The sequence below is a fragment of the Gobius niger genome (assembly GCF_951799975.1).
Source record: "Gobius niger genome assembly, chromosome: 13".
Classification (NCBI taxonomy): domain Eukaryota; kingdom Metazoa; phylum Chordata; class Actinopteri; order Gobiiformes; family Gobiidae; genus Gobius; species Gobius niger.
In genome coordinates this window covers 18,137,870-18,239,122 of record NC_136864.1, presented here as the reverse complement: position 1 = coordinate 18,239,122, position 101,253 = coordinate 18,137,870, and the positions used below count along the sequence as shown (strand labels likewise).

General features: G+C 41.3%; 9 protein-coding genes and 1 long non-coding RNA gene across 12 annotated transcripts; 5 read left to right on the top strand and 5 right to left on the bottom strand.

Annotated features, from left to right (window-relative positions):
• Positions 1–1,021: 1,021 nt before the first annotated feature.
• On the bottom strand, positions 1,022–5,974 carry LOC306972475 (Krueppel-like factor 9). Its single transcript, XM_079569098.1, has 2 exons — positions 5,192–5,974; positions 1,022–4,146 (listed from the first exon to the last, which is right to left on the bottom strand). The coding sequence occupies exons 1-2, from the start codon at positions 5,691–5,693 to the stop codon at positions 3,917–3,919; spliced, it is 732 nt and encodes a 243-aa protein (XP_079425224.1). The 5' UTR covers positions 5,694–5,974; the 3' UTR covers positions 1,022–3,916.
• Positions 5,975–8,551: 2,577 nt separating this feature from the next.
• Positions 8,552–40,848, top strand: LOC306972185 (uncharacterized protein). The gene is made up of 73 exons (XM_079568705.1): positions 8,552–8,583; positions 8,663–8,829; positions 9,047–9,117; positions 9,283–9,448; positions 10,646–10,783; positions 11,009–11,189; positions 11,424–11,542; positions 12,597–12,700; positions 13,218–13,383; positions 13,454–13,636; positions 13,897–14,049; positions 14,426–14,570; positions 14,896–15,054; positions 15,127–15,245; positions 15,328–15,519; positions 15,714–15,872; positions 15,941–16,125; positions 16,219–16,401; positions 16,834–16,925; positions 16,996–17,159; positions 17,889–18,042; positions 18,216–18,292; positions 18,365–18,545; positions 18,636–18,791; positions 19,560–19,693; positions 20,594–20,752; positions 20,847–21,030; positions 21,295–21,506; positions 22,411–22,599; positions 22,674–22,816; positions 22,959–23,118; positions 23,191–23,274; positions 23,358–23,495; positions 23,684–23,800; positions 23,881–23,973; positions 24,097–24,317; positions 24,385–24,578; positions 24,834–25,079; positions 25,154–25,374; positions 25,447–25,611; positions 25,739–25,816; positions 25,993–26,340; positions 26,554–26,901; positions 27,059–27,388; positions 27,484–27,615; positions 27,703–27,855; positions 27,921–28,037; positions 28,133–28,306; positions 28,369–28,570; positions 28,644–28,798; positions 28,872–28,984; positions 29,198–29,279; positions 29,866–30,003; positions 30,379–30,541; positions 30,629–30,744; positions 31,417–31,563; positions 31,732–31,839; positions 32,124–32,240; positions 32,450–32,608; positions 33,323–33,484; positions 35,008–35,170; positions 35,231–35,418; positions 35,487–35,579; positions 35,663–35,870; positions 36,097–36,284; positions 37,417–37,514; positions 37,669–37,853; positions 37,916–38,112; positions 38,184–38,349; positions 38,417–38,526; positions 38,947–39,072; positions 40,353–40,482; positions 40,578–40,848. The coding sequence occupies exons 2-73, from the start codon at positions 8,725–8,727 to the stop codon at positions 40,586–40,588; spliced, it is 11,217 nt and encodes a 3,738-aa protein (XP_079424831.1). The 5' UTR covers positions 8,552–8,583; positions 8,663–8,724; the 3' UTR covers positions 40,589–40,848.
• Positions 40,849–41,188: 340 nt separating this feature from the next.
• LOC306972898 (V-type proton ATPase subunit d 1-like) lies at positions 41,189–48,629 on the bottom strand (the record flags this gene model as incomplete). Its single annotated transcript, XM_079569605.1, has 8 exons — positions 41,189–41,353; positions 44,480–44,557; positions 44,643–44,819; positions 45,846–45,923; positions 46,088–46,167; positions 47,276–47,454; positions 47,749–47,920; positions 48,500–48,629. 8 exons carry the CDS (start codon positions 48,627–48,629, stop codon positions 41,189–41,191), a joined length of 1,059 nt encoding a protein of 352 aa, XP_079425731.1.
• Positions 48,630–49,696: 1,067 nt separating this feature from the next.
• asip2b (agouti signaling protein, nonagouti homolog (mouse) 2b) lies at positions 49,697–56,101 on the bottom strand. The gene is made up of 4 exons (XM_079570210.1): positions 55,985–56,101; positions 55,784–55,915; positions 51,452–51,525; positions 49,697–49,998 (listed from the first exon to the last, which is right to left on the bottom strand). The coding sequence occupies exons 2-4, from the start codon at positions 55,893–55,895 to the stop codon at positions 49,831–49,833; spliced, it is 354 nt and encodes a 117-aa protein (XP_079426336.1). The 5' UTR covers positions 55,896–55,915; positions 55,985–56,101; the 3' UTR covers positions 49,697–49,830.
• A 4,065-nt stretch (positions 56,102–60,166) lies between these two features.
• ripk2 (receptor-interacting serine-threonine kinase 2) lies at positions 60,167–64,450 on the top strand. Its single transcript, XM_079569627.1, has 11 exons — positions 60,167–60,704; positions 60,909–61,062; positions 61,379–61,534; positions 61,611–61,777; positions 62,044–62,093; positions 62,170–62,331; positions 62,409–62,494; positions 63,256–63,348; positions 63,422–63,506; positions 63,627–63,809; positions 63,887–64,450. The coding sequence occupies exons 1-11, from the start codon at positions 60,505–60,507 to the stop codon at positions 64,258–64,260; spliced, it is 1,710 nt and encodes a 569-aa protein (XP_079425753.1). The 5' UTR covers positions 60,167–60,504; the 3' UTR covers positions 64,261–64,450.
• Positions 64,451–65,978: 1,528 nt separating this feature from the next.
• On the top strand, positions 65,979–72,057 carry LOC306972726 (Y+L amino acid transporter 2). Of its 2 annotated transcripts, XM_079569432.1 has the most exons (10): positions 65,979–66,022; positions 66,155–66,675; positions 67,320–67,445; positions 67,518–67,662; positions 69,335–69,458; positions 69,813–69,916; positions 69,989–70,085; positions 70,465–70,614; positions 71,272–71,455; positions 71,707–72,057. In XM_079569432.1, exons 2-10 carry the CDS (start codon positions 66,165–66,167, stop codon positions 71,787–71,789), a joined length of 1,524 nt encoding a protein of 507 aa, XP_079425558.1. In that variant the 5' UTR covers positions 65,979–66,022; positions 66,155–66,164; the 3' UTR covers positions 71,790–72,057. The 2 variants fall into 2 exon arrangements, with proteins under 2 accessions (XP_079425558.1, XP_079425557.1); XM_079569431.1 differs by having other exon boundaries at positions 67,320–67,662.
• Positions 72,058–76,438: 4,381 nt separating this feature from the next.
• LOC306972571 lies at positions 76,439–77,688 on the bottom strand. The gene is made up of 3 exons (XR_013793511.1): positions 76,977–77,688; positions 76,625–76,701; positions 76,439–76,555 (listed from the first exon to the last, which is right to left on the bottom strand). It is a non-coding gene; the product is annotated as an uncharacterized lncRNA (long non-coding RNA).
• Positions 77,689–78,188: 500 nt separating this feature from the next.
• ccdc39 (coiled-coil domain 39 molecular ruler complex subunit) lies at positions 78,189–84,924 on the bottom strand. The gene is made up of 20 exons (XM_079569017.1): positions 84,713–84,924; positions 84,518–84,637; positions 84,301–84,447; positions 84,065–84,223; positions 83,907–83,999; positions 83,596–83,724; positions 81,620–81,811; positions 81,443–81,546; positions 81,090–81,222; positions 80,800–80,994; positions 80,567–80,731; positions 80,350–80,487; positions 79,971–80,179; positions 79,698–79,821; positions 79,463–79,622; positions 79,280–79,386; positions 78,975–79,115; positions 78,599–78,778; positions 78,435–78,526; positions 78,189–78,346 (listed from the first exon to the last, which is right to left on the bottom strand). Exons 1-20 carry the CDS (start codon positions 84,809–84,811, stop codon positions 78,211–78,213), a joined length of 2,823 nt encoding a protein of 940 aa, XP_079425143.1. The 5' UTR covers positions 84,812–84,924; the 3' UTR covers positions 78,189–78,210.
• Positions 84,925–85,031: 107 nt separating this feature from the next.
• setd9 (SET domain containing 9) lies at positions 85,032–85,977 on the top strand. The gene has a single exon (XM_079569018.1). The coding sequence runs from the start codon at positions 85,106–85,108 to the stop codon at positions 85,940–85,942; it is 837 nt and encodes a 278-aa protein (XP_079425144.1). The 5' UTR covers positions 85,032–85,105; the 3' UTR covers positions 85,943–85,977.
• A 427-nt stretch (positions 85,978–86,404) lies between these two features.
• Positions 86,405–90,933, top strand: eif4a2 (eukaryotic translation initiation factor 4A2). 2 transcript variants are annotated; one of them, XM_079569977.1, is made up of 12 exons: positions 86,424–86,550; positions 87,345–87,552; positions 87,634–87,691; positions 87,768–87,900; positions 88,077–88,216; positions 88,465–88,633; positions 88,739–88,848; positions 89,107–89,250; positions 89,514–89,651; positions 89,720–89,809; positions 90,087–90,166; positions 90,242–90,933. In XM_079569977.1, the coding sequence occupies exons 3-12, from the start codon at positions 87,668–87,670 to the stop codon at positions 90,384–90,386; spliced, it is 1,173 nt and encodes a 390-aa protein (XP_079426103.1). In that variant the 5' UTR covers positions 86,424–86,550; positions 87,345–87,552; positions 87,634–87,667; the 3' UTR covers positions 90,387–90,933. The 2 variants fall into 2 exon arrangements, with proteins under 2 accessions (XP_079426102.1, XP_079426103.1); XM_079569976.1 differs by lacking the exon at positions 87,345–87,552 and having other exon boundaries at positions 86,405–86,550; positions 90,242–90,932.
• Positions 90,934–101,253: the final 10,320 nt, after the last annotated feature.

The following is a 101,253-nucleotide window of genomic DNA, read 5'->3' as shown; positions in this document are numbered from 1 at the left end:
TAGTTATACAACCAAACAGAAGCAAAAAGGGGGAAACAGGAAAAAAGAAGAGAAAAGCAGAGGTACAGAGCATGTATACAGGTCGCCGCAGAACAATAATTCAATGCTTCAATTTCATACTTAATAGCTCTGTTGTTTACATTGCTTTCTTATTGTTGATTCATCCTTAGATGACTTGAGCATATCCACAATGTCAATAATAAATTCCTTTTTCTAAGTGTCTTTGTTTTGTCCTCTACATTTGTAGGGCACTGCATCTTGAGATGTTGACAAAATATTAAAACAAATATTAATACAACAGACTTTGGTTCCAGTGTTGTCTAATAGAATGGTTCTTGTTAAATGCGTATGTATTTCTATAGAACGAGGTGTCCTATGTGTGCATAGTTACCAGTGTTAATTTTGACAACATATTCCAATTTAGTCATTTGACGAAAATGACTAAATTGGTCGAGACCCAGTAAAAAAATACAATATCTTCAATGTTAGTCAAGTATTGGTCAATTAAAATTGCATGTACATTTAGTCAACTGAATTTAATGCAAATTTAGTCGACTCTGCAACCGCACTATGTCAACCAATGCCCACCTCATAAAATACTTATGTGACGTCACATCGGGCCAGTGCCACGGTGTGTCTAAACTAAATTTGAGTAACTTCTGTCTAAACTAGGTGTAAGAAATGTAGCATCACTAAAGTATAAATCAAGTTATCTCAAATTAAAATGAAAAGGCTAAAGTCTAAAAATGGCTGATGGGGCCGACAGTTTGAGAACCTTTGTAATCGAGGAATCCTGCACAGCGAGGAAAAAGGAGAAAACGAGCAACACTGGGAACACAAATTAAATGGGGGTACTTTGGCGCCCCCTACAGAGTGGAAACGAGACGAAAAATTAGACTGAAAAATAAGAAAAATAACACAATCACACAGTTTTTTTTCTTCCAAATAGTTTATTTAACAAAAGCACTAGTATTTCATGACAAGCAGAAAAAAAAGTGGAACAAATATTAGTAATGTCCCATATCACAAAATGAGTAATGAAAAGAATATTTAAACCACACAATGTATTTTTTGTAATAAATTAATCAGCAAAACAAAAGCAGAAAAAACATGCTTGTAATTCGGTGGTGTTTTGGAAATATTGAAACTCCAATACTTAAACACGTGTGTATATAAATATAAAAAACAGCCTGTTGCAGCGATTTAGTTCCATTCCTCTCTGTACTCACTTGAATTCAAGCTTTCAGAGGAATCATTATGACATGTTAAAATTAGACATCAATTTAAAAACATCTGCTTCTGTACAGTGTGCATATTTGATTAAGTGTGTGGTGACGAGGATCCCTGTGTCTCAGTGAGGAGGCGGAGCAGTAAATGTTACTCCAAAAGTGGAATCAGTCATCCATACAAGAGATATGAACAGATTTGGATTGAGCTTTTGTCATACAACTCCTTTAGGCCCTGATGCCATTTTCCAGTACTATTGTCCGACACCAATGCAAGCAGGTTGACTGGACAATGTTGCTACATAGAAGTAGTGAAGTTGCATATATAAACATTTAACACAGACACTGTTATTCGAACTTCTGAAATCCATGGTTGCATGGCTTCCAATTCCTGGACTTTAGGAGAACAGGTTGGATGGATTTGCACAGATGATAAAACATGAATGACTGAGGTATGTTACTGTTGTGAGTTTATAGTTGTGAGATATGGAGGACCAGTCCTGGAAGAACATATTTCTATCTAAATACAAAATGAGGAAATGTATTTTGCTGAAAACAGTTCATGAGTCCATGTTCAAACGTTACTGCCAGCAGTAACGTAATAAACCACTGAAAATTAAACAAACTTTTTTTAACCAGACACTGGCTCTATAAAGAGTGGACTTAGATGATGATTTAAGGAAAACATCCACAATCAAAAATGTAAACAAATTAACAAGATGGCATAGATAAGAACCCAAAGACTAGTGAGTAAAATGACTAAGCAGTGTTTAAGCTTTGTATAGCACTTGGATAAAAGGCAGTTTTCAAACCAGGTAGTAACACACAGTTCCACAGTGCTTGCTCAAAGTAGTCACAGTGCAAGCGAGTACGCAATTTAGCCAATTCAACCTGCAAGAAAAAGTGCCATATTGCATAATGAGTGGCCCTGAGGGCATGTATACCATACATATTAATTCATCTGTCGACTTGGTGCAAAGTAGATAGTAGACAAAGGTTAAGGCTTACGAGTTTCCTGAAAAAGTGTTCACTGAGAAGAGGAATGTGTCCATGGATTGGATGAACAGTGTAGACATAAACTTAAAATAAATCAACCATGACATTTTTACGCTGGCCTTTTTGATTGAGGAGATTAATTCTGATCTAGAAAATAAAATCTAGAAGAGAAAATACATTGATATGTCTGCCCTGCCAGCTGAATTCTCCAGACATAGAATTGACATTTCTGCATTGTGTGTCCATTTAACTATACAGTTATTTTTGAGTTTTAGTGAAACAAGACTAAGAGAAGACTATGATAGGAGGTGGACCAGTTGATAAAAGGAGAAACAGTTTGCTGTTATTGCATAAATTTGCAAATTGCATAAATTTGTATTTCCTGTCTTTGTTTCATTTAGTGAAATGTAAAGGGCCTTTAATTATCCTTTCTTAATATGATGAAATAATAAATGATGTATTACATATTCCTTACATAACACAAGACTCTGTCTAGAGCCAAAAACCAAACTGTGTAAAGAAACACCGGGCACATTCACCTGATCCTGGTACGTGTCCCGCTGCGAGGCTTACAATGGGTCAGAAGGCAGCACAATTTGAGCTTCTCTCCAGAAATGCGAAGACCATAAGACACCACATGCACTGTACTTTGAGACTTGTAGTCATTAAAAATCCAATTTAAGACACACCAACACTCACAGGCAAAGCCTCCTATACTGCCACCCCTAATATAAGGACTACAATTCATCACATAATATTCTGCTGCTAGAAGCATAACAACTCCTCTACTTTAAAAGTTTAAAGCTTATGTACATTTGCATCAGTATTAGACACAATACTACTGTGTATTATGTGCGCGTTTCAAATAATTGATCTAACTTAAACTGGTTTGCAAACAGCTCACCAACAGTGAAGTCTCACCGGCTAAAGGTAATTTGCACTGGGAAAAAAAACAAAAACAAACAAACATGCTTCTAAAATGCAATACAAAATAAAGGAATGTGAAACCACTAAAACAAAATACATAACTTGCAAAGCTATAAAAAACAAAAAGCGTTAGTCGCTGGCTTTGCTGCTAAGAGCTACTATCACAAATCTGCTATTTATGGTAATAAATTGTCTGCAAATACATCCATCAACAAATTAACACAAAACTGTATTTGTGTATACAAAAGGTTTTGTTGTGAACAGGTTGGTTTTAGCTGAAATATGCTTCATCATTCTATCCCTCAACTTCTGTAGCCAATAGAAACTTTTAATAACTTGTATTGAACAAAGAGTCAGTGAGGTATACTGTATTTTTGGTTCAAAAAAAGAAAAAAGGAATCAATTTCTATTGGTTTGTATACATACTGAAGCAATTAAACAAATGACTAATCTGTAATTCAACACTGTTGCTGTCCCTTTCATATTGGTATATATGAATATATGGATATGTATGTATTTATTGAGATATGTAATGCAGCACAGCCCAACTTTCTCAAAGTCAAGAGTAAAATCTAAAAGCACAATTTCACAAGTTCAGACAGCTTCATTCCAACCCATACAGAGATCACCTGACCCATAGTGGTCATGTGTCTGTGTGGAGTGAAGCATGCTCACTCACAGTGCACTGAGTATGTGAATGTGCACGGTTCAACATAGTACGAGGCTAACTCTAACCACAAGATCTGATAGGAGCTGGTCAGGCCCTCCTAATGCTCCAGTGGCGCTGAGCCCTTGTTGCGCCCCAACATGGCGGGCTGAAAGTCGGGGTGGCGGCGGGCGTGCTTGATCAGGTGGTCGCTTCGCATGAACCTCTTGTCGCAGAGGGGGCACTGGAAGCGCTTCTCGCCAGTGTGTGTGCGCGTGTGGCGAGCGAGCTCATCGGAGCGAGCAAACTTCTTCTCACATTCAGGCCATGTGCACGGAAAAGGCCTCTCCCCTGAACCAACGAAGAAAAAAAGTGATTTTAATAAATACTGAACATTATCAAGTAAAATATATATTTATCTAGGTTACATTTTAGTCTAACAAAGACAGTCTTAGCCTACATTCCCAACTCGACATATCAGATAAGGTTCACTGGCACATTAGTTAATAATATCTTGCCATAAACGTTAAACAAGCTTCAAGGACGCTCACTGCAACTTTCTACATCACAAAAAGCCAGTCCACGCCACGTTGTTGTTACAGCACTCCGTGGGCGTTCCCATCAGAGCAGTTTCCTGCCCTTAATCCATTTGCGCCTGCTCAATGACCCTGAACACCAGAATTTACACACATTTTCAGCCAAAACGTGACAGCGTAAAACCGCGGAGGGGTCGCCGATAGCAGATCCGAGTCGGGCCCTTCCTCACAGCATGCAACAGTTGGGGACTGCTCTGGCACCGCGTAATTACGCAAATCAAAACGCTGCAATAGCATTATTACAACAGGACGTTATCAGTATTTGCAAACCAGTATAGAACTAGCTCTGCATGGGAAAGGGCTCACGCGCTCATCACACCAAACTGTTCTCGGGCGTTAAGGTTTCGTCTTACGTTCATTTCATATGCAAATCCAGTGCGGAGGAAGCCCTTCGTCACAGGGTTCATCGTCCAGCCCAGTTCTTTGTTAGTTTACTTCTTTGTCGCTCTTCCTAAAGGGAACTTTTCTAATCGTTTCTCTTTGTTGCCTCACAAAACGCACCATATCGGCCAAATATAGCTAGACAGGCACGTGCAAAAACGCTCTGGATGATTTACATTTAAGAGCAGAAGAAAGATCGAGTGGAACTTGTGGTGGAAGTAAAGAACAACGTGGTGTCTTTCTTGTTTCTTTCTTCCACGACTTGGGGTTGAAGGGGGGGTCAAATAATAATGTAGGCCAATACCAGAGGTGTTGAGGCATTAGGAACCCGGATCATTACATCGTGCTCGGTTAATAATGGGATTACGCGGGCACACTTTGCCAGTAGAGCTGCTGGGTAATTCATGAGAAAGGGTTACCTGTGTGGGTCCGGATGTGCGCCTTCAGGTGGGACGACTTCCCGTAAACCCTGTCGCATCCCTCGTAAGTGCATTGGTGTCGCTTGACCGGGGACCGCGGGGCCCCCACGCCTCCTGTCCCCACCCCCCGCGGCGGGTGCTGCTGTCCCGGAATCGGGGTGGCGGAGGGGGTCATGGTAGGGGTAGTCGGGTCGGACAACGTGGTGTAGCCGCTCTCGCCTCCGCACGAGGAGTTGCTGCTCTCCGAGTAGGCCGACATGGGACGGAACTTGCCGTGTAGGTCGGTGAGAATGCCCGCGACAGCCATAATGTTCGCACCCTCCAGTCGCAGCGTGTCGCGCACTTCCCTGTCCTCGCTCGAACCCTCATCCCCGGGGAGAGGGCCCACCACGGCGGCCTGGCCACTGGGCGCCACCGGTGTGGGTCTGTGCAGCACGGGGCCGCTGGATATCGACACCAGGCACTCTGCAGCGAAGTAGTCAGACGAAGCAGAAAAAGACATTATCTCCCCGTTTCAATCGCTGAAATACCCGATTATCCGGCAGGAGGGGCTTAGCTCGACCTCGTTTTCAACAAACTCAACGAAAGAACCCCGTCCAGTCGAGTTTGTTATCGCCATACAGCGCGGCCAGATACAGAAAGATCTAACCCAAAGAAAACAAAACACAACTTTGAGGATTTCGACGTAAAATACAACTAAGCTTTGATCCCCCGAGTAAACACGCGTCCGCTCACAGACTGACGGTTCATTGTGTCTGAGAAAAGCCGGTCAAACCTACGCCCCCTGGTCCGGACCGGAGGGGCGTTCACGGCCTGCCCACAACCTACATTCTGTTCAACGTTCGTGTGACGAAGCGCAGCTATTAAAGTAATTAGGCGTAATTTTATTGATAAGATGTGATGATACAACCACATGATTCCCCTTTAAGGATTTAGCGATTTTACTGGTGAACTATACGCGGATAATGCCCATCTATAACAACTTAGTTTGTTAACGGCTTTATAAAGAAGAACGTTGGAGTCGATATACGTTAATGTAACTGTTGTATCGCACGCACAGCCCAAACATGGAGGTATTCAATCATGCTAAACAACACCGCCCCAGTGTGACTCATTATTAAGAATAGTAAAAGCGTCCCGCCGGTCGGGAAATGGTCTTGTCCCAGGTTAGTGAAGGCAGCGTAAACCAGCAACACAACGTGACTGACGTCTCGCACGGGCGTGGTGGACCGCGGCGGGTACAGCGTGGAGAGGGTGGAAAGTAGGTGGTGGCAGTAGCCGCTTAGCCGGGGTAATGATGGGGGAAGGTTCCGAGGATAAAAGCCGTGCTACGTAATTTAGCGCTGCTCCCAAAAGTAGGCCGAACTGTGGCTCAAACTGCCCAGGAGAGAGATCATGTTTTGTAGGACTCTCTTCTTCGTCTCATCAAAAAAGTTTATTTCTTCATAACTCGGCGGGCAAAGAGGCCATCCTTCAACATTATGTAGGCTACTTAAAACTCGATTCTGCTGATGATGCTTGATAATGAGCAGCCTGAGATACCACTGTTAATTTCGTCCACTAAAATATTTAGTCTTAACTTTAGTCAAAGTGATATTTGTGCAACTAAAATTGGACTAAAACTAAATTAAAACTTTCTCATGAGACTAAAACTATGACTAAAATGTCCAGATATTTTAGTCGACTAAAATAAGACTAAATAAAAATGAAAGGGAGAGACTAAAATCATCCAAACTTCTATTGAACGCCTGAAAGAGCCTCAGATCATGTAAATTCTCTGCTAAAGGATCAGCTCTGAGCTTTGTCCATATGGAGCAGCTCCATTAAGCAGAGGAACCAGATTAAGTATGATTATATTGAATATTATCAATGCAAAGTCGACTAAATGTACTTGCAATTTTAGTCGACTAAAACTAGACTAAAATTGAAGATATTTTTTTTGACTAAAACTAAACTAAAATCGAATTACATTTTCGTCAAAAGACTAAAACTAAATAAAAATATGTTGTCAAAATTAACACTGTGAGATACATTTACAGCTGAACCAGAGTCGCCACCAGGCCAGTTTCTCGCTCTGTTTGGGCCCCTATGTTCAGGGGGCCCCTATTTGTCAATACAATGAAGTGGAGTTTGTACCAGATTCAGATAATCCACAAAAAGCCATAATCTGTTTAATATGCAGGTGTTTTATTAGAACTTTGATTGAAAATAAACAGGACACTTTGAATTTAACACAACAGGAATTACTTAAAGGGGCAAGATGCAAGTTGGCCATTTTGAACTCACTACTGCCACCTCAGGTCATACATGTAACTGCACCTTCTATACTAAGCTCGTGCATGACGGCAATTCGGACCCGAAGTAACAACTTTTTGAGTGACAGTGCAGGATTTTACAGGCAGTTGTGGTGAACAGGTCTGGGCTCATTCTACACCTTAGGACAGGACTGGAACATGTAGGGGAGGAAAATACATCATTTTTAAACTCCTTATAGTCCCTATCAACTACTACATCAACACTACCAGGCACTACCCTTATCTCTTTTATTAAATGACACTAGATAATCATCTATGTACAGTGTGGGGATCATTATTAATTTATTTGTTTTAGCAAATATTTAACAGCTCTAGTGCGCACGTTGAGGTAGAGATAAAATGCAAATGGGCTTAGAATAAAGCTTATGATTAAATGATATCGGACATGACTAACATGTAGATATTTTGATGGCACTTTTACTGATGAACATAAAAATGATCATGAAAAAAGTGTTCATTGATGGTATTTTGACTTAACTTAATTAAATGCAAACTTGCTACATATTTTTTGTCATAAATATTAGAAATATTGATTTAGAAAAAATACCTAGCAGTGTTATGTGTTGATACTTTAAATTAGTTCATAATAAACTGCATTAAACCTCTCAATACACTTCCGTTCTTATATTTATGCATGGTAGAGGACTAGAGTTCCTGGAGGATGTGATTGGACCGCTCAGTGTTTGTAGCTTCACCCTGGAGGTATTTCCTGATTGGTCAACATGAGGAGTATAGGTCACTTTAGGAGCCCTCGTACAAGTGCGGTCATTCAGGCTGAGAACAGAGCGTGGTTTTCATCTGTTGCATGTGCTGCCAGCTCGGCCCGTGGAACTCAGGGTCTCCATAGTCATGTTCTTATTCTTTTATAATATTTTTTCACTTGCTTTATGCTTACTCCAATTTCAAGGTGAGTGACAGCAGATGTTTAAATTAATGTATCAATTCATTCATTGCAGATTGACAAGTGGTTATAGATATACCATATTCACAAACTTTATTTATTCTTTGTGACCTGTTGTTACCCAGTTGCTGATTGTATTCAAGCTGGAACAGATGTCTGTGATTCAAGTTGCTCAGGTGATACATTGATTGTGTATTTACAGTGTATTGCACATTTGCTTGTTTAATAAATTGCCCTGTGCTTTATACCTCTCAGGGGTTCCTGCCTCTGACGGGCACCCTCAGATCGGGCTGCGATTCACTTACAGATATCGCACCATGATCTCCAGCTCTCTTCAAGGCTCCGGCTCCGGGAGGAACGGACTCGCCTTGGACTGTGAGGTGGATTTAGATGTGGTCTCCAAATGTCACTTAATGATGCAGGTCAGCTTTTTCTGCTTCTAATCAATTAAAAAAACAAAATTCAAAATCTAGAATTGTAAATTATTTATTGTCTGCCATATGTGAAACTACATGCAAAAAGCAAAACAAGTCTATACAAGTTGTAGAGATAGAAATGTATTTGACTCCACCTTTATAGATCGATTATTACAACTTAATGGAAAAGTTATATCAACTGTTTTTTATGTTTCATTTACAGATCAGAAACCCACAAATCAAGCGTCTTTCCACTCAGAGAGAGCACTTGGTTCAGAGTTTGAAGAGTCTAAGGTAGTACACAGTTATTACTAATGATTAGAACAAAACAGCATCCTTGCTTTGTCTTGCACAGATAATTACTGAGCCTGTTCTTTTTATCTGAACGTGATCCGGTTCAGAGGCTGCGCTCGTCTGTGGTCGGGTCTCGAGGGGCTCATCTGCTGTTTTTGTTTCCAGGGAGTCGTTGGAGAGAGCGCGCCTCAAGTTCTCCCTGCGGGGGGGCAGGGTCACGGCCCTCTGTCTGCAGGAGGGGGAGCAGGTGTGGGTCCGCAACATTCAGAGAGCTGTTCTGAGCATGCTCCAGACTTCAGCCACAGCCGCTATGTACACGTTACAGAACGAGGTGAGGGGCAATGAGTTTTAAAGTCTAGGGCTGCATAATGAACTGCTATGGAAAGAGTGAGCAAAAAAAATTAGGCAGCACAATATTCTACACAAACAAAAACACATCCTGCTTTCATAGACGTCGGTTTGGTATGAGAAACAATTAAACAATTACTGGTCAATGGTTGCGCAACTAAAAGAGTCATAACAGTTTATTTCTTGTTTGTTTTCGAAATGTTTTTATTTTTTAACTGGTAGGCTTAATTGCACAGCGCAGGGTAAAGGGGTTGGAAAGCGTGGAGAGACATGCAGCAAATTGTCAGAGCCGGGATTCGAACCCACAACACACATGGTGCATGGTGGCAGCATTATCCACCAGACTAGACCACAGGTAGGCAAGTTTGCTTAGTGGAGGACCAATTTGTAGAAAGACCAAGGGATGAACCTATTTAAGAAAAAGTAAAGCACCAAAAACTTAAAACTTGAAAATGTACTCTCTGATTTGTGTAATGATATTTCTCAAAATCATCCTGAGGTTCAATGCAGGGGGGACGGTTTTGGCCCCCGGGTCTCACCCTGGACTAGACTATAGGCTGCACCATTTTGCGAAAGTGTTGACCTAGTTTCAGGTTATTATTATTATTAAGTGAAACAAAAACTGACATGAAGTTCAATGTCTTTTCTGACTCAAGGTGAACTAAGACGATTTCTTTCTTTTTTTACAAACCACCTGGTCTTGCGTTTTGATGTCACGTAAGTAATAATATATATATATAACATTTTTTTGTCAAATCCCTCCTTCCCAGATCTGAGCAACTAATCAGAGTCTAGTATCCTCCCACATTGACCAATGAGACGAGCTTTTCCTGTGAACCAGCCGGTCAGGTCCAATCAGGAGGGAAGGCAGAGGGAGCTTGATCGCTTACTTTTGACAATTCTTTTCCTGCACTCCTGGTTTTGCAAACAAAGAAGGGCTCACTCTTTCACTCTATCTCTCCTCACTTTGCACACATACAGACTATCACTTTAAGTCACAACATAAATATGGCAAATTTGTTCGACCCAATCCCTGACAAACCATTAAACATTGTGTTTTCCGATTGCTTACATTTCTCAAAGGCAATGAGCTGCCTTCTGGATCAAATTATTACTACAGATTGTGGAATGATTGCAACTTGTTTTATGATGATTCATGGATTTGTTTATATTGTTCCAGACTGACGTACATGGAACGTGCTCGAGCAGGTATGAGAGACGTGGACCTGTTGTACTAAAGACCCGGGATTTAAACCAGTGCCAACAGTCAAGACTGGCAAACCTCTGGCCTCGCTCCGTCCCCATGGCTGACGAGACAGTGAGTGTTACCTAATTCTCATTTTATGGAAGCTAAATCAAAGCCACACTGCGAAACAATTCAATCAGTAAATAGAATAAAATACAAGCATTTGACTGTAAGTGACTATAATGTTCCGCCGTGTGGCTTTATAGTCACTGCGTGTCGTTGCATTGCGTGCCTTGAAAACAGAAGTTATAAAATGTTGACACAGCAGGAGGATGTCCGTTTGTGTTTCTTCCCAAGGCCCTGCAGGCAGAGCTCCAGTGTGTTCAACGCCGCGGGCCCACGATGATGGAGGAGGTGAACTGTACCGAAAGTGTCACCATGGCGATGATGTCCAGAAACACAGGGCGAGTCAAAACCCAGACAGTGTCCACCCTGATCCTGCTCAGAGCCCAACCCGCGATCACAGCGTCGGCCTCAGGTCAGTTGTACAAATAATAAACAAGTAGAAATATACAGTGGGTACAGAATGTTTTCAGACCTCTTTTAATCATTTCAAGTTAGAAATTCCAATCCTATACATTTACTTTCTATTGGTACGAACTCTAACAATTTTACACAAAAAAGTAGACGTTTAAAAAGTTGGAGTATTCAGACCCTATACAATGTGTAATACAGAAAAAAATGATTGACTCGTATTTGTCATTTATTTTAGGCTTTAGTGTGCTCACGGATTTGCAATTCGAGAACGAGGCTTCTGCAAGAACCAAAGCGTCGACCTCTGATGCCGCTCACACAGTCAGGACGTTATGCGGCCTCAGTGACCAACGGCTGGTAAACCTCACATAAGACCGGCACCGTTTTCACTGCAATATGTACACTGTCAGCCTGTTAGCATAGTCGCTTAAGTCAGTGGTTGTCTGTGTAAGCTTGTCATCATCATAGATAAAGTTTCTTGAGTCATCATTTCTACTCTGCCATTGGCTTCTCTCAACCTGTTGTTCAACAGTAGCCTTTGAATAAAGAAGGATGGGACTAGGACTGAGCCCACTGGTCTCTGTACAGTCCACCTGTGGTCCGAATTCTTTTGTGTTACTGACAAAGCTTCTTGGATGAGAGGATGAAATGTCCTATACCTGTACTTCAACTGCAGAGATGATGACTCAAGAACCTTTTTTCTTGGATAAGTCAGTGGTTCTCAAACAAGATATGTGGCCTTCCCCGTATCATCAACCTACCTAAATTGGACTAAAATGGACTAAATAGGGTACCACCTGATAAAGCTGAGAGTGTTTGAAAACATTTTTTTTCTTGTTTTATTCTACTCTCTAAACACTGCTTCATCTTTAGACATTATAGTCCTCAGCCAATGTGAAGGCTTTTTACAACCATTATGTTTAAAGACATCTTTATTTGGGTTCCTAAAATGTTTTTTCTCACGCCAATTATTCTAGCACTTATCTGTTGAAGTTGTAATGTAAACGAAAGCTGAGAAAATGCAGACAGTCTAAAGATAGTTTAAAGTAACAGAAGGTACAACAGACTCATCGCCAGCAACAACAGCGCATTTAGCCAGCGCTGTCTGTTTTCAAACCGCCCTGTCGACACTTCAGTCCTGTTGGAGATTTAGTCTAAAGTAGCCTTGGCCAGACCACTGTTGGCTTGTTTGTGTTTGTCCGTCATGCTTTGACTTCCCCTGAGGCAGAGCTGCGAACGGGCCAGTGATTTTATGCCCTTCACACAAAGAAGGTTGGTCTGAACTGTTCTGGCAGACTTTATCATGGTCTGTTTACTTTGAGCAAGGCTTAAAAAGTGCCATTTGTCTGTGATGTAATTACAACAGATAGGAAGCATAATGGCTGTGTTTAACAGTTTATTCTGTTTCCAGATATCACAAGAACTGCTTCAGCTGGTTTATCAGCTCCGAGACCTGACTCTGTCTCAGCTCAAGTCGTTATGGCTGGAAACATCTTTTAAATGCCGTAACGATTGGTGAGTTCTTCTTGACTTTAGTTTCAAACTTTAGTTTTTGTAACTGTGTAATTTTAATGATGGCTAATAGAGAAGCTTATGCAGACAGTCAATAAATTAAATTAAAGCTGTTTAACGCTGTAATAGGAAAAATACACAGCCTCTGGTCGACCCCACATGAACAAAGGCCAGTCTGTGTGGCGAGTCGTCAGTTCGATCAGGAAGCACGGTAATGTGGATGATTGACTGTCACAGCAGGATGGTTCCATTCACCACAGCAGTGTAGTGCAGCCGCAAGTGGACTTGTAAGTTCTCTGGCAGCCTGAGTTTATTAGGGACGCTGACAAAGCTTCTTCGATGAGAGGCAAAACGTCCAACACTTCGACTACAGAGTACAGATGATAGCTCAAGAACTTTGTCTACAATATGCAGATCTTTGCAAAATGAGCTTTAACAATAACCTTATTATTAAAATAAACCCTGTATTGTATATTTTTTCCTTTGTCTGTTAACATATATTTTCTTATGTCTTTTACAGGCAGCCCTTATTAGATGCTTTATCTATGTGTGGATCTGAGGACTGCGTCCTGTTGCTGACAGGGCTGATGAGCAGCACAGAGCTGGAAGAGGGCCGTGCTCTGTCGATTCTTGGCACGTTACCCTTGATCCCTCGTCCAACTTTACAAATTATTGCTTCAGTCAATGTAGGAAACCTGTGCGATTTTCTTTTTCTTTTTTTCTTTAAGTAGTTTTAATTGTAGTTCTTGTTGCCAGACTTTACTGGGGCACCCAGAGCTCCGTTCCAAAGCAATGTTGGTGGGTTCCTCTTTGGTCCATCAGCTCTGCTGGACATCCCACTCTTCCTGCACTGAACTGCTTCCAGTGAAAGTGTTTTTGCAAAGGCTCAAGGAGGCGCTGCAGAACGGCTGTGAATCAGAATCTGCTCAAGTAAAAGAGGTAAAGCTGGTGACGTGATTATCCAAAAGCAATCAGGCATAACATCATGACCGCTGACAGGGGAATAAAACACACTCATCTCTCCTTTGTTGGTGGTCTGGTAATTAGGCAGTAACACGGCTGGCCTGAGGGGTATTTTTGCCAGAATATTCAATGCATCCTTGTTTGCATAATAGTAGCTGCCTGTGTTAAAGTGTTTGACTTGTTGAATTGTTAAATTGCTGGAATTGTTGAATGAAGTTTCCATTTTCTTTCGGCAGGTTTTGTTCACTCTGAAGTCGGTGGGAAATGCTGGTGTCTTTCCTTCATCCTTCATTCCTTTGTTAAGCCGCTGTGCGCTCAGCAAGTCTGCACCACTGGAGCTGAGACTCGCTGCTGTTCAGGCCTTCAGACGAATGCCCTGTGCAGAAGACGTGAGTTTGTTTTGAGACAGGGTTTAATTTTATGTTGTATACAAACAATTAGATAGGATTCTGAAATGCATGACTTTGTCCAAATAAACCACATTGCCTTAGGATTTACAGTTTAAAGGTAGTTAACAGCTTATAATTGAACCAATATTGAATCAACTCACTATTTGATAAATCAGTCATTCTAAATAAACCATGAATAAACTACATTGGCATGTTCTAAAGTCGTCCCATGCCTTGTTCAGAAGTTTCTTCTCTTTGTTGTTAACATTCTCAGTTGTATTAATTTTCAAAGGGAAGATACTTATGAAAGAGTAGGTGCTAATGAATCCATGACAAGGTGAAGATATTTTGACTGACGGGGGCTTCCTCCCTTTAGAGGTCTGTGCTGTTACAGCTGTACGGATCGTCCCAGGAGGATCCTGAGGTCAGGATCGCTGCATACCAACAGCTCCTGCTCTGTCCAAACCAGGACCTGTTCACCGCGGTCCGGGACACTCTGAGGAATGAGACCTCCAGCCAAGGTCAGGCTGTGTCCTTTTTTGCATAAAACACTGGTTGCACTTCTCTTTAAAGGAGGATAGCATTGCATTACAGTAGAGTGGGAAAAGCATGGTATATAAATGTGTAATAACTAAATAATATATAATAATTATTAATAAGTTAAGTAATTAACTTTCATGGTAATATGATTAATCGTGTTATAAAGACTGTAAACTACATGGTTCATATTTTCTTGGTAAAAGTCTTATTATCCCGTGTAACATACAATACTATTTTTATGCCATATTATTATTGCACTGTGAAGTTTTGTGCTTAAATGTACATGTGCTCCATTGTTCTCTACAGTGGGCTCATACGTGTGGAGTCACTTGTCCAGCGTCCTGAGGAGCGAGGACCCTTTTAAACAGAGTCTCATTGAGTCACTGCCAGACGACATCATCAGCAGAGACTTTGAGGGAGAGTTCTTGAAATACTCGTCTTACTCCGATCACACTGTCGTCTCAGGTAACTGCGGATTCAGGCAAACAATAAACAAAAACATGAAGTTTGCGACGCTTGTGTTTGTCCTCATTACAGATCTAGGAATCACAAATGTGGAAACATCTCTGGTTTTCTCGCCTAAATCATTTCTGCCCCGATCAGCATCTGCCAATCTGACCGTGTACTTTAACGGAAGAGCCAGCAACCTTCTTGAAGTGACTTTTATATTAGTTTTTTTGTTGTTGTTGTTGTTGTTATTTTGACTAACAGGCTAAAACTGTGCCTCATGTTTTGCAGGTGGACCTCCGTGTGGAAAATTTCGAACCCTTTCTCAAGAACATTTTTGGTCATGAAATGTCTGGGTCTTCAAGTCACAGTCAGAAACCAACAGAGACAAAAGCGACAAAGGGGAAAGCAGAAGACAGACAAAGTGATAAGGAAACATGCTTATCTGGACCAGAGAGTTATCTGAGCAAAGCCAGCGCTCTGGTGAGTCCACTGAGGCTCTTGTTCGCTCTCATTCTGGTCACCATTTGTAAAAAATCTATGATAGTATAGCAACATGTAGACGCACATTGATACTTTTTGTGTGCATGTGAAGAAATCAGAGAATCATCAAAAGGGATTGTGCCGTATTGTAGAAATTTTATTCAAAATACCTTTGTGTAATTCATTGCTTTCAGCTTTTTAGGAGGAGGGATGAGGAGACACTCCACCCAAAATGTTGGATCAGCATTAAGGTGTTTGGAAATGAAGTCAGTGTCTTTTCCTGTGAAGACATCCACAGTGAAATCAACCAGTTCTCTCTGAGCTTGGCTGAACTTGCCGTGAAGCTGCTCAAGGTACCAGTATCTTTTTAGTCAATGTTCAGATATGACTTTGCACGTGTAACAAAGCTTCTGCACCGCAGGGCCAGGAGGTGCAGCTGAGTCACAGAGCAGTGCTGCTGACAGAGGAGCTGGTGCTGCCCTCTCTGTCCGGCCTGCCGCTCAAACTGTCCCTCAACATGACGTCACTGCTGTCTCTGCGTCTGAGGGGAAGTGCCCACTACCGGGACACATCACACTTCTCCCTGAACGGATACGTCAAACCAGAGTAAGGCTGCAGTAGTGCCCCAATACAATCCTGTTCAGAGACATGTTTTAAACACGGACCTAAAGTACATACCTGTCCCGTGTTCCCTCTCAGTGCTTACGTGGGGCTGGTTAGCAGAATGGGTGTGGACAGTGCTCTGGGACAGGCGGCAGTGGAGTGGGACACTGCCCTGAGGAGCGCCCTGAGTTTGGACGGCAGTGTGCAGGTGCAGGAGGGACAGGACCTGAGGGTCATGCTCAACACCCCTGAGGACGTCATGGACATTATCTCCATCAGGTCGGTTTGAATGGACATTTTACCGCCCCATTTAAGAAAGTCTGTCTGTGCATTTGTCTTTCAGCCTGTCAGAAGGATAAACGGTAAAATGTTACTGTAATTATGTAATTAGTCAACATGACAATTGTTCTCAGTGATTAATAATTGAGTTAACCATATACTTAACTAATGTCATCAATTAAAATCTTGCATATCTTTGAGTTACAAACACCATTATTGATGTTTAATAATGTATAATAATGTATGATCTTGTACTTCTTAACCTCTTAACCCCCACCTGAACCAAGCACATTTTCTTCAGTTTGGCTTCTTGCAAAAAAGCGTCAAAACAGCGCATTTAGATTTGGATATAGCTGAACTGGAGAAAATGCGCTCGGTTAAGGTGGGGTAAGAGGTTATTTATGTATAGAGGCTTTTTCCTTATGTTTCCAGCTCTCACGTATTTCAGCTCAGTGGGGACAACAGAGAGGAAATGAAAGGTTCCAAGAATCGCATTCAGAAGACCACATGCACACCAAAGACATGTGAGTTTAAGACGAAATGTATATAAATATAGCACAAAACGACTAAAAACAATAATATTACCCCCCACAGTGTCCAAGATGGTGGGCTGGCAGCTGTGCTCAAATGCATCTTACCCCTCCAACGGTCTCTCTCTGCCCCCCCCTGGACCCGCGCACTTCTCTTTGCGGCTGCTCAAACTCGACAGGGGGCTACACTACTACCTGCTCGAGGCGGCCTACTCACTGCTTTTACAGGTGTGGAGCAGCATGCCTTTGTTTGTATGCCCGGGGTTTGTTTGGTTATCAGGCATGTGCATTGTGCGGTGAGTTCAGAACGTTTTCAGACCTCCTTCAATTTTTACATGCTACTATTTTCACATAAATTTCTTTTCTATCCACAAATCTATTCGGATTATCCTTAGACCAAAAAGATGCATCTAAAATGTGCGTTTGTATGTGTGGCTTAGCTGTGAGTCTCGCCCGGATACCTCCTCGTTTGTTCCTTTTTTTGTTTCCTGTAGCTCCTCATGTGATGCCTCCACTGTACTGCAGGTGTAGGGGCTCTTGGTGCCTCTTCAGTGTCTCAGAAGAAGACATTTGTAGGTCTGAAATGGGTTTAGCTTTTTGTTTACTTTAACAAGCTACTTTCTTCGGGACCATTATGGACTCTCTCAAAGTAAAAAAATCCACCGATCCCCACAAAAACACACATAAGTACATACAAAAGTATCCAGTAAAACAACGTGGAACACAGAAAACACAAATGCAGTTCACAGAAAAAGACAAAAAATGCAACTGCACAGAGAGAGAGAGAGGTTGCCATGACATTACCAATATATAAGCCTGGTTGATGAATAGAAAATATTCAAACATTTCCAGTTGTCTGTATCAAACTTCACCATGATAAGATTGGGGTTTAGTAATATTATGTTTCTGAAACCCGTTGTACATGGCACAGTGTGAATAATGAATAATGTGTTACAGAGAGGAACATGGATCCCCAGAGAGGCCTCCTTACACCTCCTCCTGGCCACGCCTCAGTCCTCTGTCCCCAGGGACATGTCTCTGGACCTGGCCTTCACTCCACAAAGACTGCTGCTGAGGCTAAACCACCCCATGAAGACCATCATCATGCAGGGTCAGTGTCAAACAGCACAAGCGCCTCTCTTTATGTTGCATTGCTAGACTCAATTATGCAAGGTTTTTAAAAATGGAAAAGGCTACTAAAAATCAAGTGGAATGAGTGTTAAATGGTTACACAATTATTCATATAAATTATTGTACTATATGTATATGGGCTTATTTTTACAGGACAACTAGAACAGGACAGGAACACCAAGTCAGCAAAAGCAGAGATTATGATCGATGGTGCACATTTTTATATCCTGGTAGGTTCATGACTGATTTTCCATTTGGAGTTTTCCTCATGCTTCAGAATGAACTGCGTCTGTCGTCTTCAGGGTCTGATTGACAAACAGGTGCTTGCATCAGAGCAAAGGACTCGCTATCATGTTGAAGCCAAACTGTCCACCGCTGGAGCTCCCATGATCCTCTCTGCTAATGTCACGCGCGGTCTGGGCAGGAAGACCAGCTTTTCTGCATCTGTGAGAAATGTCTTCAGAGAGACGGCCTCAGTGTCAGGTATCACTCCTGTTGAAATAAAGAAAGCAAAATGACCATTCAGTGCAGCCATTCATTCACAGTCCACATGGTTGTATGTTGTGTTTGTAGTGGCTTTAGAGCGGAGGCGGGACTCCAGCAGCAGGCAGTACTCTGTGGAGGGGGAGCTGCTTCTGCCTGGGCTGGTCGGGGGCAGGATGCTGGGCCTCATGGAGCAGAAGGCCTCACTGTGGAGCTCCGCTCTCAGGCTCAAATATGGACTGGGAGGTAAAAGACTTTAAGCTTTTTTAATATCAAGCTTTCCATTCATCTTGAATAAAGTGCTACTTGTATAAAGTTTAATGGAAGCACTCAGATGTATTAGAGGTTCCCAGAAGTCGGTTTTCAAGTCTTCATCTGTGCTGTGTTGTGTATAAATCACCTCTTTGCTTAAAGCTTTTTGGCTAAACACAGGTATAAAACTCTATTTCATGTTATAGTCCGGTTCACTATATTTAGATTTCCACTGTTTCGTGGAGAGTTTGAAAAATATATATTTTTGTTTCCATTTGCCCATGTAATTTTGTAAAATTGTGCAATTATACCATTATTCCATTACAGTAAATGGGGAGTTCTGGTCATCGCTACGGCAACACCGTGAAAAATATGACAAGGGGTTCATTGAGTTTTTTGATTGAAACGACCAAGTGGAATTTTCCACCAAATTTCATAAACTTCCGCCAATTTACGTTTTTTACTCCCCATATAAATGTTACTGCCACACCTTTTCTTTTACATATCAGAGCAAATGGAAACATTGTTTTTCTTTTTGCTTATTTCATAAAGTTTTCAAAAATGTATAGTTTCTCCACAAAAATCCAGCGAACTTACATTGTGAACCGGACTAATAAAGAAAATGCCACCACTACTGTGAAATAATCTACTTTGACTGTCCCGTCCACTTAGTGTGAAAACTCTTGTTGAAACAAAGCCCTGGCACAACTCGACCGCTGATGTGTGTAATTGACTTAGTTCTGACCTTTGACCTCGCTGCAGGGGAAGCCCGGCACCTGCTTCAGGAGTGTTTCACATCTCAGAGGCTGAAGAGTGAGAGAGACTCAAATCGCACCTATATCATGAGAGCTGACCACGAGTTTTTCTGCTCCAACACGGCAGCCGTTAACCACAAGGCAAGTGCCAACGACAGTGAAAGTAACTGCCCAACCCTTCCCACGTTTTGCTGATATTCAGTTTCTTTCTCAGATAATTGCAAACATTTGTCTCAGCAAAACTTTGTCGAACTGTTTCTGACCAAATGGAAACTGTGAGGCATAAATGAAATGAAGCATGTCTAGACTTTATTTTAAATGGGGCGGCCCAGTGTTTGCACTTACCTGCTGTACAGTGGTTGGCTCATGACCTCTTTACCCCCTCATGAACCTTTCTCCAGTTTAGTTTTACCCAAATCTTAAAGCTTCTTGAAAACAAGATTCAAAATAGCAACAAAAAGTGACAAAAACATGACAATAAAGCATCAAAAAAGCTATGAAAATGCAACAAAAATGACAAAAACAAGACAAAAAAAGTGCCGAAAAAACAACAAAAACAGCGAAAGCATGTGAGGCGTCACATTGGCGTACAGGCTGTGAGCTCCAGTCGAGAAGCTTTTGGATTTGGGTGAAGCTGAACTGGAGAAACTTGGTTAAGGCGGGAGGTAAGAGGTTAAAGCCTTTGCAAAATTTGAATTGACCATTGAACACTTACATTTCAGTATTGTGATAAACATAAACACAAACGTTTGTGCCTATTCATATGTACATCCACTTCCCAATATTTGCTATTGTTTAGTGACATTTTACATATTCATTGAATGTTAGGGTATTATTATTATTATTAAAACAAACATATTGGATCCTAAAATTTCCAAGGCTGAACAATCTTTGATGTAGCGACACGTACTGCATGAACACACACAAGGTGGATAAAGTCAACAAATAGATTAAAACATAAGTCGAGCATTGAAGCCAGTGTTGATCATTTAAGTCAGCTCTGATTTCTAAAGTAGATCTGCTTTTGTGTTTGTCTCTCAGGTCCAAGTCCGACATGAGGAGAGCCCGAGCCATGCAAAGTCCTCTCTGGATTTAAGTTACGGGAAACACTGGGACGAGATCAACAACAAACACAAACTTATCCTGAGTCAGATGTTTAAAAACCAGTCGACACACAATCACACCAGCTACACAATGGAGGTGTATATCTGTAATCACTGAAACCTCTCCCGGAAAAGGCGCACGGTATGAATAAAAATAAAATAAAAATCTTTCCTCTTTGATATGATTTCAGTTCAGTCTTCAGGCACCGGACAAGAATTTAAACTACAGGACGCAGCTGCTCCACTCTCACCAGAAGCACCTCGGGTCAGAGAGCAGCACTCACCTCAAAATCCACTACAACAACCTCATGCCTCTGGTGGCTGGCCTGCACTGGAGAGGGCCTCCACGAAACGCCCCGCAGAAGAAATGGGAAGGTAATACTCATCAGTTCAGTTCTATGAGGGTACTAACAAGGCAGGGTGCATCCTAGTTAGCGCGCCACTAATTTAGCACCCTTGGGCCTTTGGACAATGGAAAAGCAGATCTGTTTGGGAAAGTAACATAAAGACATGAAGACACTCGCAAGTAGCAAAGCAAAAAGATACCCTCCTAAATATACCTGGACCAGTGTTTGGGAGACAGTTTTTGTCAAGTCCTGCCCTCCTGTGTAAATGCACCTCTGCGCTTGTTGTGTCCAGGCACCTTTAACATGGACACTCCCTGGCTGTACATCTACACCTCCCATAAGCTGAGCCGGCAGCAGCCCCACACTCTGCTGCTCAGCTCGGAGCTCAGCTGCAGTAAATGGCTCACCGTCCGGAACCTGGCGCTGGAGGCTCTGTACCGGGACAGGGGCCGGGAGACGGAGGCTCGGCTGCACGTGCACTCTCCGTCGATCACATACCTCGAGGTACTGGAGAAACATTTACATTCTTATTTACTTATTTATTCCGTGACTTTTTGGTTGCGTTGTCGCTGCGTTTTTGTCACTTTTTTATTTGTTGTTGTTGCCTTTCCAGCTCGTTTTTGTCACTCTTTTTTTTTTTTTGCCTTTTCATCACTTTTTCATTGTGTTTTTGTCTCTTTTTTTTGCTTTTTAGTCACTTTTTATATTTCTTCAAGAAGCTTTTAGATTTGGGTAATGTCAAACTGGAGAAAATGTTCAAGTGGGTTCGAATCCCGCCTCCCACAGGTGCACACTGTCATTGTGTCCTTGGGCAAAACATTTCACCCACCTTGCCTCCAGTGTCTGCGCACACTGGTGTATGAATGAGAGAGAATGGGTGAGTTGCTGTAAAGCGCTTTGAGTGCCTAATGTAGGTGGAAAAGCGCTATATAAGTTGAGACCATTTACTATTAAGAGGTTAAATATTAGTTCAATGCATTGGTAGCCCTTTACAACACAGCAATAGATTAAAAGTTAAAAACAAAAAACAAAAATAATTACTATAAAATGGTGTATGTATAAGGTAATTACTGGAATGGAAACAGGAAACACATCTGTCACTCTTTTATTTCATCATAATGTGAATAATCTGAACCTGTCTATAGGCTGTAAATGAACACTCTCAGTATTTTCTTGTTTATCATTTGATAGCAGGGCAACAAAGTGCATTATCCCTTGCTTCTATTACCACGGTTGTTATTTTCTCTGTCCATCTGAACATCTTTATTGTTTAGTGGCTTCCATTCACACAGATCAATATTAATCCTCCAGTAAATGAAGAGCAAACAGATTGCATTCCCCGCTAACATAATTGTGGGCTTTGGGAAGTGCACTACCCTCTTAACTGATGTTGTGGCTTGTCTGCCAGACCGGAGCGTGGGCGCTGGTGGGTAAGAGGAGCGTGAAGGCGTCCTGTTCCCTGAAGTCTTTGTGGACCTCGGCGCTGGGTGGGGAGCTCTCTCTGGAGACATCTAAACTCAGCCACACCCTGCAGATAACCTCCAGCTACGGCAGACACAATGCCACTGTGACTGCTGCTCTGAGCTCTGCAGACAAGGTGCACCCCCTCAGACCATGGGACGTTTACAGTGCACAACATGTAACGATAACACGGGTTTTATCTTTTTAAAGAAGTTAAAAAAGAGGCAGGCCTTGTTAAAGATGTCCTGGCGTGAGCTCCCCCAACGCCCTACAGAGTTTCTGGTGGAAGGAGTCGTAGAGGAGCTGAAAAGGGACAAAAAGATGTATCAGAAAGTGGCAAAAGTGCAGCTCCGGTCTGTATCTCTTTCATTCGCTTTATCCATGACAGTTGTTGAGAGAACGTTTTTTTGTGTATGCAGTATGTGGTTGGCCTTTTCATTTAATTCACTTTTCAGATAATAACTCAACCCTTACTGTATTGTTCCTTTTGCGCAGACAGCCTTTCCAGCTCTTTCCTGAGAGCCTCATTCTGCAGGAGACATTTACTGCGGACAACCTCAAAGGCTTCTATGTTTTAGAGTCAAGAGCTTTGTTCAGTGGAGACAAGGAAGTGCTCCACACGCTCACCATCGGCCACCAGCCCCCCAAACCCTTTGTGAGTTCAACAGACTTTCCCTCATTATGCTGTGGATCAAGAATGATTTCATATCTTTGCATATTTGTACAGGTTTGCTCTGCACTGATTCATCCATTTAGCGACAATGTTCTCCCTTCTGACTCGGAAATATGTGTAAACTTATTTACTAACCAGGTACCCTCTTGTAAAGTGAACTTAAAGCATGTCGCAGTTATAGCACATGTCTTTTGTCAAAATGTGTGTTTATTACTATGCAGACCCAGAAGCACATCCATGGACGATTACGAACCGGGAGCAAAGACAGACTTTCTTTCTTCGGAAATGTTCACTTTAAACCTTCACGCTCTCAACTCAAAGGAATTCAAGTTAAAGCTAATTTTACTCATCAGCTTCAGGTAAACAACTATACATTTTTTTCCCTGCACACATGTTGCACACATAAAACCTGTTTGTTGGTAACACATAACTCAGTCATTTGGGTTGCATGTTACTGTGGGAATCGTTTCAATAAAAACATCTCCAACTGTGTACAGTGTGGTTTACAATAGAGAGACCCAGCGTTTCACTGTTATTGCTGTTGCAGCTGCGGCTTCCCTCAGCCGCTATAGTGGAGGCCGATGTATGTTGGAGCCCAGAAAACAACGCTGGCTTTGATTATCGAGCCAAAGGGAAACTCAAGATTGAACGGCAAGAGTGCAAAGTGAGTAAAATTAGCGTTTTTTTTTTTTTTTTACTTTTATCTACATCTTAAAATATGTAGTTGCATTGTGATGTTTTTAGGTTTATATCCAGCTTAATGGTACATCAAGCACTATTGGGTTATTTTCATCCCTGAGTCATCCTTTTAAATCAAAGATCCCCAAAGTGCTAGAGGTGAGACTGTCTGCCTTTTACCATCTCTCTGTACTATGATTTTGTGGTGTTTTTTAAGGACAGACAGATTTGGATTTGTCTAAACTTGCCCTCAACTCTGTCTGTGGTTTTGATCATATCTAGGCAAAAGCCACAGCAGACTTTTTTACAGGCTCGAGAGGAGGCCGCAGTGCAGTTCATTTGAGGGCTGATGGGAAAGATGAGATGACAATGGATGCCCAGGTGTTTCACACTGTGCAAACAGCAGAGAAAACTGTGGGACTGAAGATAAATGTGTCCCAGAGTCTACTTCCGACATCAAAATACCTGTTTGTTGATATAGGTGCCAACATGTCCTCAGGAAGGTGAATATAATGGAAATAAATGATTGCACTAATTATCATTTTTATTCATGTTGTTTTTCTTTTTCAGTGTAAATATCTATGGCTCTTACAAACAAGCCCACCAGACACTGCTTACCCAAATCAGATGTTCCCACAAAAACATCCCAAGACTCCAGATGGCAGTGTCTGGTGACGTGCGCCACAACATAAGAAATCTGGCATTTCTGCCCTCTGCTGTAGGGCTGCACGGCACTCTGGGAAAGACGGACGGTCTAGTGACTGGTGGGTCATGTTGTTTTTTTGAAGGCATTACAATATTGCTGTCATCTGAATGTAATACAAAAGGCTCATACTACAAAAATGCAAAGGTGACCATTATTGAATTAACCAATTAATTTTAGCTAATCTAGCTTGAACTTGAATCGGAATATATTGGCCAGTCAGTAAATGGTTTACTGTGGTCACTCAGATAAGAAACTAAACAAAGGTTTCAAATACTTTCTTAAATTGCATAATTTTTTCTTTGTATTCCTGCAGGAAAATTAAGAGTAAAAGTGAAAGATTTCTTGTATCGAGTGGAGCTGAGACACCAAAACAACGATACGGAGGAGGGAGGCTTAAATGTCAAAGGGAACAAAAGCCTGTATTCTGGACTTGATTGGCTGTGTGTTTGGTCTGGATCACAGAAACTGTGCATCAATGTAAGCCACAGACTTGGAGACCAACGCTGGGGTGAAGTTTACACCGAACTCTCCCACAGTTTCCACAGACTGAAAGCCTCAGGTTAACCCTCTTATATGTTAAGAGTGCGCTGTGTCTCACTTTACATCATGGTTATAATTCACTCTCCATTTAAGGGGTGCCCTCCCGCAGCAGCGCCAAATTGCACTGGGAAAAAGACAATGGTCAAATGTCTGGTTTGGCAGAAATAAATTCTGGAGTTGAGCATCTTAAAGCAGAGTTTTATGGAGGCAGAGAAAACAGACTTTGGAAATTTGATGCAAAGCTAGTGCACCAAGTGAAATCTCTTGTGAAAAGTGGGTTACCAAACTCAGTCCAAGCCAAAGCTCTTTATCAGGTACAGTTGTCTCATTGGTGCAGATGTTGCCAAAGCACTCTATCAGTGTAACTTTCATTGTGTTTCTTTCAGTTAGAATCAGATGGATTGCTCTCAGGGGTGACTTTTATTATGCAGGACAAAAACGTTCTTGACATCATTTTCAATATTGGCTCCAAAGACACCTCTGCTTTATTAGCAGTGACTTTGAGGCAACAGGTTAATCTGCTACAGGGTGTTTTACCAACTGCATTACAGGTAAAACCTTCATGATAGCCCTCACATGTGTACTTGAATTAACACTGATCAATACAACATCCAGCTTTTAAAGTTAGAACAGATAAGTTTATGAAAATAAACATACTTTTGGGTGTTTGTTTGACAGCTTAACTGCACAGGGGACATCTTTGCTGAGCACCTCTCAGTCCAATGCTATGGAGATGTTGCAGGTCGTCCCCTAGAGGTATGACTGTTTCGCTCTTATATTGATGATGTGGCTTCTGCTTTGGTCCACTCTTCACTCAAGCTTTAGAGTTTTTACCTCTATGTCTGAAAGGGACTTTGCTCAGGCACTTCTCAGAATACTTTTTGTATTTATTTGTTTTAATTGAAACACACTCTTGTCTTGTGTTTTGGTAGAGCATCCTTTCACAGCACACTTCATTCAACATGTCTGTCTCTCGCTCTGGCTGCTCTGCTATTGGCTCCTTCCACCTGAGCTCCAAAAACACAGAGACAGGCAGTGTCAGTGTGTCCCTCCAGTGCCAGCCCGCTCTCAGCTTTAAGGCCTCTGTACAGCAGTCTTTGGACGTCCTACTGACACTGGGGTTTCCTCCTCGTGGGGAGGTCACCCTGATCCATTCCCCTCCCCCTTCAGTGGGTGTGGAGGCGGGACTGCAGCTGGGGAGCTGTTTCCTCAAAGGACATTTAGGGAAGATTTTGGACAACTATAGTCTTAATGCCACCAGCTACTGTCCTGCACTGCAGGTATGTTTACAACTCATACAAGAAAAGTTGTGGTTTATGTCGTGTTTATCACTTACATAAAACTTTCCTAAGTAGTAATCATATTCACATTAACCAACAAATATAGGCCTGAAATATAATTTTACAGAACACCTTGATTCGTATAAAACCCTTTTTTCTTCACTGTATGTCCCAGAGTGAAATATAATTTCTATAACTTATTTTAAATTGTAGGAATCCTCTCTGCCCATGTCACTGGCTGCTGTTGCTCTCCTGTCGGGCGTCCCGTGCAGGCTGACCCTCTCTTCTGCTCTGAGGGCAGACGACCAGAACCTGAGCCTGGTCCTGCAGCGGTCCTGTTCCCCTCAACACGTATCTGCCTCTGTCAGCCACTCATTCAGAGAACTGAGGAGGAGAGGACTGCCCCAGGACCTGAGCCTAGAGGCCACTGCACCCTGGGGTCCCGAACACTCAGGGGCCCTCCTCATTAAAACTGGGGAGTGTCGCTTTAAAGCCAACGGGGTCAAACAGGACAATGGCTGGACGCAGTGGGCTTTGGAGTCAGACTGCCCAGTGATAGAGGTGGATAGTGTGTGCACTAAGAAAGCTGTAGTAGCATGTTATTAAAGAGTAACGTTAACTTAGTAGCTGATATATATAGCTTTACTCATAAATAATTGTTTGTTGGCAAAGTTTAGTTGACATTTTTACTCTAAGCACCACTTTTCTCTCTCTCCAGGCTCAAGTAAATGGGTCAGTGTGGCAGGATCCTCAGGGAGTCTGGACAGCTTTAGTTGAAACTAGTCTTGGTAAAAAACGGGGTCTCTTGAGGGTAAAGGCAGGGGCCCAGCCTGAGCTGCATCTCGAGGGTGAACTCAGTCACAATCTCCCTGCTTTAAGAAACATCCCACAGCACAGCAGAATGAGAGTGGACTGTCAAACCCAGAAACAGCCGTACACTGTAGAGACAGTCATTCAGATGGACGACTGTGTAGTGAGGGCCAAAGCACAGGCACAGCATGGCCTCCAGGGGGAGCTGCTGTATCACCACAACTGCACTCTGACAGAGGTATAGCTATGGAGACAGCAGGACCTAAACAACTGCCCCAGTTTGTACAATAAATTGATACCAGAGCAACCCATTCACAAACCTCTCTGTTGTAGAAATGGGGAGGCCCACACAGTGCTCATGTCTCAGGATCTTGGGTGGCCACTTCAGATTTGGCAAAATCTCAGGTCTTTATGACCATAGATGACAGTGAGCTACAGACTTCAGTGACTGTTAAAAACATGAAGGTGAAAAACATATTTATATTTATTGATTTTCAATTCAAAGGAAATTATTGGTCTTTCAAATAACATATATTTTCTCTGTATTTGTAGTTCAAAAATGAGGCATCTCTTTTTCTCCACCACTCTTTGCCCTTTTTGAAAAGTCTGGGTGTCCCGCTAAACACTTCGGTCACAGTGCATTCTGGAAATAAAATGAACGGTTCCTTCACTTATGTTTTACAAAGCAGTGTTGGGCCCCTTAAGGTATAAATATTACAATAGAGTTGTACACATGACTGTATTTTAACTGCATCATTTTATATCATCAGTTTCTGCAAGAGGTGTCTGTGTTAAAGATGTTTGAAGGAGTGCGAGTGCAGAGCAGCTGCAGACACTCTGTGGAAGCTCTGAAGAAACTGGGGCTCCCTGCAAACAGCAGCGTTCAGGTGAGCCATGAACGGGACAGAGCAGAGGGGGTTAGACTGACCCAGGACAGAGAGCAGAGAGGGGGAAATAGACTGACCCTGGACTGTGTCTACAGGTGGAGCTCAAATCTGGTGAAGGGAAGGGCCTCATGCTGCAGTCCTGGTTTGGAAGTGAACAAGTTGGACTAAACCTCAAAATGAAATGTTTGCATCTGATCAAGGAGCTTAAAGCAGCTGTGTGGCACAGCTGGACCTGGCTACAGGACAATGGAGTGCCTGCTATGACGGAGGTACACAATGTAGTTCAGTTGTTTACATTATGTAGATGTAATGTTAATGTGCTGTTTCTTAGGGTGTCTTGTCCCTACGTGGGTCCTTCCCTCAGCTTCAGTCCAGAGCACATCTCTCTGTAGATGGGCATAAACTGATGTCCTCAGGCCTCAATGTCAGTGCAGCTTCTGGACATCTCGCTGCGATTCTGTCTTATGTCCCACCAACGTCAAACCAAACATTCCCACAGAGATTCGAAACATCTGTGACAGCTCAGTTCAAAGGTTAAACCACATTGATGCATGTATTGCATAAAACATGTGAGGTTGCTTACTATTGCAATGCTCTGGTGAGTAGGTCCTCTACGCAGTGCCTCCATAGACGTCTGCTTCCCTGAGTGGAGGATGGTGATGATGGGGGATGTTGGAGGTTGGGGTGGGACCAGAGGATCTAAGGAGGCGCGGGTCACTCTGAGACAGACCGTCCACAGCCAGAGCAGTCCTGCCTTTCAGGTGAGCGCTGCGTTTTCTGACGACAGCACAACTTCAGCTTTGATGGTGAATGGTCTGCGTGTTGTGTCTTCAGATGGAAGCGTGGGGCAGAATGACTGAGTCCCAGCTCCGGTGCTCGCTGGCTCTGAACCCTGAACTCAGCTCCTCTCTGGCACTGATCCTCCAGGGACACCACAAGCCTCACAGGTGCGCTGCACTTCATAGACGCTACAAACTGAAGTGGCTATTGATTATCAATGACATACTGTAGACTGTCACTAGCAAGGACCACCCCACAACAGATGTGAAATTATTATTGTCAAAACATGTTTATTCTGTAAGATGTGATGCAAGACGATGAGACTGAAGGTTAAAGAGGGTACTAAGATGAGTATGTGTCATGATGGTTTTTTTGTCCAGTAAAGAACTGATGCTCAAAATTGTCCAGAAAATTCCCAGGATGCTGATGTACTTGCCGCCACATCTCAACGTGCGAACGCAGGTAGAGTTACACATTCCCAGTACTTATCAGACTACACTAAACATCACAAGTGGGAACAAGTGTTTGCAAGCACAAGTCAAGTCCCAAGTCAATGGGTCACAAGTCCAAGTCTTATGCTTGAATTTCAAGTCTTTTTAAGTCTTTGAAATTGGCAAGGCAAGGCAAGGCAACTTTATTTATACCGCGCATTTCGTACACAAGGCAACTCAATGCGCCTAATTTGCCCAAATTAAATTTGTATATTTTTTTCCCTTCTACTAAACAGTTTAGCTGTGTTGGTGATGCTAAAGTTTTATTGGTTAATATAATGCAGCACTGAGAGGCCTTGTTAATTCATTCATTCATTAAATCTTTATTAAGGACCCAAGTGAGAACACATGATCCATATTCATTAATTAATGTAAATATGGGTTTAAAAACAACTTAATATAACATTTGCTTTTCACTTTTGACGAAAGGTTTTTTCCATTCACAAGGTCCAAGATTCTGATTTATTGGTTGGTTTTGAAATCCCACTTCAGTTTATCAGACTTGAGTCTAAGTCCAAGTTCACCCCTCTGCTAAACTGTGTGTGTGTTGTGTCCAGCTGAACCATTCCCAGTCCAGTGTGTCCAGTTTAGTGGAGGTGTTGTCGGGACGGAGGCGGCTGTGGGCCGTTGGGGAGCTGGCAGCCATTGAGAGTGGTTATAGACAGACTCTGGAGCTAAAACACTCATATCCCAAGGTACTCCCTCTCATCTTGATCTAATCTCAATGATGCTCTAAATTCAAATTGAACTAAATTATATTTAAACAGGATGTAAACCGTGTCTAGACAAGAAAAACCCCAGCTAATTTAAATGCAATTCTAAAACATAAATGAAATTATATAAAGTACCACCAGTTTGAGAAACACTGCCCTAAAATATTGCATTAAAATAGAAAGTTAAAAGTGTTCAGACTGCAAACACATTTATAGCTGTTTTTGAACATTCAAAATTGTCCAACAAGAAAAGTACAGGCTGAATATGGGAACATTTTCAGACTTCAACATGTTAATATAGATGAATACTTCCTCAGCCTGCTATAAATCTAATTTTTAACAGCATTTGTTTTGTAGTTAAAGCCTCTGCCCAGGATGGTCTCAATGAGGACCGTGTTTGAAAGCAGGGAGTGGAGCTACCAGATCCAACATGAAGCGCTGTGGGGGAATCAGGAGGTGTCTCTAAGTGGGCTCTACTCTGCCCCTCCATTCCTGGACGTGGGGAATCACACTGTAAAGGGTGAATAAATAATAACTGCTTTTTTACTGACTAATCTCCCAATAAAACAGTTTTATTATAGTTTCCTTATTGTTACACTAACTCTAGTTCACATCAGCTCTGTTCCTCGTTGGACCAACCTGGATCTGGCTTTGGAGTGTTTTCCTCAAGGGAGACTGGACAAGCTTTCACTGGAGTGGAGGCGGCATGGTCGCCTGGAACAGGTCTGATTTTTTCAAACATACAGTAGCTTATAAAAAAGAGCTGCCCACACCTACAGCAGTTTTAAAACTCTTTTTTCTGTAGAATTTGTTGCTACTAGAGCTGTACAGTATTAGGAAACACATGCAATAATCTACAATTATGTTTCTTATTGCAATATGCACAATGCGGTTGCAAGTCCACCAGTCAAATGATGCACTTTAAAAGCCTAAAGAATAAAGAATACAGTTAAATAGAGGCTACATTTTGAGCAAATTTGGAAGATCAGTACAAGAATACTTATTTCACAACACACGTTAATCTGTAAGGAACAGGGCCAGGGGCCTCATTTATAAAGGGTGTGTAGAGCTTTTGCTCAAGAGCGTACGCCTAGTGGATATGTTTGGCCCACGCCACAGAAACGCTGGATTTATAAAACCCTCTGTGCACACAATCTGTGTTTTATAGAGCCCTCATATGGCTCAGAGGGTGGGTTACACTATGTGTAGGGCCAAAGATCTGTAAATCAGGCCCCAGATCTGGCTAAATCAGCACTATTGTGACATGTTGGTTTATATTGCTGATGTTAATCATTTAGCAATACAGTATAGTATTGTGCCAGATGCACTTTGTTAACAAAGAATGAATATCAATGTATGCAGTTGTCATAGTTCTTTGATCTGCATTCCTACCAGGTCCACATGCTGAGTTTGTGGAGCAGGTCAGAGGAGGTGAATGAAACCAAGCTGGAGCTACAGCAGCCCTTCTCAACCAAACTCAGTCGCCTGTCCCTGTCGTCTGTGACTCTGAGCTCAAGAAGAGAGCAGAGCCGCAGCCATCAAGTGAGTTGTAATTATATGTTTTATTGTAAATGGGATCAATAGGCCAAATCAGTTTTGCCTCATAAATGCAGAATATTATATTGTAGAGTAGCTTATTTATTTATCTCTCCACTTTTTGAAGTTTGAAGTGAACCCACTATTCTATAACCGCTGGTAACTGTTTCGCAGACTCACTTGTTGTGGGACGGCTCTGTCAACATTGCACTGGATCTTAACAAACAATGGCAAGACAATTCCAGCAGGGGGCAGGCGTGTGCTATTTTCTCCTCACAACAGGTCTGTTAATCCTTCAGAGCAGTGGTTTCCAACCTGGGGGGCGGGCCTACCCAAGAGGTGTTCCTGGGATTGCATTGTTTGAGCAACTTTAATGGTTAAAAGTCATTAAATACGCTCCCAATACTACTGTCAGGTTATTTGTTAATTAATAAATCCTCATTATTTTTGTGTCATGATGCATTTGTGTGGGCCACGGTTTTGGACTTCGGTTGGGAACCACTGCATTAGAGGGCTCATTCTTTATGGCCATACAAGTCAAAAATGTGTTGTTGTGTTGTCTGTAGATGTCTCTATCACCAGTCAAAGGGTGTCTGTCTGCTGTTCAGGAGGGTAATTCCTATTCTCAGAACTCAGAGTTGAGATGGGACAACAGAAGCGTTAAACATGGCTTAAAGTATCAGGTACTACCCATTTTAAACTGCAGTTTAATAGAAAGCATCTGAAATTGCCTCAACTCTGACCAGCTGTTTGTCCTGAATCTGCAATGCACTCTCATGAGACCGAGTCTTCCCTTTCCAGCACTTCTTTTCATCTTTAAATTCTGAACGTCCTGAGGCTCTTAAAATCATTATTGACTCATCTTCTGCTTTATGCTCTGGGTTGTTTACAGAGGGGCCAGAGGGGGCTACACAGCCTTCAGTTGAATGTCTGGCTGGACGGGGTTTCGTCTGTGCCCTGTTCATCCCACACTCTTCTGGCCAAATTACAAACCAACCTGAGAGACCGACTAGATCATACCTTGTTACTTGGCGTCTGCCCACCACAGCCTGTGAGTCAATCTGCCCTCTTAACGGCTAAGTATGGAGTAAATGAATAATGCAATGTAAAGCAGTTTTGAGTGTCCAGAAAAGCGCTTTGTTATTTGTTGTATATTATACGTTGTTGTAAAGTACATACACCACAGAGTGTGTTGTAAATACAGCAAAAAAGAGACATTGGTGCTTTGTCTCCATCTAATTTTTATTGAGCAATAGAAGATGGAAGTAGAATCTACATCAGTGCAGGTTATTTTGGGGGTGTTCCCCCCTGCTTCACTTTGCCACCGCTCAAAGCTGAACACAGGCGTGAAACGTGTGTATAATTAATTTGCTTGAACAATTCGAATGTGCAGGAGGGATTGTCAGAGCTAGAAATGAGGCACATTTTACAGTTGAAGGTAGGAGCAGTAATACTTGTAGTTCTATTACACCATTGTTCATATTATACCGTTGTTATGCTGTGGCAGATTGGTAAATATTCTACATCGATTACCCTGAAGAAAAACAGACCCTGCACAACAACTGCAGGCCCATTTTAATCATAGTTTTGCTGTTTGTGAACATTCATAAAAGTTTAGTTTGTGATCAGTTCCATTCATTGTTGATAATACAGACCGTAGCCACAGTAGATTATTGACTATCTTCAGTATTTGACTTCAACATGATTACATAGGAATAATTATTGGAACCATTGTATTGTAAAGGTATGTCCTGTATCTCCCCAGGGCTTGTCTTGGTCCGGTTCCCACAGAGTGAACTCAGGAGATGAACTCTTTTACACTCAGTCGCGCTTGTCTTTGACACAGCGCCCAAATCACTGCAGCATAACAGTGGCACTCACGAACTCGTCAACTCCACACAGAGCCAACATCTCGCTGTTTTCTGAGGTAAAGAACAAAGCTCCCACAGATAGAAACGTATGGAAGACATTAATTTATCTTGTTAAATGATGTGCACAAGGTCAAGGTACATTCTGTCAAGTATGGTGTGTAAGTATAGAGATATATAAAATATAAAAATAACACCATAAATTGATGGAGAATGTATATGGTCTGGAATGTGGTGGACTTACAGTAAATCTCTCTTGGCCACTACTGTGCAGCTGTGTTATCATATCAGACCACCTAAAGCTTTAATGCATCAGAATACGGCCTATCTTTGGTTTGGAAATCATTTAAACCTGCTGGTTGTTTTGACCATTACGGGAACAGAAATGATGTGGAAGCGATTAAAGCCATTGACAAGTGAATTAAGCGTTACCTCCTCATGACAGCATCTGTTAGGGAACAGTTTGTATTCTAAGCAGATGTCTCAGAGGCCAGACATATGGCCAAGGCAATGGGTGAGTTTGTCAATTGCAGATTGAGAAGACTAGATCAGTGGTTCACAACCTGAGGGCCATTGCAGGCGGTCCCTGGAGCCTTTTCCCTTTTTCTACAAATTAAATGGTAAATCAGCACATATGACTAAAGAAGTAAATAGGTACGTAAGTAAGTAAGCAAGTAAGTGCTTTATCTGTCATTGTTCAAGTGTACGACGAAATATTGTTCAGGTGTTAGTCCTGAGCCACTGCGACTGAGCCCGACACCACTATGGGCCAACCTGACCCGCATGTTTTTGGAAATAGAGGGGAAACTGTATCTTACTCGGAGGAAACCTGGCTGGCTTCCTTCAGTCCTCCTCTGATCCTCTGAAACGCTGCACCTCCTCCTGGGTCTACATGTGCAGAAAACATGCTAAATTTCTGTTTTTCGATTTAGTGGACTACTTTTTGAAACAAAGATAGAACATTAAGCCAACTACAGACGTTGTTTGCAGCCTTTGTGATTTTCTTATTGTGTCCATTAATAGTTAATTTTAATTCATTTCAATCCACAAGGTCAATAGTCTAATGGTAAAGGCTGCTGTGCTTGTACCCAGAACAATGTCCAGGCTTCGGCATATTACTGAACCTCTCTCCCTGCTCTTCAGTAAAGCCTGCAGGGCAATTATCTTGCGCTGTGGTTCAGAAGGTGGGGTCCAGGGCCCCTTTGGGAGGCCTCAGAGGCTCTACAGAGGGGCCCCCAAAGCTTGTCTTCAAAAATGCTAAAATGTACGACTTTAACTCAGTATTTACCTTACACAGTTACAGTCATTGCTAGATGTTGATTTGGCTGTAGAATAATAACAAATGTCTTTGAATAGAGACAATTATTGTTATTGGGGGTCTCAAGGGATTTTCAGACCGAGCGAGTACTGCTCAATAGACTTTAATCCAATATCAAGTGAAAGTCTTCCTATAGGTGTGTTTTCTCAGTGCTTTACTGCTTGTTGCATATGGGGCTTAATATTATCAGTACATTAGGTACTATGCATGTGGTCACATTTATTATTATAATACCTTAGTCAATCTTTGATATGAACTTCACAGTCTAGGTTTGGGAATTGGACCGTTGAAGTCGGGGGCACCGCGCTGTCTTGGAAGAGTGGGTCCAGTATCAAAGTGCAGACCCGACTGGACAGAAAAGAGAAAGTGTGGCTCAATGGTTCTTTGACCGGAAGATGCCTCCAGACTACTGCTGGCTATGCTAATGGTAAACACTAAACACAAGAGATAGTTTAAACATAGTACTCAGAGTCAGCCTTTGTTGTAGGTCTAGACCAAAGCGAAGACGTCGGCGTGCGCGTATGTATGGGGAAAGACAGCAGTATCACCTTGGATGTGGAGGGGAAAGACAGTGCACAAAGCATTCGAAGCATGGGCAGTGTGTCAGTCGGGACCGGCGATCAGAAACTGTCTCTCAAAGCTCTGGGCTGTTTGGAGAGTTTGGCTGCAGTGGAGGTACAGTATCAGCACAGATGGATCTTTGGTTGAATTGTGTATCTGAATGTATCCTTTCTCATTTTTAGGCCCAGTTTCAATATTGGAGCTCTCAACTGAGCGGCAAACTACTGGAGAAAGTCAACGCACTGCAGTATCTCCTGACTGAATTCAGACGACAAGTAAAACTATAAGCACACCAACACTCTGAGCCTGTTTACTCTATTCACTCACTCTTTTGTTTGTTGTCTGTCGATTTACTAAGTCTAGGGAGAGTGAGTTTGCCCAGGAGTTGAGTGCGATGCTCCTTCATGTGTCGAAAAGGCTTGAGGCGCTGCTGTCACCGGGCACAGACAGGGGTGTGCTGGTTCAGTGGCAGAAAAGCACCTCTCACCAATTTGTCACAGAAAACCTCCCACAGTTTCTCGTTCAGCTGCAGCACGCTTCTCTACTCGGACAACAGGAGCTCCGGAGTGAGTCATGCAGCACATATGACAGTTTTGTATTTTATTTGTGAAGTCTGCTGTCTTCTCTATTTTTATTTTAGGCCTTTTTCCACAAGAGCTGGGGCTGAAAATATCTTTTATTGAATGAGTGTGTCAGCCCCAGTCTTTCTTTTCTTTATGTGTTCAGTTTTATGTAACCCAATGTGCTTGGATTTATAATATCTATTGCTGTTCTATCCTCCTTTTATCCCAGGGCCTCTTGCGACTCTGGCCGGTGTGTACCAGGATGTGAAGGGGCAGAGGGTAGAGGCGCTCTGGCGGGAGGTTGTGTCGCTGTGGACTCGGACACTGCAGGAGCTTGTACCTGTTTTACTGGATAACCCTCAGCTTCAGCCCCTAGTCCGCACCTGTGTTACTGGGCTCAGTGTTGCTGTGGACGTGGTAAGGAGTGACACTTAACCTTTGACCAAATATTCCTCAATACATGTGTCAGATGATGATGAAAGGATGAGCAAAGCCATCCTTAATGAACAGGTTTAGGGGATTGAGGCACCATTTCTCTCCCTTATGCTGTACAATGGGCTCCTCAGGTGTAAATGAGACAAACTGTGAGACCCTGAGTATCACCCCGGCTCAGAACAATGTTTATTTTAATGAGTAAAACTTGCTCACTGTAAAAAAGAGCCAGAGTTTAAGTTTAAGAGGCCACTGAGGACAGAGGTGAAACGTCCTCAACGCAATCAACCCACTCCAGTTAATGACAGTGGAAATATGTTGATACAAGTTTGAAACATTCTTGTTATTGTTATGTCAATATCTAATATATTCCACCTAATCAAGCAATACACCTGTATCTCCAGTTCAGCTTTACCCAAATCTGGAGAGTAACGGTGTAATACCTCATTTGAAAGACCTACAAAAGTGATCGTAACTTTGTTGTCATGTTTTCGCCGTGTTTTGCCACATTTTAGAAGCAATTTTGTGGTGTTTTTGTCACATTTTTGTTGTTGTTTTTTATGCATATTTGTCACGTTTTTGTGTCTCTTTTTTTGTCATGTTTGTTGTCAAACTTTCATTGCTTTTTTGTCACGTTTTCGCCACATTTTTGTTGCTTCTTTGTTGCGTTTTCGTTGCCATTTTGATTGATTGATTTATTTTATTTATTTTTTTATTATGTTTTTTAAGCTTTTAGATTTGGGCAAAGCCAAACTGGTGGGGGTTAAGAGGTTAAAGTTTTGCTTAAAATATGACCTAGTTGTCCCTGGTTTGACTTATTAATTATGCTTATTATTTTACTTCGTTATTGGACATGGGCACGTGAGCTTAAAGCTCTGCTAAACCATGTTGTACCAATGGGCCATGAGCAGGATGCCACTCTCCCTCTTCATACGTCACTAATGTATTAGAACATAGACATTTCTGTTCTCCTGTTTAAAACTATGATTAGTACTTACCCCTGGTGTAATCCTAACAAAACAGAGAGATAATTAGAAAACCATAAAGGCCTGTCATGTTTTTGGTACAGTATGTCCAGTCACGGCTCATTGAGGAGTGTTTGTCCTGTGTCTGTCAGGCAGGGCAGCAGTCGCACCAGTGGCTGGAGAATAGACTGGCGCTGGTTCTGTCTGGAGTCAGGAAACGACTGGCCTCTGTCTACAAACTCAGCCCCAGGTACCGGACGTGTCTGAGACCTTAAACACTCCGACCACCCTTTTATTAAAACCAGGCTTTTGTCACAGAAGATCTTGTTCTTTATTATTACTAAATATGGTCTTGGCTTTTATGCATCAGTGTACAGATGATTGTAACCCATGTTGTTGTTTAGGGAATGCTCAGTATCAGTATCCGTGCCCCTGCCTCAGCTCCACTGGCCCGGGACGAATGAGGCTGAATTAGTGCAGGCTGCTTTGGAGGAGTGGCTCTTAAAACCCCTACAGTCCTTGGCCTCCATTAGACCGACTGCTGAGTTATATCGGCTCAAGAGAAAAATTATGGAGAGCCCCTTCATACGTAAGTTGCAGATTGTGCAATGCGAAGAAATAATTCTTGCTAACATGTTTGTCTTCCTTCAGACCAAGCCCTTTTGGTGTCTGACCAGTTTGTTCTCACATACGATGGTCATATACTTGAGTTGCCGCGCTCCTGTCCTCTCCTACTTGCCCGCAGCGTCAGCGCTCATGCCTTTTCACTGATTCTGAACCCTAACTCAGACTCCTTTCTGATGGTGGGAATGAATAACAATAATGTCTCCATACAACAAAATGGACAGGTATCACTACTGCAGATAAAGATTATTTAAATTAGTTTCAAAGTCAAAGTAAATAAATCTCTCTGACGCAGGTGAAGGTGAACTGCCACACTCTTGTAACGAACACATTCGTCAGCAGTAGTTTATCTGTGAAAAGAGCGCTAAAGGTTGTGGAGGTGTCCAATCAGAACGGAGTATCACTTTCATGCGATCTGTCGAGCGAGGTGTGCAGCCTGACTCTCGACGGGTGGCTTCATGGTAGGACTGAACATCCATGAGAAAACTATAAGCGCATTGAATTTACTGTGCTAGGCCTTTTGAACAGGGACAAGCACTGGTCTGATGGGAACCAACGACAATGAAGCAGGCAACGACTTTCTTCTCCCCAATGGGTCGAGGACTAAAAATCTATGGGCCTTTTTCTCTAGCTGGCAGGTGAGAATGATCAATTCAGGCCTGTCAATCAATGTTTAGTCCATGGTGCATTTCAGGAGGAGTTCCTTGTGGTTTTTTTTTTTTTACATTAAGAGCAATAGATGCACACAAATTCAAACACATGGGTCCGTAAAGTGCCCCCTATATTTACGTGTATCTGCTTATAGTATTATAGTAATGTTGGTCATATTATTGGTTACTTTTATGTTTTATAATAGGCACACTGAGCACTTACATGTTACATGCAAGAATCACCATCCCTTGTACCCCCAGGCCAAGATCAAGATCAAATAGGGACAAAACCGGGTCTATAATAGATAAAGTCTTAAGTTGCAGAAGACCTAAGCTTGCCTGGCCAGCATTTTATCTATATTTTTTTTTCATTTTTTATTTTTTATTTTTTTAATTTCTTTTCTGCAGATCAAACCGGGGTGCGGTGAATCTCCAGTTGTGAAGGAGCACTTTGAGGTCGGTGCCATTAACCCAGTGAGCTGTGACGATCTCTTCTCCTCCCTTGACTCTCCCCTCAGTTCCTGTTTCAGGGTGGTGAGTGCAGAAACATCAGTGTGACTCGGATCTTTTAATTACGGCTTTCATTTTGGACGACATAGCAGTGTATTTATAAGCACCACTTAGCTAGGCTTCACGCACTGTGAACTCTGCAACTGGAGCAGAGGCAAATCTAGTTCTTTAAAGGTAATGAATGGCCAGCAACAAACAGTTGAGCAGCTTGTAAGTGTTCTACATTGCTTAACAATCCCCAATCATAGCTCACGTATGTTTTTATTATTTTATATGCTCTGTCTTTACTATAAAGAAACAGATAAAACAGTTGCTACTTGGCCCGGGCCAATATTACATCAGGACATTGTAATAATGTTTGTATGATTCTTGGCGGACAGTCAAACACACTGTTTTGATTCAACGTGTGTTAGTTTTTACTTAATCATTCTCAATTACTCAAGTCTAGTCAATTACATAAGAAAACTTTGCTTCATGTCATTTTAATGTGAAAATTCTCATAGTAGCTACGACATGTTTTATTCCCATTTTAGTTGCTGTAGTCATGGTAACAGCAGTTTATTAGCAGTAGTAGCTTTAGCTGTTGTAGGATTAGTCTCTTTAGTAACAGTAGTGTTGGGGGTAATGTATGAGTTACAAAAATATATTACTTTATTCAGTTGCTAAGAAATATAACATATTACTTACACAAAATACAGGAATATATTAGTCATTATATTTCAAGTAACTCGAGTTACAAGTGTATTTAAATGTATGAACGAAAAAAGGCCAAACTCCCCCAAATAAAATGCAGCACCAAACCAAGTCGGACACTGGTGTATAAGATCTGTTGCGTGTAGTTAATGTCTCAAAACAAAACACAAGAGAATGAATGGAAAAGAAAAGGAAATCTATGACTGCACTTTTGCTCGGTGGCATTACTATATTCAGTTTATATTTTGCCAAAAGTAACTCAAAGTAGTGTACAGCTACATTTTTGAAACAGTAACGTGTAACACAAACATATTACATTTTTAAAGCTGTAATGACTAATATAGAATATATTACAATTTTTAAGTAACTTGCCCGACACTGACATTAGTTGTCAACGACAGCAGCAATCGCATTAGAAGAAGCTGTCTAAAATGTAATAGAGTTCGGGAAAATCCAATATTATTTCTCCATTTATCTACTGTATATCATTGCTGCTATTCCCATAATTCTTAGCAATACAACATCACAGTCCTGAACTTTACAGTAGCCACAGTAGCAGTGTAGCATTAGCCAGGCTGTGCAAATAAACAGACATTTCATCATTTCATCAGGTGGACCCGGGTGAGTTTTTGACCGTGTGCCAGAGCAGCTCTCACAGAAGCGCGCCGTGCCGCCTTGCATCTGCTTTTGCTCATGTGTGCCAGCAGAACTACATACCTCTGCAGAGGCCCACGCAGTGCGGTGAGTCCAGCTCCACGGCTGAAAAATATCCATAATGGGATAGACCAGACAAGGATAACATCCATATTTATCAACCCCTGTCTGTGTTGTTATAGTGAAAGTGTGACGAATGGTGGGGATCGCGAGGAGCAAAGACATGCATCAACTGACCAGGCACCACCGGTTACATAATCTGTAGTGTTTTTGTATTCCCTTTTGTATCATGTTATTTATATTTATTAGATTTATTTATTAGATCTTCGTAAAGAATCTCTGTGCCGTCCAGTTCTTGACAAAAATGTGAATGTATCATGGACGTTTTGAACAGTGGTTTTAACTTTCTTCAGTAATGTTAAATGCTGTAATAATCATGACAGTGGTCGAATGTAATAAAGTAATACTAATATTCGTACCTATATTTCGTTGCAGAGGTCGGTAGATTAGCCAATATAGTCAGGCAAGATTAATGTTACTTAAACAAAAACTGTACTCAAGTAGAAGTTAAAGGAAGAATAAGTTAAAAGAAATACTTACAAATAGGTTTATGTTTTAGTAATGGCGCAATCCACCATTCTGATGCAAGAAACACATACTTTATTATTATTTGTTTATTATGTTAACACCAAATTTGTATCACATCAAAATCCTAATATTACTTTTACTACTGATAATACATGTACATGAGTTTAGCTGATGTCGTCTTCTATTGATTGTGTATTGCGTCACTTTACATAAAAATGGGGATGTAGCTGTTAATTTTAGACTTTTGCCTCTGGGTGATGCACTCTGCGATCCACACAATGTTACGAATCTCCTGCTCCTTTAGTTTGACGTATGAATAAAATACTCCAAAGTGGAACTGCTGCAGGAAGGCCAGTGTGTTCAGCTTCACCTACAAAACACAAAGCATTTCCTAGTTCATCGCAGACAAAGTTTCTCAAGTCGTCATTTGAACTGTGTTGTTTTAACCTTTTTATAATTGGTTTCTCTCATATTTATTCAAAAGTGCTATTACCAGTGTGTTCAATTGCTTCTGTTGTTTATGGCAGTGGTTCTTGAGCTTCTTCTGCGGGTACTGCATATTAAGACTTGATTCATTTCTTTCATGCATGCTTCAGCAATGCATTCAAATTAAGTGTTTTTTTCTGGATTACACATGGTATACAGACAGTTTCAATATAATTTGGACAATTGTAGACCTGTAAATCCAGTTTTGTCTTTGAGAGCAGAGCGGAGGCACAACCCACAGCAGCGCTCACTTTCCCTCTTATTTGTACCAGTTTTGTCTGTATTGGACATGCTCTAGGCCTCCTGGCACTTGGGAGGGTGAAATGTATTACGTGCTGGTATTTGAGTGGAAATTTGAGAACCTCTGGATTATAATATATATACATATATATTATATATGTGTATATATATATATATATATATATATATATATATATATATATATATATATATAGACAATGGGGAACAGAAGATGAGGTGCTGGAGGTCCCGTCATGGGAGGACAAGCCCCTACACGGCATGTACCACCGAAACATAACTGAAGTGGCGGATATACAGAAATCCTACCAATGGCTAGACAGAGCCGGACTAAAGGACAGCACAGAGGCACTCATCATGGCTGCACAGGAGCAGGCCTTGAGCACCAGAGCAATAGAGGCCCAGATCTACCACACCAGACAAGACCCCAGGTGTAGACTGTGCAAAGAGGCCAATGAGACAATCCAGCACATAACTGCAGGGTGTAAGATGCTGGCAGGGAAAGCTTACATGGAGCGCCATAACCAAGTGGCTGGTATAGTGTACAGGAACATCTGTGCAGAATATGGGCTGGAAACCCCAAGGTCAAAGTGGGAAACACCTCCAAAGGTGGTCGAGAATGACCGAGCCAAGATCCTGTGGGACTTCCAGATACAGACGGACAAAATGGTAATGGCGAACCAACCGGACATTGTGGTGGTGGACAAAGAGCAGAGGAAAGCCGTTGTGATCGACATAGCAATACCAAGCGACTTCAACATCAGGAAAAAGGAACATGAGAAACTAGAGAAATACCAGGGGCTCAGAGAAGAGCTGGAGAAAACCTGGAGGGTGAAGGCATCAGTGGTGCCCGTGGTCGTTGGGGCACTCGGGGCAGTGACCCCCAAACTGGAGGAGTGGCTCCAGCAGATCCCAGGAAATACATCAGACATCTCGGTCCAGAAAAGTGCAGTTCTAGGAACAGCAAAGATACTGCGCAGAACCCTCAAGCTCCCAGGCCTCTGGTAGAGGACCCGAGCAGGAGGGAAAAAAAAAGAGAGACCGCCCGCGGAGGGTGAGGAAGAGTTTTTTTTTTTTTTTATATATATATATATATTATATATATTACATGCAGTCCTCATATTTGAAGAGTTCAGTGTAGGCTAGCACATGTCTATGGCAGCTAGTAGCCTGCATTAAAAACCTCTTCATCAGGTAGTCCGCCGAACGTTGCCATATCTGATTTGTAGAAAGCTCCTTTGTGAATTCCACATGTAGTAATGCCGGCCACAGGTAAACAAACTACTGTAGATCCAGGAACCTAGCAGATCACTCTGCTGTTGTGTAGCTCACAACCAGGAAGCTGATGCTGCTCAAATATAAGTTATTTTAACTGCAAAATGGTTGTATTAAAAAAAATATTCAATCAACACAGACATTTATATGAGTAGTCTGGTGTTATAAGTGATTTGCCTCAAGTCCACTGTGCTTGGTTCAGACTGTTTTTAATGCAGGCTACTAGTTACCATGGACATGCGCTAGCCTTGCACTAGCCTAGCACCACTAAACTCATCAAATATAAGGACTGCATGAATTAAAAAAAAAATCTCCAGAAATCATCAACACTCTGGATAACAAGGCAATGAGGCCCTATGTCAAAAATCCTGAAACATCCCTTTAAGTTGGTATTGTTAATTCTAGTTGTAATACTTAATTCAGGATTAAGTATTGCAGTTTGTTATAATGCATAGTATCACAATAAAAAAAAAGAAATGAAAAAATGAAACACTAACACGACTCAGTGCAGAGGACAGCTTGAGAACCGTATAATGGGAAACTCCTGTTTGACTGAGAGCGTACACGAACATACCATTGTTTATTTTAAAAACCTCCCTACATAGAATACCCTTTAAACAAAAACACAATGAGCATGTTGATTTATGGAGGCTGTCACGTTAAAGAATATGCTATCTCTCAGCATCTCCAGGAAATTGCAAAGACTCCACTTCTGAGAAAATGTGAACTGAATGTGCTGTGGTCACTCAACTCACTGAAGAATTCACACGCTAATTATGGGCATTATGGCCTGTCTAAAGGATAATGTAAAGATAAGACTGCACTGTACTGTAATGTGTTTGTACTGGCATCGACAGTAGAGAGAGTGGTGCGGGGTCAAGGTTGTAAAACCCAGCACTTGTGGTTGTCCCAAAACATTTCTCTGCTTCAACCAAAACAATGCTTTGGGTAATTACATTATGCTGTGCGATTAACCATTTATATCAATTTAAATAACCAGAAAAATGTGGCGCAATGGGATTCTGGCAAGTCGATGGACCAGATTAAGTCCAGGTCACACAAACAAACCACATACTTATCAATTGATCGACAGCATCTCAGCTTATCTGGAAGATGTATGGTCCAACACAAGTTTCCCAGTGGAACACCTGGTAATGTGTTGTTGTTTTTTACTGCTACCGTTCTTTCATCCCTTCAATTCCCTATTCCATTCCTTTGACACAGGTTACTCCCAGTTTTTAACAAGAATTGTCCAACTAAGGGCTTTTTAGACCCTTTTTCATCCTGATTTGATCCCAATCTAGGCCTGATGGTTCTTGAAAAGTCAAGTATTTTGTGAGCTGGTACTTGGTGTGAAATGTTTGAGGCCACAGCACTATGATCCACACCATATGACAGTGAAAATCAATGTTATCAACAAGAATGACATTACATACGCACAGAGCAAAGGTGTTCATATTTAAGGCCTTGTCATTACCTCCTGCTCGAAGAATCTGTCCTCTAAGCTCCTGTAACCAGATCCTGGCTCGGGGGCGTCAAACACCTCTTTATACTCCTGTGGGGAGTGCAAGGCCTGAGTTCCCTCATTTATAAATGCATGTAACAATTGATACATGAGGTGTAGGATTCTTTACACTCACGGGATAGCAGTCTGCCACGGCTTTGACCTGCTCTGGGTCCTCCGCCTTGGCCAGCAGCTGCAGCCCCTCAGGGTGAAGCTTACCACATGTGGGGTAGAGAGCACGTCTGTCTGCGCTGGTCAGATCCGTCCCAAACGAGTTCACTGTGATGATGAACGCTCTCCTGTCAGCCTCGAACTGCAAAACCACATCTCTTAATACTTTATATGTGAGGTGACCCAACACAATCGCTGTATTTAATACAGTTTAATAGCTGTATAAGATATCTATAAAAAACACAGATAATAATTTATGTGTAGTGTAATGGTGTGGGAAAACAATTTTGGTATTGCTCCACAGTGTTAATTATCACATGTTTATCTTTGTAGGATGTGCTCTTAAAAAGGATATTACAGTTATCACTGAGCGCAGATTGTCTTAAGCTGCAGATGAGACACAAGTTTCTCTATATGTGGGCATGCCCTTTTTTTCATTTGAAAGCTAAGAACCATCAGAGTTCAGTCACTAAACTTTAATAACTGCAGGCCTGTCTTAGCACTAATTACTTAGTCCTTTTATTTTCACCTCCAAACTGGTTTTAGCCATAGCATCTGGCAACCCTAAGAGTGGGGCTCATTGGTCTTCTGATTGAATAACTTGTGCATCATGTAAAGTGTTTTGGCCATTGCAAATAAATCAACATTATTCTTATCAGTTAAAACAGTATTTGTTCTTTTGTTTGTTTGTTTGTTTGTTTGTTTGTTTGTTTGTTAGCTCATCACTGGGGACACAAATGGGTCATGTTTATAAAATATTTACCAAACGATCATACATACCGTACTTTCCGGACTGTAAGTCGCACTTTATTTCATAGTTTGGCTGGAGGTGCGACTTATACTGAGGGGTGACTTATATATCAAAATATATCATTTCACATGTTTTTTTCACACTGGCAGCTGCTAGAGGGCGCTCTAGGCTTGTATACCAGTATCTGCTACTCCTGACGGAAACTTGTGAGGGACTGACAAAAAGCGTAGGTCACTTACTGCAATGAAGAAAACAAAAAAAGTTAATCGCAGGCTGCGATTTATATAGCGAATTATATGTTGTTTCTTCTTCATTCTGCTTCTTTTTGGCTGGTGCGACTTATAGTCCGGAAAATATGGTACCTTTAATAATAAAATACACTATTGAATTGGGGTTGCATTGAAACTGGCATCGTACCTCAAGAACAGGACACATTATGTCTTCAGTGGCCCCACCGATGTTCTTGCAAAATGCATGAAAGGACTCCAAATATGCCTAAGCAATAAAAGAAAAACAATTACAAGGTTACTATTGTCTCAGAGGTGAAGGCTGTGACCCGCAGTAAAGTTAACAGTGGTTTTGATGGCTTTGCTGTTAAGTTTCCATGGCTCTTCTGGGACCTGACCTCATACCCTGTGGTAAACTGTTACCACTGTTACCTTGTACAGTTTGTTTCTCAGAATCTCAGTCTCCATCTCGTCCAGACTGCTCTCAGACACAGCGTCCTGGAAAAACTGACCTGAGAGAAAACAGATAAAGCCACATTTTGGACTGGACAGTACAAGTTGACAAGTGAAGAGACAAAACGCAGAGGTGTCTGGTGAACATGTGCTGCAACCTTGTAGGTTAGATGAGCCCTTGTGCACACAAACCTAATTTCTTCATAAGATTGTTTTGAGAAGCCACAATTTTCTTTTCTTTTTAAAAAAAACTATAATTAAATTGAATACAAAAGACAAAAAACTTGTAAAATACAGTCACATTGTCATACATAGGCCTACAGTACATCCATCTATCCATCCATCCATTTTCTTCCACTTGTCTGTTGCCGGGTCGTGGGGCAGCTGTTGGAGCTACCCAAAGCACATTACATCAGCCCCTATGGCTCCTCCTGCAGCTGGTGGGTCCACGGGAGGACGGCCTCACGATTCTCAGGCCTGTTGGTCTCTTATAAGGGGCTTCTGAACCGCTCTTTGTCTGACCTGTTTGCCATGGGAGACCCTACCAGAGGCATGAAGCCTCCGACAACAGAGCTCCCAGGATCATTTGGGCGCTCAAACCCTCCACCACGTTAAGGTGGTGGTTCTGGGAAGGGCCTACAGTACATGGAGTCAATATTTATTGACTAGGTTCGGGAGCAGGACTACGCCTCAACCTATCACACTTTGCACACCAACCACTCTTGCTTTCACCCACGCCTCTAATTACTCACAAGCCCTCATGTGCCAAGCCTCGTCATCTCAGTTTGTTTGAAATTGTCAACACCACCCGCCCTCCCTTCATGTCTGTTCCATTTCAGCAATGATTCTCCTGCTTAGAAAGGGGGTCCCGAATAGCTGGGTTCATCCGAGACGTAGCCCCCACCCACAGTCTCGCCCAGTTTCACTCCACACTATAACCTTGTGAATAAAATCTTAATTGCACTTTGTTGTGGCGTGGTCCTTGCTAGTGAAATGTTTTACTTTTTGTCAGCCTCACATAATTACCCAAGTAATATTTCACATTTTTGGGGGGAAATTGAACTTTGTAATCCTCAAAGAAATTACTATGAATTTGACCTTTTTCATTGACCAATATTTATGTATTTTGTAAGATTACTTCATCCTGACATCCCTGCTCATTCTTACCCAGAGGCGTGTCAACGAGGATGGTGGAGTAGAGCTCGGTCGGGGTGCGAGCGATGCCCACTGCTGACATCTGGTCGAAGGTACCCAGAGGGTGGCACCGGGGAAGCAGCTCTGACACCTCCCTCCGTCTCAGCGCTCCGGTGATCAGCAACACCACGTTGTCAATCATGTAACTGTAACTATGGCAACAAAGATTTCACTTTGGTCTAACCTGTGCCAGACATTTAAGGCCAGTGAAACAGCAGACGTAATGTTCATGGAGTGACAGAAGATTTGACAGGCATATGTTATACAATATCTCAGCTGTAAAGGGAAAAAATGTTTCTGAGGTGTCATCTGGCCCAGGTTTATAATTAACTAGGGCTGCACAATCAGTCGCAATTTGAATGCTTGCAATTAGCAAATCACACAGTTATTTAATCAAATGTCTCCCCTTTTCCCCTTTCCTATAAACCTTTGAGGGAGTGGCCTACGTGATATAGTCCATGAAGGTGGAGAGCTGAGGCAGAGCGTTGGAGCGCAGGCAGTTGAACTCAGCCGCCAGGTTCTCTCTCAGTCTGGAGTCCACCAGAGACACAGACAGGCCCTGTTCGGCTGAGGACAGGAGTTTACCATAGTCCGTGCTCTGCAGGTGTAGTTTGATATCTGCCAAGAGGACAAAACATTTCAAACGACTTTACACAATATGGTCATCGCAATAGTGTCCAGGGGATTTTTCCCAAGATTTGTTCAAACTTAGCCAATTCAGAAATATTTATTACCAAATGATTGTTAAAACCTCCAAGGGTTTTTAAAGGGCTGTTTTGTGTCTTCCTTGTAAATAGGCAGCCACAACAACCTTTACAATGCTTCAAAAAGCTACTGTATATTTAGGAAACAAATGCAGTAAAGTTACAATTAATAAAAAATACATACATATGTTTGTTTGTTTTTTTTCAACTGTTTCCACTAAGTTTGGAGCTCACTTTTAAGCTTTGGGAACCCCTTGTTTGAAAGTTTGGAGAACAGACCCAATTGCAGGTCCCAACACCACTTAGAAATTAGAGCCTACTTTCATTCCTTGCTAAAGTGAACAAAAGTACTTCCTGTCAATATAAATGCATCTGTACTGGTGAGAGGGACCATTTCTCTGTATAAAGGGCTAAATTGACTAAAAAGCCACATCTTTTTAATAAACTTCTCAATCTGCTGAATTGACCTCATGTTTGATAGCTATGACCTTACCTTCAAGTGTGTCACATTCAGCCAGGTTTTGATAGTCTGTCTGCGTCAGGATCCCGGCTTTCATCCCACGAACTAGACCCTCCAGGTACCCATGGTCCACGTTGAAGGTAAGCTCCGGACACGCTGCCATGCTGCTAAATGGACAACATCTGCCAGAACATCTACATTTAAAAAGTTAACTTCTGCTTCCTCCTGACTAACATTCATGCATCTTGTGTGCTTCCCTAAAACACAACTGTTTTCCATTCTACTCATAAATCTTTTGGGACAGCTGTTGGGAAAAAATCTTGTGCACTTAAGTTTGTTTTCTTCGTTGGCGGAACATCATAAGGCCAGAGAAAAATAAAATGTCTTTTTTGTTGACGGGCGGGTTTGACAGTTTTTTTTAAGCCTGATCCATTCTGTTTCTGCACAAAAAACCTGCGACAGTGAGTCAGATCTTGTTATAAGAATATGTATTAAATATGAGTGTTAAATGGAGTCGATACATAAAGTGTCTTTTTAAAATGTTTGTCCTGTCAACACAAACTGTTAATTATGAAAAAAGGCTTTAGCTGTTGCAGAATGTTTTGAATTAGACTCAGTTTAACTGGTTCAGACAGATGCCTGCCACAATCTTTATCAAACACATTCATCACTGGAACTAGAGGAGGAGAGCAAACACATGCAACTTCCCAAACATTAGCTTTGCTCTTTTTGTGAAAATGTAAAACAGACTAAATACAATAACATGATAAACTTTAATAGGATTATAATCAAGGAATGCAAATCTGCTTACAGTAATATGTTCATGTCCAACAACTACATACCATTTTTCATCCAACTGAGATCAATATCTGCAAAACACTGTGAATAACATTCTCATGGAATTATGATGTTAGGATAAAATGGCTTCAGAATCCAATATCAATAAAGGAAATCAGAAAAAAAAAAGTAGTTGCTGAATGCGATGTTCTGCACTGTATATCATAAGATCCAAGCTGGTCAAAATAAACATGTATTTTACACGTGATGGCATTATATGTGCTGGTTGTGTCCTGTTGAGAGGAATAAAGTGGTGAGACACATTAGATAATGATCACGACGTAGTCACTTATGTGTGAACTATACAGACATGTTTAAACCACTTATACGAGCACATCAAACATTTTCTCACACCGTTTCTTCAGGTGCAAATTATTTTTCTTTTGACCTCTTTCATTTCACTCCTTACTCCAAACTTGGACTAGTTCCATATGTTTTTGGTTTGCAAAAGCTCTCTCAAGATGATATCTCAGATGAATGTGAATAGCTACAGTGTTCAGACAGGTCATACTGGGGGAATGTTCAGTCTAAGTCCTCTTTAAACACAGGGGGTTGCTCCTCCAGCAGTGGCAGATGGTGTTGAAGAGGCGGCAGCGGCACGAGGCACAGGGGTCACAGCAGGGCGTCCGGCCCGAGCAGCTCTCCATCAGCCGGCTGCAGCGGCGAGCGGGTGTCACAAGGCTTGTCTGGATCTTCTACCAAACGCACATCATTTGAAAATAATCAGGAAGGAGTTTGATCAGCAATTTGAAATGAAATGTTTGGTTTTGTCCGTGTTTATGTTTCACAGCTTGTGGCAAAAACACTTTACTGCCAGTGGTCATTTCACTCAAAACAGAAAGACAGCAAAGAAAAACTGAAGACATGTTTTTACATACTTCAATAACGCTTTCCTAAAAGATGTTTTAAAGAGTCTGACTGTTTGTCTTTGTCAACCTCAAGGGGTTCTATCAAGGTTTTCTACCTCATCAGTCCAGAGCTTTGCTCTAATTCTGGAGAAGGGTGGCAGTTATCTTAGTAGGGCTGCCTGCAACTAATGGATTGTTTTGGAAATCAATCAATCTACAGATTATTACGATTAATCGATAAATCGCTTTTCTGTGAAAGGTGTATGAAAATATTAGTCGTTAGCCTTTTACCCATAAAGATAAAAGTGACGCCACTTGGGGACATGTTTATGGAGTTAATGCAAATTGGATGTTTGTAGGAAGCTCGTTGTGCTAATTCTGCTTCCTGATAATGATGAAATTAACATGTGGGTAAAAACATAACAGTACATACCCACACATGCAACATTTTCACGTCTCTCTATTTGAGTCTGTGTTGACCAGAAAACTATTCATTTTCTGGTAAACTAAAACACTAAAAGTTAACTATTTCAATAATTGATGAGTTGTTTCAGCCCTATATGTTAGTGACAATAACAACACATGGCCTCATGTTACAAACTCGATGCCATTACGAGTCTTACAGTAGAACTGAACGTTCTTGGCCAATCTCAGTGTAGCTGAATTGCAGTATTTGTGATTTCGCCGGCACACAAGAATCCATCATGAAGGATTTGCTTGAATACCAAACAACCAATAGTTTGAGCCAATTGCGGAGCAGTATTGCCGTGAGAGGGCGGGTGTAACACAAGCAGTTATATTGACACTAATTAACAACACGGCAACAACAGAAAACACGAGGTATGCTGCTCTATACTTACAATGTCTTTTCAAAACTAAATATTTAATGGTAGTTAAAAATAGCAAAAGAGAGATCTGCACTGGGTCATGAAGTGTAGTAAAAATAAGGTGCTCTTCAAGGATGAAAAGAGCCATCAAATAAAGATAAGGATTTAAATATTTAATGGATTTGCTGTTTGTTGTTTTGTGATTTGGCTGTGAATGACTAAAACGAAGGGCACTTGATCCAATCAGCAGCAAATGCCTCGGCAAAGGTTAATCTTTAAGCCGGAGAAATACTACATTGATGTCAGTGCTGCTGATGTACACAAATCCAGGGTGAAGAATAAGTATAGCAGACACAAAATGTTGGGTTAATACAACAACATATAGCCATTAATGAAAACAAAGACAAATTCAGTGATAGAAACAACATAGGAAATCTGAAATACACAATAGCAACAAACCAAGGCATACTTACAGGAACGTGCCCTTCTTTCTGTAGAAAGATCTTTCTTCTTGCAAAGAGTCTTCTGTTTTTGGCTTGGCTCCACACTAAAAATATATACAAACAAAGTGTTATGGTTTAGGTAAACTTTATTGATCCCTATAGGGAAATTTGTCCTCTGCTCTGGTTCTTCTGGACCCATCTCCAGAAGTAGAGATGAAGAAGCAAGAAGCAATTTTGTCTTTCTATAATCTATATAATTCTTTCTGCTTGTTCCACGCCAAATTGCCTAAATCAATTAGGGTGTGCTCTTAACATTTTTTTTAATTTAAGCATTTTATCCAAAAGTGACATGAAAATAAATTAATCAAAACTGCCAAGTCAATGCAGTTTGAATAGGAGGAGGATCTTATAATATCTGCCCCTTTGTTGCTTTTGTTTTTGTATGCAATATTTACAATTAGTAACATGCGATTTCCAGATACAATTAAGTGCATTTTGCAATAGGAGAAACTTGGGCAGAATTCAGTTCAAGTTGTTGCGGCCCTCGAACTCAACTCAGGTTACTCATGTGGCCCCTTGTGGAAATTACTGGTAATTGCCCACCTCTGTATTAGCCTACTGTGCATGTCTTTTGTGGCAGAGGAAAACCAGGGAGCCGCACACGACTCAGGGATCAAACCGAGAACCTTCATGCTGTGAGGCACAACTGTCAACCAAGCTGCAAAGGGTTATTGAAATAAAGCATTAGGAAGAGGTCAGGACATAATGTATTTAAAGTTCACGCTTCATGCCGCAGAAAAAGCAAAGCAGCAACATCTCCATGGAGACGAGCCGGTGGTGATGTATTTTTCACTAATAAAGACATGCTTATTGAAATGAACTAATGCATTTTTTATTACCATTTCGTTGGGTGAAGATTTATGGAGTGTGGCTTTAAAAACAAACAGCTGATTCAAATGCTGTTTTCACAGAGTTAAAATCAGCGCACATCTGTTACTAGACCCAAGTGTGTCCATGTGCTAACCATGTGCCGCTCCAATGTGACACTATAGCTCCTCATATGTCCACAGTCACACCTGTAGCATGCAGAGAGGATTGGACTCATTACCAGCATCATTACCAGGACAAAACAGGTCTAAACAACCTCATTCAGACTACATTTATGAAAGAAAGGAACATAATCACGTCTAAAACGACTGAATATATTACAGTTTTGTTCGTTTAGTAAGACCGAAGGATTAATTTACCTGCTTTACTAGTTTCGATCAATTCCTGTGATCTTCCTTAGAAGCGTCACCTTGTGGTCCAGGTGGACCATGTGGACCATGACCACCAGGTGACGCTTCTGAGGAAGATCAAAGGTAAAGCAGGTAAATTAAACCTTCTGTCTTACTAAAAGAACAAAACTGTAATATGCTCAACCTAAGAAGACAGTATGAACCTTTTACAAAGAAAAAAAAAGAGGACTGAATATAGACCAAAACATTGGACATAACAGAAACACTGTAACTGACAAGTCAAACGCTGTATAATTCACATTTAAATTCAGCAGGATTCTCTGACAGGATAAATACAGAGCCTTCATTCTGATTTCATGCTCTTGCATTATTCTGGTTCGTGTCAATATTGCAATAGCAGTACATTTAGCATGAAATACATTGTGCAGCTGCAGCCAATAGATCCCTGAGAACATAGGCAAGGTCAGACCGGTTATTTAGGAATAGCTCTCCAATGACCATGTTTCTCAATCCTTCTTTAGGCTCAAAGAGCATTATTTTGACGAGACGCCAATACACATGCCTTTGACAATCTACAAAAAATGTGTTTGACTTAATGATTTCACTGCCTTTGCAGATTCAACCCATTCAAACTCAAGACAAAGATAATAGATAAAGACAGCTTAAGCATCTGCTTAATTGAACTTGACGTCACTGGCATGTGCAATACATCTGTTTCAGGACCAGAGTCCAAGGAGATTTACTTCATGTCGTTCATGCAACTCCAAATATTAATGAAACCCAATAATCGTAGAACATGCTTGGTGATATGAAAACAAAGAAAGTGGTTTTAAATTTGTGATCTCTGAGGTTTTTCTGGACTTTGCCCATGTCATGGGGAGTTTGGCATGTTTCAAGAGGATCCTAGTTTCAAATGAGTAAATAAAAGGATCTCGACATATGCTTAAACAGTCCACAACATAATTATATAGTTACCGCCACAGAAATGCACCCTCAGTCAGGTTGTTCTAGACCCAGCACTGCCACATAGCAGAATATTTTATGTAAAGTTGACACTCAACCATATGACAACTATCAATTTAAATTCAATAGACATTTTCCTGTAATTCAAGCTTTGGGCCTGACGAACAGCAGATGTCTTGCAGCTTGTTCAATTTTCACAGACCAGCATTTGATCTGAAGAGTATATGATTTATTGACCTTTTAACTACAAAACATGTTCTCTGAAAACATTTCATTTCTCTCTGTTTTGGATTGTTCTCTGGCCTGACCTCAACATGTACGTGGGAATGTCAAGCATTCTCAGGTGGCATGGACAGGTTTTAATCTTCAAATGTAGTCTTCTTTAGATTCTCGACTGGAGAGGAACAGTGTAATGCTTCATTTGAAAGCTAAGCCCTACAAAAATGATCTGAAGTTTTTTGACACGCTGTCGCTGTTTTTTGTCACACTTTTTAAGCGCTTTTGTGGTGTTTTCGTCATGTTTTTATGGCTTTTTTGCTTCATTTTCATCCTCATTGTCGTCACTATTTTGATGCTTTTTTTTCAGCTTTTAGTTTTGGGTAAAGCCAAACATGCTCGTTCAGGTGGGGGTTAAGAGTTTAAACTGGTTTGAAAATAGTGGCAAACTCTGGATGGTAACGATACCTTTTAATGAATTGAAAGGTTAGATGGTCTGTGTTGTGGTGTTTTCTTGTTAATGTGTGTAACTCTTTTAACCTATGCAGAAGGAAACAGACTTTTTCTCTGTGCATGAATTCACTTAAATAGATAATGTAATCACTGACACTGAGTCTTTACTGTTTCTTCTGCTTGATTATAAAGTGGTTTGAAGGAACACCTCCTTCCCTCTCCGCAGAGAGGAGATTCATCCTGCACATCTAATCTGCAACTACAGGAAACGTCTGGATGACGTTATCGCTGCCAAAGGAGGGTCAATCAGCGACTGAATCTAAGGGTGTACTCACTTATTCCACGCTGTCCTGTGAATGTTTACATGTTATGGCCAAAAGAAATATGCTAAAAGGTACATGTTTGGGTGGTATTAGTTTAAGCACTGTTTACTCATTCTTGAGATTTTAATAAAGATCAGACCATAATTTACAAACAATTTAGGCAGAAATGTAAGAAATTCCAAACGGTACTCACGTTTTCCTCCACTGTATAGAATGTCTAGCTTAAAATGGGAGTCAATTTGTAAATATATGATTACTAGAGATGCAACAATTCTCAATATTTTATAGAATCGTTTAACACCCTCTTCATTTCAATAAGAAAATATGTTCAATATGAATCCATGAAATATGTTTCAATGTTCTCCTTTTCAGAGGTCTATGTCTGCACTAGAATGTGTTTTGACACAATACAGTAGATAGTGTAATTATGTTCTGACTTATTTTTGCTTGTTAGCAACAAAATATATAATAATTTGAACTTGAATTTCTTGTTCAGCACATTAAAGTGATTGTGTGTAAGATTGCAGGATAAGGAGAGAGAAACAGCCTTCAAAAGCAAACAATCAAGTCCCGCCAGTGTATCCCAAGTTTTTACTAACCTATGACAGTGGCTAATGTGCCAAGCCTGAGGAAACAAATTAGAGGCGTTCCTTCAATCCTCTTTATCATCAAGCAGAAGAAACAGTAAAGACTCTGTGTCAATGATTATGTTGTATATTTTAAGTGAAGTCATGCACAATTACACAGAAAAATAGGCAGTTTCCTTCAGCATAGGTTAAAAGAGTTACAAACATTCACAAGAAAACACCACATCTTTCAAGCAAGACTTTCTAACCTTTCAATTTATTAAAACAAATATTGTTACCATCCAGAATTTGCCTCTATTTTCAAAGCAGTTTAAAGAATGAATCTAAAGAAGTTAAAATGCAGGTGTAATGGGATAAAAACAGAACTAAAAGAAGAGATGAGGAAAATGCCAGAACTAATATTTAGCACTTCCTATTTTTGAATTTCTAAGGGCCTGGGAATAATAGAGATTGCACGTTGAGTTTCCCATTTGCATCTGTAGAAAAGGCCCGTGTTCTAGAAGAAAATAGCCTATCTTCAAAGTAAAAACAATAAATAAAAAGAAAGAAAGAAAATCTATAGCCTATACACAAAGGACCAACCTGTAGTGTCGTTTTCAGTCGTCTTGGCGTCTTTCTTGGTGTACACGGCCCAGGACAGAGGAAAGGTGAGCAAGACGAGGCACAACAAGTGTTTTCCCGCTGAGCGCCTCATTGTGATGGTGCATCCAGCAGCTGAAGGCAGGAGACTGGTGTGGGAGCGGGAGCGGTGATAAAACAAAACCGACACGGCCACCGACTCACCCCTTCCTCTCGCAGCAGAAGATGCGATGGGGGACCTCCCTCGTGTTTTCCCCCCAGCTCCTCAGTTGACCCTCGACAACACGACACGACTATGATGATGGTCCAGGGTCTGATCGTGCGCCGCCCACGGACACAGCGCGTAAAAGATGTGCAGCGGCTGCCATGGTGACGCTACCGTCTTTCTTAATTATTTTGCCGTTTCCACCACACTATTTTATCCTTTCATTAAATAGGCAACTCTGAGCACCAGCTATTGTACTTTTAGTAATGAATCCCATCCAATTTAGGTAGACCTATTTTAGACATTTTAGGTCAAATATTTCATGAGATGTGAAAGGTTTGACAACTATACCTGCATGATCATAAATGTGACCAAAAATTCCAACATATAAGAAAAAAAAGACACTGCATAATGTGTGTATTACATTTTACTGCAAAAAGCATGTAAATAGCTTTGCTTTGATGATAAGCTCTGAAATAGTGCTCATTTACCGCAGGTCAGTTTTGGTCAGGAATATGAAAATGTGGTCCTGCAACTCGCTTTTGGTTCCTGATCCACACATTTAGAATCACTGCCAAAACAAACAAACATGCTAAACTGCTCATCTTGATAAGTCATTGATGTATATGAAAACATAGTTTATCTGCAGTGCCTACAAGACTTACAATCTAATATTAACATGTTTATTAACAAGACATTATGCACAGATGTAAGCCAAAGCCCAGCGATGGCTTTTCTATGGTGACTGTGTCTAAAGAATCCTCAAATGAGTAATCCATTAATACACTTGCTTTTCCCTAGTCATTATAAATCTCAGGATGTGAACATATTTGACTCTTATCAGGGGATGCAGGGTCTCCCTGACTTTGACCATTGCTTTAAGGCCATTTAAACCTCACAATGTGTGACTTGTCTGTTCCGAATGTGTCTATTTGTCATTCAGAAATTCCCCTCCAGTCAAAACTATTGACACATCCATTGGTCGTACACATTCTGTAATGTCTTATAAGTTCTACAATTTTGAAAACTCAATCAGTGTGGACAACATGGACCAGTCTGACAAATAGCTTATTCCAACAGATCCCAACAAACTACAGTGATTTATTATTAGTCAAATGTTGTCAAAGTCAAATATACCGTGAACTATAAGATTGTTTTAGACTTATATTTTTCATTTGTTTCCTATTGAGTCTCATGCTCTATTCATCAGTCATAGTTTTTTTCTTAGTATATATACCCTCATGGGGCAATGCATCTAAATTGAGCCATGAGATTTAAGGCCCATGAAGGAGCAGATGCTTTCTTCACGAAAAATAGTTTATTCAAAGGGAGTTCAGTTTATGCTGTGACACACACACATAAATATGTTTAAAATTTTGCAGGACATACACCTGCCACATACTGAGGCAGTTTATTTACCCAGTGCTCCCATTATTGAAGATACATAAAAACATGTAATCTGACCCAGGCACGACTCCAGGATGCACTGAGATCAGAACTCTGAGTTCCTCTTTTATTCTGGCGTCTCCCGTCTTGGTCAAATCCGCACCTGCTGCTGGCCCTAAACATGGAGCTTGAGCTTGAACTGAACATATTCATTAATTGTGTTTAAATAAATAGAAAAGTGTGAAGTGCTATATGCTCTGGCTTTGCACAACAAAACCATCCATTATGAGCAATCACTCACCCACTCCCTCCCTCACCCACTCCCTCACTCCCTCACTCACTCACTCACTCACTCACTCACTCACTCACTCACTCACTCACTCACTCACTCACTCACTCACCCACTCCCTCACTCCCTCACTCCCTCACTCACTCACTCACTCACTCACTCACTCACTCACTCACTCACTCACTCACTCACTCACCCACTCACTCACTCACTCACCCACTCACTCACTCACTCACTCACTCACTCACCCACTCACTCACTCACTCACTCACTCACTCACCCACTCACTCACTCACTCACTCACTCACTCACTCACTCACTCACTCACTCACTCACTCACTCACTCACTCACTCACTCACTCACTCACCCACCCACTCACTCACTCACCCACTCCCTCACTCACTCACTCACTCACTCACTCACTCACTCACTCACTCACTCACTCACTCACTCACTCACTCACTCACTCACTCACTCACTCACTCACTCACTCACTCACTCACTCACTCACTCCTTGACTGTCTTCATCAGATACTCCAAGTGATTTTGTCTCTCCTCTAAAGTTTTCTTCAAAACCTCGACCTCTCTCTGTTTGTCTGACAGCGCCCTCTGGAGGCGATGGTTCGTCTCCTCCAGTATCTCACAAGAGGCCTGTTCCAAAGCAATAACAAGATTCACAGCAACTTTTTTCCAGGTTATTTTCTAAATAAATAGAAAAGTAAGCTCACCCGACTTTCATCTGGGCTTTCACGTAGATCTGTAGAGTTCATATACAGGAAATATCTGACAGGTACACTGAAAAACAAGAAAACGGTTAGACCCTTTGAAATAGCAGCCTGAAGTCTGTCTCAACACTCACCAGCTGTACATGTTTTTATGTAATGTCAACTTTTCCAGAAATTGTTGAAGTCCAGTTTGTCTCATTTTGAGAAAATCTTCTTCAAACTTGTTTTTAAACCAGCATTTTGGAGGAAAGGGCAAAGACATGTTGGGAAACAGTTCTTTAAGCTGCAATTAGACTTGAGAGCATTAGATATGTTTGTAAACTAAAAAACAAACAAACAAATATATACTTTGCTTTTATTTGCATTTACTATGCAATCACACATAGGCCTACTGTACCTTATCATTGAGCTTACAGAAATCTGAGTATCTTCTGAAAATGACCCAACTTTCTTGACTGTCGGTTACCAAGATCTTAAAAACCTATAAAGACAACACAGTTCCATAGCATTCCATGTTATTTTATACAAATGTGAAAATTATATATTTTTTCTCTATTGCTAAAGTTGCCACTGCAAGTTATCTGCTTTTTAGATATACCTTTCCCCACATTTTTTAATTTTACATATCATAGCTAACATTATCACACCATCAGTCTATACTTGATCAAATTAGATCACAGATTGTTTGAGTACCGTGAACTTGCTCCTATCCTCCAGGATCTTGTAGCCCAATACTGTCGAGGTCCATTCTTCACTGGAGGTCCCTGTTTGCAGCTCTGCAGGAGAATCATGCACCACACACTCCTCTATTGGGCAGCAAGCCTGTTCTTTTACACACGATGAAGGCATATTAATACATTTTGATACAGCCAACCTCTTGTTGATCCACGTCATTGGATAAGGCATAGGAACGCAGGGGGACACCATGATCTTGTGACTTGTGCAGTTCTGTTGTGAGCAGTGTTTTTACAGTACTATACTGCTGGCTCATCAAAAGCACATTCATGCAAGACAGCACTTACCTGTGGTTAGTGATTTGTCAACACCTCCTTGTACAAAAGTTATGAACTCCCAAAGCAAATGCTTGATGCTGTGCCATTTTACCATGAAGACAGAAAGAAAACAGCTCCACTGAAAGTCAGTCACATTAAGTTAAGTTACAGTTAAGTTAAGTTATACTTTATTCAAAACCAATTTTAAGAAGTTAAAATTCATAACAATATTATTCACATTTTCTATCTTGCGATGACTGTTCAGGCACTCACATACAGATCTCTCCAATGAGACACAAGAGATTTAAAAATGTATCTCTTCTCAAAATATATAATTTTGTCTTTGGACGCTGATTGTAACTGCATTTGTTTTTAAAGACCTTTCTGTGTGGATTTGTTATATTTAGTTTGAGCAATACGTCATCATGTTAGGTTTTTGGAAACTACCATAGGAAATTTCACTCTGGACTTTCCAGCGTGTATCAAGGGCACGATCAGGGGTTAGTCAAGGGTTAATGTTGCGTTTATAGTTAGTGGACTCCATAGTCTCGATAATCAACCGCAAACGAGACTGAAATGTTTCCTATCTTCTCATAAACAAAATTAGAATGTTTTCCTTTTTATCATCTTTTTCCTTTAAAATAATCTTCAGTGATAAATATAAAGGAGAGGAAACAGTTTTAAGACCATTTATTATTATGATTGTATCTTTATAATTTGTATTTTGCGGTCTAAAATGTCTAAAATCCCACACACTTGAAGGGATCTTGTCATACGTCATCAGCCATAACAAACCCACCTGCTCCACCAGCAGAGGCGGCTGCTGTCTCCCTGCTGTCAGACAGCTAAGTATTATCAAACACAATACAGAATATAAGGATCAAGAATACGTTTGAATAGTCAGTTTGGTTCAGATAATTATTCTCTGCCGCGGTCTTTATTCCCCATTGTTAGCTTATCGTGTTAGCTTGCTAGCACGACATGACCGTGGCGGCGGCGGCGGCGTGTAGCGTTTGCTGAATGGAGGAGCGCTTCCTCATTGTTTGTCAAAGGGGCAGTTCTTTAAAAGCCTGTGCAGTGAGTGATACATCCACAGACAGTAGCAGTGAGAAGCTCACAGTGCGCCATGGAGCCGCAGGTGGCCACAGGCTGTCTGAACCTGGGCAGTCTCGTCAGCACTTTACCGGTGATTCCGTATCAGAAGCTCACGGACCTGTACTACCTGAGCAGGGGCGGCTTCGGCACCGTGTTCAAGGCACAGCACTCGGACTGGAGGACTACCGTGGCCATCAAGTGCCTCAAGCTGGACTCTCCGTTTGGTGAAAGGTAATGTCCTCTGATCTGTCCGAGTAGCCCTTCAAAGCAACTGTCTGTCAGACTCTAATTGTCCTCATACGCACTGTGCTTTTTATATGTTTGATTACGTCCTACAATTTATTACATTGTGACCTGCTATATTATGTCAGGAGGTCAGTGTTTGTACAAGTCATATTGTCTTTGCTCTGATCTAACAGGACAATTGTGTTTCAGAGAGAGGAGCAGTTTGCTGAAAGAAGCTGAGGTGCTCCACAAGGCCAGGTTTAACTACATTATACAGATATTTGGTGTCTGCAATGAGCCAGAGTTTTTCTGCATCGTCACAGAGTTCATGAGCAATGGTTCCTTGGACTTACTTCTCCATGAGGTAACTTGACACATTGGCAAATTGTACAAAATGTGAAGTTGCCTAAAAGGTCACTTTTTGATACAACTCTATAAAGTCGTAGAAAGAAGTGACTCTTTGGTGTTACATCCTTTATTGTGCCTGCATAGTATCTACTTTGTTGAAGCTCAAAACTGTTGCTAGTGATAATCAAAATGCTAAACATAGTGGACCTTTTTGGGGTTGATAATGATAATTGTAAAACAAATTCTGGTATAACTTTACACAATAATTTTAGCTAAATTAACAACATATTGAAGTTACAAAATAATACAATGGGTGTTTTCTCCACAAACAGAAGGACATGTACCCCGAACTGGCCTGGGCGCTGAGACTGAGGATTCTCTATGAGATCGCGCTTGGAGTCAATTACCTACACAACATGAACCCGCCCCTTTTACATCAGGACCTAAAGACACAGAACATACTGTTGGATGGAGAGTATCACGTCAAGGTTAGTAGTGTTTTCGATGATACATGAGCACACTGCATGTGTCACTCAGGCTAATGGTTACGCTTCCTCTTTCCAGATTGCTGACTTTGGTCTTTCAAAATGGCGGTATTTGTCAGTGAGTAAAGGCTCTGGGTCCAAGCCTACAGAGATGGGAGGCACAGTGATCTACATGCCTCCAGAGATGTACGAACCCTCAGCAAACAACAAGAGCCGGCGAGCGGATGTTAATCATGACATGTACAGGTCAGAGCTTACCTGATTTTATAAACTGATAATTAAGTGGTTTATTGAGGAACTACATGTCCTACCTGCTTTCTGTTCTGGTAAGGCCGTATTGTTTCTTATGCAATACACTTGGATTGCAAATATTGGTGAGCCAGTTCCCCAAAGCAGTTTTTCCAGTTTGAAAAGGGCCAAGTGTAAAAGTCCCTTTGGCTTTTAGGGGAAATCCGACTTGAAAGGAACTGTAAAAATAACTTCTGCTTTCTGTTTCGTTTCCGACTTTGTAGCTTTGCAATCATCATGTGGGAGGTGCTGTCCAGGCAGATCCCTTATGATGGTAAATGATTACATTAGTGTAAATGTACTATGACTGTGTGGCTCTATTACCAATACATTGTGTGTTTGTGGTTTAGAGATGACTAACCCGATGCAGATCATGTTCAGTGTGATCCGTGGAACGCGGCCTGACACAAGCATGGACAGTCTCCCTGCTCATATTCCTAATAGAGAGGTCCTTGTTAGTTTAATAACCAGTGGCTGGACTGCTAATCCAGACGATAGGCCTTCGCTACTTAGTAAGTACTTTTTAAAACCAATAGGGTGTCCAGACTTCAGTATCATCAATAAAATGGTGCATTGTAATGTCCTTCAGAGTGCTTGGTTGAGCTGGAGCCAATGGTTCGAAGCTTTGATGACATTGACTTCCTAGAGGCTGTATTAGAAATAAAAAGATCAAAGGTAAGTAAAAGGACATCTCATTTTGTGTGTCATAGAGATAAATAGACAGGGTTCTGTACTCCTGTATGTTCAGTATCTGGTGGTATGTTTTCTATAAACTGTCCACCTGAGTCCACCTGTGCTAAATTAACTTCATTGGACTTGATTTGGAAAAGGCACACAGCTCTCTATAAAGTCCCACAGCTGACAGGGCATGTCAGAGCAGAAACCAAGCCCTGAAGTCAAACGAACTCAGACCGGTTTGTATCGAGGCACAGATCTGGGGAAGGGAATAGAAAAGCACAGTGGCCTCCATTCTTTGTAAATGGAAGATATTCAGAACTGGGCCCATCCAAACTCGGGGGAGAAGGGAGGAGACCAAGAACCCGATGGTCACTCTGACAGAGCTCCAGCGTTATTCTGATATTTATATTCTATATATAAAGTTTGATTTATGATGAGTGCGCCACCTTCATTTGTATTAATTTGCAAAACATTCAAAAACTTTTTTCACTTTGTCATTATGGGATATTGTGTGTAGATTGATGAGGGAAAATAACCTAATTTAATCCAATTTAGAATGACGCTGTAACATAACAAAAAGTGGGGAAAGTGTAGGATGTGTAGACTTTAACTATCCACTGTATGTATCTGGAAAATAAAGTGAGTTTGATCTCAGACCAGATCTGGTTTAAACAATATTTTAAAACACTTGATAGAGGTTTAGAGGCCTGTGTTTATTTGTTTCATTGAAAATTCCTTTTTCTTTTCTGTGGATGCAGAGGCAGGCAGAGTGTTGTTGTACCTCTCCCCCACTTGTGTGTCCAAAGCGAAGTGATGAGGACATGCTACGAGACAGACCCACGCCCTTGATGGTAAGACCCTGTTCCAATGCCCATAATCTAAAGTCTATTCTAAAATAATCTGTGATCATCTGTTAATCCACAGGAGAGGCCAGGTCCCTGCTCCTCACCAGAGACGGACATGTCCCTGCCTTTGTGTCTCACTGTCAGTAATGCTCCTCCCTCGGAAGGTAACACAAGCCTTCTTTGATGTGACTTTTTTCCCTGAATGACAGAGATACATCACTGACTTTACCTCCAAACTATGGAAACGTAAACATAATAATGAAAGGTATTTTATTTATTAAAAGGTTTGCCATCTTCCTTCATTCCCCCGGAGCAGCCTGGGCCACTAAAGTCCTCCAATCCAATCAACAACCTGAATGGACATCAAAGTCCCGAGCACAATAATTTAAACATTCCTGTCAAGGACAGTTCTGAGTGTTCAACTCAACCAGACAACACTGTACTGAAAGCAGAGCCTCAGCAGCCAGGTAAAAGATATTTGTAAAATGATGTTTTTTTTGGTCATCCTTGGTCCGTTATAAACCCTCTTCATTCTATTTATTAGGTCCTTGTACTCTTCCGTGTCGACTCTCCCCACCTCTACAAAGCCCTCTCGAAGAATGGATTGCGACTCGCCGGGAGGAAATTGTGTTGCAGATGACTGACGCATGTTTGCACCAGACTCTGGACGCCCTTATTGCCCAGGGCTTGATCATGCAGGAGGATTATGAGCTGGTTGTAAACCAAATCACTAGAACAGCAAAGGTTCGAAAGCTTCTAGACAACTGTCATCGACACAATGAAGACTTCTGCCGCATCCTTGTATCCAAACTTTATCTCAACAAGCAAATGGGTCTCAAACCATATCCACCTGAAATTGCCTCTTTTCTGCCCTCTGGACTCAATGCATCTTTCCTGTCTATGTCCAGGAACATGTAGCCATCGCTGCCAATGACAAACTGTGCCAACCTTGATCTACAAACTCTTGCTCTTCTCATGCCGGCGTTTCTTCCTAAAGATCAAAACTGATGTATAATAAGTGGTGTCAATGTTATCTACTTTATGTGCTGCTGTAAAAGGTCCTACATTATATATCATTAGACAGTTTGTAATTGAAACTGTCTGGAAACAAGCTATAATACCTCAATTTTTGTGAGTGCGCTGGAGAATGGCGCAGATGTTTTTAGTGGTTTCCCCGACCACTAAAACATGTACAATAGATTCCCCCCTGGAGCCAGGACTCCCTTGAAAAGGAGATTCTTTATCTCAATGGGACTTTCCTGGTTAAAAAAAGGTAAAAAAATAAATAATAATAAGGCAGAAGTACATTTTAGTGAAGGCAGTTTGTGAGCTGAAATTGTCGAATTTAAGTAAAGGTGCATGTCCTTCCAAAAAACAATTGCCACCAGAAGATGTTTACCGGTGGTGTACCAAGTGTTTTTAGCCCTGGATTGGACTTCTCAGTCAAACATTGTAACAAGTTGGTTTGCCATAACCAAGCATCATAATATAGGACCTTTAACCTTTAACATGCAACTATTTCTTTTTTGTATGTGCACTACAAGAGAATCTTCTGCAGGGTTTTATATTCTTGTCAGATTTTTATTCTAGATATGTAAATATAGGTGTTTAAATGTATTAAATTAGTCTTTCTGGCATTAAGACTGTTGAAAGCAAAATTGACAGTCCCAGAGAATAGGCCAATGTGACAAAAGTAAACAAAAGAGTTGTACTGTGAACTGCATGAGTCCATTTGATCAGAGATGAGTTTTACTTTCAATAATTCACAACCAATTTGTAGCATAAGAATATTTGAATAATGACTGGTTTAAAGCACAGACATCATTTAGCAGATGGATTGATGTTACAATGTTCCTTCAGTAAGACAATTATATTATTTATTTTGCACTCGCACTCGGTGCCAAAAGCAATGTAGAACAGTGCAATACATGGTTTTGGGGCTCATAGACTCTTGCTGAAAGAACTAAGCATTACATTTTAAGTGCACATAATGTCTTATTTTTTAGTAAAAATTGAGTCAGCACAGTAGCTCCTGCACTCTTGAACACAAAAGAAATGTATGCTTCCATTTCCCTGGATGAAAACTGCCTTTTGCTCAATGACTGTACCTGACAAACGCTTTAAATCTTATCAAGTAAGATGCAAGTGTTCAACAGACTGAACAACCTATAACACATTTGTAACATATTTGTACTGTAAATAAGGTTTAACTTTTTATACATGTGATCATTGCTATTGGTGCATATTTGTTTATTTGTAAAACAGTTATAACTTGTTAATCGGCCATCAGACATCCACTGTAAGTCCGTCTGTAGCTCTTTGAAAGTACAAACTTCCTCCAACATCTTAGTCAATAAAAGGCCATCTATTAATTTTTTATGCCACACAGATTCATCTTTTGATTGTTTTTCTGTTTACTCAAGTGTATTCTCTTGCAATGTAACTGACCTAGGGAGGAGGTGGCCCCCTCTGTATTTCTGAAGGCTGTCTGGGGGGCAGAGACGAGGGCTGCATGTCTCTCAAAATAGCCCAGTGCGGAACACGAGCGTGCGGTTGTCCCGGTTTTGAAAAAACACTCGTCGCGGTTGAGCTCGGTCAGTCTGCCCATTGCAACATCAAGCGACCTGTTGCAAACCGATGAGCTTGGGGCAGGACACTCTTCGATCTGCTTCACAAAACGGTGCTCAAGAGCTCAGAAGTGTGTTAATCTGCCACAGCTGTTCAGATTTTTGCTGGGCAGCGGAAAACCAACATTGTTGATGGGTTTAAAGTTGTTCTAACTTTACTTAGTGGATCCCTTTTCTATCTGAAGTGCTCTGGAGATGGCTGAGCTGAGGCACACAATGGAGGTGGTCTCCCAAACCATTTGCCCCCGTTCACGGACTCCATCGGACAAGGACCTGAAGGCGCCCAAAGAGGAGAAAATGCAGATGAAGAGGGAGATCTCGCTCATCAATGGGATCTGCCTTATTGTCGGCAACATGATCGGCTCAGGGATTTTTGTGTCCCCAAAGGGAGTCCTCCTCTATAGCGGCTCCTATGGGCTGTCTCTGCTCATATGGGCGCTGGGGGGTCTCTTCTCCGTGTTTGGGGCACTGTGCTACGCAGAGCTGGGCACCACTATCACCAAATCTGGAGCCTCGTACGCCTACATCCTAGAGTCGTTTGGCGGATTTCTGGCCTTCATTCGGCTCTGGACGTCTATTCTCCTGGTAGAGCCGGCCAGCCAAGCGATCATCTCCATCACCTTTGCAAACTACCTGGTGCAGGCTTTCTACCCAACATGTCAGCCCCCGTACGACGGTGTGCGCCTCATCGCTGCTGCCTGCCTTTGTAAGACCCCACACTACTCATTTCCCAAATACACGGAACAGGAGAGGCAAAACATAGTATAAAACAAGCTGTGTCGCCTCAAAACAAATAGTAATTTCAACCTATATTTAAAATATTTTGCAGTAATGTCTCAGTCCTGTTGTGTTCGGCTTTAATCATAAGGTAGACAATCAAAGAGCCCAAACATTATGGCATACAATTTTGCAGGTGGATGTGAAACCAAGTCATTTAACCCTGAGGACTATATTGCAAACCGTTATACACTAACAGGAGAGTGCAATACTAACAATAGAGCCCACCTTTTATGTCTTCTCATATGGAAAACTTTGTAAAGCCTCTCAGTTGGTCTTAATGCTCTTGTCTAGGTAAGTTAAAACGTATATCAATGATTGTACTGTGCCTGTCTATCGAGCTGTGCCTGAGCTATGAGGAAGTGGCACTAGTTTTGTTGACAGACCAAAGCATGGCATGGAGCTGCAGAAGTGAGCTGGTATTTAGGTGAGAGAGCAAGCATTCCTTGAACGTGAGTCAGCCGGTAGCAAAACATGCCAATAATTTTTGATAATTAACATTGATAGCTTGCATGTAAGCTGGTCTTCCTTGAGTAATATGTGTGGATAAAGTTTCTGTTTTTTTTTTGTCAGGTGTACTTATTTTTATTAACTGTGCCTATGTGAAGTGGGGTACGTTGGTCCAAGACATCTTCACCTACGCCAAACTGCTAGCCCTACTTCTCATCATTGTTGTGGGGATCCTGGCAATGGTTACAGGTGAGTTTTACCACAGTCCTGCAAACGTTACGAGCTGGTTTGGCATTCATAAAGTCTGTTATTTGACGGCAGGTGAATCAAAGAGCTTTGAGAGTCCATTTGAAGGCTCCACCACTGATTCGGGAGCTCTGGCAATGGCGCTTTACTCGGCCCTCTTCTCATACTCTGGATGGGACACTCTCAATTTTGTCACGGAGGAGATAAAAAATCCTGAAAGGTATTTGACATCTATTGATTCAACGTTGATAATTACAGTGAGCTCAAAATCTTTTCAAGCCTCTTCTCAAGCCACACTGTATACAATTGCAACCAATAAAGAGGATTAAAAAACAAGCATTTATTTTACTACAGATATTTTTATAGTTGAAAAATACTGAACTCAAATGTGTCTTTGATGTGAGCTCGTTGCCATGGAGATGTTGACAAAAGGCAGCCAAATATGAGCTTTAAATACGTTCTCATCCAAAATCCACTCCTTAATTGACTCGATCTAGCACGCCAAAATAAAAGCACATTGATTAGTTCAGCAGGTACTTGCAACAATACAAGAATATAATTAAAACACACATTGTAAGTGTCATTGTAAGAAAGTTAAGCTTATGAACTGCTGAAGTAATGAACAAGATGGTGCTTTTATTTTGGTGTGCTGGATTGAAACAGGAAGCCATTTCTTGGGTGGCATTGTTATGATTTGAAGTTATGCACAAGTGAGTCAATTACCCATTGCAAAAAAAAAAACATTTTCTGTGTTGAGCTGGTCATTGTGTTGGCAACAGCAGAATCCTAAATATTACGCACTGTGGCTTTAATCACTAACATAAAATAGAAAATACCTTTGTTTGGTCCCACATTGGGGAAATTGCAATTACTGTTTTATTATCTAGGAGTCTGATTCAAAAATATTATACATTTACTTTCTGTTGGTGAATATTCTACACTGTAACCCTGTACCATTTTAAAGCCACACTGTGGAACATTCCAGGTTGTATGTTGCTATTGCTGCGTTCATGTGAATTGGGGAGCTTGTTTTCTAACGTCATTGTTCCCAGTGGTGTGTGCTTTTATGTGGGAAATTGATATCAGCAAATAAAAACAGTCTTTTATCACTGATTGGCGTTCAGTTGAGCAAGCCGTATAAATTTGGCATTCGTTTCTCAAAAGCTAACATCTAAGTTGTAAAAGCACATTGCTGGCATTAATGTTGGGAGTTTTTCTCGCAATTATGTTACTCAGAGGACAACGGCAACTCACACTGGACTCAAGAAAGTAGCTGTGTTTGACTAAAAAGCTCCTGTTAAATGGTAAATGAACAAATCAGCTGATTTCCGCAGTCAGGTACGGAAGTTGTGAAGCTCGTTTTGACCCGAGTTCCCCAGGCATTAGTCTCAAGAGTATTTCTGTCATGAAACTGAAAATACAAACAAACAAAACCAAATATGCTTCAGGTGATTAGATAGACCCCTGTATGTATACAATCCTAATATGTGACTACCTAAGTAGCAGCAGCAACATCTCCATGGAGAAAAGCTGGTAATGTCCCGCCCCCAGCAAAGTTAAACCAGGCTACAACAAAGTCAGGTCGAGGCGAGCCTATTTACAGTTGGAAATAAAGCACAACAATATACAGATTTGTATCCACCAAACAAAAAACAAACAAAAAAAAGACACATTTTTCAACAATAAAAACATCCAAAATAAATAAGTTATTGAAATTACTTTATTAGGTAAAGTTACCGTGTGGGCCTTTACTGTGATAAAAGAAAAGCTTACATTTCCCAGTGAAGTGGTCAACATAATCACACAGGAATAAACAGTGGGGCATGAAAACTTTCTGAATCCACAGTAAATCTGTGTCAAGATAAAAAAGATTTTCTCATTTCTCATTGTAGAAATCTACCTCTTGCCATTGCCATCTCCATGCCGATCGTCACCATTATTTACCTGCTGACCAATGTGGCATACTATGTGGTTCTGGACATGCCCTCTCTGCTCGCCAGTGATGCTGTCGCTGTGGTAAGTCTCTGCCTGTGTGTGGAGTGAATATACTTATTCTGAAATGAATTATCCGCTAGTCTTGCTTTGAAAAAAACAACACGAAAAGAGCAAATTCAGATGGTTAAAAACATAAATTAGTAGCTAACAGAACCAAAAATTCGGAGTGAAGAACTGTAAAATATTTTAATGTACTTATTTGTAAATGAAATTATAGTTGTTCAGATTACTCAAAATGAAGAAGAAGAAAAAAACATTTCCATCTAAATATAAATGATAATTTTTCTACTTGCGGCACGTTCTCCTAGAGTTGGCCTCTGACCTCTTTGGAGAAAACACGTAGTAAATTCTGGCCTGATTTTGACTTTGACACAGACATATGGAAACGCTGTCCTGGGCCCCTTTAAGTGGATCATACCTGTTTCTGTGGCAATGTCTTGCTATGGAGGACTCAATGCTTCGATCATCGCAGCATCACGGTAAACAACAAAACTTATTTTAATTTTTACAAACAGTAGCATTTTAATATGCTGTTTTTGTTGTTGCTGCAGGCTGTTTTTCGTTGGCGCCAGAGAAGGACACCTGCCAAACAGTTTGAGTCTGATTCATGCCGAGCGTTTTACTCCCATCCCTGCACTGCTCTTTAATGTCAGTATGTGCTGTATCACGTAAACAGAATAGCAAGAGTACGAGCATTGTTCATTTTTTTGCCCAGTACAGTGCATGTTAATGAACACAGTGCATGTAAACACACCACGCCCGATTGTAGACTTGGGCTGATTTCCATCCATTGTCCCACACTCGCGCTCACAAACACAGCCTCATTCATCCAAGGGCCCTATAATACATGTTTTTAGTGGCAGGCGAAACAGGTGCATCCAGAGGAAACCTACACAGGCACAAAGTGAAGTTTAATGACAAAAGTACAAGTTTAAGCCTGGTTTGACAAGTACATACTGACATTGTGTCCTTGGGCATTACACTTGCCTGCATGAACGTGTAAAAGTACTGCTATGTCTGTCGATAGGGTGTGATGGGCCTGATTTTCCTGTGCGTGGAGGACGTCTTTCAGCTCATAAACTACTTCAGCTTCAGTTACTGGCTCTACGTGGGACTGTCTGTGGCGGGACTCATCTACCTCCGGATCACACAGCCTGACAGACACAGGCCCGTCAAGGTGCGCATTACGACTTTAAGTCAGTGGCATTTCCTTCTTCATTTTGTAATTCACTGGTTAATCAATAACTAATATAGAGATGGGAAGAATGTGGACCAGGGTTGACAAGTGAAGGGCAGATGATACTTCACTGCGTCACACTGTATCACACTAGTCTTTGGAGGCTACAAGCGCCATCTGGTGGTGAAAAATGTATTACAGCAGTGAGCCTAAAAAAATGTGAACTTAACACTGGCTGATCTCAGGGCAAAACAGTATTTTTGTTCAGAAATGTGAACCAAATCCTCATGAATGAGCCTGTCTCCAGCTGAGTGATAATTCCGAACTCATGATTATGAGAATAAAACACATGAATGAGAAACTACAATAAAGTATCAGTGATACAGCGAAATTAAGTTACTGATCAAGATAAAAAAGAAAGACAGCAATCAAACTAATTTTTTGACTCAGCTCATTTAGCCTGTCACTGCAGGGTCGACCAAACAGTTGATTTTGTTACTAAATGTCTAAATTTGTGCATGTGCTTGTTTCTCTGGTTCTCAAATAATTACTGTCAATTTAAAATGGTCTGTAGGAATGACAAGTCCACTAATACACTATAGCACATCAGGAACCAACCGAGTGAGTGATGAAACTGTCCCTGCTCTCTCTTCACAGCTCTCTCTGTTCTTCCCGTTCGTTTACTGCCTCTGCAGCCTGTTTCTGGTCATTGTGCCTCTGTACTCGGACACCGTTAACTCCCTCATTGGGATCGGCATTGCCCTGTCTGGGATTCCTGTCTATTATGTGGCCATTTATCTGCCTGAAGAGAGGAGGCCAAAATTCATCCGTAAACTAAATGGTAAGTTCACTAACAAATACCGTTTTATTACAACAAAAAGCTTTAGGAAGTACCAACATGTTTTAAATGTAGTAATTAAAGACACTGTGAGGCTTAGGTGTCCTCCGTGTGCTCTCGTTTCCCTTACTACAAATCTACAATAGTGACTTTCTTGAAAAACAGATTCTATCATCACTGTGCATGAGTTTTGAACACAATGATTATGTACATGTTGATCAACGACTCACGATGTTCCCTCCTTTTACCCACAGCCCTGGCTACTAAATACACTCAGATGCTGTTGTACTGCTGCCTGACAGACTTCGACTCTGAGACACAGGACAAAACAAACTGAGCTGTGACATTTCGCTCTCAAAAGGAAAGTCGTTTGGGGTCTATGTTTTCGTCTGGAGATACGCTGAACACTGACTCTATGAAGACGGCCAGGTTCAAAACCAGGACCTGTCAAACGACTCCACCAGAAATTACTTGCACTTTTCTAGGAATATTTTTCAATGGACTGGTTCTTGTTTTTCGATCTGTGTTAAGAAATATGTCACACTGTGCTGTACAACATTACAATTCAGGATTTAGCTTTTACTTAATTTATCTACATTTTAAAGAACTAGTTTTTCGTTTTGGCCTTAGATCTTTCTAATTATTTGGAATATGACATTTTACCTCAAATGTCTTTTAATTTAAATAGCTTTACCTTTCAAAATAATGTTTAAATAGTATTAAAGAGTATTTGTTTTCACTTTTTTTTTTTTTTTGGCAAGTGCTCGTGTACCCCGTAAGGTCCCTGTACTCCTGGTTCGGAGTGTGGAGCATGTATTTTTTAAACTTTTACTGACTGTTAATGGGTAACGGTGACTTTTACACACGTGATTTTATGAAAGAACCACAGCTGCAAATAGGGTGACCTCGTGTGTGTGTTGGTTGTTGGTTTGTAGACCCAGGCTTTATCAATCAGATAGAAGTTTAGTTTTTTAAAGCTTTACTTTCTCAAGTGCGTCTTTCCACGTCAGACCAAAAATTGTTCAACTCTCCTGTTTTTTCTACAATTTAAAATGGTCACCCTAGCTGCAACATACCAGGGCACTGATCAAACATGCACATTTATTCAAAAAGTCAGAAGGCCAGGCAACAATGGCATAAAGAATGTAAAGGACATTATTGAACCATTCACTTTTCAATACTTTAACATATTTCCCCCCACACATTTATTACAATAATAATAAAATGTAACTCAGATCATCAGAAGCCAAGAAATGTTGATGTATTCAGAGGCACTGGTAATGAAATACAATTGAGTAAAGGTTTTTATACAATCCTTAGAGATAAACTACAGTTGGTTATGTCGAAGCCAGGACAGATCCACTTGTTGCTGAACTGAGTGTATCCTTCAGCGTTGATCAAGCCGCTGCCTACAGAGACGCAGTCAGAGAAAAAAAAGAACATGTTTAATAAAGAGCAACACCGTATTATAACACTTTAAAGCCACACAGCGTCACATTTCACCAATAAATAGAATAAAAGCAAAGTTTTCTTTTTTTTACTTGTAAAAAAATACCTTGCCTCTCCTCAGACCTGACCCTTACCCTTTGCAGGGAGCGGGACATTGCCAGCTTGTCTCCGCGGAGATGTCGCTTTAACTTTACTTCGGTATCTCAGAACTTTTGTCGGGGTCTAGCTATATATAGTTTATAGCCCCCTGCCCTATATACTCTATATAGTATATAGAGTATATAGGGCAGGGGTGTCGAACTCGCTTTGGGTCGTGGGCCGAAATTCAGCCCCCACAGCGGGTCGTGGGACGCATATTGCGAAGGACTGTGGCCTAATAAATAAAAATAAATAAAACGGCTTACACTTATTGAGCTTTATAGCCATACCGCCTTTGCTCTGCCCAATCCCGTCAGACCTTGGAAGCTTAGCATGGAAGGGCCTGGTCGGTACTTGGATGGGAGACCGTTTGGGAACACCAGGGAGCCTAGCGAATGTATTGAGTGAGTGGTTGGTGGTGGTCGGAGGGGCCGATGGCGCAGACTGGTTGCCTCGCTTCCGTCAGTCCAGGGCAGCTGTGGCTACAATAGTAACTTACCACCACTGAGTATGGAGTGAATGAATAGTGCAATGTAAAGCGTCTTTGAGTGTCCAGAAAACCAATGCATTATTATTATTATTAAAATTATTATTATTAATCAGCCTGTGTCACACGTTTCCCAAAGTGCAGGCCTCGTGTTTGACACATGCGATCTAGGGGCACGTTCGGCATCACTGACATGTTTATGTATCAGTGTTTTAGGACAGTTTTGTTTCTCCTGTGACATTGCAACACACAGTATATGACGTGGGATGTTCCGGAGTGTGGCTTTACCATCCATGAGGTTTTCCAGGCTGCAGAAGTTCGTGCGGTTGGCCTCAGGGTCCTTTGGTGTGTCCAGCATCGAATCGCCCTGCACATGCACCAGAAACGGCATCAGAAATGACCTTTAAAGCCAAACATGGAATTGCACAAAACGTATTCCAGAAAATGATGATTGTCTTACATGCAAGGACTTTTAATAAACTAATCTGCACATTTAAGCAAAAACAATACCTAACTGGCTACTGAAGTTTTTCCTGGTTACCTTATACTCATTTCATGGTTACTATATTATGTTATGAGAATGTAACTGTAACCTAACTCTGTTTTATTGTGCTATGAATTCTTACTATTTGTGTGAGATACCAGCTCCTGAATTATACTCACAGTCACTTTGCAGAGGGTGGACTGCTCAAACAGAAACTGCAGTTCGTTAACCGTCTTTGTTTTGGGAGACGTGTGCGCAGCTTTGATCAGATACGGCGCTGTAGACACAAGCTGAGGAACGCAGACACACAGGTCATTAGAAAGAACTATGAATAACTGAATAATGTGGGAGAGGTCTAACCTCATAGGAGCATTTCTCTCCTTGGTACAGGCAGCTCGTACTGATCTGCCAGTTTTTGATCTGTCTCACCAGCTTGTTGTACACGTCCTCACACAAAATCCCAAATGTCCTACAGGAAAATAAATACATCATGGGTCAGCCACCATTACAAACATATGGCTTATTTACAATATTGTACATTTGCAAGTGCCATGATTAATATCTAATTTTTTAAACATCACATCTATATGATAATTTGTTAGTAGTTTCCCATTAGTGATACAATGTGTGACGTTACTCACTTTAGCCTGACCTTTTTGTTTTGTTTTTGTCTCCAATGTTTATGGAAAGTGATTCAATATTGAATCAAAAATGTTTGGCCTATGTTTTCCTCAATTATGACTAATGTGAGACTTGTGATTCTTGTGGTCTTTCCATAATCAGCATCGGAGCGTAACCAAAACCTTGTCTAATGCAGCTCTGACCCCTGGTACTGTGTCGGCTTGTGGAAATCAACCCATGCAGACAGGAATGTGATAATATGATGATATAACAGCTTAAAAAGACTTTGATATATGGGTACAAAAATAAATATAAGAACACAACAGCAAAAACGTACCATTTGATTTTGCACTGCGCTGGCCGGTCCGTGACTGACAGGGTGAGTGTGGCCCCCAGTAAAACAGCAGACGTGAGGAGAAGCCTGAGATCCATAGTGGAAGAAGGCAAGAAGGCAGGTGGTCTGTAGTTTCTGTTCCGGACTAGAAGTCGGCGGTATCCTCTGCAGCGTTTATATGGGCAGTGGTCATGTGGACGAGTGGAAATCATGCCAGAACAACATCGATTACCACACATGCCAGCACAGAGGCTGCAGATTGGCGGGAGTGAAAAAGAGTAAAAGTGTTTGTTCTTGTCTGTAATTTGTTTGACCACCTGCTTATTAAGTCTTATCAGACCACGAACCAAAGGACTGGCTCCATTCTTCTGCCGTTGAGCAAGACACTTCATCCTCCCTGAGAACAGAGTGCAAAAGAAACAAGCTTAAATCCAAGTCACAAGCCCTTTTTTTTTTTTTTGCAGTCAACAATCAAGTCATCTAGTTCCCCAAACACGTCGTGTTCATGCTTTGAGTCTTACCTTCAGAGGCATGTGACCCAGTGTTCAGACAGAAGCCGCTTTATGCCCCTCACATTCACCGTGAAGGAGAAACTGCAAACTGCAAGGAAAAAATAAGTAGGGCCCATCTATATCATATCTAGATATATGAGCTTGACCGTTCTATACATCAGCAAAGAGACTTAAACTGGGTCATTCCTCAGTGTATGCGTATACACTAAATAAGCCAAGAATTCAACATAATCATCAACACAGTAGTGGGGCTACATTAGAAATAAAGATTTATTTTATAGGATTAAAAGCAAAATAATATAATATAGCAATCTCTTTCCTTTTTTACCAGAGCATGAGAGCAACAACTGGTGGGAGGATATTCTGTTACACATCTGTTGCTTATATATTACCTCACATTTCTACAGCTACTTTCGACTAGAAGCCAGTAGAACACGGTTACAAGTAATAGTAGGCTTAATGTGTCCATCGTAGAGTCCTTGGGTGTTTTGAATCCGCTTTTAAATAAAATGTATTACTATTATTATACGTTTTACTTGTACTTGTTTATTTTGAAGCAACAGTTCTCTAACTTAGAAGAAAACATTTGCCTTCTCTTTCCACTGTGTAAATCGGTAAGTGACAAAAGAAAATGAATCAAACTTCATTTGATTGAAACTTTTATTTATACATATATCATTTTGTGTGTGAGAGATTATTTGGTCACTCCCTTTTCAACTCCCTTGTCAATTTGAAGTTGACAAGAACCTTACTCATTTCAATTGATCACTCCTAGAATAGAATAGAATAGAATAGAATAGAATAAAATAATAAAATGGAAATAGCCTACATATATCTTGAATGGATCTTCAGTACAATATTGTAAAAAAGAAAAAGAAAAAAAAAAGCTTATGACTCACTTTTGCACGCTTGCAATTTAAAATGTCTAAAAATTTCATTGATTCATTTGTCCTTGCAAATAGGCAAAACAAGGCTGGAGTTGGTGAAGTTATTTGATCATTCAGACTTCAGTCATCATGGACTTTAGGGTCAATGTGAACACAGCTTCTGGTTTTTCTTTCCGGATCATATCAGAAATCTGAAACAAAGACACATTTCGAGTCATTAGTCGCCCTATTGGTGTCACAAGTGTGTGTATCTTGTTGACCTTGTCCAAAACGACATCTAGTGACGTCTCGCTCAGCACTTCTGTGGATGTAATTGTTGTCTGAAGAATGGCCAAAACTGTGGGACACAACAGCATTAAGTTTCACTTTCAGGTGGTCATTATAGTATACAATACGTGATTAGAAAATATATGTTCTTCTTCTTTAAGTATTTTGTCATTCACACACACAAAATGCTCAGACAAATACCATTTTACCAAAGGTTCTTAGCAACATAATAACCCCAATAACACATCTGATAAACATGGTTAAGTTTATTATGCGCCTGTTAGGCTTATAAAGACGCCTATAGTGTAAACTTTGAACTGTGAGCTGGTCAAAGAGTAAACTTACTGTCCAGTTCATCTGATTCTGTGGGAACAACTGGAGTTGGCTGATATGTTGTAAATGAAGGAGCTGTTGATGGCATCGAAAAAGGCACTGCGGACACAACAATCAAATAAGACCAAAGTCCTACCATAAATATATATAATGATCGCAGTTCAAGTACTCAGTAAATGCATTATTCGTGTATTGCTTTGTGAGAGTATTTAGGTTTCTTACTTGTCTGAGCAAAGCATGCCGTGAAGCAGGCGCTAAAGAGCACCAGGAACAGCAACATTATATCCAGTGAAACTCGGCTAATGACATCAAACCCAGGGCCACTTTTGTTCCCACCAGCAACGGGGCAGAGGTGTGGCCCACATATGACAATAGCTGTGAGCCGTTTCCGGGATCACCATGACAGAACCAGGCTGAAACATGAGGAAGGACCAACGCAGCGGTGCTTTTCCCTCAAGGTTCAAATGTCAAAGTCCAAGAGTCTCAAAGATGTTTTATTTGATCGAAGATAAAGACTGAAAATCTTTATTGGTCATCATTGTGGTAAATAATCAAGACTATTGTGCAGGTCATTAGAACAGGTACGCTATGGGGTAGAAATGTTAGTATGATTCTGGTAAATAACCAACAGATGGGCACAAAAACGAACTGGCCCATTATTTGGAACAATGCATCAAACACATGCTCTGAACATTCTTTGTGATGACTTTGGTGCTGCAGTCACACCGTCTTACCACTTGGCACTATTTTTACCCCGCAGCCCCACTCCCCCCACCCCCGGCAAAAGGTGTGACCTATTACTTAAAGTGTCCCTTTCTGTATATAGCAAAAACATAGGACATTGTATGGTGTTATATACTTAAAGCCACACTGCGTAACATTTTACCCAACAACAAATATTGAAATACAAGCATTTATTTTATGTCAGATATTTTCATAATTGAAAAATCCCTCATAAATGTACAAACAAACATGTGCCTTTGCTGTGAGCGGCTCAGCTCTCCTAAGACATGACTGTAACTTTACCGGGAGTGGGGACGTCTCCGGCTCGTTTCCATGGAGATGTGACTAAAGTCAGTAGAATTTGAGATTTAAACAGGTTTGGTCCTCATCCTAATCAATTCATTTATTACCCACAGCATTTTCTGTGTTGAGTTGGTCATAATGAGCATATTTTGTACTGATGGTGTGTAGTCCAAAAAGTTGCGCAGTGTACCTTTAATAAGATAAATAAATGCAGAAACAACTATAGTTTCTTTCTGCTGCCGCTGGATGAGCTCAGGCTCCGGGTCGTGTGTGCTGGAGGGGACATGGGCAGGTCCAGGCCCAGCTCTACCGTGGTCAAGGTCTTGGGGCTGCTGCTAGAGGAGGAGCCTGAAGACCTACAAAACAACAAACAGGCAGCAATATACAATTGAAACTTTATGTCTTATATAGAATAAGAATCTGTAATGTTATGAATAGTCACACCTTGTTGAAGCTGAGCTGCGGGCTGAACTAGTCTTGGAGCTCCTGCTGCTGCTGGAGGGAGTGGAGGCCGGAGAAGGAAGATTCAGGTTTGCCTGATAAAATATCATGAAGCATCACAAAATGATGTATTTGTTATTGACAGAGTGAAAGTAAGCAAAACACACCTGTTCAAAGTACATGGCCAGCGCAGCTCTGAGGTCAGGACTCCCCTCCATGACTTCAATCAGCATCTTGTCATTGCTGCGGTTGAATTCCTTCATTTCCTTCAGGCTGATGTCCTTCTCTTCAAAAGTCTCGGAATGGCTTTGTTTAGCTGAGCGAATCTCACCGGTTAATTTAGAGCTCTGCAACAGAGACAGGGGCTGTTCTATTTCTCTATGGCATAAACAATCTACAGTACTTTTGTTTGTTAAATTGTACAATAGAGGCTTTGCAATGTAAGAGAACAGTGTTGTGTTCTTTAACACACTGTGATTTATATATATATATTATGTGACACTAAACCAAGCCTATTGTTCTCACGCTGCGCTGGTGTCAAACCTGTTGTGTGGCTCTGTTGATCTTTTCTCGCTGACACACCACGTCTTTGTTAATCTTATTGATGAGTGCCAGCTTGTCCTCATTCCTTTCTCTCTCAACATCTTCTTTTAGACGCAGATTCTCAAAGGTACTGTTCATATCCTGTAAATGAGTTGTCAAATGAAATGTTGAAATAAAGAAAGCTATTAACAATAAATGTGGCATGTAGTTGACTATACTGTATATCTATTTTCACACCTCTCAAGTGAACTCAATGTATTTTGACGAAAAAATTGACAGTGACGTTTACATGTCTCGGGTCACACCTGTAAGTCCTGCTGCAGCTCTTGAACCTGAATCTTCTTGTGTCTGAACGTGGCCTCAGCTGACTTCAGCTGCTCCTCCAGCTTTAGTTGTTCCTGGAACTCAGGACCTGAAGAAAAACACATCTGACCATACTGTAACAGGCTACTGTATTATCTAGACTTGGTGCTGATTATTAAACATACTGGATTCTTTGACTCTGCTGAGGGATTCCCGAAATAACGAGTTGGAATTGTCAAACATAAGAACAGTATTCTCCAAAGCACGGTTTTCAAGTTCAACCTTCTGAATTTTAGTGTCCAAGCTGTTTCCTTTGCGCTTCAGCTCTTCCTTCTCTTGAGCAGCCTAAAAAAATGTCCTTATTATAAAATATATTGTATAAGTACTACAATATACACACATACTATGTGAAGAGGTCACCTTTGTGATATAGTAAGCCTGGGACTTCTGCTCCTCACCCTCTGGGCCCGCCATTGAAATGATCAAAACATCAAAGCGTTTCTTCATCAAGTCGATCTTTGATAACTTCTCGTTCAGCTCCACACTGAGGCATGAAGAGAAACCTTTTTATTAGGAGTACTGAAATATTAGGAGTACTGAAATACAGTACTTCTTGTCCAAAGGTATGGAGTAGTCTCCAGGTTTAAAACTGATGAGTGCTTGAGTGAGACTTTATAATGGTTTGAAATTTACCTGAGCTTGAGCCTCTCCTGCTCGATGACCTTGAGCTCTTGACTCTGCAGCTCCTTGTAGGCGCGTATTTCCTCCTCTCGCTCCTTCATTCCTCGCTGAAACTCCAAGCGCTGCTTCTCCAGAGACAGCACACTGTCCGTTTTATTGTACAACAGATCACGCTTACGTTTGACCTCCATTTTCAGGAAGTTGTGCTCCACCATGATGTCCTATGGGGAGAGCAGAGTAAAGCATTGAAGTCTCCAATAACGAGTGCACAAGTGAGGCACAGTTTTAGGTCCACTGACCACAGTTCTTGAAACGCATGTCTAAACTCAGTTAAAAGTGCATGGATAGTTTCTATTTGTGTAGATGCTGATGTTGATATAATCTACTGTACCTGCTTCTGGGACCGCAGTAACTGGAGTTCCTTCTCGTTCGTATTACACTGCAGTTCGAGCTCTTCTACCTTGTCCTCCAAATTCCTCCTCTGGCCTTCAGATTTCTCCAGCTTCTTTTTAAAGCTACAGATATATTCCTGAAATACAACACAGCTACAAATCATATATCCTGTTTTATCATTAACTAAAATGATTTTTTTTTTGAGGCAGCCTGACCTCTACTTTCTTCAGCATGCTGCTCTGCAAATCTGCTTCTCTTTTCTTCTCCTCTAGAATCCCTGTTAGTCCTGCAATCTTCATATCAAGGATTTTCTTCTCCTCAGTGTTCACACTCCCCTGCAGTCGCTCCAGTTTGATAGTTAGGGAGTTGATCTCAGCGTCCTAACAAATATCATCTTAAAAATTACAACAAAATGTATTCATTTGTATGCAATTTTTTAAGAACTTACCTGTTGATTCATGTTCATCTGTTGTGAGAGCAAATCCTTCTCTACTTTTCTTTGCTCATTTTCCAGGGTGACCATGGTGCATTTGCTCCTTGAGATTTGAGCAAGAGCATTTTTCTCTTGACCCCGCAGAGACTGCAGCTGCTGTTTGTGACGGAACAACTGCTCTCTGTGATCACGTAGATGGACCTCCAGCTCCTGAACAACATAAACATAGCAGTTTTCCAACATTAATGTTTTTTCCGTTAAAAAGCAACATATTTTATAAAGAGGGGGGGTTTGGTGTTGTTCACCTTCATCTCCTGCTCCTCCTCCTGAAGAAACTGCTCCATCCGAGAGGCCCGCTCCTCTTCACTCAGAGCTGTAGCTGTTACCATTTTGAGCTTTTCTTCCAGGGCATCATTGTATGCTTTGACTGTCTTCAGTCTATGGAACAGTATTTAGTATTTACTTTACATTGTATGTGGATCAACAAACATTTCTCATTTCGGAACATTAACCCATCAATTAAGCAAAAACACAAGGATGATCAAGCTCATGACTGAAATATTCACTGGACTGTATTTACTGGACACAACATAATTCCATTGGGCTTGCATTTTTACACTGTATTTATCTTCAAGTACAACTTTATTTTTCCACTCACTTCTTACTCTTGTCGCCAATCTCTTTCTTCAGGCTTGATATGTGGGAGCTTGCAGAGTCCATGTCCGATGTTGTTCTCTCCAGGGTGTTTTTGCATGTACTCAACTGCAAGAGACAGTCAGCATGCATTTCAGACCCACTCTTAGAAAAAGGTGGAGCAGTTTGTGGTCGCACTGACCTCGTCCTTGAGCCGGTTATAGTTGATCTCATGCTCCGTCTGCTCCTGCCGCAGTTTGATGCCCTGTTCTTTGGCGGCCATCACGTTCCTCTCAGTCTCTTTGTTGTTGTTGAGCAGCGAGTCGAGCAAGACCTTTTTCTCTGTAATAGTGTTCTTCTTTTCAACCACCTGCTGGTGCATCTCCGACAATTTCTAGCATGAAAACAAATAAAGCAAACTTTAACAATTAAATTGATAGTTTGGTCATGCAAAGCTGTAGTTGAAACATAAAACATATCAGTTCCCTGTAGAGAAAGCATGCTACAAATGTACAGTATATTGATATGGAATGGATGTGTGAAATAAATACATGAAAATTTAATACAGAGGGGTTTTGAACACATGCCACAATCAAAGAGATGCAACTGCCCAAATCACTCAAAATCTCAGTGATTTATATGCTCTACGTGTGCTTGCTGTCTGCAAGGCATGAGCAAACTTTAGGGCTACAGAGTGTTTCTGTAGTTGCCGGGACTTGATGTCCCAAAGCTAGAAAAACAAACCGCATTTAAGTGCATGCCATGCGTGCTGACTTACATTCAGGTGACATGCTATCATACATGATTTCATTATCAGAGCCACAGGATCTTGTAATAATGAGCATTCTACATGGCTTAGAGCTGCCTTTTTCGTCCTTTGTTTGGGTGGGAGAAGTTCAGCTGGGGCCTTTCGTTTACATAACTCAACATCTGAGAGCGTTGATGGCATTGACTCATTCTTGGACGTATATCCTTTTTGATGTTTTGATCATTTCAATGGTGGGCCCAGAGGGTGAGGAGCACAAGTGCCAAGCTTACTATATCACAAAGGTGACCTCTTCACATACAACAAATATGAGTGCTATCCGTCACATGTTGCAAGTCTGCTCGTCAACATTAATATTGCCACCGCTTTGCCTGGTCCGTTATATGTTTGGCCCATTCTCTTTCCTATTGTGTAATGTTGTCATGAATCTTACCAGACTTTGGGACAAATGGGATAAAAAATGTTCCCTTCTGCAACTCGTCTGGATATTTAGAGGCGGATTTGCACTAGCAGCAAAACAAAACATGTTCAAACGCTAAGGAAATAAGCATATTTCCTTGGCATTTGAACATGTTTTGTTTTTAGAAAACTTTTGAAGACTGACTATCAAAGCGACTCAGACCATAGCCACCCATGCTCTACACCCCATGATGCTTTGCAGCATTACGTCACAATCTATTTTTAGTCACTGTAAATGTATTTACTTGCCCTTTATTTAACCAGGATTTTTAACTGGTTGTCTACAATTTTGATTGTTTTATTATTATTATTAGATTGTTTTAGCCTAAAATACAAACAAACAACAAAATAGCAGCAGTTATTAATTACTTCTACATATGTCAGTGAGAACAGTGGTGTTGGTCACCCTTTTAGGCCACAACATGTAGGATCAAACAATAGTCTGGGCAATCACCTGATAATGCCATATTTCCCTTGACATTATCAAAAGATTGTTGAGCTCAACCTTCTGGTAAAGGCAAGTGTTGAGGAGCCATCCAAGAGAAGTTAGACAACCTGACCAGCATGTTTTTGGAGGTAGAGGAGAAGCTCTTCTGGGAAGAGCTTAGCAGTTAATCTGTTTAATTCTCCAGTGAATGTCCATTAGCCAGAACAATAGTAGGGACAGAAGGCATTTGTGGCTTAGCTGCGAGTCTTGCCCGGATACCTTCGCCTTTGTCCCTGCCTTGTTTCCTCTTGTGACACCTCCACTGTGCTGCAGGTGTGGGGGCTCTTGGTGCCTCTTCAGTATTTCAGAAGAAGCCATTGGTAGGCCTCAATGCCAGGAACTTCCATCAGCAAACTAGTCTTGCTTTAGGTCTGAACCACCCCTTAGATAAAGCTGAAGATGTTTCTATTACAGTAGATGATCGAGGTTTGTAATTGTTGTAAACCGCCTGAAGAGAAATGCTTACCAGTGCACACTGCTGCATCTCATGGTCTCGTTGCTTCATCTGCTTCACAGTAAACTCCCACTGTTGAATGAGCTGTTGTGTTTCTTGATGAATCTTATGTAAATTCTCTGTGGTTTTGTCCAGGGCAATCTGTAAAAATTAGATTGAAACTTTAAGATGGCACAGTACTTTATATAATAATAATAATAATAATAATAATAATAATAATAATAATAATAATAATAATAATAATAATAATAATAATAATAATATATTATTATTATTATTATTATTATTTATTTATTTTTTTATTTTTTTATGTTTATTATTACCTGTGTTAACAGTGTCTCGGTCAACTCTTTGTCTTGAGCCTTATGTTTTTCATTAGCCTCTGCAGTTTTCTTCTCAATAGCCAATGTAAGGGACTGCAGAAAAAAAATCACTTATTATACTGTGCTGTTGAATGTTCCCTCATGACTAAAGCACCAACCTTGATCCTCTGCTCGTCCTGTTGTGCATACTTAATAATGGCCATAGTGTCCTCATCTTTGCGCAATGACTCCTCCAGAAAGGCATCCATGGTCTGCTGGTCCCAGTTCATTTGATTCTGGAACTCGTGTAGCCTCTGATTGGTCTTGAAGACATGGTTCTGTGTATTTGGACAAATTACAAGTGGCACTTGTGCTTAAGTCATAGACAGATTATCTGTTTGTGTACAGTCCTGACCTCCATCGTGTTGCTTCTTTCTCCCATCAATTTGAGTTCATTATTCATCTGTAAGGTCTCCTTGGCAAGTCGACCAGCCTCTCTCTCAGTGATTGCTGTCAGGTGTTTTTCTGTCTCTTCTTCTTTCACCATTGTCCTATAGAAAGCCTGTAAATATCAGACATTTTATTTTATTTTTATTTTTTAAGTGAATATTAAGGAGAAATTGCATTGCTACCTCTGTGCTTTCCAATGTTTGTTTGAGATTTTTGAGGTCCTCAGTGTGAAGGTGTTTTTTATTGTTGTTATGCTCCAGCTTTTGCTCCAGTTGCAACAGCTGCTTCTCTGTGTTAATAAGCTGTAACATTTGATACACATCACTATCACATAAGTAAAAGTGGTTGAAAGCCTTATTATTAGGGAATGTTCTTACCTCTTCTATCAACACTCTGTTTTGTGCGTTGCTGTCGGGTATCACAAAGCGCACATCCCAGTCCATCTTTGCCACAACGGAGCTCACAAAGCTCGACATATCGAAACAAATTAATCACTGATCCAACAAGAACAATTCCAAAAGATTACCTATACTTATTACAGGGACTTGGATGTCGACAGCAGTCTTTTCTGCCGCTTTCCCAACCGCTGTTTATATCTGGTCACCTTGGTAACCACCTTCCTATCCGACCACGTGCGTGTCATACCAGCAGGCGGCAGTATGGTTAGCCTGGCCATAAACCCATTTTAAATCGACGAAGAACTGAACAAGTCCAAAAGTGTGATTTGGATTTCCCTTTTTTACCGGGTGTTGCTGCACAGCTCGTCTCGGATGTTTAGAGCTACTTTGAATCGTTTTTTAAGCAAATGGAAATCTTATCGACACAGGTTTGTACCTTGGATGGTCTGGAACCTGTCTAAAAATGAGAAAACTCTCCGAAAAGTAAGCGGGCGCAGACAGGACAAGCTTGTTCCAGACGAAGAAGTGTGCAGCTGTCTTCTGCGGTTGTTTTGGCTCCTTCACAAGGGCAATGACTCTCCAACCCCCTCCGCCCTGGCATCTAGAACTCATGAAGAGTTTGGAGCGAGTGCAGTGTGTGCACGTGCGGCAATGCTGCGCTCTCTGGGGTTTTATATCGAAAGAAAACCAAGCACTCTGCCCTTTGCAGGAACAGGAGTGTTTGTCTCAAAGGGAGTCGTTCCTGAAGGAGCCACGGTGGCGATGTATCCCGGGACAGTGTACCAGGCATATGAACCCATTTTACTGCAGTCTATCAGAAACCCCTTTGTTTTCAGGTGCATTGACGGAGTGCTAGTGGATGGGAATGATAAGGGTATCTCCAAAATGGTTTTCAGGTCCTGCAGTGGAAGGGACAGACTTGGGCCGTTTTTGACCAGTGACACAAGTTGGTTGACAACAAACCCTTTAAACCCCCTTGCTGTGGGGCAATATGTCAACAACTGCTCAAATGACAAGTCTGCCAATGTGTGCTACCAGGAGTATGATGTGCCCAGCACTTTCCCCCTGGAGCTCAGACAGTATTTGCCCAATGTCAACTACAGTGTGGACGCCCATCAGAGGCCTTTACGCTGTGTGGTTTTGGTGTCACTCCGAGAAATTGCAGCTGGAGAAGAACTGTTTTCTAACTATTACACTATAATACATTAACTTATGTGGCAATTAACTAACAACATGTCAACTCATGTGCACGTATTATTTATTATCATATTAATGTGGATTATTATTAAATAAATATAAGTTTGTGTATTGTTTATGAATCTTGATGATAATAAAGAGGAACACAGTCTGAACAGGACTTATGTAAATGGTTTCATTTTATTTAGTTGAAATATAGTTTGCAAATACTAATATTAAAGTAAAAGAACAACTCGATACCATCGATACTGATAGAGAAGTTTGCGAGTTGCGCATCATCGACAATATGAATTTTGTCCACTCTGAGACACTATATCAGACTAACCACATACTATCACTGCAATATTATTCCGCCGTTAAAACTAGTCCGGTAAATTTGTATATTTTTTCTGTGTAAAGCGAAGATATTTTTGGTACTTGGCGCACCTGTTTAAAATGTCATAACCTACGTATCATTGCAATAGTAAAATAAAAAATAGCCAAATGAAACATTGCGATAGTTTCGGGGGAGAAACTTGTCCGGCTGCATAAAGCCAGGGACAATTGCCGTCGCTGATCTTTCCAGTCGCATGCTGAAGTTGCGTACGGATCATGTCTAGCGACTCTGCTGATTACAACAGGTAAATCATTTATGGTCTGTCACCTTAGAAGAGATGCTGTTTTGTTTTCGGTAGAAGAAATTAGTGGTGATATGCGTGGATTTGAGTGTTAAACGTAGGTTTCTGCAGAGGATAGGCCTCAGGCTATGCCAGGGCGACCGGCCAAAACATGTCATTTCCATGGCTACTGTTTTCTATACAAGAAGTCAGTGTATTTCGTTGTTTTTTTAGTCCAATTCTGGACGAAATATGGAACGAGATACGCGTTGTTATGCTAGCACGTCATAGCACTCGGGCTGCTCTGCAGTCATTGGCATCATAGGCCCAAGTGTCCGACATATTGGCTAAGGTTGAGCGAGGCACCATATTGAGGCAAGGAAGTCGTATCACACGCGACTTTTGCACAGGCCTGGTTTGGGGAGTAAACTAACAACAAACCCACTACATGGTGGTGGGTTTCATTCCAAGGTTGCATAATTGTCTTTTTCGGGGGGTCCGTTAGTTGTTGTTTGACACGTGCGTTCAGCAGCAAAGCTTGGGTCGTAACGGGATCCTCCAGGGCGTAACCTGCGCCCTATGCCTGCGCCTCGCAGACCACCCTGTGCCCTTGTGTGCCGGGGCAGGTCTGCAGACTCCCGCATCATCAGTACTTCCATGCGCGGGTGTATTCAAAGAAACTACGGGGACGAAGTTGGAGGTCGCTACCATTGAGGAGCTGTTTTGGTCTTAACTGTCTCGTGTTGTGTTTAACAAAATAATCAAGGACCTAGTAATGAAACTCCCGCGATTTATGGACTTGTTGTTTCTCCTCTCAGAGCCGCTCATAAGCCGTAAAACGGGTCTGCTTGCAGTTTTAATTGTGACCCTACTCCTTGCTACCATTGGGGGGCGGTAGTGAAGCGCCTTTGTACCGGAACAGGAGTTCCTCTCAGCTTTTAGTCGAAGGAAGGGTAGTCTTTTCGTCCGACATAGCACGTGGTGAAGATGTGCCTGTGGAGCGTCGTGACCAGAACGACATTTAACGTAATTTAATTGATACAAGCTGTGTGCAACGGTTTGTTTCTGCTAAACTTATCATTGTCCTTTTCTTCTTTTAATCTATAGCTCAAGAGACCGAGACCATGGCGGGCCCGATGGAATGGAGCCTGATGGTGTCATCGAGGTTGGAGGATTCGGCTTGTTCCCTCACGAGCGCCAATTCTGATGCTTGATATTAAATCTATTATGGCTTATTTCAGAGCAATTGGAATGACATTACAGATAACTTTGACGATATGGTCCTGAAGGAGACTCTTCTCAGGGGAATATATGCATACGGCTTTGAGAAGCCATCAGCAATTCAACAGAGGGCCATCATTCCTTGCATTAAAGGTTAGATACTTTATTTAATTGTTGGTGGATTAGAATAAGTGACATGATGTTTTTCCATCTTTCGGGACTTACCCAATAATGGTGATAAATATAACTTACTGATCAGTTGTAAACCACTATAATTGAGTTCTTTACAGTAATATACAGATTTCTTAAACGCTTTTTATTTCCCCCAGGCTATGACGTCATTGCTCAAGCCCAGTCAGGTACTGGCAAGACCGCCACATTTGCTATTTCTATCCTGCAGCAGCTGGACATTGAGCAGAAGGACACTCAGGCTCTTGTGCTAGCTCCGACCAGAGAGCTGGCGCAGCAGGTACGCTGTCTACAGAGTGAGTGCAATTCCGTGATCATCTTGAAGCTGTTTCATATTCGTGTGTTCTGAAGGCTGTGCTGATATAATCCTGTGTTTTACAAAAAGTGATATGATGTTTTACCATCTTTCGGGACTGACTCTAGAAGTGGAGACTTCCTTTTTCATACTGATCACATTTGTAAAGGATTATGATGTTCTGGCGGCTTAGTTATATTTCGTAAAACTCATGTCTTATTAATTATTTTTAGATACAGAAGGTGATCCTAGCTTTGGGTGACTACATGGGGGCGACCTGCCATGCCTGCATCGGTGGGACCAATCTTCGAAGTGAAATTCAGAAGTTCCAGGCTGAGGCCCCTCACATAGTAGTGGGCACTCCAGGACGTGTTTTTGACATGCTCAACAGGAGGCATCTGAGTAAGTTGTTATGCCATTTTGTGTGTTTTGAGATTACCGTATTTATTGTCAAATAATAATCTCTTATCTTCTTGGACTAGCATAATTATGTGTCCATCTTTCCAGTCCCCAAATACATCAAGATGTTTGTTCTGGATGAAGCGGATGAGATGTTGAGTCGTGGATTCAAAGATCAGATCTATGAAATCTTTCAAAAGCTGAGCACCAACATTCAAGTGAGTTCAAACATTGTAACCCCACACTTCTGCATCCAAGTGATCTGCTATAACCGCTTGATTCAGATGAGTCTGTGTGAAGCAGTAATGCTAGCAGAGCAATACGCAGAAGGAGATGAATGAGCACGGAGTTGAAAATGAGCGTTGGTCGAACCTCTTTCCTAATGTTCATTGGCCTCTGTCTCAAGGCTCTGTGCCACATAATAAATGTCAGAGTTGTATTGAGCCTTCCTTAGACCACTTTAATATTGTCTGCAGGTGGTTTTGCTCTCTGCCACAATGCCAGCAGATGTGTTGGAGGTGACGAAAAAATTCATGCGAGACCCCATTCGCATTTTGGTCAAGAAAGAGGAGCTTACCCTGGAGGGTATTAAGCAGTTCTACATCAATGTTGAGCGAGAGGTATGTCAACTAAACTTTGTTACCCTTCTCTTCAAGCACCCTGCTAAAACTGCAAGAGTCAGGCCTTCATGGCTGAGCTCATGTGGCTGTGTAAGCATGGGTACACCGGGGAAGGAGAGCAACACACAGTATCTGAAATGAGACTTGGAAGGACCTCTTTCTTAATGTCCAGTGTCCTATGTCTCAAGATTCTGTGTAACAACTTGATTTTACATACATCTTTTGTTTGAATACGTTTGTTTTTGTTTTTTTTGTCTTGAAAGGAGTGGAAACTGGACACTTTATGTGATCTGTATGAGACTTTGACCATTACCCAGGCTGTCATCTTTCTTAACACCAGAAGAAAAGTTGACTGGTTGACGGAGAAAATGCATTCACGAGATTTCACTGTATCTGCGCTGGTGCGTCACGCGTGCTGCAATGCTCCCTGTAATTTGTATCCATTTTATTAACTGTCTTTGCTCTGTAGCACGGCGACATGGACCAGAAAGAGCGTGATGTCATTATGAGGGAGTTCAGGTCTGGGTCGAGCAGGGTATTGATCACTACTGACCTTCTGGTAAGTGCTTAGCTAAATTCTTAATTTACAACCCCAAATGTGTCAATGCTGCAACCGTCTTGAAATGACCAAGCAGTTCATAACTTTTGGGAAATTGATGCCCAGTCTCCACAATGGTTTCCTTAAATGTAGGAATCCGTTACTTTTAAACATGGGTAACACAAATGAAAATATAAATGTTCCCAACTTGTAGGTGGAAAAATGCTATACATAATACATTCAAAGCGCTTAACATGCAAGTGTTTCTTAAATTAACTTTGCTTACTCCATTCTTCAGGCTCGTGGTATTGATGTACAGCAGGTCTCCCTGGTCATTAATTATGACCTCCCGACTAACAGAGAGAACTACATTCACAGGTAACATTCTTGCTCAAATTGATGTCTTTGCCTTCCAGGTCTGTGTCTAATGTTTTTCCATTTGTTCTTAAAAAGAATTGGCCGTGGTGGCCGTTTTGGCAGAAAAGGAGTTGCTATCAACTTTGTCACAGAGGAGGATAAGCGGATTCTCCGGGACATTGAGACGTTTTACAATACAACTGTGGAGGAGATGCCCATGAATGTGGCAGATCTGATTTGAGCCCTGAGATCCTTTTTTATTAAACGCAGTGATAGCGATTGTCCACTTGCATTGTGCTTATAATATTTGAGGGGGAGAAACTTCTCAATGCTAAACTTTGGATCAGAATTTTGGTATGTGTTAAAGCGAGGTGACTTCTATGGTGGTCCCTGTTGGACAGTTGTAGATTCTAACCTCAACTCTTGGCTGGTTGGAGCTACAAAGCCATGGGGTCTGTAAACTTTAAGGTCCTTATCAGGTATTATTTTCAATGTTCAATTAAAATGTGTGTATTCGATGTTCTCCACCATTTAGTAACTTACTTGTGGACTAAAAGGTATAAGTGCTGTATAAAGTCTGCAAATTATGTTATGCTAACATATGTGCGATATATTGTGGGCTGCTTAAACATAGGCACTTGTCATGTTATACTGTAGGTTCACTTGCCTTTTGTTATATTTTGTGAATGTTTAAATTTAATGTATATTTTTATCCCACTTGCTTTAAGAAAATCATCACTGGTTGAACTTGTTTTGCTGATGTGGTTTTTTGCCTTCCCAGAGAATATTTCCACATCTTGATTGTTTTTCAAGACTTCCTTCTCCAGAATTGTATGAATGTCTTAATAAACTTAAAAAAAAAAAAAAATGCTGTAACATTATGTTTTGTAGAACAGTTGAGTGTAAATTTAATTTTTTTTAATTACATCTTGTGAATAAAGGGGGTGTACATAGAGCATAAACTAGAAAACATTAAATATTCAGAGAAACAATTTTCATTAGTGCTTTTTTTTTTAAGCGCTTTGACAAGTACAATTCAGTTTCATTGAGGACAGCGGAAACATGGCGAAGATGAAAACTTGCTTTCATTTCCATGTTTTGAATGAAAACCCAAACTATTATGTTCGTACTTTAATAAGAATCCAGAGTCAATATGTCAACAAATCTTTCCAAATCTTCTTTGTTAATAAGCACTTCCAAAAAAAGTGAACAGCAGGGGCCTTTCCGAAACCGCTCCCTCCTCCCTCCCCCTACCCCCAACACTCAGTTTGCGCGTGGCCGCGGAGTGGAGTTCTGAGTTCAGTTATGGATGATTGTTTTTTGCATGCAGTGTGTGTTGCCGTGCGCCTCTGACACGTGCGCGCGCCTCAGAGGAGGACGGGGGTGAACGCATAAGGCTCTGAAGTTTGTAATAGGCCTAGTTTAAAAACCGAACCCGCACAAACGGAAATCTTTACAGCACAAAACAGCACAAACGTAGAACAAACGATTGACATATTTTTTATTTAAATTTGAGCATAATGAGGGGCTAAGTTCACAGTAGTCTCACATAGGCCTGAGTGGAAGGGTGTAGGGCAGGGGTAGGCAACGTCAGGCCCGGGGGCCAAATTCGGCCCTCCAGCATAAAACCTTTGGCCCCTAAGAGAATTTTGAAGAAACATTTATTCATAAATCTGAGACCAAATACGCGAAAAGGACTGTAAAATGTGAAAAATACAGTCAATATTTTCACATTTCCCAGCAGAACACCGCATAGGCTATATTATGTGCAAAACTTATATTTGTAGAAAAAAGGTGCTCTACTTTGGGCTACAATTGTGAGTTTTAGAAAATGAAGAAATTCGGCCTCCATGACACAAACTTGCCACCCCTGGTGTAGCAGAAGGGCCGAAGGTGACTTCGCTTCAAGTGCTGCAGAACGCAAGCGCCTCGATTGGCTGATCCATTCCCAAACAAGGAAACACAACAATCTCCTTCAGTCTCCTAGCCTGGTTTAACCAGACCCTCGTTCTTACTTCGTTTCGTATAAGGGTCTGGAACGTCTCAATTGAGCTCCATTATCAGGCTGGAGGGGTGAACTCCTTTAAAATGATTGGATTTGATTTTTGCTAGCGTTAGGTCGTGACATATGTAATGCGCCCGAGTGAGTGAAGCAACCATCATAACTCTTGGAGCATTCCTTGCACATTCCAAGGCTTCATTTTCAATTTCTGGATATTTGGGAGCCGAGCCATTCGTATCCTCCGCCATTGCCAAACTACAACCCGCAAATCGGCGCAAATGCTTGACGTCACCTACAACACCCGCCTCCCCCAGTCGCTGAATGGTAGGTACTAAGTCAACCGATGTAGCGCAGCCACTGAGATCAGACCCAGACGTAAGTCTACATGTAGGGAAATTATTGCCTGGAGTTAACGCATGGCTAAGGCCAGACTATCATCCTCCCCCTTCCAAGTTATTTTTCATGAATATATTGTTCCTATGACCTAGTGCTTTTGTGTTTTCACTTTTTATGTTATTAAAAGAAATGTTAAAAATATACATCATTGTTTGCAAAACCGAACTAGCACAAAAGGAATCTTTACCGCTCAAAACAGATGTAGAGGAAGCGGTTGACACCATTTTTATCTGTTTTGGAGCTATATCCTCACCAGGTGAAAAATCCAGATTTGTCCTGGATACATGACAGTTACTAGTTCTGTGAGTACCTGCACGCCCAGCAGGCCCATCCTATCTCCTATGGCTGAGTTTCAAAGGAGATGAGCGGTGGGCAGAGGGGGTTCATATACCCCAGATGGATGACAAATACCGCCATTTTGAAAGACCAAAGTCAGCAATCTGGAAAGAGGAAGCGTAACCATTAGCCTGAGTGACACATGCAGTGTGCTCATGTATCATCGAAAACACTACTAACCTTGACGTGATACTCTCCATCCAACAGTATGTTCTGTGTCTTTAGGTCCTGATGTAAAAGGGGCGGGTTCATGACTCCAAGCGCGATCTCATAGAGAATCCTCAGTCTCAGCGCCTGTTGTGTGCTAACCTTAATACTTAATTAGGCGCTGCACTCTGAATTCAATCATGACAAGCGTACTCTTTTAGTTGCTTTATTCATCAACGCGGACCACTCAACATGCCGCTCCGGAGGCTCAACTTGAATCTCAACATCCGGCTTATACGTCATCGCGTATAGACGTAACCTGATATCAATACATGACATCCCCCTTTTCCTTTGAAATCAAAGTTTACCATCACAAACATTTCTTTTTTTTTTTTCTTTTTTTTTTTGTACATTCCATCATTTCCTTATCTTACTTACTAACAATGTATTTTCTAACTGTCTCACAACACATGAACACGTTCTTTTATAACAAACCTTTTACTTGTTTTTATCTCTTATTTATTTAACCACAAAGTCTCGAAACCTCTCTGGTGCCTTTTTAGCCCTCTGGGGTCTGTTTGTTTGTGTCTCTGGACCCTGAGTGCCCTCTTGTGGTGTTGGACTGAAAATGTCAGTATTTTTGTTTACGTCACTTTCCTCCCTTTCAGGTATTGTGTCTTGTCCATAATGTTCTTCGTTGGTCTCACGTGTCACATATTTCTTTACATGTGTCGTGTTTCGGTGATAACGTGCTCCAGTTGGTGATTCAACTACGACTTGGTTTCCAGTTTTGTTCACAATTTTGTGAGGTGTTGCGTTAAACGGTGTTGTAAACTTGTCCACTTTGTCTTGTTGAACCAGTACTGTGTCTCCTATGTCCACTTGTGAGTACTGAGCACCTCTTCGTTCATCAGCATATATCTTTGCCTTTCCTTTTTGTTCAGCGTCTCTGTCACGTACATCCAAAGCAGAAGTTTTCATTTCACAAATGTCCGGTAACTTTCCTCTCATTTTCCGATTAAACAGGAGTTCTGCTGGACTTTTGCCTGTGATTGGATGTTCAATGCTTCGATAAACTGTGACATATTTCCTCAATTCTCGTTTCCAGTCAAGTCCTTCAGCTTGTGCGATCCTGATCCTTTTCATCAGTGATGCGTTTTGGCGCTCGACTTCTCCATTGGCTTGAGCCCATTTTGGTGTTGTTCTCACATGTTTAAGTCCATTGTTTTCACAATATTCTCTGAACAATTCAGATTTGAACTGCGGTCCGTTGTCTGATTTAATGGTAACTGGTAGTCCATGTCTGCTGAAGATACAGTCAATAGAATCAATTACCTTTTCTGCAGTGGTAGAAGTCATTACATCATACTCATAGTATCTACTGTAGTAATCTACTAGAACGAGTATCGAATGATTGGAAGGTAGCGGTCCTAGTAGGTCTACAGCAACATCTTGCCAAGGTCCATCCGGTAAGAGTGTATTTCTCAGTGGTTCAGGTGGATCTGGTCTGGCTACTATTTGACATCCGTGACATGTTTTACAGTGTTTTTCCGCAGCTTTGTCCATGCCAGGCCACCACACTTTTGTTCTGAGATGTTGTTTGGTTCCGACAATTCCTAAATGTCCCTCATGAGCTAGTGACAGTGCTTTAGCTCTGAGCTTTTCCGGCAATACAATGCGAGTCCCTCGCAAAACTATATATCCTATTACACACAGTTCATTTGCGATAGGTGCATATGTTTTACATTTGTCAAAATGTCCATTTTCAATTGCCTGCCGCACCTCAATTAACTCTGAGTCTGTAGCAGAGGCTTCTTCAACCTCTCTTGTGGTAAGTGCTTTTGGAGTTGCATTTACTGTAACGAATCTCACGTATTCCTCTGATTCATGTTTGTGAATCTCCTTTGTAGCTGTGTCTGACAGCAGTCTTGACAGTGAATCAGCGATGTTTTGTTTCCCTGCAACGTGTACAATTCTAAAGTCATATGGTTGTAGTCTGAGAACCCATCTTTCTATGCGTGCACATGGTTTTGACCTCTTGCTGTATATGACCTCTAATGGCTTGTGGTCTGTGAGTAGGTCAAACTTTCTACCATACACATAGGGATGTAGTCTTTCACATGCCCATACCAGTCCTAGGGCTTCTTTTTCTGTTTGTGAGTATCTCCGCTCACAGTCTGTTAAGCTACGACTTACATAGCACACAGGTACCTCTTCCCCACCCTGTTCCTGTATCAGCACCGCGCCCAAGCCTACTGGGCTTGCATCTGCTATGACTTTGGTAGGGGCTTCTTTGTCAAAGTAAGCTAGTGTACCTGCTCTGGTTAGTTCCGTTTTCAATGTCTCAAAAGCATGTTTTTGCTCTGGTCCAAATGTAAACAAAGTGTCTTTTCGTGTTAAACGTCTTAATGGTTCTGAGAGTGTAGCAAACTGTGGTATGAACCTGCTGCTAAAGCCTACCAGTCCAAGAAAGCTTCTCACCTCTGCAGCAGTCTTTGGCTCTCTGGCTTCCATCACAGCTCTCACTCTTTCTTCCGTTGGTCCGATGCCTCTTTGTGTCAGTAGTATTCCCATGAACACAAGTCTGTCCATGTTGAACTGGCACTTTTCTGGGTTTAGTGTCAATCCACATTCAGAAAGTCTCTTCATGACAGCATGCAAGCTCTTGTCATGTGTTTCCTGGTCCGGTGCGTGTATAATCACGTCATCTGAGATGTTCTCAACTCCTTCAATGCCTGACAGTGCATTAGCGATCTCGTGTTGGTATTGCTCACTGGCTGACGAGACTCCAAATATTAGTCTTTTATATCTGTAAACTCCGTTGTGCACTGCAAATGTTGTGATCTCTCTGGACTCTGGGGTTAGCTCCAACTGATGGTAGCCCCACTTGAGATCTAGCTTGCTGAAGATTGCAGAGCCGTTTAGTCCTTGAAGTATTTCATCCACTGTGGGGATAGGGTATCTTTCTCTGACTATTGCCTCATTTGCTTTTCTCATGTCTAAGCACATTCGGATATCTTTATCACTTTTCTTTGGGAGTACCACTACAGGGTTTACCCAAGGTGTAGGTCCTTCTACACGCTCTACAATGTCCATGTCAATCAGTTCGTTTATCTTTTTCTCCACTGCATCCCTTAAATGGTAGGGTATGCGCCTCAGTGGTTGTGCAACTGGTTTCACATTTGGGTCAATGTACAGGCTTATCTGTTTAGTGTTTAGTTTCCCTACTCCTTTAAACACTTTTGGGTACTGCTCTTTAAGAGAGTGCTTTAGATCTGTGACAGCCGCCACATGTTCACCTATTTTCAACACCCTTAGTTTAACAGCAGTCTTTTTCCCCAGGAGTGGTTCACCATTGCCTTTTATCACAATAAACTCGGCCTCCTCAGTCTTTTCACCAATACTGATTTCACATCTGAATGCACCTTTAACAGATAGTGACTGGGTTGAGGAATATGCATACAAGTTCCTCTGCTCTTTGGGTACATATGAATGGCACTTTATCTTTTCAGCCTTTAGCTTTTCCCATACGTTTTCACCCATTATATTACTTGTAGCACCAGAATCTATAAGCATTTTTAACTCAACTCCCCCCACAGAAAATGTTAGTTTCTCAGGTACATTATCATCTTTTACAATGAATGCATAATCATCTTGTTCAACAACATTCACATTTTGTTTCTTATGTCCTTTGGTACGACACATTTTTGAGAAATGGTCTTTACCATTGCACTTGCGACATGTTTGTCCTCGTGCTGGGCATTTTGGATCCTTACCCATGTGATCAGTATATCCACACCTGTAACACTGTCTGTCCGTCATACTTTCTTCTTTCATTTTTACTTTTGGTTTCATGTACTTTCCTTTCTTTGTCGTTGCGATCCGGTTGACGGTGTCCTCTTCTTTTCTCTCCCTGGTAACGCTCATTGCTGCCAACTGCTCCTCCACTCGTTCACATTGCGAAGCCACCTCCAACGTGCGAGCCAATGTTAAACCTGGACCTTCTTCTAGTAGCTTTCTCCGTACGTATTCAGAAGTGCATTTACACAGGATAGCATCTCTTATTTGGTTATCTCTGTCTCCCCGAAAGTCACAGTCCTTTGCAGCTTGTCTCAAACGAGTACAAAATTGTTGCACTGTCTCACCTTGTTTTTGGGACAATTTGTGAAAAGTCTGTCGTGCATATGCTGCATTTACTTAGTAGAGAAAATGTCCTGCACGTCTTGTCCGGCCAAGTGCAGTAGAAGGGCACGTCTCCGCTGTTTAATTGCATCTGTAGCATCATCGGCCAAAATTAGTCCTTTCCCGTCCGCAAACAACTCGAAAGATGTTAACCATCTCGTCCATCTCGGTCCGAGTGTAGCAGGATCCGTGTAGCAAGCAAACGGTGAAATGCCTGACTTTTCCATGTTAGCTTGAAACTTTCGCTGCTAACTCGCCGTGTCGCCGTCGGTTTCTTTGATTTACCAAAAATAAAAAATGGTCCTCATTTTCCTCGTCGCCATTGTTGTGTGCTAACCTTAATACTTAATTAGGCGCTGCACTCTGAATTCAATCATGACAAGCGTACTCTTTTAGTTGCTTTATTCATCAACGCGGACCACTCAACATGCCGCTCCGGAGGCTCAACTTGAATCTCAACATCCGGCTTATACGTCATCGCGTATAGACGTAACCTGATATCAATACATGACAGCGCCCAGGCCAGTTCGGGGTACATGTCCTTCTGTTTGTGGAGAAAGCACCCATTGTATTATTTTGTAACTTCAATATGTTGTTAATTTAGCTAAAATGATTGTGTAAAGTTATACCAGAATTTATTTTACAATTATCATTATCAACCCCAAAAAGGTCCACTATGTTTAGCATTTTGATTATCACTAGCAACAGTTTTGAGCTTCAAAAAAGTAGATACTATGCATATTTCTAAATATACTGTCAATGTGCCTGCCACAGGGACCACCAATTCATTTTCTCGTAGGAGGTGTGGTTTACGGGGCGCTACGAACGTCTATCATGCGTCTGCAGTAGCCACAGCCAATCGTATCATCGTATCCGATGACGTATGACGTACCCGCTGTAAACTTTCGAGCTAAACTATTTGAAACACGGCCTACAACTCGATCGAAAAATAGCGTCGCGTCTGCTGCTGTCATGTTTGATCCGTAAATACACTTTTTTTTTTTTAAATCCGTAAATAAACATCTTCCCGTCCCTCCTCGTTCTGTGATTGGTTCCCAAATCCACGCGAAATTTCGGCCATGGTCCCCAGGCTGTTGTGCAGTTCGAAATGATTCGAGCGCACACAGCAGCATGGCGTTAGCCAGGTTAACAAACATCCGCCTTGTGATTGGCGGCCTGCGGCTCGAAGTGTGCTGCTGTATTGGCACATTTAGGCCATTCCTTTGGTTAGTGGCCAGCAGACACTATAGATAATAGGAATGATGGCAATAACCAAAAATCTTTATACGAGGTCGGAGTCTGGGGTCTCCTTTGTGCACAGCGAGGCACTGGTGTGAACCAAAGAGCGCATGATTTTCTCTGTCATCAATGGCCTATTAGCAAATCAAGGGGAGGAACACATTCACTTTCATCTCAAGTTAGCAAAGGTCTAATGAAAAGTGCTGGAGAGACACGAAAAAATATTGATCTAATCAGTTTTACGCATAATGTCCTTCAGTAGATCAGACTCTTGACTAACCGTCAATAATCTAAACCAGTGTGGTCAACATCTCGCTTTAACTCGGCCCCCAATCAAAACCGCCCTTTGACTCCGGGCTCCGGGGGCACTGCGCGCACTTGGTAACTTTTACGCACAGTCCAGATGCGCACTAAGCAGACAGGCAAGGCGTGCACGCGCGTGGTTGGCGCGCGTCTTCAAATATGTCAGTGCATCTGTTTTATTAAAGAGAGAAAGATTTGGCGACATACATGGGATATTTTATGTTGGTCCCCGACACGTGACCCGGGAGTGGGTGGGACTGTTGAGCAATGAGCATTTTGACAACTGAAGAGCAAATTACCTGAACTTTTCCTCTGTTCTGTGTGGAAATGCTGCGGTTGTTGGTGGCATGTCAAAGCTGAAGTAGTTTGCATTGGATTTCCCCACAAACCTGTATTTAACCACTCTGTCCTGGTCTGAACTGATACAGGGCAGATGTGGGCAGCTGGCTTTGCCCAGTATCATTTACCCCTCACCATGGCAACAGGACAGCTGTTTGGGGGAACAGCTAAGCCTCTCACCTACTCGATGCCCGGAAGATGAGCTGACAATAGTAATCTGCAAGTTGCAGAAGTCAAGTGGGCAGTGAGGAACTATTGTCCAAAAAATGAATTGCAGGAACCTTGTGCACGTCCCAAACCCATTTCAGTTAATAAATATATATTAACTTGTGGGGAAAAAAAAGCCAATGATATCCTTCGTATAAGTTAGTTAACTTATACTACTAATACAGACTGAATATCATGGTAATGCAACTGTAAATGAGGTGTGTGTGTGTGTGTGTGTGTGTGTGTGTGTGTGTGTGTGTGCGTGTGTGTGTGTGTATGTTCTTGTACTTACAACTTTGTGAGGACCAGTTTGAGTTTTTAACCAACAGAGTGGGGACATTTTTGTAAAGTGAGGACATTTTAGGTGGTCCTCACTTATTTGAAGGACTATTTTAGGGTCAAGATGTGGTTTTAGGGTTAGGGTTACAATTGGGTTTAGATTAGGGTTAGGATTAAGATTAGGGGCCCTAACCTTAGGGTTATGGCCTGTGTAAAACATTATGTCTATATGAGTGTCCTCACTAAGATAGAAGTACGCGTGTACGCGCGTGTGTGTGTGTGTGTGCGTGAGTGTGTTTCTTACCTCAAACTGTTGTGGTATAGTACGCACACACTTTGTTCTGCCGTGCAGATTTCTCGAACTGTTTAGCTGCAGTGCATTGTGGTTTGGTTTGAACCTTCCCACTCAAACTGAATGTGGTAGAGGTGTAGGGCTGCAAACATTTGTAGCTGTTGTTTGCCACTGAAGGACAACTGAATTTCTCCTTGTGGGGATTAATAAAGTATATCCATCTACTGTCAGTCTATCTACTGAATCCATCCATCAATCAATCAATCAATCAATCTAAAGTACAAGTTGCAACGGCTGTGTGCCACTGTGTCACAACTCTAAAATGCTCATAAACAAAAAACAAAACAAAATGCAAAGTCCTAAGAAAATACTGAGCTTTAAACCGGGCCATAAAAGTACTTGGCGGCCTGAAACAGGTCTCAAGTAGTTTAAAAAAGTAAGTTTTAAAGGGCTAACATAAAGATGGACAAAAACGCAAGTAAGGTAACATTGTCTTAAATTATAGAAAGATAGAATTTCAGAGGTGGGAGAGTTCCACCATGGTACCAATTTGTAACATACTATGTTAACTCTACACTTGATAAACCAGTTTATATATATAGCTCATCTATTACTACACATATTGAATAAAACATTTATTTATACATATATATTTATTTATACATAAATACACACACACACACACATATATATATATATATATACATTATATATATACACATATATACACATAATACATATATATATATATACACATATAGTATATATATATACATATACATTTTATATATATATACACACATACATATATATATACTGTATGTGTGTGTGTGTGTGTGTGTGTGTGTGTGTGTGTGTATATATATATATATATATATATATATAAATAAGATAACATTACATAAGCCAAAATGTATTCATATTCCAAGGTAGTCGATAGTGTACAATTATATATATAAAACAAGAACAGCATACCCTTAAATGAAGCTCTCTTTAATGATCAAATAGAATAGGCTGAATGAATTTTACCATGGCCCATTCTGTTCACCACAGTCTGCTAAACTGGGTCTCATACTAGGACACTGCCTGGCGCTAGCACTATAAGGTCAGTGTGGCACATTTAGTGTTACAGCTGCAGGATAAAAAAAAAAAGCATGTTGTAAAAGTCTGCTGTGGCCTAACAGATCTGTGGTAACCGCTTTCAAACCTTAGTCAACCAAAATGTCCAAATACGAGGATTATAGCACAACAAGAGATGATTTATTTAGTTTAAAAATATATTTACAAATGTGATCACAATCACATAACAAATGAAATGAATTGTTTTTTTCTGTTTTTTTTATAATGATGCACTTGATATGGTTTTCGAACAGACAAAACTTATAA

Bases quoted from the DNA above. Each gene is read 5' to 3' on its own strand.
- LOC306972475 (XM_079569098.1), bottom strand. From the start codon at position 5,693: ATGTCTTTTTCTGCTTCGTCTGACTACTTCGCTGCAGAGTGCCTGGTG. The intron at 4,147-5,191 runs GTAACCCTTTCT...TCGTTGGTTCAG, and splicing joins GCACATCCGGACCCACACAG to GGGAGAGGCCTTTTCCGTGC.
- LOC306972185 (XM_079568705.1), top strand. From the start codon at position 8,725: ATGATCTCCAGCTCTCTTCAAGGCTCCGGCTCCGGGAGGAACGGACTC. The intron at 15,873-15,940 runs GTACCAGTATCT...TCTGCACCGCAG, and splicing joins TTGCCGTGAAGCTGCTCAAG to GGCCAGGAGGTGCAGCTGAG. The intron at 22,817-22,958 runs GTCTGTATCTCT...CCTTTTGCGCAG, and splicing joins GTGGCAAAAGTGCAGCTCCG to ACAGCCTTTCCAGCTCTTTC.
- asip2b (XM_079570210.1), bottom strand. From the start codon at position 55,895: ATGAGGCGCTCAGCGGGAAAACACTTGTTGTGCCTCGTCTTGCTCACC. The intron at 51,526-55,783 runs GTTGGTCCTTTG...ATATATTTTTAG, and splicing joins GACTGAAAACGACACTACAG to TGTGGAGCCAAGCCAAAAAC. The intron at 49,999-51,451 runs GTAAGTATGCCT...TGCGTTTGGTAG, and splicing joins AGAAAGAAGGGCACGTTCCT to AAGATCCAGACAAGCCTTGT.
- ripk2 (XM_079569627.1), top strand. From the start codon at position 60,505: ATGGAGCCGCAGGTGGCCACAGGCTGTCTGAACCTGGGCAGTCTCGTC. The intron at 62,332-62,408 runs GTAAGTACTTTT...AATGTCCTTCAG, and splicing joins CGATAGGCCTTCGCTACTTA to AGTGCTTGGTTGAGCTGGAG. The intron at 63,349-63,421 runs GTAAGACCCTGT...GTTAATCCACAG, and splicing joins ACAGACCCACGCCCTTGATG to GAGAGGCCAGGTCCCTGCTC.
- LOC306972726 (XM_079569431.1), top strand. From the start codon at position 66,165: ATGGCTGAGCTGAGGCACACAATGGAGGTGGTCTCCCAAACCATTTGC. The intron at 67,663-69,334 runs GTATTTGACATC...TTCTCATTGTAG, and splicing joins GAGATAAAAAATCCTGAAAG to AAATCTACCTCTTGCCATTG. The intron at 69,917-69,988 runs GTAAACAACAAA...TTGTTGCTGCAG, and splicing joins TCGATCATCGCAGCATCACG to GCTGTTTTTCGTTGGCGCCA.
- ccdc39 (XM_079569017.1), bottom strand. From the start codon at position 84,811: ATGTCGAGCTTTGTGAGCTCCGTTGTGGCAAAGATGGACTGGGATGTG. The intron at 83,725-83,906 runs GTAATAATAAAC...TAATTTTTACAG, and splicing joins CCGAGACACTGTTAACACAG to ATTGCCCTGGACAAAACCAC. The intron at 81,812-83,595 runs GTAAGCATTTCT...TTTTCATGCTAG, and splicing joins AGATGCAGCAGTGTGCACTG to AAATTGTCGGAGATGCACCA.
- setd9 (XM_079569018.1), top strand. From the start codon at position 85,106: ATGTTTAGAGCTACTTTGAATCGTTTTTTAAGCAAATGGAAATCTTAT.
- eif4a2 (XM_079569976.1), top strand. From the start codon at position 86,522: ATGTCTAGCGACTCTGCTGATTACAACAG. The intron at 87,901-88,076 runs GTTAGATACTTT...TATTTCCCCCAG, and splicing joins CATCATTCCTTGCATTAAAG to GCTATGACGTCATTGCTCAA. The intron at 89,652-89,719 runs GTGCGTCACGCG...TTTGCTCTGTAG, and splicing joins ATTTCACTGTATCTGCGCTG to CACGGCGACATGGACCAGAA.